Source organism: Cervus elaphus, chromosome 12 (genome assembly GCF_910594005.1).
Source record: "Cervus elaphus chromosome 12, mCerEla1.1, whole genome shotgun sequence".
Classification (NCBI taxonomy): Eukaryota; Metazoa; Chordata; class Mammalia; order Artiodactyla; family Cervidae; genus Cervus; species Cervus elaphus.
Window position 1 is genome coordinate 78871952 of NC_057826.1, and position 124851 is coordinate 78996802.

At 52.8% G+C, this 124851-nt stretch overlaps 7 protein-coding genes across 17 annotated transcripts; 3 read left to right on the forward strand and 4 right to left on the reverse strand.

The window, feature by feature from the left end:
* Window positions 1-1126: 1126 nt before the first annotated feature.
* On the forward strand, window positions 1127-17678 carry LOC122704689 (bcl-2-like protein 2). 5 transcript variants are annotated; one of them, XM_043919573.1, is made up of 7 exons: window positions 10754-13197; window positions 13557-13671; window positions 14378-14445; window positions 14922-15028; window positions 15495-15582; window positions 15665-15816; window positions 16751-17678. In XM_043919573.1, the coding sequence occupies exons 1-7, from the start codon at window positions 12847-12849 to the stop codon at window positions 16788-16790; spliced, it is 921 nt and encodes a 306-aa protein (XP_043775508.1). In that variant the 5' UTR covers window positions 10754-12846; the 3' UTR covers window positions 16791-17678. The 5 variants fall into 5 exon arrangements, with proteins under 5 accessions (XP_043775509.1, XP_043775510.1, XP_043775511.1 ...); XM_043919577.1 differs by lacking the exon at window positions 10754-13197 and adding an exon at window positions 13282-13407; XM_043919574.1 differs by lacking the exons at window positions 10754-13197; window positions 13557-13671; window positions 14378-14445; ... (2 more) ...; window positions 15665-15816; window positions 16751-17678 and adding exons at window positions 1127-1234; window positions 1533-1620; window positions 2091-2530; window positions 3116-6056.
* A 9282-nt stretch (window positions 17679-26960) lies between these two features.
* SLC22A17 (solute carrier family 22 member 17) lies at window positions 26961-33073 on the reverse strand. Its single transcript, XM_043920336.1, is given in 11 exon segments — window positions 26961-27362; window positions 27364-27592; window positions 27734-27845; window positions 28129-28346; window positions 28516-28621; window positions 28704-28849; window positions 29049-29214; window positions 29790-29944; window positions 32040-32143; window positions 32234-32743; window positions 32938-33073. Coding segments are annotated over 10 exon segments (1704 nt in total). The 5' UTR covers window positions 32642-32743; window positions 32938-33073; the 3' UTR covers window positions 26961-27302.
* A 3139-nt stretch (window positions 33074-36212) lies between these two features.
* On the reverse strand, window positions 36213-46393 carry EFS (embryonal Fyn-associated substrate). Of its 2 annotated transcripts, XM_043920313.1 has the most exons (6): window positions 46261-46393; window positions 40660-40938; window positions 40267-40407; window positions 39430-40149; window positions 38973-39062; window positions 36213-37451 (listed from the first exon to the last, which is right to left on the reverse strand). In XM_043920313.1, exons 1-6 carry the CDS (start codon window positions 46276-46278, stop codon window positions 37017-37019), a joined length of 1683 nt encoding a protein of 560 aa, XP_043776248.1. In that variant the 5' UTR covers window positions 46279-46393; the 3' UTR covers window positions 36213-37016. The 2 variants fall into 2 exon arrangements, with proteins under 2 accessions (XP_043776248.1, XP_043776249.1); XM_043920314.1 differs by lacking the exon at window positions 40267-40407.
* A 3584-nt stretch (window positions 46394-49977) lies between these two features.
* On the forward strand, window positions 49978-58167 carry IL25 (interleukin 25). 6 transcript variants are annotated; one of them, XM_043919580.1, is made up of 5 exons: window positions 49978-52134; window positions 53882-54235; window positions 54761-54926; window positions 55121-55365; window positions 57363-58167. In XM_043919580.1, exons 3-5 carry the CDS (start codon window positions 54918-54920, stop codon window positions 57616-57618), a joined length of 510 nt encoding a protein of 169 aa, XP_043775515.1. In that variant the 5' UTR covers window positions 49978-52134; window positions 53882-54235; window positions 54761-54917; the 3' UTR covers window positions 57619-58167. The 6 variants fall into 6 exon arrangements, with proteins under 6 accessions (XP_043775515.1, XP_043775518.1, XP_043775521.1 ...); XM_043919583.1 differs by lacking the exon at window positions 49978-52134 and having other exon boundaries at window positions 52543-54008; window positions 54149-54235; XM_043919586.1 differs by lacking the exon at window positions 49978-52134 and having other exon boundaries at window positions 52543-54008; window positions 54149-54215; window positions 54850-54926.
* A 555-nt stretch (window positions 58168-58722) lies between these two features.
* CMTM5 (CKLF like MARVEL transmembrane domain containing 5) lies at window positions 58723-61488 on the forward strand. Its single transcript, XM_043919587.1, has 5 exons — window positions 58723-59168; window positions 60133-60285; window positions 60724-60816; window positions 61032-61116; window positions 61211-61488. The coding sequence occupies exons 1-5, from the start codon at window positions 59043-59045 to the stop codon at window positions 61222-61224; spliced, it is 471 nt and encodes a 156-aa protein (XP_043775522.1). The 5' UTR covers window positions 58723-59042; the 3' UTR covers window positions 61225-61488.
* Window positions 61489-63777: 2289 nt separating this feature from the next.
* Window positions 63778-90520, reverse strand: MYH6 (myosin heavy chain 6). The gene is made up of 38 exons (XM_043919588.1): window positions 90488-90520; window positions 89970-90182; window positions 88624-88767; window positions 88246-88402; window positions 88122-88149; window positions 87742-87853; window positions 87393-87485; window positions 86687-86750; window positions 86382-86480; window positions 85824-85927; window positions 85600-85738; window positions 83688-83956; window positions 83268-83438; window positions 81804-82113; window positions 80820-80890; window positions 80441-80528; window positions 80233-80350; window positions 79738-79861; window positions 79319-79455; window positions 77472-77727; window positions 77082-77324; window positions 76759-76935; window positions 76105-76250; window positions 75767-75857; window positions 73070-73459; window positions 72591-72717; window positions 72381-72499; window positions 71533-71729; window positions 70820-71003; window positions 70478-70643; window positions 70228-70352; window positions 68362-68670; window positions 67831-68034; window positions 66705-66830; window positions 66217-66492; window positions 64992-65087; window positions 64212-64346; window positions 63778-63853 (listed from the first exon to the last, which is right to left on the reverse strand). Exons 2-38 carry the CDS (start codon window positions 90168-90170, stop codon window positions 63830-63832), a joined length of 5820 nt encoding a protein of 1939 aa, XP_043775523.1. The 5' UTR covers window positions 90171-90182; window positions 90488-90520; the 3' UTR covers window positions 63778-63829.
* A 4739-nt stretch (window positions 90521-95259) lies between these two features.
* Window positions 95260-117215, reverse strand: LOC122704695 (myosin-7). The gene is made up of 40 exons (XM_043919589.1): window positions 117109-117215; window positions 115844-115896; window positions 115239-115447; window positions 114839-114982; window positions 114170-114326; window positions 113991-114018; window positions 113103-113211; window positions 112921-113013; window positions 112755-112818; window positions 112235-112333; window positions 111893-111996; window positions 111109-111247; window positions 110889-111007; window positions 110625-110774; window positions 110218-110388; window positions 109316-109625; window positions 108982-109049; window positions 108564-108651; window positions 107825-107942; window positions 107558-107681; window positions 107133-107269; window positions 106634-106889; window positions 105802-106044; window positions 105479-105655; window positions 104509-104654; window positions 103313-103403; window positions 102237-102626; window positions 101891-102017; window positions 101617-101735; window positions 100431-100627; window positions 99680-99863; window positions 99338-99503; window positions 99088-99212; window positions 98222-98530; window positions 97794-97997; window positions 97547-97672; window positions 97180-97455; window positions 96177-96272; window positions 95942-96076; window positions 95260-95394 (listed from the first exon to the last, which is right to left on the reverse strand). Exons 3-40 carry the CDS (start codon window positions 115437-115439, stop codon window positions 95377-95379), a joined length of 5808 nt encoding a protein of 1935 aa, XP_043775524.1. The 5' UTR covers window positions 115440-115447; window positions 115844-115896; window positions 117109-117215; the 3' UTR covers window positions 95260-95376.
* Between the last annotated feature and the right edge of the window lie 7636 nt (window positions 117216-124851).

Sequence of the window (124851 nt, forward strand, 5' to 3'; positions counted from 1 at the left end):
ATCTCCAAGCCTCACTTTGCTCATCCATAGAATGAGAATAACACGACATAAGGACTGGTGTGAGGATAAAATATTAAGCATGTAAAGAAAGCATTTAATACCTAATAAATCTTCAAAATGTGTTAGTTGTTACCATTGTTACAAAAAAGACCTTTCTTCTTGAGTTTGGGGCAGATGGGAATACCAAGACTTGGACTGGAGGTGGAAGCAAAGGAACCAGCAGGGAAGGAGAATTGGGTTACCTCTTTTGGTTTGATTGGAGAGTCCTCCAAATGGAGCTGTAGGAAGTGCCAGCTGCAAGAGCTGGTGGGCCCCAGCCAGAATGCCTGAGGGTGCCCTCGTGTGGATCGGCTGTGGTCAGGAGGCTTCACACCCTGTGTAAACATACTGCCTGGTATAAATAATAGGCATTCGTGTATGTGTGTACATATATGTAATCTGAAAGGATAAACATCAGCCTTGACATTGGCAACTTGCAGGAAGGGAAGTGGGATTTTGGGAGTGGCAGAGGGACTGAGGACTGGTGTTTTTCCCCCTACACTTCTATATTATATGACTTTTTCATAGTGAGAGTAAGTTCATGCACTGGTTAGAAAGAATGAAAAAGAAAACCAATCTGGTTATTTAAAAAGGAAGAAAGAAGATGAAGAAAAGTTACCTGCAGAAACTGCTTGCATATCCGAGTCTTGGCTCCCCGATGCTTGGCTAAAGCCCCAGCTCACACAGAGGCCACTGGGTTAAAGGTCCGGGAGAGAAGAGGAAGTGTCTGCTGTCTGTGTCATGTCTGCCAGCCCCATGGGGTAAGGCACCTGGCAGGCAGTTCCCACCAGCATGGGAACTGTTCCTCTTTTCTGGGCACCCACTCCAGTCCTGGAAGAGTTCAACAAGTGCATGGAATATCAGAGATCTTCTGGAAATGCTGAATTTGCTCCAAGGTTTCATGAGGCCCAGCGGCTTCTCTTCACAGCCTGCCTGGCCCTCGATGCCCTCCTGGCCCTGTTCTTCCTGGCCTCCAGCGGCCCTCTCCCTTCCTGAGTTGTGGCTCTTCCCAAGCCTGCGTCCCAGCCCCGCCCCCTCTCTGGACGCATCTCTGGGCCCCATCATCACCCGGCGCCGGGCCCTCCCTCCCGCCCCCCCTTTCTCCTCCCTCCTTCCTTCCCTCCCTTCCTCCCTCTCTCCCTCCCTCCCAGCTCCTGCACCAGGAAACGGCCGGATCCCGGCAGCGGCCTGACCCGTGAGATCCCTAACCTGGCAGGCAGGCGGGGTTGGAGCCCGGCTGAGGGTGGGGGTGAGGGAGGAGCTGGGCCTCTGGGCTGCACTGAGGGGAGCCGGGAGCAGAGATGGTGTCGGCAGGAAGCCCTTGGCCCTGGGTTTCCCGGGAGGACAGTCATTAAACATGGATTCGGCCACACAGCTGGTAGAGCGTTGGGGGCAGGGGCCTGATCCCGGGAGCTGCAACCCCAGCCCTTCTCAGCCCAGACCCTGATTCCTAGTCTTCCCCACCTAGCTCTGATCTCCCCTCCCCTTCCCAGGGCTCCAGGCTGGGCAGGAGGATGAAAGGCCCCAGCTGGGGGCTCCTTGCCACCAGTGCTGGGTCCTAAGAGCTGCCATCCAGGCTGGGTGAGTGTCCCCTTCCTTCTCTGTCCCAGGCAATCCTTTGCTTCCCCGCTTTCCCTTCGGCCCCTGTCTCCTCCCCCATCTTGTGCCTCTGCCAGCATCTTCGCATCTTGCCCCTGAGGAGGCCCCAAGCCCCTTCCTCTAGCCAAAAAGGTGTGTACTGGAGGGGGAGGGGTTGTAGGGGTGTCATAGAGCTGTTGTTGTCTTGTTATGGAAAGAATCTAAAGTATTTTAGATGAAATTTACTTGTGTTATATTGAATTTGGCATATTACGAATTTAGGGGCCAGCCCCTCTAGCCGTGGTGCCCCTCGCCATGGCCTAATTTTTTTGCTTTCACCCCTCTCGGCCCAGAGGTCTCTGAGATTTCCCCTCACCTCCCTGCCTGTCTCATGGGCTGGCCAAACCTGAAATACCTCCTTCCGGGCCTCTGACCATATATTTATGCCAGTCTTTTATGTTTGACTCCAACAGCCGCCCGGATGGCGACCCCAGCCTCGGCCCCAGACACACGGGCTCTAGTGGCAGACTTTGTGGGCTATAAGCTGAGGCAGAAGGGGTATGTTTGTGGAGCTGGCCCCGGGGAGGGCCCAGCAGCTGACCCGCTACACCAAGCCATGCGGGCAGCTGGAGATGAGTTCGAGACCCGCTTCCGGCGCACCTTCTCCGATCTGGCAGCTCAGCTGCATGTGACCCCAGGCTCGGCCCAGCAACGCTTCACCCAGGTCTCTGATGAACTCTTCCAAGGGGGCCCCAACTGGGGCCGCCTTGTGGCCTTCTTTGTCTTTGGAGCCGCACTGTGTGCTGAGAGTGTCAACAAGGAGATGGAGCCACTTGTGGGACAAGTGCAGGAGTGGATGGTGGCCTACCTGGAGACGCGGCTGGCTGACTGGATCCACAGCAGCGGGGGCTGGGTAAGGAGCTTCTTGATTGCTGCTCTGCATATCCCTCCGAAAAGGGGGTCTCCAGGGGGAAGACGGGGGGCTCTGGCTGGACCTGGGGGGCGGCCGTGCTGGGAGTGAGGCGTGGGGGCCGAGTCTGCCTGTTTGGGTGGAATCAGGTGCCCTCACTATGGGCATCTCTGAACTCTGCACTCCAGGGCTGCCATGCAGTCATCATTCCGGGGGCTCATGGCCCAAAGCAGAGGATAGAACACACGGTAGCCAGGCAGGGCCTGCACAGAAACGGCATCCAACCATCACAGATTTTTTACACCTGAGTACCTGGTCAGGGATCAGGGATGGCTGGTGGCCAGACAAGCCTTGACAAAGGATGCCAGTTCTGAGCAGAATTTTTGGCCAGGGAAATTTCAGATGGGATTCACCTGAGGTAGAGAAGGGCAAATGAGCCAGGTGCTCAGGGGGGATCCTAGGGGCTGGGGGTGGGGTAGTGCTTGCAGTGGATGGAACTGGAGCTCTTCCTCTCCTCTTTTCTCCACTCTTCCCTCTCCTGATGGCCCTTTCTCCTTCTTTCTCTCCTACTTCCCTTCTCTCCCACAGGCGGAGTTCACAGCTCTATACGGGGACGGGGCCCTGGAGGAGGCGCGGCGTCTGCGGGAGGGGAACTGGGCCTCAGTGAGGACAGTGCTGACGGGGGCCGTGGCACTGGGGGCCCTGGTAACCGTAGGGGCCTTTTTCGCTAGCAAGTGAGAAAGTCCAGGGCCAGGTGGGGTGAGGTGTGGCTGGGGGGCAGGAGAGCAGGAGCAGAGTGGAGGAATGCCCTTGGAAGAAGTGGGGGAAAGAATGGGCATGGAACGGGAATTGGAAGGGGAAAGGTGGCGTGTGAGGGAGCTGAGTGTGCCAAGCAGGCAATTGAAAGAGTGAGCTGGAGACATTGTGGAATGTATTTGGAAAGTCAGGAGATGGAGTCATTCCAGGGTTGGGGGGAGGTGGGAAGGATCATGCCTGTAGGTATAGGCACAGGAAACTCTGCCTGGAGCTTGATTTGCTGTCCTGAGGGAGGTGGACTTGCAGAGGGGGTTGGCATCTCCATTCAATGAGTGGGATTTGGGGCAAATACAGAAGGCACATCCCTTTGGAACGGGAGCTCGGGGTTCTCAGGGGCTAGGAAGAGGTGCTGTGACTGAGGGCTGCTGAGACACGAGTGTGCATGTGCACGAGTGCTCGTGTGCATGCTGGGCTGCTTGTCTAATCTGGTGGGGGTGAGATTCCTTGGAGAGAAAACATTCACTCCCTCTTGCAGTGGTGAGAACAAGGGCACCTCTCTGTCCCTCCTCCCAACCTTCCCCTCCCTCTCCCCCTTGTCTTGCTGCCTCAAGGCTGAGGGAGAAACACTGTATCCAGGCTGAGGGCTCTGGCCACTTTTTTGCAGAAAGTTGTCAGCAGGGCTTTGGAGAGAAGAGCAGTTCTATAGCTGGCCTTGTTCCTTCATCATCCCCCTTCCTTATGCATCATACACTTGCTGCTGCCTCCTGGGCTCTGACAGAAAGGCAGGGCTGTGGAGCCTGCGGTGGGTGGGGGCTTTGGGAGCTGGAGCTGCCCCTGCCCTCCTCTCCCACTGGGGCGCCTTGGTGCCTAAAGGGTTCCCTATCTCTGGGACCTTCTGTATCCAAACTTAAACTCTAAATTGGGGCTCTTACTAATTTTCCTTTTGAGTATGTGGAGGTAAATGCAGACCTGGAATACAGTCTGGTCCTGCACTGTGTCTCTGAAAGACTGTGGATGCCTTGAGAGGAACATTCCAGCTCTGAACCCCGTGTGAGGGTGACATGTAAACTCTGTGGCTGGCCTGGTCCATGTGGTGGGCATTGGTGCTGCTTCATTAAAGGCCAGGTGTCTGGGTTCCAGAGTACCTCCCATGACCTAGAAGCATTGATATTTTCTTGGAAGCCACACTGTTTGCATGGGTGTTACTTGTCCGTACCTCAGAGTCTGAGGATGTTAACTTTAGAACGCACAGTCCTCTAGAACAGATTCAGATGACAGCTTTTTCTTTTGAGAAAGACATGATTGATTTCACTCCAGATGCATGTCCTGAGCCAGACCTCACTGCTGCACTTTCCAAGGTGCTAAAATTGCTGCTTTCCAATGCTGACTTCTTCTGACACAGTGCTCTAGAACCCTGCCCTTGATCCTGAGCACTGACCTGCTTAGCTAGACCATGGTTGACTCTTGGAGACTTTCACTGGTCCTAGAATGTGGCGACATAGTTGTACTCACCAGAACGTGGGACCAAAATTGGCCTCAGGTGTTTAGCTCAGACTTTTGCTTTTGAGGAGGGCTGCACTTTTTAATGATATTTATAGGGGAGGTGGTGGACTGCATGGGCCACTTGGTCTGTTGTGAGTATGCTGGTACCAGGCACTCAGAGCTGGTCTGTGGCAGGCAGTTTTGGGGTATGTGGGGGGGGTCTCTGACTTGCTCAGGACAAACTAGGCCATTGGTTTTCCACCTGCTTGGCAGGATCCTGAAGTTTCCTAGGGGTTGCCTCAGGAGTCCTTGGGGGAGACGAAGCAGGGGTGCTGAGCAGGCTAGGCGACTTGCCCTCAAACAGAACAGCTCCCCTGTAGCTGTCTTACATATCGGGGTTCAGGGTAAGATTTTTTTTGCATTAAGGGGTTTGCTGCTGAAAAAAGAAAGTTGGAAAACCACTGACTAGACCATCGGCTCCAAATGGGAGCCTGTGCTCCCCCAGGTTTGGGGCAGACTCTTCCCTCGCCCCTCTACCACAGAATGTCCAGCCCTCGTAGTTTTCCTGGAACGTGTAGCAGACAGGGGAGGCAGGGACCATGGTCAGTCACCAAAAAGCCCTGCTCGGAGGCCTTCACACCTGGGTGGAAGGAGTGCTGTTTTCTGAAAGGGAAAAGGGCGTGGGCTGATTTCCAGAGGTATAGCTTGGATGGGACCACGGAGGGCAGTTTTGACATGTCCTGCCCTTCTTAGCCTGAGAGGGAATGGAAACCCCAGAGACTTCTGTCAGGGAAAACTAGAGACTCTCTTTTAGAGCCATATAGTTCCTTGGGATTAGCTCTTGGCCAAGATGGCTGAGTATGGCTCCCAATTTTTAAATCCATTTCATTTTTTAAAAAATGAGGGAAATAAATCTTATTGCCATTTTTCAGAGAATAAATAGGTGGAGAGGGTGTTTCTTGCTCTCCAGAGCCCAAAGGGACAAATATGGACTTTGCTTAGGCCAAGGAAGGAGCAGAAGTAGGGCAACTAGGTCCTGCACTTATTAACCCCACTCCCCACTTATCCTGGGGCATACACTATTTTACTTTTTTAAAATCATAAAGCGGCGGGAGAACAGATTTGGTTAGTTTAGAAGAGAAGAAAAGCTCTATAAATATAAATATATATTCCTGTATTTTTATTTAATAATTTATAAATACCAAGTTCATTTGACTTTTATTTTTGTGTAATATGTAATGGTCGTATTAAAAAAATAAATAAATAAAGCCCAGAAGTTTAATGAGAAGGACTGAGCAGGGTTTGTGACTTCTATACTGTATAGCCTGCGGTCAGGACATTTCTTGATCTAATCATTTCATCATGACCTTGTTAAGGCCAAGAATTAGATTAATAGGGCTTTGGGAAAATATTGAGATAAAAAATTTAAAAAAAAAAAAGAAGAAGAAGAAATTCCCTGGCAGTCCAGTGGTTAGTACTCCACACTTTCACTGCCTAAGTGCCTGAATTCGATCCCAGGACAGGAAACTCAGATCCTGAAAGCCGGGCCAAAAAAAAAATCAGTTGTTCCTCCACCCCCCTATCTCAGCCAAATGCCAAAGCCAAGAACTGCATCTGTGCCAACCCAAGCCTTTGAGAGGGTGCGTGTATATGGTGCTTTGGGATAGCCACAACAAAACCCAAAACGAAACAAAGAAAACCTATCAAAAATCTTTATGATGGAATCAAGTCCCCAGTTGTGGTTTAGCCTCTGATCAGAAGTGTGTGATGATGAACGTTTCTCAATATCCTGCTATCTACTTCAGACTTAAGTCTGGCAAAAATGGAGCCCTTGTTTACTTTGCTGGTCCCCTGAGATATTTGGTTTCAGCCATTTTAATGTGAACCGCTAAACTGGATGGGATCTATAGAATTGTTTAGCCCATCCCTCTGTACTTCTAGTCTAGGACCATATCAAAGTCATGTCTGACAAGAATAGTATCTTAATTTGAAATTACAAGTGGGAGTTTCTAGTCTTTCTATAATCCAATACAATAACATGGTATTTGGTTTATGTGTTAAAGTGCAGTGAGAAATACACTGCTTAGAGGAATGTACTGTTGCATTTCTATTCTCTCTATATAGAAAAATCTATAGGACAAGCCATTAAAATCAGAGAGTGGCTTAGTGAGCATGGCTTTTGGGAAAAGGGAATTAGATGGTCTTAACAGTTCCTATCACCAGGCTATATTAGCTAGTGGATTTATTCCTACTGTGGTTTGATTGGTTTATAATTTGCCTAATTCCAAAAAGCATTTGTAATATCTTACTATAATACAAAAGAAAAAACAATAGGAAAATGTAGATTTTTAAAGTAAGGGTAAAGGGAAAATTGATATAGTACAATAAAATGACAGCAAAAGGACAATTAACACAGAAAAGCATTCTCTAAGCAGTATTGCCAAATACTAAAGGTAGGCTATGAATTCAACTCTGAGCTTCTTGGCAGCTAAGGAAAATTGGTGAACAATGAGATTCACATCCCTTTTAGGATTTATAAAACTTTTCAGTTCCTCAAGGTAGCAAAAAGTTTTGTGGCTCTTCAGAGAAGACACTGGGTACCATTAGTGAACATCACCATCTATATAGCACCTGATAGCAATACGAGGTTGAGTTTTACACTACCGTTTCTTGCAGAAACACCAAAGGAGGATTCAGGAGGTCCTAAGCTTGTTTTATCAGAAGCATCACAATTTAGCCCAAATATGCTCTCTGATGCCATAGTTTAAAATAGGGCTAAATTTCAGACTATCTAAATGGACAGATGGATTGTTTATTCTTCACACAGTTCTCTGTGAATGTTATTTCTCCAAATGACACTTCTGATGAAAATTGGCCAACATTTAATTGTACTTTCTAGCAAATGGATGGATTATAGATATTCTGTTTTTAGTTGAGAGCAGATCCTTTGAAAACTTTAAAAGCTGTCTTAAATGTGGATACAGGTGAGATATAAATATTTTAAAAAATCAACCAAAAAAGATAATATAATGTAATGATATAGTTTTTTATTAATTCAATCATTCACTCAGCAAACACTCAAGCATCCTCTGTGTGCTGAGGACAGTTTTAGGCACTGAGCTAGAGAAGTGAACAAATAGACACAAATTTCTGCCTTTATGTTACTTGTATTCGAGTAATGGAAACAAACAAAGCTAAATAACTACCTACCTACCTACATAAATAAATTTCACAGCATTAATTAACATAACATTTCATGTTAGGGGCAAATGCTATGGAGAAAAATAAAATATCTCATTAGGGTAGGATTGGGAAGGTGTATGTATAAATTTCAATGATAAATAGAATGATCAGAAAAGTCCTCATTTCTAATGTAACTTCTGAATAAAGTCATGAAAAATGAAATTGGAAAAATATTTTTATTGATATGGAAGAATGCTTCTGTATCTTATTGTAAAAAAGAAAATAGAGTAGAAAACAATATATACAGTATGATCCCATTTTGCTAAAAAAATATGTATACACACACATACATACATATACCTCTATATGTATGTGTGTATTGAAAGTTTGAGAAAGGGCATATGCCAAAATATCATTAGTGATTATCTCTGGATGGTGGATTTTATGGGTAATTTTAATTTTTTTGCTATCAGTATTTTTGGAAGTTTTGATAAGGAACACATTTTATAAGGTACAGCATATTAAACAAGGTTTTAAGGGCACAAAGTCTTCTAAAAGTTAACCAAGCAGAATGGAGATTAAGCAGCCCAACAGAGGCTCCTTCTCACTAATGGCAACTCCACTTCCCCTCAAGGTTGGACCTAGGGAGTTAAGGTAGGCCAGGGCAGACTCTGCATTAGAAAATAATTGGAATGGACTCATAACAGAGGTAAGTAAATGATCAAGGTTCCAAGGTTCTGTGTCAACACTGTCCAATAGAAATAGAATGCAAGCCACATAGGTATTTTACATATTTTAGTAGCCTCATTAAGAAAAGCTAAAAGAAACAGGTAAAACTAATTTTAATAGTATTTTTTACACTCAGTATATAAAGACTACTATAATTTCAATCTGTAATTAATGTTGTACAATTTTTAAGTCATTTTAGTCACTTTTTCATCCTGAGTCTTTGAAATTCAGTGTATATCTGACAGTTGCAGTACATCTCAATTCAGACCATTTCACATTTTAAGTGCTCAGAGTAACCATGTGTGACTGGTGGCTACCATATTAAACAATGTACTTATAGATTAGAGGGAATTATTGCAGCAGTCAAGGAAAAATTTTCAAAGCAGGAGTTAAAAATAAGGATGAAACTATATTAGGAACCCAAGTATTTATATATTTAGTGAGAAAACTTTTCCCTTCTGGACAGAACTGGACATGCCCTCATCCATTTTTACGGATTTAATTCTCCTTTTCTCAACTAGACTGACCACTTACTTTCCTTAAGGCATTTTTCCTCTTTCTAGGGCACAACATCACTGTGTTACAGTTTTTCTGAAACTCCATGGCCTTCTATTTATAGGTTATTACTGAAGGAAAGGGGGCTTCTCTAGTAGCTCAGAAGGTAAAGAATCTGCCTGCAATGCAGGAGACCCCAGTTTGATCCCTGGATCAGGAAGATCCCCTGGAGAAGGGAATGGCAACCCACTCCAATATTCTTGCCAGGAGAATTCCATGGACAGACCATGGGGCCGCATGGACAGGACAGGATTGAGCAACTAACACTTTCACTTCCACTGAAGGAAAAGTATACTTATAATGGGTGAACCTTGTATCATTACATACCAATTTTTTAAAAAATTCATTCACAGAGGAAAACATCTCTTTGATGTTCTCTATGCATCAACAAACACAGGATATAAGATTATTACATGTAAAGCAATTATCCTCCAATTAAATATAAATTAAAAAGATTATTACAGAAGATCATCCATTCAGTTAGCACCTATTGAGCAGTGATAGTCAATGGCAATGCAAAGATAATTAAGAAAGTGCCCCTGCCGTTTACAGTTTACAGTCTAATAGGAAAGTATCTTACAAATCACCATTCAAATATCTTTTAAAAATGTGTTTGTAAAAGTAATCATGTTTATTGAGTAAGTTGGAAAGGTGGATGTTTTAAAATTTTAAATAAAAATAATAATTGATATTGTGGAAAAAACATAGAACATGGGAAATTATAAAGAAGATTAATCATAATCCTACTATCCAGAGAGGATCACTGTTAACATTTTGGTATATTTCTTTTCTGTTGTCTGCTTATATATTATGATCATACTGTATACATAATTTTGTATACTGCCGTTCTGCTTACCATTATAATGCGAGCATTTTTCCTTGTCATTACACATGTTTTGAAGACATAATGACTATATAAAATTACAATATATGCTTGTATAATAATTTCCCTGAAAAATGCCCACTTGGACATTGTTGTTTACATTTTTTTTCACTTTGATGAACATCATTATTCTCAAATTTTAATCTAGGTTTTAGATTATTTCTTTAGAACAGATTAGAAGAAACAATTACTGGGTTAAAATTTTCAATATTTAAAAAATATGTTGCATATTGCCATAGAAAAGATTGTCTTGGTTCTTATTCGTTTTCCCCCCAACGCCCAAGTTGTTTTTTTTTTAAACCAGGTATACATAACTTTAATCACATTTTATATACAATTTTACATTCTACTTTTTTGGCCTAACAAAAATTTTTGCAAATTATCAGTGTAAACCTTTTTTTTAAAAAACCAGTGCATAATCTTGTGATGTAATTATAGGTTGCCTAAACATTTGTCTATTGTTGGAATTTAGTCTTTTTCCAACTTCAGCATCGTACATAATGTTCTCTTTGTATATTAAAACGGACCTTATAGTAATTTTGATCTGAGCTTTTAAATCTGGTTTTGAATTCCCTGCTCACTTCTAATTAGTTCCATGACTTGGACAAATTACTTCATTCTTTTCTCATCCCTAAAAAAGTTTGTGGTTTTGTGATTCCTTACTTCATAATGTTGTTTTAAGAATCCAATAAGATAACATAACAAGGAGTCTAGGATGGTGCCTGTTACAAAATCAAGTGCTTAACAAAATTGGATTTAAAGGCATTATTTTAAAAATCCCATTTCCCTTAATTGGCTTTCTTAAACTAGGTGCCAGTGAACATCCAAGTCTTGACTTGGTTAAAATCAGTAGAAAAGATTTTTCTTCCAGCCAACTCGGTTTTTTAGAGCTTGTCTTTGGTGCTAAACTTAGTTCTCCCAGACCACTGAAGCTGCGATGGTTCATGAAGTATTTTTCGGTGAAATTTTAAGCAACTGTGACTCTGCTCCAAGTTCTCCTGTTCCTGAGGTAAGGATCTGTGTGGGGAAAAAAAAATTGAGGGTGGAGGGGAAGAGTGGGGTATACTGTGAAGCTCTGACTTTTTGGTTTGCTAATAGGAATCTCCTCTTATCCAAAACCCCCTACCGAGCTATGCACATGTCTCCAGGTTGTTTCAATAACTATTTGGTTAAGCTCAGGTGAATCTGGCGCTCAAACTGTAGCTTGGTCTGGCTGTAACTATCCCTCTTGCAAACTTAGCACCGTCATTCTTTCCTTTTTAATAAATGTGTAGGAGCACCACTAAACTATGGCAACCCTGTCTTGCAGGACTAAATTTCACTGGTATCTCAGAGTGCAATGGTGTGGTGGAATTCCTCTGGGGTCTGAAGCAGGGTCTGGAGTCTCAGAAAGCCTTGTAAATGAAGGGTGACACCCAGATCCCCAGGCAATGTATCTTCTGGTCAACAAACATCTGGACACTTACTGTGTGCTAGGCATATTGCCCTAAGGTGGAGATGCAAATGTAATTAGAGACCAGCCTTTCATCCCCAAGCTCTCACAAGCACTAGTTAGGAAAGGCTGCACAAAATGATTAACTGTTCAGAGGAGGTAGGCCCGCTTTTCATGGGAGAGGAGGGGAGGCTAGTGAAAGGCTTCGCAGGGGAGGTGATGATGGGGTTTGCTGTGGTCTGGTTGAAGAGGGAATGCATATGCAGAGGCACAGACCTGGTACAGACACACCCACTGGAATGAGAAGCGTGGAAATAGCATTCACTCCAGCCTCGTCTGGAGTTCTCTAAGGTCTAGCTAAGGAGTTTTGAGATTTTATCTGGTGTGAACTGGGGTCGTGACCCATTGGAAGCTGATCCATTAAGGGGCTGTAAATAAGTCAAGCAAGAGAACAGGCTGAAACTGGGGCATGAACAGAATGCTTGCAAAGTATGCCTGTGCAGAAAGACAGCACATAGAGGACTCCTGACTAGTACTGAAGTGAGGATTACTCCCTGCTTTCTGGTTTGGGGAGACCTGACGGATGGTGGATAAATAGTGGTGCCAATAACCTAGGTAGGAAAGGTAAACTCCTTTCTGGACAGCGCCGTTCAGAACCCTCTGCTGCAACATCCCATCTACTGGTGCATTCCTGATAGAAGACCGGTTTCCAGAAACCGCCGCAGTTTCCGGCCTCTACCTTCCAAGAGCTCACTAGTTGGCAACCAGCAGCATCAAGATGGCGGCCTCCTAAAAACTAGTCATGTGACCTCGGGTTTTCCCTCGATGGGACCCGGCAGTCCGTTCGGGGACAAGGTTCACCTGTCGCGAAATGGGTGTCAACTCTTCCGAATCTTGCGAGCCAATTAGCATCTGAGGCTTGGGCCACTTCGGCTAGGCGGTCGGAAGACTTCCTTTCCCGTCGCCTTGCCAGCGACCAATCACCGAGCGCTATACTTCGCAGTCCCGCCCTTAGGCGGGGGAGAAGCAGTAACGTCGTCACAGCTTGGCGTTATTGTTACCTAAGGACTTGAGAGGAGGTGGGACGTGTGTTGATTGACAGACCGATTTCCCCTACCGGGATTTGAGAATTTGGCGCAATTCCCCGCCTTAGAGGGTGGGGTCTTATTTGATTGCCAAGTAATATTCCCCAATGGAGCCCTAGCTCGTGGTGACGGGCAGGCTGCTTGACTAATGAATCCTCGGCGAAGCCGGCGCAGCTCTCCAATCGCTGGGCGGCGGGCCCCAGTCTGAGCGGCGATGGCGGCGGCGGCGGCGGCGGCAGCAGCAGCGGGGGCTGCGGGCGGTCGGGGCTCCGGGCCGGGGCGGCGGCGCCATCTTGTGCCCGGGGCCGGTGGGGAGGCCGGGGAGGGGGCCCCGGGGGGCGCAGGGGACTACGGGAACGGCTTGGAGTCTGAGGAACTGGAGCCTGAGGAGCTGCTGCTGGAGCCCGAGCCGGAGCCCGAGCCCGAAGAGGAGCCGCCCCGGCCCCGCGCCCCCCCGGGAGCTCCGGGCCCTGGGCCTGGCTCGGGAGCCCCCGGCAACCAGGAGGAGGAGGAGGAGCCGGGACTGGTCGAGGGTGACCCGGGGGACGGCGCCATTGAGGACCCGGTGAGGGAAAGAGGGCGAGCGAGGAGGCCGGCGACCGGCCGTGTCACGGGAGGCCCAGAGCTCGAGCGAGCGGGAGGCGGGAGGGGGGTGGGGGTGGGGGTGGGCGGGGAATAACGTGGCTGGGGCCGGGCCGGGGACGCAGCCTCGACCGCCAGAAGGGGCCCAGCCGGGTTGACTCCGGCGTCATGGGTGCCTAGTGTCCTAGAGAAGGTAGCTTGCTCTTCTTTTCTTCACGACCCTCGCGTGGGGCGAAGGAAATGGCCGAGTATGGCTGCGGCCGCGCGCGGATCGAGAGCAGGGCAGAGCCCCTGCGTTGGTTCCTCTTAAGCTCTTCTCCATACCCTCCCCACTCATTGTAGGAGCTGGAAGCGATCAAAGCTCGAGTTAGGGAGATGGAGGAAGAAGCTGAGAAGCTAAAGGAGCTGCAGAACGAGGTAGAGAAGCAGATGAATATGAGTCCACCTCCGGGCAATGGTGAGTAACTGGCGGTTGCACGCGGAGCCCAGGTCCTCGGATTGAAAGGGTTATGAGAGTACGGTTTATATGGAATTAGATACTCGGAACCTTGGAGCTGCTTGTCTGAGCAATTACTGGGCAGTTGCCGTGGTCATAGTCCATTGTGCGTTTCTCTGACCTTTGTGAGACAAGGCCTGTGTTTTCGCGATGGTAGTCTTGTGCCTCCCTTTGTCCTTGTTACAAGTGTGTTGCTCTTTGTTCCTAGTCCTCCTCTACTCTTTGTGGAGGTTGCCAGCTGGTGTTCGACCTTCAAGTCTAATAGTTCTTCGTTCAGTTGGAGACCCTTTAGTTAGAAGTTCTAAGAGAAAATGCCAGGCTGCAGGGGGCTTCTCTAATCTCGAATTGTCCAGTCTCAGCCCACATAATTTTGTTCATTTTTCAAATAATTTCAACCAAAGGTATAATAGGGACTTGATTTGGGAGCAGGAGGGGATTCATGTACTGTTTTCTTTGATTTTTAAGAATGTGTTTATGTGTGCCATAACTTGTCAGATATTTAATAAGCACCTACTATGTGCTAGACTTTTCTAGGTAATGGGTACAACAGGGAATTGAACAGACCAAAATCTTTACCTTTACTAACGGTGGTGATGGTGGTGGTAGTGGTGCATATATTGGCGAAGTAGAAAACAAGGGTTATTTTCTGATTATTTTTTCTTCAAAGCTGGCCCAGTGATCATGTCCATTGAGGAGAAGATGGAGGCTGATGCCCGTTCCATCTATGTTGGCAATGTATGTACGAGGGCCTTGATTGGGGTTGGGGGAACTCTTAGTTTGGGAGATTATTTAATAGGAGTCTTGATGGAAACTCTTTCCAGGATAGGTGGTGGATTTAAGGAGTGGAGGGAAGGTTAGAATGAAGTGAAAGTTAATGGTGATTAGCAGAGGCTCTTGGGTTGGAAGGAAAAGAGTTCCTTAGAGAACTAGATTTGATGTGCTTTGGTGTATATGGGGGCTTCCCAGGTTGCACTAGTGATAGAGTCCTCGTGCCGCCTCAGAAGATGTGGGTTCTATGCCTGGGTTGGGAAGATCCCCTGGAGAAGGAAATGGCAACCCACTCCAGTATTCTTGGCTGGAGATTCTCGGGGACAGAGGAGTCTGGTGTGCTACAGTCCATGGGGTCGCAAAGATGGCTCAGCCCAAAGGCTTGGCAGGGTATCTGTTGAGATGAGAGTCTGCCTATTGCCTGTGAAATGTACCCCCAACAGGTGGACTATGGTGCAACAGCAGAAGAGCTGGAAGCACACTTTCATGGCTGTGGTTCAGTCAACCGCGTTACTATACTCTGTGACAAATTTAGTGGCCATCCCAAAGGGTAAGTGTGGGGAAGTTGAGGTCATTTTAATCACAGTTAAAAAATAAATAAATAATGTTTTATATTGAGCAGTAAGTTAGCTGGATGTTAAAGTAAGTAGTCATCATCTTTTTTTAAGATAGGGCATTAATGTTATGTATCAGGTATTATACTTAAAATTGCTTTCAAAGGCCCAAGAGGTAACAAGATGAGGGCCGGGTATGGGTGGGATCATGAACTAGAATGGAGGGTCGGCTTCTGCTTGGCTTCACCTTGTTCCACCCTCTGGAAATCCAGGGCCCTCTGATCCTATTTTATAATTTTCCAGGAGTAGGTGCAAATTTTGATTAAAATCTTCCATTAAGAATTGTTTTGGACAAGTAGTTAGAAATGTGAACACATTGTACTCAAAGCATGCCTGCAAATTGGATTTTACCTATGAGCTACTGTGTTCAACCTCAGATAAAGTGGCAGTTACTCTTTTCAGGTTTGCGTATATAGAGTTCTCAGACAAAGAGTCAGTGAGGACTTCCCTGGCCTTAGATGAATCCTTATTTAGAGGAAGACAGATCAAGGTAAGCCCCACCCCATCATTCTGGTTCTCAGTAAACTCCCCAGGTTGACTCTAAGGCTTTCTGTTGTGCTTGTCACTCTCAGGTGATCCCTAAACGAACCAACAGACCAGGCATCAGCACAACAGACCGAGGTTTCCCACGAGCCCGATACCGTGCCCGAACCACCAACTACAACAGTTCCCGCTCTCGATTCTACAGTGGTTTTAACAGCAGGCCCCGGGGTCGCGTCTACAGGTCAGGATAGATGGGCTGCTCCTCTCCCCCGCCTCCCGTGAACCCTTCCTTTTCTCCTCACCTGAGGAACTTCCCTCCTTTACCCTCCCCCTTGGTTCCAGGGACTTGGTCTCCTGCCTGTGCAGGGTGAGGAAGGTAGTTGCAGGCCAGGCCAGGCCAGGCCAGGTGGCCAGTCTCATCTTTTTTTCTGGAGCCGGAATTGGTGATAAGGGCTGGATCTCTCCACCCTGTTCTGAGAGATGCTGCTTCTCCCAGCTTTTTTTTTTTCCATGAAAGTTGACGACAGTGAAAATGTTTACACAGGAGGCCTGGGAAGAACAGGGCCTCAGAGCAGTGAAAGTACTACTTGGACATTTACTTCTTTTCCCAGAGATAGGGAAGGGTTGAAGAAAACCAGAGGCTAGTTGATCCTCCTGGAACGCGATGTGGGAGGATCAAGATATTTACTATTCTAATAACTAGCCAGGCTTTTGCAAGGTTAACGTGCATGCTGGGCCTGGTGTGGCATCCATGTTGTTTCTGTACTTCCATCTTTGTACATTTAGATAGAGGGATTAGGTGTATAGATCTTGGCTTTTCACAAGATTTGCCTCTCTGCTCCCTGGAGGAATTAGGGAAGATTTATTGGTGAGAGCCTTGCATTTAAGAGCTGTGGAGAACTGAAAACTGTATAAACAAGGAGTCCTTTTTCTTGCCCCTGTGTCTCAGATGTATTTTTTTATTGCCACTGTTTGGCGAAGTAATAACAGCTAATTTCCCCTCCCACTTGCCAGGTGTGTCACTGTTTCTGGGATTGTGGGGATCAGTTTTAGGACTTGGCAACTTCTTTCCCCTCTTCCCTTCACAGTAACTGGGGCGAGGGCCCACGGGGGAGGGGCTTGTGCTGAACTCTTTAGTGATCATGTTAACACCTAACTCTCCTTCTTTCTTCCAGGGGCCGGGCTAGAGCGACATCATGGTATTCCCCTTACTAAAAAAAAGTGTGTATTAGGAGGAGAGAGAGGAAAAAAAGAGGAAAGAAGGAAAAAAAAAAAAGAATTAAAAAAAAAAAAAAAGAAAAACAGAAGATGACCTTGATGGAAAAAAAAAATATTTTTAAAAAAAAAGATATACTGTGGAAGGGGGGAGAATCCCATAACTAACTGCTGAGGGGGGACCTGCTTTGGGGAGTAGGGGGAGGCCCGGGGAGTGGGGCAGGGGGCTGCTCACTCACTCTGGGGATTCGCCATGGACACGTCTCAATCGCGCAAGCTGCTCCCCCTGTTTCCCTGTTCCCCTCTGCCCCCTTGGGGGCTGCTCAAGGGTAGGTGGGCATGGGTGGTAGGAGGGGTTTTTTTACCCAGGGCTCTGGAAGGACACCAAACTGTTCTGCTTGTTACCTTCCCTCCATCTTCTCCCTAACTTTCACAGTCCCCTCCTGCCTGCTCCTGTCCTGCCAGGTCTACCACCCACCCCACCCCTCTTTTCTGGCTCCCTGCCCCTCCAGATTGCCTGGTGATCTATTTTGTTTCCTTTTGTGTTTCTTTTTCTGTTTTGAGTGTCTTTCTTTGCAGGTTTCTGTAGCCGGAAGATCTCCGTTCCGCTCCCAGCGGCTCCAGTGTAAATTCCCCTTCCCCCTGGGGAAATGCACTACCTTGTTTTGGGGGGTTTTGGGGTGTTTTTTGTTTTTCAGTTTTTTTGTTTTGTTTTTCTTTGCCTTTTTTTTTTCCCTTTTATTTGGAGGGAATGGGAGGAAGTGGGAACAGGGAGGTGGGAGGTGGATTTTGTTTATTTTTTTAGCTCATTTCCAGGGGGTGGGAGTTTTTTTTTTAATATGTGTCATGAATAAAGTTGTTTTTGAAAATAAAAAATGTTTGGCCTTTTGGGTGTATGGATTATTTATCTACCTGTCCTTTCTTAAATCCCAGATGGCTGTTAATTCTCATTTCTGGAAATGCTGGTGTTGTGGAGGGGAAATTGCGACCTAAATTAAGGAGCAGGAGTTAAAATTACAATTAGCAGGAACATTGTGTGTTTGAGTTTTCTGAAAATCATGCAGTCTTGATTGGCATTTGAGAAGTAAATTAACTGAGCCTGGGAATATAAAAGAATGGCTAGTAAGATTTATGTACAAATGAATTACCCATACCAGCATTAGATTCTTATATTGGGGTCTGGGTAGCCTTTCTTGGCTTCTGCACCCCAAGCTGCCTTCAAAAATGAAAAGTAATGTTTAATGAAAACTGCAAAGCTTAGGTTATCTTCTCTAGCAATTTGTGGCCACTTAATATGTTCAGCTAACTTATTTTGGGTGTTTCCATTAGGAAAACTAGTCATTGAATATCCTTTAGCTGCTTGGTCATATTAATAACCTGATTTCTCCATTTTTGTATTCTAAGTAAAAGTCCTTGGGTATTGCGTCACACCCCCCAACCCTTTGTAGGCTGCATTATTTACAGGGTTTCTAAATATCTAAACCTCTGTTTTATTGAACCATTCATTTCTGTTCCTAGGATGTTTTGTTCATGATTGACTTCAACGTAGGTGCTCTTTTTGATAAATCTTAGGTTAAAGAAACAGCTTTTCATGTTCATGGAGCCTTCGTCTGCCTCTCAAATGGCTTGAAATTTTGGGTCAGTATTGACCATCCAGTAATTGAGCATTTGATCATTTGTACTACCTGCTGTTACATCCTTTGTTAGGTATTTGGGAGTCTTCTCTGTCTAGACTGAACTAGAACAGTGTCTTGTAAGCTGAGTATGGAAATTTCAGAGGCTGATTAGCAAGAGACTGGATAAGTAGCTTAGGAAAATGTGCAACATCTAATGCTTGATGTTCCTAATGCTGGGGAGGTATTGTCTATCCACCAGGGGGCAGTAAGTGACTATATAAATTCTGTAAACTTGTTTGCTCTTAGGGGGGTGAGTTGCTTTTTTGAACCTTAGTTTTTATAATTTTCTATGTTCAGTCAGGGTATCAATATCCTATATGTCTTCGACTTTAACTGTTTGAACAGTTCTTATCTTAATTGTAGTGGTATGGCAGATTGGTGGCTCCAATTCATGTTTCTGGAAAGGCCCATATGCTGTTAGGTGTGGAACTAAGGCTTCTCCCAATTTGATCCTGATTGATTTTTCCTGCCACATCCTGCTGTACATCTGATACACTGTGCACTCCTGTTGAATTTTTCTTTTCTTTCTTTTTTTTTTTTTTTTAGTTTTAATTTTCATGTATTGCTCGTTGCTGTTTAGCCTGCTATGCATATCACATCTACTCTGTCAGAATGCTAAGATAGAAGCCAAGGTGTATAAGCCAAATACCACAGCCAGGAAACTAACTTGATTACCTGGGCAGAAAGAAGCATGTCTGCACTCAGGGCAAATTGCTTCTCTCTTTGGAACTTAATGGTTTCATAATTTAAATGATTCCATCCCTGTTTCCCCACTAGACTAAAAATTCAAGGGTGTGGATTGTGCCTTTTGTATGGCCTTACGGCACCTGCCACTTAGGTGTGCAGAAAGTGATCATTCACCTTGGATGGTCCCTTTTTCCTGGACCTGCTGATTCCTATCCTTAGAAGAATTAAATTTCCTGTGCTACCTGGTCTCTTCATTATTCATGTATCATCCTCAGTGATTTTAGAGGAAGTAGCTTGGGAAGCAAGTTGCTTTCCTTGAAAAAGATTGGTTGGTTTTCTGTCAGTCATTCCTAGTAAACTCTCTTAACCAATGGGGCAGGAATGAGTCCAATCTCATTTGGATTCTGTAGGCAGGAAGTGTCCTTGAGGAGGGATTAGGGGAGCCAGTCTAAGATTTCTCTGGAGTGGGTCTGAATCAAGAGGGACTATGTGATACAAAATGAATGAGGACAGCCCAGTGCTTTCTCAGAATTTGCCCAACTTGTCACCAGCAATAGAAAAAAGCAGTGGCTGCGTTTTTTCCATAATGCAATAGCTTTCCTCGGTTTTATATGGTTAGATGAGTAAGCTTTCTCAGATTATCTAGTTTTAAAATGTTGATCCAGCTAATGCCTTTTCCCCCTTTATGCCTATGGTAATCATTCATTCAACAGATATTTGAATATTTAATCAAGTACTGGGCACTATTCTAGATGCTCAAATTTGTCACAGAAAAAGGTACTAAAGGACGCTAAAGGAACTTTAGGGACTTGCCTGGTGGTCTAAGTGTCTAGATTCCATGTTCCCAATGCAGGGGGCCCGGATTTGATACCTGGTCAGGAAACTGGATCCCTCATGCTACAACTAAAGATCCTGAGTGCTGCAACTAAGACCTGACATAGCCAAATAAATAATAATCCTTAAGATGTAAAACAAAAACTTTTATTTAAAAGTAAAGGAAATTGTGTTATTTGCTTAAGAAAGCTTGCAAGATTTCTGACTTCTGCCTTTCATCCCAGCAGAAGGCTCTATGGATTTCTTTGTTTTTTTGAGATACGATTCTTATACCATAAAATTTGCCTTTAAAGTGTACTTAAATTTCAGCGATATTTAGCAGATGTATTTATAGTGATCATATTATTTATACATATGTATGTACATATGTATATAGTAATCATCACCATTACCTAATGGTGCATTACTAATTAGAGCATTTTCATCACAGCAAACAGAAACCCTATACCTATTAGCAAGCATTCCCAATTTTCCCCTGTGAGTCTCAAGCAACCACTAATATACTTTCTGTATCTACAGATAGGACTTTTCTGGATATTTCATGTAAATAGGCTCATATAATATATGGCCATTTCTGCCTGGCTGCTTTTATTTAGCAAAATGATTTCAAGATTCATCCATGTAGTGTTTACCAATACTTCATACCTCTTGATGGCTGAATATTTCATTATATAGTTGATCATGAACTGCATGGGCTCCCTTAAATGTGGGTTTTTTTCAGTAAATATGTACTAGAGTAGTAAGTACATGGTCGATGGTTGGTTGAACCCGTGGATACAGAGCTACCTATGACATGAAGGGTAGGCTGTAAGAATTTTGCAAATTTTGAACCACATGGAGGTTCGACATTCCTAAACCCCCAAGTTCAAGGATCAACTATATACCTACACCACATTTTGTTTATCATTCATCAGGTGGTGGATATTTGGGATATTCCCACTTTTTGACCATTAGGAATGAATGTGTGCTCCAAACATCTGTGTGTAAGTTTTTGTGTGACCATATGTTTTCGTTTCTCTTGGGTATATCTTTTCATGTGCTTGCTGACCTTTTGTATATCTTCTATGAAGATAGTCAGAATCTTTGCCCACCTTTTAATTGGGTTATTTGTCTTTATTGTTGAGTTGTATGAGTTCTTGATATATTCTGAATACTAGACCTTTATCAGATAAATGATTTACAAATACATTTTCTCCAATTTTGTGGGTTTTTTCACTTTCTTGATAGTGTCCTTTGAAGCACAAAAGTCACTAAGATTTATGCTTATGTTTTTTTCCTAAGGGTTTTATAGTTTTAGCTGTTATATAAAGCCTTTCATCCATTTGCATTAATTTTGTGTATGGTATGAGTAGAGGACCATACCATTGCATGCAAATGATGAATTTGTTCAACACCATTTGTTTAAAAGGCTATTCTGGACTTCCGTGGTGGTCTAGCAGTTAAGAATCCACCTGCCAATGCAGGGGACACTGATTGGATCCCTGGTCTGGGAAGATTCCATACGCCTTGAGGCATCTAAGCCCCTGCACCACGACTACCGAAGCCCACACACCTAGAGCCCTTGCTCTGCCCCTGAACGGCTACCAGAGAGCAGCCCCCAGTCGTCACAACTAAAAGCCTGAGTGCAGCAACGAAGACTCAGTGCAGCCAAAAATAATAAATACATAAATAATTTTTTTAAAAGGCTATTCTTTCTGCATTGAATGGTCTTAACACCCTTGTTGAAAATCAGTTGACTCTTAAGTGTGCAGGTTTATTTCTGGAGTCTGAATTTTGTTCCACATATCTAAATGTCTGTCATTATGCCAGTTAGCACACTGTTTTAGCTACTGGAGTTTTGTTTTTAATTTTTGGCTGTACTGAGTCTTTGTTGCTGCGAGGGCTTTTCTCTAGTTGCAGTGCATGGGCTTCTCGTTTCAGTGAGTGGCTTCTCGTCGTGGCACATGGGCTGAGTAGCTGCGGTTTTCGGCCTCTGGAGCACAAGATCAGTAGTTGTGGTGCAGGGACTTAGCTGCTCCACAGCTTGTGGGATCTACACCATGTATCCTACCTTGCCAGGTAGATTCTTCACCACTGAGCCACCAGGGAAGCCCCTTGTAATGTTTTGAAAGTGAAAAGTATGAGTTCTCCAGTTTTGCTCTTTTTCAGGGTGGTTTAACAAGTCTGGGTCGTTTACATTTCCATGTGGATTTTAGAATCAGCTGGTCAGTTTCTGCAAAAATGATAGCTTAAGATTTTAACAGGGATTGCAACTGATTTTTACTGATTATCCACTACTGTCTGGTGCTGCCTTAGGTCTGGGGGGCATGGTCCTGGCCTGCAAGAGCTCAGAACACTGGGAGATAGTTACAGTCCTATACAGAAATTGCAGAGAAATGCATTTCTGTAGAATCTATAGGTCAATTTGTAGAAGGTTGCATCTTAACAATATTGTCTTCCAATCTATGAACACAGTGTACAAGTCTTGCACTTCTTTTATTAAATTTATTCCTGAGTATTTGGGGTTTAGCTATTTTAAATGGAATTCTTTTCTTAATTTCATTTTCAGACTGTTCATTGCAGTTATTATAAAAATACAATTAAAAAAATAAAGATAACAATTGATCTTGGGGATTCCTTGGTGGTCCAGTGGTTAGAACTTCGAGCTTTCACTGCCAGGGGCCCAGGTTCAATCCCTGGTTGGGGAACTAAGATCCTATAAACTGCATGGTGTGGACAAAAAAAACCCCACAAAACCCAAAACACCCCAGTTCATTTTGTATATTGATCTTGTGTCCTCCAAGTTCAATCTCAAGTTTAGTAATATTGCTGAACTTGTTTATTTAGTTCTTAAAGGGGTTTTGTGTATTTTTTTTTTTTTGGTGTGGATTCTTTAGGATTCTCTATATACAAGATCATGTCACCTGCAAATATAGTTTTACATTGTCTTTTCCTTTCTTTGTGCTTTTTTACAGGCATATCTCATTTTATTGGGTTTTGCGTTATTGCACTGTGAAGATAACTACATTTTTTTTTTAAATGAAGGTTTGTGGCAACCCTGCATTAAACGAGACTGTTGGCACCAGTTTCGGACAGCATTTGCTTAATTTATGTCTCTGTGTAACATTTTGGCAATTCTGGCAGTTCTCACAATATTTCACGCCCTCCACCAATGGAAAGATTACAACTCACTAAATCCTCAGGTGATGGTTAGCATTTTGTAGCACTGAAGTTATTTTTTAATTAAGGTATGTACACTGTCTTTTATAGATAGAATGCTATTGCACACTTCATAGACTACAATATAGTATAAACATAACTTTTATATGCACTGGGAAACCAAATAATTTGTGTAACTTGGTTTATTGCAGTGGTCTGGAACCGAGCCCACAGTATCTTTGAGGTATGCCTGTATCTCGTTTTCTTGCCTCATTTCTCCGGCTAGAACCTCCAGGACGTTGAATAGAAGTGGTGAGAGCAGACATCCTTGTCTTGTTCCCGATCTTGGGGGAAAAGCTTTCAGACTTTCACTGATGAATACAGTGTTAGCTGTGGGTTTTCATAGCTGCCCTTTATTCCATGGTTCTCTGTGTATACCACGTTCTCCATTCCGTGGTGTTCTCCACATATACCATGTTCTGTCATGTCTCTAGTCTTTGCACTGTTTCTTCTTTCTTTCTGTCCTTGGCAAGCTCACAACTTTACCTGTAAGGTCCAATCCAAATATCTGAGAAGCTTTCCTTGACTGCCTCCAATAGAATATATCCAATCCTTCTTGAGGTGCTGCAGCACTTCTTCCATTTCTTTGCATTTTCTGTATAGGATAGTAATTATCTCCCAGAGTTCTGCGCTCTTCCAGGCCAGGACCATGCTCCCCAGACCTGAGGCAGCACCAGAAAGTAGTGGATAATCAGTAAAAATCAGTTGCAAGGTAGCCAGGCTAGGTTGACTGAATGAAGAATGGAAGTGGCTTTCATATCACTTTATGTAACTTTTTAAGGTTAGAAATGTAAACCTGTATATCCTTTTAATTTCTCCCTCAATAATCCATCATGGCTTTTAGTTGTGAATCCAACTAAAACATTTCTAAAAACAGTTCATATTTCATCAGTACAACCTTTTCAGGGAAAGTAGTTGTTTCCTTGTTTGTCTGAAAATGATCTCCAGGTTCCTGGGGGTACCTTCTCAACTTAATATTACAGGATAAGTAATACTTTCTTTCATGGTGTTTAGAATTATTTACTGCGCAATAAGAAGATTGCAGGCTCTCATTTCTCAAGATCTGGCTACTCTACCAGTCACTGCAAAAGTGACTGAGGTCCAAACCTCAGTCTTCCCATCTGAAAAACATGAAAATAGCCATGTTTCCTGGGGTATTGATAAGGATCCAAGGAGACCATGTGGTTGGTGAATTTTAGAGCAACTGACAAGCTGCCAGTTTCAGCGACACACATAGTTCCTTCCCACCTAGACCGCGAATTGCTTGGGGTGGAGGGACCCTATCTTCCCCTGGGCTTCCTTGATGCTTCTCGAATGCTCCCATTTTCTTTGCCTTTACCTCTTTGCTAGAAGTCGGAGAGGCTTGCTTTCTCTTACCTACCCTGCTGCAGGAGCTGCCCTAGCTTCCTGAGTATTTTTGTTTTCCTTACTTGGAACTTTTTCTAGCGGTATGCAAAGGATGTGTTCTTTGAAATGCCTCTTTGACACTGTTCCTCACAGCGTGCTTTAGAGAGTGTCATTAGCATATAAGTAACTCCTTGGCTTTACATGGGATCTTCCAAAATGTATTTATTTACCATTCTGTTGGTTCTCCGCAGAATCTCTGGAGGCAGCGATGAGTATGCTCTCTTGTGTTATCATTGACCACTCAGAGCTAAAAAGTCAACATTGGGACTTCCCTGGCAGTCCAGTGGCTAAGACTCTGCGCTTCCACTGCAGAGGGTGCAGGTTTGATATACCCAGTCAGGGAATGAAGACCCTGCATGCCATGCGGTACGGCCAAAAAAAAAGTCAACATTGGAGTCAGTTCAGATGGCGCAGACACTGTTGGGCAGAATGTATGATGCAGAATGTCTAGCTGTGTGGGAACTCTGGTAGTAGAAAGAACAGTCGGAAGGCCTGGGTTTAAGTCCTAGCTCTGCCTTTCACAGCAGTTCCTTCCATTTCTCTCATTTCCATTCCCTCAGTAGCTAAATAGGATAAAACTACTAACACCTATTTCAGGGGGCTGAAGATTAAATGAGAAGGATTCCCATGAGTTCTCCAGTGACTGAGAACTCAGAAGTGAGGCTTAGTTCCAGAGCTCCGGGCCGGGGACTTGGATTGGCAGAGGGGAAGGAGATAGGAACTGCAGGAACCTGTGGGTACTGGGCTCCCTTATGCGGAAGAGGCTGGCCTCCAGACTTGCTTTTCCCAAGAATTCCTCCTCTAGGGCCGCCTCAGCCTTTCCTCCCTCAAGGCCTCTGCTCTCCATGTTCTTTAGTCACTCAGTCGTGTCTGACTCTGTGACCCCATGGACTGTAGCCCACCAGGCTCCTCTCTTCATGGGATTTCCCAGGCAAAAATACTGGGATGGGTTGCCATTGCCTTCTTCAGGGGATTGTCCCAACCCAGGGGTTGAACCCACGTCTCCTGCATTGGCAGGTGGGTTCTTTCCCACTGAGCCACCAGGGAAGCCCCCTGCTTTATGGCCTTTGAATTGAGAACAATGTACCTGTCTCCTGGGTCTTTTCCTGAGGTCTTCCTGCCTCTCTGAGTCCCACTTCCTTCAAGAGGCAGCCTTTTGATGCTCCAACCACTGTTGTTTTCCTCCTCATTAATATTCCCAGTGTTAGGTGGATTTCAAGCTCCTTGAAATCCTAATATCCAGGATAGTACTGGTCTGTAAATCTGGCACAGGAAAGATTTGCCAAAAGAATGAACAAATACAACTGTTTGAACACCTATCATGGATCAGGCTTTGGTGTTTCAAAGTTGAGTAAGACAAAGTTCCTTTCCTCAAGGAACTTACCATCTAGTGCGATAATTGGAGGCACATACATTATCTTGTTTAATCCTCATAGCAGCCCTTGAAGGAGGCTGGAGGTTGAGAAACTGGCCCAAAGCCAGGCCAGGGTTAGTTAGAGGCAGGCCCTAGCACTGAGGTGAAGACCATTCTCCTACTGCCCCCTGCCGGGGCAGGGGCGGGGGCTAGAGACTCACTCCTCGATTCGATTCCAAGGGTAGTGTACAAAGATTGGAAGGATTGGGAAGGTGGCCACGGTGTGCGTCACTAGAGAGCACCAGCTCCAGGATCCAGTTACACCCCAGCTATCACTCCTTAACTTTCTAATGTTGGGCAAGTTACTGAGTCTCTGAGTGTCAGTTTTGTCATCTGTAAAAGAAAAGGAATGCTGTGGTGGGCATCCATTTTTTTTACCTGTACAACATCCAGTCTTCTGCTAGCAGCACTCAGGCAGGTACTGCTTCCCCCTCTGCAGTTGTCAGTAATGGGGGTGGGGGTGGTTGTGATAGGCAAGCTAGCCAGTCACTGACTCTCTTGCCCTTTCTGGTTCTTGGCCTTTTATAACTAGTTCCGCTTTTCCTTCTACCCCATGAGCTTCCCCATAGGGTAGAACCACAGCCTGCCCCACCAAATCCCTCTAATAAATTCCCTTTGTTGCTCTAAGTTCATTAGAGTAGGTCAGTTATTACTGCCTGCAACAACAACAACAACAAAAACTTTAATAGATCCAGACACCTACCTTGCAAGGTTGCGAGGATTAAATGATTACATGAAGTTTGTGAAGTGCCTAGCCCAGTCCTAGTAGCAGAGCAAGCCATCAGTAAGGGGTGGTTAATTGTCTGTAAGTTAACATGGAGGTGGGAGTGGGGCGGGAAGAGGGAGCAGGGCACAGGGAAGGAGAAGGAGATGGTTAATGGTTTGGATTCCACCTTCCCCCAAGAGACAGTCAGGAGGACAACAGAAGGGAGGGAAGTCCAGGCTATGGTAGGCTCATTTATTCAAAATGTCTTTATTGAAACAGAATGATAGAGCAAGAAAGAATGAGGTCTGGGAGGATGTGGTTGGGCACAGGATGGAGCCCAGACCTGGTGGTACAGTGTGGAGCTCTCTCCCTGCCCCCTGACTCTAGCCAAGGAAGTGAACACCAAGCAGCAGTGGGGAGGAGATGGGGTGAGGGCAGCCCTCTGAGCTCTCCTTCATGTCTGGCCCAAGGTGCCTCTGAGCCTCTTGGGCAGCCCTGCCGAGCTCACTCAGTCCTCCCGCTCTCCTTGCCAGGGCCTTGTGCCACTTTTCGGTATGGGCCAGCCTCCTGCCAGGGTGCTCAGAGGTCGCTCAGAGGGCGGGGTTGGGGGTGGCAAGCAGCGGGACATGGTCACAGCGGTTGGGGGGGGGGCTGCCGCAGCAGGGAGGGCCGGCGGCACAGCTCCCCATCCCGGAGCACCTCCGGCAGGAGCTTGCGCTTGGTCTCCGGCAGAAGCATGATGCTGAGGATGCAGAGGAGGGCACAGGCCGCCAGGACCACGTGCTGCAGGAAGGCCCCATGGCCCATGTGGAGGCGCTGGGCTGGGCCACTCAGCCCACCGAGCGCCCCCAGTGCCATGATGAGGCCCAGGCCTCGGCCCCTGGGAGAGACGACAAGGCACTGAGCCTGCGGCTGTGGGCCTCATCCCCACCCTTCCCCAGCGGCCGCTCCTCCTGCATCCCTCAGGCCCTGTCCTCAGACAGAGGCCGGGAGGCCGCCCTGGCAGCACGCCTGCTCTCACCGGACCGTGGTAGGGATGATTTCGGCAGCAAGGAGGGTGCTAAGGATGCCGGCAGCTTGGGAGGAGAAGAGCCCAAGGACAGAGAAGGTGGTGATGGCGGCCTCGTTCAGATCTGGAGGGACAAGACGAGGCGTGTGAGTGGAGGTGGCAGATCATGCTTGGCCTTGTCTCTGCCATCACCCCTTCTGATCCCTAGCCGGGTGTGCCTGGGCTTTGATGATCAGTTGGGAGAACAGACTGGAGTGTGCGGCCAGGGGGAAGGTTGTGAAAGATCTGGGCAGGATCTGGTCTGGTCCTGGGAAGCCTGAGCCAGAAGCAGTGGCTGAGTCCACGTGGGGCACCTCTGCTGGGGTTCCTCGGCTGAGCCCACACTGTGGGGAAGGGAGGGTGCTTACAATCCCACAGGCCCAGCAGGGCCAGGGATGCAATGCCAGTGAGCGTCATCGAGAGAAGCAGGATGCCCCGGCGGCCGAATCGGTCCACAGTGACCCCCAGGAAGACGCAGGCCAGGGCCGCTGTGCCGCTGGCCAGCAGGGAACACAGGTAGAAGTCCGATGGGCTCCCTCCTCCTCCCACAGGCTGGTAGCAGTGGCGAATGGCGTGGGCAATAAAGCTGTGAGACAGGGCGGGGAGGCAGAGGACAGTGTCTGTGGTGTCTGCATTGTCACCTGCAGCCTTTCACCACCCTGGCTGCCCTCTGCAGGGGTCCTCAGGCCTTCCCCACCCAGCCAGCCCCCATCCTAGCTACCAGCCTGGCCCTTGACCCCAACACCCAGGCTCACTTGGTGAAGCCCAGGATAAGCAGATTTTTCCAGATGTTGCGGTAGTTGAGGAGGGAAGCGAAGGAAAAGGAGGATGTTGCAGGGACAGGGCAGGTGTTCTCCAGGTCTTGGGAGAGAGAGAGGAGCTGTTAGAAGGAACAGCTGAGCACCCAGGGTCCTCCTACATGGGTGGGGCCCCTGCCTCTTACCCTGCAGGGCCTCCTGGGCCTCCTCTCCCAGCATCTGCCCATGGGGCCGGTTCCGCTCAGCCAGGATCCTCAGCACAGACTGGGCCTCCTCAATCTGTCGCTTCACTATCAGCCACCGTGCGGACTCCAGAAACAGACCCGGCCAGCTGGGGGAGGGGGGAAGGGGTGCACTGTGAGGCTTTCGGTCTACTGAACCAGGATGGAAAACTCCCACCTCTTGAGGGGCTGGGGCTGGAGGAGGCCTGGACGAGGGGCAGTGGAGAAGAGGAGGGGTCTGCAGGCTAGAGCTACAGGTAGGAGGTAGAGATGGGAATGGCCAGACAACAGGTGGAGGGTGATACTGACCCATAAAACAGGAAGAGGATGCAGGGAGCGGTGATCATTCGCTGAAGAAATCGCCAGTCCTTAGAGACAAGGGCCAGGCCCAGGAACAGGAAGTGCCCCCCTACCCCCACCAACTCCCCCGCCAGGGCCACCCGAAGCCTCTGGGTTGGGTCGCACAGCTCCAGCCCTGGAGATACAGCAGGGACAGGGAGGAGAGGCCGGGGAGGAAGGAGGCGTGGAAGAGAAGAGGGGAGGGGAGGGAGGAGGACAGAAAGCAAGGTCAGACCCTGAGTGGAGGCTGCAGCCACTACCTCCCACAGACTATCCTCTAAGGCAGAGTGAGAGGCTGTTTGGTCCTCTCCTCTCTCCTGCTCACACTTGGGAGGGCTTGAGGCTCCAAGTCCCTGCGGGGGCTCAGCATTCCCAGTGTACAGGCCCTTTCACATCAGACCTCTTATTTGACCTTCACATGAACCCTTGTTCAAGGTCGTAGAGCTACTCAGGATTTCATTTTAAAAATAAGGCTCATTCCCTGACAGCAGTAAGTCCAGGGCAGGGAAAGCTTTACAGATCATGGAATGAGAGGGGCGTGTGAGAAGCAAGACCGCTGGATCCTTTAAAGGCCTGGCCAGAGAGAGAGCCGAGATTCCAGACAGCTGAAAAAGGACTTGAGGGGTCCTAGGGAGCAGTGGCAATGACCTGGGGATCCAGACAGGCAGGCATGAGCCCCTAGGGAAGGCGCTCTGGAAGGGTGCCACTCACGCATCAGGTAGACACCAAGGTCAACGCCAGCAAGCAGGAAGCCCAGGAGGAATCGGAGGGCCATGACGCCCGTGGAGGAACCTGCAGCAGCACCTCCCACTCCACAGGGGCCCACCAGTCCCAGAGTCAGCAGCACAATCCCGCGTCGGCCAAACCTGGAGGGCAGGGACAGCCCCTGGTCACCCAGACTTCCTGAGGGAGGAGTGGCTGGGTGGGGTCCAGCTGCCCACTTTAGAGATGGAGATATGAGGATGAGGCCAGGGGAACGAGGATTGGACTAAGGCTACAGGAGATGAGGAAGGATGGGGACCCTGACTACTGGGCACTGGGGCGTGGCTGTTGTTCTGTGGGGGCTGTGATCACTGACTCTCAGGGCTATTGGTCAGAGATGAAGGCATTTCTTCATGGAAGTGAGACCAGCCATCAGTGGGGTTGGGATATTGCTTAGGGAATTGGATCCCTGAGACCTTGGCAATAGAGAGATTGGTCAGTGGGCATGGAGCTTGTCTTGCTCAGACTGATCAGAGGAGATGGGCTTGTTGACATACAGGGTTGGAACTACTGATATAAGGAGGTGGGCCATTGGCCACTTGTCCACGGGGATAGTATTGGTCAATGAAAATGGAGCTCTTGATCTTTGGGAACTGAGTAGTTGATTTTGGGGGATGAAGCCATTCTTCCATGGGATTGGGGCATGGGTCTACTAACCCATAGGAGTGGTCAGTGGGATGGGGTCACTGACCAGAAGATGGAGCCATTGATCCATGAGAGTGAAGCTCTCAATCCATGAGACAGGACTATTAATCAGTGGGGCTGATCACTAACCTCTGAAGATTGGACAGTTGATCTTTGGGGATGTAGCTATTAAGTCCTGGGGTAGGGATTTCAGTCAAGATGGATGGGACTATTGGCCAGGAGGGATGAATCTATTAATCCATATGGATAATCGATAAGCATGGGGTCACAGAGCAGAGAATATGAGAGACTATTGGTCAGTGGTGATGGTCACAGACTGTGAGTCAGTGGGGACAGGGTTACTGATCCTTGGAGGCGAGGCTACTGATTTTTAGAGATAAGAGCACTGGTGTAATGTGGATGTAGACTGGGGTCACTGGTCATTGGGAAGGGGACACTGATGCCTGAGAGTGAAACTACTGACCCAGTAGGGTGAGACCATTTTCCATGGGGTTGAGTTTATTGGCTAAGGCTACTGAATTTAGGAGGCTGAATTTAGGTCTTTGGGTATGAGGCTATTATTACAGAGGAATGATGCTACTGGTCTGGGGGTATGAGGCCACTGAGGCATGAGGCTGGGCTATTGACCTATGGGTTTAGGATCATTTGCCCACAGGGGTGTATGACTATTGGGCAGTGAGGATAGGTATTGTTTTTAGGAAACTGGATTATTGAATGGTGGGTTGCCTTTGAGCCATGGGAGTTGAACTATAAAGCCATTTGGATGGGACTGTAGACCAGTGGAGATGTCTAATAATCCCCAGGGATTGAGCACCTGGTCAGTGGTGATGTGTCGAGGATCAGAGATGGAGTTTTGACCCCTGGGAAGAGCTGCTGGTTGGTGGGGATGGGTTTGTAGATCTTTGAGATGAAACCACTGATTCCTGGAAATGAGGCTTTTGATCTGAAAGGATCTGAGAGCACTAATGATCCATGAGGATGGGACTATTAGCCTGGGGTGAGGGGTGCTATTGTGGTCACTGATCCATGGGGGTTAAACTATGGACACCCCCCCCCCCCCCCCAAGAGGGTAGTCATTTGTTTGAAGAATTGAACTACTGGCCAGTGTGAATGGGGCTGTTGATATTTAGAAATTAACATAATGATCTTTAGGAATGAGGCCACTGAGATAGAGCTAACAGTCCAGGGAGACAGTACTGCTATCAGGGATTAATCTATGAAGATGGCAAGTGAGGAGCTTGGTGGTAACAGGACAATAGAGGAGGAGTTAGGACTTCTGTGGACCTGGGGGTTTTGGTGAGTAGGGATGGGGCCACTGATTCATGGGTGTGGGACTGGCAGTGGGGGGAGAGTTCTTCTCTGTGGAAGAGGTATGGAAAGAGTATTTCTTGGTGGGGAGTGAAGTTGAGACAGTGGTGGGGCCGCCTGTCAATGAACAGAAGAAATCCAGAGGACACTGCAGAGTTGAGCAAAGCCTCTTCAGCCTCTTGCGAAGGCTAGCTGCCTGGGCCAGCCTCCCTAGCATGCCCTCCTCTCTACTTGCTGAGCCCTCACCTGTCTGCTGGGTAGCCCAGGAACAGGTAGCCGGAGGCGAAGCCCAAGATGAAGAGGATCTGCTCCAGGATCACCTGCCAGCCCAGGTCACACACCAGATCCCACTGGGGAGGTGAGAGGGAGGAGCGGGTGTGAGACCCCTCGCTGGTGGCTCTCGGCCCGCCCCCAGCCCCGCGGCCCCCGGGCCGCCTCACCTGGCCGATGGCGTTGGTGGTGAGCACCGGGAGGCCGTTATAGTCCCAGTCCTTGAGACAGTGGTTGAAGTCCGGCGGAGCGAAGCCGCTGCACGAGGGGTCCGCACTGGTGGCGAGGCGGCTGGCGGCGCTGGCGGCTAGGGCCGCGCTGGCCACGCTGACGCCGCTGGCGTTGGGGGGCTGCTCCCAGCCGGAGGCGTTGGGGGGGAAGGCCCCGTAGTGGCAATGCAGCGGGGGTGCCAGCGTGAAGATGGGGTCGGAGGCCAGGCCCAGCGCCACGAAGAGCACGGGCAGGCAGCAGAGGCCGAGCTGCAGCTGCTGGCCGCCGCCCAGCGCCCCCACCTGGGCGAGCAGCGCCTCGAAGCTGAGCGGGCCGGGGGGCACGGCCAGCGACAGGCTGCTGCCCATCCCGTCGCCGCCCGCGTGGCCCTCCCCCTCCCGCTCGCGTTCGCGCTCCCGCTCACCCTGCAGCTGCTGCGTGGGCACCGCATCTCCGAGGGTCCCGACCTGCTGGGGGTGGGAGTGGGGGGTGGAGGGGTGGCAGGAGAAGGGTGAAGCGGAGAAAACCGCAGGGTAAGGGAAGAGGGCGGGCGCCAGAGGGAGGAGGGAGGTCTGCCGCGGGGGCTGCGCGGGAGGAAAATGCCAGGCGCCTGTCGCGGGGTGCGGGGAGATGATGGCGTAGCCCCCAGGGCGCGGGCACTTACTCCGTTGGGGCTGGGGGTGATCTCTACAGTGCTGTCGATCTTGCTGCCGCCCCCGCCATTGGGCTCGGGGGTCCCGGTGGCTACCCGGGGAGCCAGTTTGCCGACCGCAGGGGCCCAGGCGGCCCGCACGGAAAGGATGCGCTGTCCTCTGGCCCAGTGGCGCGCCCGTTGCCCGGACACAGAAGCCGAGAGACCCCGCTCTGCAGCTCTGCAGCCGCGGGCGCCTCCTCCGTCTCTGCGATCTCTGCGCCGCTTTCCCCTCCCCTTCCTCCAGACTCTCCTCCCCTTCCAACGTCAGCAGAACCTTCGGTCCAGACTCTTCGTCAGAGAGAGGAAGGGGGGCCGGGACCCAGGGGAGGGAGAAGATGGGGCTCTGTCTCTGTTCCCTGGGTCTGCGGGCCATTGCGGTATAAAGGGAGTACCTAAAGGATAGTACATCCCAGGCAGGTGCCAGCGATTCCTCTTTTGCTTCCAATTCTTCCTCCTCATCCACCCATCCATCCATCCATCACTGATCAGTACAATTTATTAAGTGTCTGCTATATTCTGGCCTTGTACTGGTCTTTGGGGATAACAGGATGGACAAGACCGACCTCAGAGTGGCTTACGGAGGAGATAGACAGGTATACTGGAAAGGATGCTACAGGGCATGCATATGGTGGACTGCACTGGGCACTGTACTCAGCCTTGGCTTTAGTCCTCTACAAGACCACGTCTCTGATTTCACAACCCCCACCCTGGCTGAGTTTCCATCATTTCTCAACAGCATTTGGCATTGTTGACTACCCCTTTCTCTAAACTCTTTCTTCCCTGGCTGCCAGGTCCCATACTCTCCTGATTTTCTTTCTCTTGCTACTCTTTTCTCTACCACAGATTCATTCTCCTCATCATCAGTCAGCACCTGTGATCTTCAGAGACTTGATTCTAGGTCCTCCTCTTATCTCACACTGTTCTCTCCACCTCAGAATCTCACCTATGCCCGCAGCTTCCATCAAACTCAGTATAAATAATATGAGCCAATATAAACTTGATTTCCAGATTTACATCTCCAGTTCCCACCTCTCTTCTGACCCTTGAAGCCACCTCTTTGGTTTCTTACCCTGGATGACTCACAAAGATCTCAAAGTCAATACATCCAAGACCAAACTCACGGTCATGTCTTCCCTGTCTCCCCAATTTGGTTGTCTTCTAGCTCTTTCCTCATTGAATGGCACTTTCACCATCCAATTGTGGCCAGATGCTCAGGTGACAGCCCTTAGAGTACCCTCTTCCTTACCCCCGCTCTCTACCCCATGTCAAATCCTCTACAAAATCCTATCCCTTTGATTTCCTGTGTAGTTCTCAGATATTCTGCTTCTTTCCATCTATCTCTGGCACCACTAGACAAGCTACCTGTTGTGCAGACTGCTTTAGCCTCCCACTTCTTAACCGGTGCTCTATATCTGCTTCGTTTCCAATCCTTCCCCCCCATCTGTTCATAATGCAGATGGACTGATCTTTTCAAAATGCAGATGTTTGTGTTCCTTTCGTATTTAACAACCATCAACGTCCTCTCACCGTCAAGGTAAATGCAATATTCTAGCCCTCATAGTGATCCCATAATCTCTGCAGCTCTCTCTCTCTCCAAATTCTGCACACTAGTCACACTGACATTCTTTCAGTTTTTCCAGTGCTACAGGGCCCTTGAATAAGCTGGTCTTTATGCCTACAAGTCTCCTCTACTTTAGTCAAGTTCTCCTTCATCTGTCAGCTCAAGCATATTTGCCTGAGAAGTCTCCCCTAACTCCTTGAATTGCTATTCAAAGTATGATTTACAGACCAGGAACATCCACATCACCTGGGAACTTGCTGGAAATGTAGAATCGAAGACTATTTTCAGATAATTTGCATTTTAAACCAGATCCCCAGGTATACGTACATTGAAGTTAGAAATGCACTTCTCAAAGAGATTTGATTTCCCTTTTTTTTTTTTTTGAGATTTGACTTCTAATAGGTTCTTTATTCTCTAATCCCAGGTAAGTGTTGAAAAGGATGTCCTGTCAATCTCAACCAGGAAATCCATTCCATCTAGTCTCCACTGAACCACACTTCTAATTTGTCCCCTCTGTTCAGAAAATTTTCCAGATATGGGAAAGACTTCTAATGCAATAAACAGCCTCCCGCCCACCCCAACCCATTTCAGCATCTCTTCAGGATTTACTTTGGTGCTGTTACAGGCAGCATTCCTTGGGGATTTATTTGTTAGTGTCCTCGTGTCTGTCCTGGAATTGTAGTCCATGTAACTTTCTGCCTTGCTGGGCTGTTCACATGCATTATCTTGCTAGGGCCTCACAACAGCCCTGTGAGATCATCATGTTCCTTCTCATATTAGAGAGGAAACTAGAACTCTGAGGATCTGATGGGATTTACCTGCAGACACAGGTACACGGAAACTTGCATTGAGACCTCTGACTCTAATTCCAGGTTGATCTCTTGAAATTCTTTCTGGAAGGTGGTGGAGGATGGCCTCTGTTATGTCTTTAATGCCAGCACCTACGGGTGAATTTTGGTGGCCCCAGCCTCTGGAAATGAGTTTTGTTTGAGAGTGAAATGAGAACAAAGAATCTCAAATGGAGGAGGCAAATGCATGGGGAGAGGGGCCAAGGGCCATGGGGTACCTCCAGTCCAGTCACTGTGCCAGGGTAGAATCTTGGGAAAGCAGAGCTTAAGCAATGAATCTGTGGCTTGGACTTCTCCCCTTGTCGCGAACGACTAAAGTGATCCCCTGTCTAGGACGTGGCCCATCAATTTCACCAAGGCCCTGTGCACTATGGACTTCCAACACATTGAATTTATTGGCCCCTCAGCTCCTCTAAAAGGTGGTGTGTCTGGAAGGACAGTCAGCAGGGAGTCAGGAAGGGGAGTTTAAGGAACTAGACCCTCTTGGGTTAACCTAAGGGAGAGGGCACCCAGGCCAGCAGTTCTCTCCAGTGGGTCACAGGGGGGGTGACCTCTTCAGCAGGGCACCATCAAGGCTCTCTCATGGCCTCCCTCCCCATGTGTACACCTCTCTAATGACATCATCTGACATCGGTCTTGGAGGAGAGGCCTTGGTCAGGAATCAGGGCCTGCCTTTCCAGAATGCTACGTTGCAGACTATTCTTGGTTCTCTCATCCTCGGGGTCTCAGCACAGATACCACCTCCCCAGCAATCCTGTCTAAAGTCTCCAATGGCCTCTCCCCATCTACTTAGTCACATATCACCCTGTTCATTTCCATTACCAGCAACCATCAACTCTGTGGCAGGTTCCTTTTTTTTTTATTCACTTGTTTCAACTGACTTGTTTATATCCAGCCCACCCCCACAATGGACCTTCAGAACTGTGCCTGGCACATCATGGGAGCTGAGAACCTGCTAGATGAATAGTTGGAGGAACAGCAGAATTTCCCCACAAAGCCTAAAGGCAGACTGCCCACAGTGTGTGTCCCAACAGTTTGGCCAAGGGTGCCAGGCCTGCACCCCAGGCTCCCAGGAAGCAGAGTCGGGGAACCAGAAAGCCCGATTTATTGAGGTGCACCATGTCAGAGGCCCAGCTCTCCTGCTTCTGTGTGGAGGAGTCCTCTGGCCTCTCCCAGACCTTCCCACTCTGGGCTGCCAACGTTTTGCCCTTGCTCTCAGCTAACAGGGAGGCGCTGATGTTCCAGAGCCTAGACACAGGACAAAAAAGGGGCTCCTGGCAGCTCTAGGTTTCAGCTACTTGGCTCTCTGTGGGGTTAGGATTCCAGAGGGGGTTGGCCTTGCAGAGTCTAAGAACCTCCACCCCAGGCTGAGGGAGGAGGAAGGTCCCTGGAGGGCCTGGTGCCTGCCCCTGACAAAGCAGGGAATAATATTAAATATAAATAATTTATACAAAATGGCTCGTACAAAAAGCTGTGGGGTAGGGGAGGAGGGGCCTCAGTGAGAGGCTGAGATGCCTGGAAAGGGCAGTAAGGGGGAAAGATGCCTCAGTGTCTCCTAGACCCGAAAACAGAGCCCTCCAGCCACCTGAGGACTGGGGTGGCTCTGGGAGGCAGGTGAAGGCAGAGTGGAGACGAGGGGCTCAGGGGGCCAGGCTGGCGAGCAGAGTGGTGAACTGCAGGGCCCGCCCCGCCAGGTCCGCCACGCACTGCGCCATCTCTTGGGCTGCAGGGCTGGATGGGTAGCCCAGGGCGGCCCCCTTGATGGCCAGCACTGTGGCCCGCAATGCCTGGCCCAGCGCTGTGCCCGCGGCCCCGACCTGTGCTCGCAGAGGGGCAGAGGCTGCCAGGCGGCCCAGGGTATCCCCAACGAACACCAGGCGGTGAGCAGCCACCAGCACCCGCTTGCCGTGGGGCACAAAGAGGCGCGGGGGCTGGTTTGCCTGGGTGCTGGACATCAGGGCCGCCACAGCCGCCTGCAGTGTTGAGTAGTGGCCCTGGCACTGCCCGGCGTAGAAGTGCAGGAGCTGTAGATCTCCAGTGGGCAGAACCAGTGGCTCCCCGGGGGACAGGGCCTCCTGAGGGTGAGAAGAGTGTTCAGCGGGACTGCTTGGCCAGTGCCACTTCCGTTCTTACTTCCTTTCTCCTTCCCTCCCTTTGTTCCTCATGCCTTCCTTTCTCCCTGAGCTCGACCCCCTTAGATTGTGCCTTTGCCTATCAGACAATTTAGATTCTCTTAGTGAGTGACAGGAAGATGCCCAGAATTGATGTCTGGTAAATCTGGATTCAAACAACCTCAAAAACAAGTCTCTGAACTTCATCGTTCCTTTATCTCCTTTATCTGTGGGGAGCCAAGCACTACACTGTCCAATGTAAACATAATGCCAACCACACATGCTATTTCAAATTTCCAAGTAGCCACGTTAGAAAAGTTACAAAGAAATTGGTACATATTTTCTAATTCCATACATTAAAAATGTACATATTTTCTAACTCCATACAATTAAAAATGCTATAGTTTCAACACTGTAATCAGTATAAAAATTATTGAAATTGTTTTTCATACTAAGTCTGCAAAATCTGGTGTGCATTTTATATTTATAGTGCATTTCCGTTTAGACTGGTCACACTTGGGGATCAGTAGCTGCATGTGGCTGTGACTACCACACTGGATAGTGCAGTTCTTGTATTTTCTGCCTCCTAAGGCTGCAGTGAAGATTCGTTGATAGGGTACATAGAAAGAGCTGAGAACACAGCACTGCAAACTGTAAGCACCGTATGAGTGCTAAGTATGCCTATGATGAGTGCTGACAGGTGCAACGTACTGAGCACAGGATCTGGTGCTTGGTACAAACTTGACAGATGGTAGCTATGGTGATTCGGAGAAGGCAATGGCACCCCACTCCAGTACTCTTGCCTGGAAAATCCCATGGATGGAGGAGCCTGGTAGGCTGCAGTCCATGGGGTTGCTAAGAGTCGGACACGACTGAGCGACTTCACTTTCACTTATCACTTTCCTGCATTGGAGAAGGAAATGGCAATCCACTCCAGTATCCTTGCCTGGAGAATCCCAGGGACAGGGGAGCCTGGTGGGCTGCCGTCTATGGGGTCGCAAAGAGTTGGACATGACTTTGCAGCAGCAGAAGCGGCTATGGTGATTAGGACCATTCTAGACCATGAGTCAAGGAGAGTCTCATTTCCCTGAGGCCCAGAGAGATTAACTGGCGGCTTCAGAGGCCCTGGCTTCTTAGTGGTGGAGCTGGAATTAAGAGCCGGGTCTCTTAGGAACCCAGGAATTCACAGTTGGAAGGAGCCTCAGAAGTCACCTGGCCCACCAACTCTGTTCCCCTGACTGCTTGGTTTCCTGACTCCTCTCCAACACATTCTTTCCTCTCTTTCTGAATTCCTGATATCCTTTTCTAAGTTCCAGCTCCTTTCTGGATTCTAACTCCTCTCTACCCCAACTGTCCTGTTTCATTGAACTCTTACCCCCCTCCTAAATAGACTTCCCTTGATGCTTCAGTTAAGAATACCCCTTCTTCCTAGTCCCTCCTCCTCCTCCCCTGCCCCCTTCTCTAGCACCAACCGCACCGGGTTACCTGCTGCTCTGGCGGCCCCCTCTCCAGCTGTTCGGGATCCCCTGGGGAGGCCTTATCTGGAGGCCTGGCTTCCTGAGCTTTATCCATGCCCTGCAGTGGGGGATAAGGGCCTCAGTGCAGGGGAAGGGGAGCAGGGCAAGGTAGCCCCTGTGGTCTTCCCGCTCCTCCCCACTCCCACTTCCTCCTGAAGGCCTCTCCTCCCATCAGATCTGCAGCCTCCTGACTCTGGGTCTGGGAGAGCCCTAGTGGCAGGTCAGAGAGCTTGGGGACCCCAGGTTGGGTTGCAGTACTGATACAAATGATGTGGCCCAGGCTGCAGGGTCAGCAGAGGGGAAGGAGGGAATGGAGGAAGCCAGGGTCTGCCTCTGGGACCTCAGGTCTGTTTTGGGGGGGGGCCTCAGATCTTGAGCCCCGTTCTCCTTCAGGCATTCTGGGGGGCTGACTGAGGCGAGCTCACCTTCAGGTGGACGTAGTCGTACTCCTCGGCCACCGGGATGCCCTCGTACTCATTGTGGTATCCTGCCGGGTGGTCCCCCACCTCCCTGCCCTCCGGATCCCCCTCCACCTTGGGGCCCCCGTAGCCAGGCAGGCACGGTGGGGGTGGGGGCAGGGGCCTGTCCTGGATGCTGCCCTTCCGGCCCGGAGCAGGAGAAGGAGCCGGGGAAGGGCTGGGGGCCTCCGGCACAGGCAAGGCAGGCAGAGGGCGGCGGGACAGACTCTCGGCTGAGGGCAGCCGGGGCCTGTGTGGGGGCGGGGGGCTTCTGGCCAGAAGGAGGGCCAGGGTGTCCGGGTCACTGGAGGCCGAAGCTCCCAGGGGCTCTGGAGAAGGGGGTGTCTCTGGCCCCAGCAGGGGGACGTCATAGATGCCCTCGTCAGCGCCAACTTCCCCGTCTGCCAGCAGTTCCTCTGGTGCTTCGTACAGATTGAGCAGGGCTGATGCTCGTTTCAGGTTGGAGGGGGCAGCGTAGAGGGGGGGCCCTGGCTCCCGGCCCCCCTCCCACTCCAGATCTGGCTCCAGGTCTGATGGTGACTTTGGGGCCAGAGGCACATCATAGGGCGCTTCATCCTCTCCAAGGGACTGGGGGGCAACCTGAGCCAGAGGGCGGGCAAAGGAGGCTGGGGAGTCATAGGGGCCATTGGAGGGAACGCGGAGGGCAGTGGGGGGTACGTCGTAGACCTGCAGAGGAAGAAGTTACTCACTCTCAGGCTTGGCAGTGGGCCCCCTACTCCTCTAACCCATCTCTGAGAACCATCTGTCCCCTGTCCAACAGACACATGAACCCCTAGCCCTCACCTCCAAGGCAGCTCCAGGGGCAGCCAGTTGGGTCCCACCACCTCTGGGGACCTTGTAGATGGGGTCAGGGGAGGGTGGGCAGGGTCCAGTTGGAGGTCTTGAGGTAGGACAGGGTCGAGCTGGGGGTGGCACCACGTACAACTGGGGGATCGACAGGCAGGTGGGTCAGGTGGAGTGGGGAGCAGGGCATCAGATAGTGTGCGCCTGGGAGGAGCTTAGACACCTTCCAACCCCCTCCCTGTTCCAATGGAGAAAGAGCCCAGAAAGACTTGGCAGACAGGATTTGAACAGCAGTCAGTGCAGAGCCGGGGTCTCAGGGCTCCTCCTGTCCCCCTGCACCAGCAGAGAGGAACTGGTTGTCCAGGATCGGGGCTGGGGGGCTCCAGTGCTCACCTCCTGGTCCTCACTGCCATGCTCTGGGGCTGCATGTGGTGAGCCCGGCTGGGTTGGGGGCACCTGGGAGAGGCCAGGCTTGGGTGCTGGGCCAGCCGGAAGGAGCTTCACTCTGTTGGCAGGCACGATGCCCTGCTGGCCATGCAGGGAGCAGAGGCACCAGCCATCCAGCCCACCAGCGCCTTCCCCCTGCAGTACCCGCAGAACGTCCCCGCGGCGAAAGGACAGCTCCTGCGGGGACTCCGCTGTGTTGTCGTATAGCGCCCGGGCCAGCTGCGCCTGGTGGGTGAGGTGGGAGCAGGAAGAGGGGTCTTCACACACATCATCAGGTCATGTTACCCCTGCTCAAAATACAGAGCTCCCCGGTTTCCTCAAGCTGAACATCTGACCTCCTGACTCAACTCTTCCTGATGGGCCCGGCCTGTCTTCAGTGCCATTCCCGGCATTCTTCCTGTCTATTTATTCTTTGATCTAGACCAGCTCTTTCCCACCTCGGGGCCTTGGCCCTTTTTTTACCCTTCCCTGACTCTTCTGTTGATTAGACCTTTTCATCCTTCAGTTCTTCTTTTTAATTTTGTTTATTTTTTACTGTGCAGGGTCTTCATCGATGCACAGGCTTTTTTCTCTAGTTGCGGAGAGCGGGGGCTACTCTCTAGTTGTGGTGCGTGGGACTCACTGCCGTGGCTCCTCTCATTGCAGAGCACAGGCTCTATGTGAATCGGCTTCAGTAGTTGCAGCACATGGTCTCAGTAGCTGAGGTTCCCAGGCTCTAGCGCACAGGCTCAATAGTTGCTCTGAGGTGTGTGGGATCTTCCTAGACCAGGAGTTGAGCTCAAGTCTCCTGCATTGGGGGGCAGATTCTTTACCACTGAGCCACCAGGGAGCCCCTTCAGTTCTTAAATGTCTCCTTCTCCTGGGACTCCCCTGGTGGTTCAGCGGTTAAGATTCCGTGCTCCCAATACAGATAACGCAGATTCAATCCCTGGTCAGAGAACTAAGATCCTGCAGGGCATGGCCAAAAAATAAATAATGTCTCCTTCTCCCTCTTCTATCCACATCCTTCTGTGTCTGTCTCCACCTATTACTTCCTTCCCAATAGTTTATACTGTTTGTCTGAAGTGAAGTGAAGTGAAAGTCACTCAGTCATGTCTGACTGTTTGCGACCCCATGAACAATAAAGTCCATGGAATTCTCAGGCCAGAATACTGGAGTGGGTAGCCTTTCCCTTCTCCAGGGGATCTTCCCAATCCAGGGATCAAACCCAGGTCTCCTGCATTGCAGGTGGATTCTTTACCAGCTAGGCCACAAGGGAAGCCCATACTATTTGTTTACTTTTTAAAACTAGATTTCTTCCCTTGTTAGCCCTGTGAGAAAAGGGACTGTTATATTCCTAGCCCCTACAATAGGCTTGACCTGGAGTAAGTCCTCCATGAACATATGTTGAATTACACAGGGAAATCTTGCAAAGGTCTCCCATAGAATCTCCTTCACCTTCCCTGTTTCCCAGTCAGTATCCCCTACAAGCAGGTTAGATTAAGCAGCTGCAGAGATACCTCATTCTGAGAGAGACTGGGAGAAGTCCAGCCCCGACAGTGCCTTGGCATAACAGGGAAGAAAACAGAAACCAAAGCAATTGTTTTGTTCTCAGTCTTAGCAAGTAAGGTTCTAATAGCAGAGGCTGACGTTACCATGGAGTATATACGCTCGTGTGTGTGTGTGTGTGTGTGTGTGTGTGTGTGTGTGTGTGTGTGTGTGTGTGTGTAGAGGGGGCTAGTGGACCAACCAAGAGCAAAGATTTATCAGCCTGTTTCCAGTTCTCCTGGTGGGGATATCTAAGCTTTTTCCTTTGAGAGTTATGTGCATGTGTGCTAAGTCACTTGAGTTGTGTCCAACTCTTTGCAACCCTATGGACCATAGCCTGCCAGTCTCCTCTTTCCATGGGCTTTTCCAGGCAAGAATACTGGAATGGGTTGCCATCCCCTCTTCTAGGGGATCTTCCTGACCCAGGGATCAAACCTGCGTTTCTTACGTCTCCTGCATTGGCGGGCAGGTTCTTTAGCACTAGTGCCATCTGGGAAGCCCTTGAGAGCTATGCCTGCTAAGTCGCTTCAGTAATGTCCAAGTCTTTGTGACCCTATGGACTGTAGCCCACCAGGCTCCTCTGTCCATGGGATTCTCCAGGCCAGAATACTGGAGTGGGTTGCCAGTCCCTCCTCCAGGGGATCTTCCTGACCCAGGGATGGAAACCGCATCTCTTGTGTCCCCTGCATCAGCAGGTAGGTTCTTTACCACTAGTGCCACCTGGACACTATAAGCTCAGGTAAATCACAGACACCAAGTGCAAATTATATATCTAGACACTGAACAAGTGTTTGCACTAATCATCTCATCTCATTTAATCCTCAGCTTGATAAGGGAGGAGCCATCATTATCCCTGTTTGGAAAGGAAATTGGAACAGAGAGCTTGGTACGTTGCCCAATGACATACAGCCGGTGAAGCGTGATTTGAACTCCAGGCTGTGTGATTCCAGAGGCTGCACTCTCTTTTTCACAACCACAGGCATAAGGATCTACTTTTGGGGAGTTCCCTGGTAGCCTAGTGGTTAGGATGCCAGACTTTCACTGCCATGGCCCACTTTCCATTCCTGCTTAGGGAACCCAAGATCCTGCGAGCTGTGGGGCATGGCCAAGAAGAAAGAATCTACTTTTTTCTCCTTGTATAGTAACAGTAGGAAAGTCAAGAGGGCCTATGACACATATCTGGACAAAATTATAATTCAAAAAGATACATGTACCCCTAATTTCATCGCAGCACTATTTATAATAGTCAAGACATGGAAACACCCTAAATGTCCATTAACAGATAAATGGATAAAGATGTGGTGTATATATCCACATGGAACACTACTCAGTATTGGAATGGAATGTAATACTATGGAATTCTACTACAATGGAATACTACTCAGCCATAAACTACACACACGCACACACACACACACACACACAATGGAATATTACTCAGCCATAAAGAGAAAGAATAAACGCCATTTGCAGCAACATGGATGCAACTAGAGATGATCATACTAAGTGAAGTCAGAAAGAGAAAGACAAGCATCACACGACATCACTTATACATGGAATCTAAAATATGCCACAAGTGAACCTATCAGTGCAACAGAAACGGAATGACAGATGTAAATAATACACTGCTGGTGCCAAGGGGGAGGGGTTGGGACAGGGATGGAATAGGAGGTTGGGGTTAGCAGATGTAAGTTTTTGTATGCAGAATGGATAAACAACAAGGTCCTAGGGTAGAGCACAGAGAACTATATTCAATATTGTATGATAAACCATAGTGGAAAAGAATACTAAAAAAGGAATGTGTGTATATGTATAACTGAATCACTTTGCTGTAGGGCAGTAACACATCATTGTAAATCAACTACACGTCAAAAAAAAAAAAAAAAGAGGATCCATAGCTCAAACATGATTTAAGTTCATAGGAAGTTTTCACAATGTCCAAGTTCCCTTTGCCAGTCACTCATCACTGGACTCTGGTTCCACCAAGTCCTTTGGTAGAATCAGGCTTAAGCCACTCACACTATCAAAATATATTCCACTTCCGACATGTTTGCTAGTGGTTTATACAGTGATGGTAGAAAACAGGTAGTTAGGTATTGAGTAGTTAGTACTGAGCAGGTAATCCATGTGGACTGACTAACATGGTGAAACTTCTCAAGCCCAAGATATCAGGTAGGCTGCATCTGGCCAACAGACACTGGGCGAAGGATGGCCTGCTCAGCCAGGGACAGTCCATGTTCCTCTTGACTGATTTTTCCCTCAGGTGGCGACGTTGTCCAGACCTTTATGGCTGGATGATATTAACAACAAACTGACTTCTTGCCTGATTCCAAATTCATCAAACTCTTTTCTGATTATATTTTGGCTTCTAAAGGCAATTGTGCCACAGAAAGCAAACATGCCAGCCAGATAACACAAATTCCTGGTTAGCTTGGCACTTTCCTAACTGTAAATTAGAAATTGGTGTTTTGGATCTAGGCAGGCAGTTAAGAGCACTGTTTCTAAGCCAGACAGACCTGAGTTTTGAGTCCCGGCTCTGCTGCTTTCAAGTTGGCTGACTTTGGGCTGTCTGTTTAACCTCGCCAAGCCTCAGGTTCCTCCTTTGTAGAATTCCATATCCATAGCTGAATATCCACTTTCAGATAATAACAGTACTAGCTTCAGAGTTGTTGTGAGTACTGGATGAGACAATGCATCAAAGAACCGGGACATACCAAGACAAAGTTTAGGGCCAGTAAATACTCGAAGAAGATTAGCTGTTATCAGGGTCCTGTATGTTTCACAAGCATAAATACCAACACTTTCCCCTTCCAAGCAAAAAGAAAGATCTACCTCCTGGGATTACAAAGATGATTAGCTGGTTCCTGAGGAAGCATCTTTATGTCGGAGTACCCCCACCTCCCCGCTTCTGGCTCTGAACTAGGGTCTTCTCACCATCATATAGATTGAGAAGCTAAGAGGAGTTTGGTCTGAGGAGTGAAAACCTAACTCATCCTCGAGGGGTGTGGGAGGAGGTGAGGAGCCATGCTTCTCTTCCCAGCGTCACAATCCTCCTTCCCAGAATGCCCATTAGAGGGGTCCAGAAAGCAGGTGCCTCGATTTCCCTGGGCATCCTAGGGCCTAGGAAGGGTAGAAACGGGATATAGTTGCTGGGATTCAGGCTACAGGAGTACAACTCAGAAACCAGGGGCGGGGCTGTGAAGAGCTCCTCCTTGTGTTCAATTTCAATTCTGTCCAATGGGATCAAACCTCCGGGTCGTGCAATTGCGGGAATTGGGCTAGAGTCTCTGATAGACTGATTGATGATGGGTGTGGCCACCCCAGCTCTACTCCCTCCTCAGGGGCCCAGCTGACTTGTGAGGGAGTGGCCGCCTTAAAGAGGGGTGGCAGTGAGCCACACGTTCCCTGGGAGGCCTCCTCCCACTGTCCCATCATGCCAGCTGTCTCCTCCCTTTGTCCCCAGTCCCAGGAAAGTGGCCAGAGGCTGGCTGACATCACCTCCCCTCCTCTCTCGATTTTCCCTTGCTCCCTGCCTGATCTCCATCTTTTACTCTATTTCCCCTCCTTTCCTCCATCCCCCCTCTAGAGCAGGGCTTCCTTGGGCCTTTTGCCCTCCGGTTTTCCTGGAGCCACCTCCATTCTTTCAGCTCCCTTCCAACCTTTTACTGCCCTCCCAATCACAACCCCCTGCCAACCTCCAGTGGCCATCGGTTCCCGCCCATAGAAGAGGAGATAGGACTCAAGCTTGCCCCCTCCCCTCCTTCCAGGGGCAGCCTCCAGAAAGAAAGAGAGGAGAATGGGAAGGGGAGGAGAGAAGGGGAGGCCAGACCCAGTAGGAGTTAGGGATGAGAGGCGAGAGGAGGTAAGGGAAACCAACGTGACAGAAGGGGGACACAGTCTCCTGAAGAAGCAAGGGACGAAGGAGCGAGACAAAGAGAAGGCAGAAATAAAAGTGACAGGAGTGCAGGACAGACCGTGGCGGTCTCTGCCCGTCAGCCTCCTCTCTCTGGTTGGACTCACCGACGTGGCTATGGCCATGGCCTTGGCCTTCCTCGTGGCCAGCTCCAGGCCAGGCTCGGTTTCGCTGACTTCAGCAGCGGCTGACCCGCACCATGGAGGCGGCCCCCGGCTGCGGCGCCTGAATCGTGGCCTCCCCGGAGGTTGGAGGAGGAGAAAGAAAACCCACAAAACTCCCCAAATGGGAGGCAGCTTGGCCGGGCAGGAGGAGGAGCGGGGCGGGCCGGGGCGTCGCTGCGGGACCTCATCCAAGGGCGCGCGCTCTGCCCCGTCCCCGCGGCCTCCCGAGGGCTGCAGGGTGGGCCAGGCCCCCCGGAGCTGCCTGTCCTAGGCCGCGGGGGCACCCCGGGTCCACATGGGCCCAAAGCTCCCTTCCAGTGCCAGGACGGGCGAGGAGGTGGGAGCTGGGGCTGCGCTCGACGCCTCTCCGGGCCGCTCAGGACGGCCCCGAGGGCAGGGAGAAGCCGCCGGGGCGGTCGGGCTGGACGAGCGAGTTTAGGGGCCAACCTTCTCCACCCGGAGCCGCGCCGGAGAGCGGTGCTCCCGGGGCTGAGATCCGGGCGTCGGGGGCTCTGCCGCAGCTCCGCTGGGAGGGAGGGGGCGGGGGTAGTGAAAATCGAGAAGTTCGTCTCTCTTCAAAGTCGCTCGACTTGGCAGCGGAGGCCAGGCTGGAGCCAAAGGCCTCGGAGAGCAGGGCGGCTGGGCTGGAGCACCCCAGTGGCGGCTTTCTGCCCCACCGCTCGAAGCCCTCAAGGCGGGCTCCCGAGCACGCACACTTGCTCGCAGCGCGCCTGGGGGTCTGGGGGCGCCGGGACCGCGGCTCGCTACGCGCACGCGGACCGGGCTCGAGGGGGCGGGACGGCCTTCCCCACGCGCCCCCCTCCAACCCTCGGCGCCAGTACTCCCGCTCCCACCCTCGGCCCCCTGGCCCAGGACGCTGGCCCCCGCCGCCCCGCTTACACGCGCCCTTGGCGGGGCCCCTTTGAGCGCCCCAGGGCTGGTGGCGGCCCGGGTGTCTCTGGGAACGGAGAGAAAGGCCGCAAAGCAAAAGAAGGAGCAGAGAGAAGGCTAAGGAGGCGCAGAGGCCAGGGTCCTGCGGACTCGCCTGGAAGTGGGGTTGGGGGGGCCACTGAGAGCGCTGGAAAGGGTCCGGGGGTCGCGCGCGGCTTTCAGGCTCACCCCCCGCTCGCGGCTCCCCTCCCCTCCCCTTCCCAGGCTCCCGGCGCCCCCTGGGTGCAGCTCCTTTCTCCTCCCCTCGGGCCCTCTCGGCTCCGGCGCGGGGATCAGTCCCGGGGATTAAGAGAAAGGAGGGAGGGGAAAAGGGAGGGGAAGGGAAGGGGCGGAGGAGAAAGGGGGAAGATCCCTCCAAAGGCGGGTGTTGAGTTTCAGCTCAGGACCCTCGGGCTAAATTGCGCGCCCCCTCCCGGCTCCTCTCCCCCTCCTGCTCCAGCCCGACGTCGCGGCGGACCTCCAGGTGGTCTGGTTCCCTCCCTCCCCGGAGCTTTCGTCTCCCCGTCACGCCCCCGCTCTCGCCCGCCAGCCCCGCGCCTCTCGGCTTCCCTTTCATCAGCCCCACATCTGTCTTTCCTTTGGTAGGGAGCACGCTCCCTCCGCCTTTCTGGGGTCCTCCGCGGAGCCTCTCTGCTCGCTTGGCGTGGCCTCCGCAGGGATGGCCGGCCGGGTCTCTGGAGCTGACACAGATTCCAGCCCGGGCGAGGGAACGTGAGGCCTGGGCGGCTGGTTCCGGAGCTTGGGGCGGGCGAGCTGGCGGGTTGTGCCGCCTCTGACGCTCCTCTGCCAGTCTAGGCCTGTCCTCTGCCCTCACTCTGGCTCACTCCTGCTGCTGAGTGGAGTAGAAGTGGGCCCTGCGGACACTTGCAGAGAAGCTGGGATTTGGACCCCCGGGAGCTTCAGCTGAAAGGACGAGGCTCTGGTCCCCACACCTGTCGGCCCTATTATTGCTCCTTCGTCTGCCGGCATCCCTCCAGCTCCCCACTCCCTCCCCGCGTTCTTTCTCTTGGAAAGAAGACTTCAAGGCCCCCTCAGGGGCACTGGAGAAGCCTTTTTCTGTTTTTGAGGGTCCTAGAATTTAAAAAAATGAGATGCCAATCTGGATTGAAAAGCTGTAGCATATTTTCAGGAGAAGGCAATGGCACCCCATTCCAGTACTCTTGCCTGGAAAATCCCATGGCCGGAGGAGCCTGGTAGGCTGCAGTCCATGGGGTCCCTAAGAGTCGGACGCGACTGGGCGACTTCACTGTCACTTTTCACTTTAATGCTTTGGCGAAGGAAATGGCAACCCACTCCAGTGTTCTTGCCTAGAGAATCCCAGGGACGGCGGAGCCTGGTGGGCTGCCCTCTATCGGGTTGCAGAGAGTCAGACACGACTGAAGCGACTTAGCAGCAGCAGCAGCAGCATATTTTCAATATTTACATTTAATGTATTAACACTCAAACACAATAGACAATGGCTCTATGCATAGCCTCATCTGGAGATAACATCTGAAGTCTAATTTAAGGCCCTTTGTGAACCTGAGGCCTTGGATAGAGGCTCTCTACCTCTCCTCCCATCCACCCCACCTCCACATTCCACAGGCCCACAAGTCCAGGCATTTGCCAGGAGGGGAGGGAGAGACACCTGCCCCAGTGCCTTCCTCTCCCTATTGCTTGGGCACCTATGAACAAACTCAGACTCCTTTGGGATGGGAGAGGAACTTTTAAATTTTCAGATGCATCTGATGGGAGAACTCCCTATTCCAGCTATTCGCTATTCCAGCTCCTATTCCCTATTCCAGCTCCAGCCTGGTCCAGCCTCTTTCAGACCCCAGCCCTAGGGGCCTAGCTGCCTGGAATACAGATAGTCAGCTACTGGGGAGTGAGGGGTACAATCTCTGCCCAGAGGACTGCCAAGGCAATTTGGGGCTCAAGAGGTGGCAAGGCAAATTGGAGGTGGGCAAGAAACCCAGTTCTAAAGATGAATGCTCTGACTGGTGCACGGGAAATGGATAGAGACTGGAAAAGACTAAGCAGGAAGGAAGTGCTGGGACCTGGCAGAATGGTGGTTTGGGAGGTGGGCAAGAAGGCTCACTGCCTTCATTGTAGCTGAGCATCTAGCTAGTGCCTGTAGCTAGGCGAGGGGAAAGTGAAAGTGAAGTCACTCAGTTGTGTCTGACTCTTTGGGACCCCATGGACTGTAGCCTACCAGGCTCCTCCATCCATGGGATTTTCCCAGCAAGAATACTGGAGTGGGTTGCCATTTCCTTCTCCAGGAGATCTTCCCAACCCAGGGACTGAACCCGGGTCTCCCACATTGTAGGCAGATCTTTACCATCTGAGCCACCAGGGAAGTCCCTGGTGAGGGGAGCAGAGTGCAAATGAATCTGTGCTTCTGGAATGCCCAGGTAGGGAATGGAGCCAGTCAGACTTGGGGAGAGGTGAAGTGAAGTGAAGTGAAGTGAAGTGAAGGTCGCTCAGTCGTGTCAGACCCTTTGCGAGGCCATGGACTGTGGGCTGTCAGGCTCCCCTGTCCATGAAATTCTCCAGGCCAGAATACTGGAGTGAGTAGCCATTCCCTTCTCCAGGGAATCTTCCCGACCCAGGAATCGAACTCAGGTCTCCCACATTGCAGGCAGACTCTTTACTGTCTGAGAGCCATCAGGGAAGCCTAGGAATACTGGCGTGGGTAGCTTATCCCTTCTCCAGGTAAACTTCCCAACCTGGGGATTGAACTGGGGTCTCCTGCTTTGCAGGAGGATTCTCTACCCGCTGAGCTACCCAGGAAGCCCCGGGGAGAGGTGGGGGTGGGGGGTGAATCCTGGTTTGTCAACTGTGTGAAGTTGGTCAAATTCTGGAACATCTCTGAATCTCCGTTCTTCATCTGGAATAGTGACTTTGGTGAGGTGTGAATACATGTGAAGTGATTAGCATTATGACTTTCCCTCTTCACCTTAGCTCCCCATGACCCCACCCCCCCAGCTTGTACCTGCATGAAAGCTCCAAGCATTCTGTGTCAAGGGCAGGTGAAGCCTTCTCATTGTCCTTATGACTCATCTCTGCCCTCTCCTTTGCAAACAGAGGTTTAACATGATTCTAACTTGTTCAGGGGGAATTCTGGGTCCCAGGTTAGGTTGGGAAAAACCCAGACTGGACGGGTAGCTAAGATCCTGGGTGGGCGGCTGCCTCAGGGGGCCCTCAGCTTCAGGGCTTGCCTTTGCCACTGTCCACGGGGTAGAAAGGAAGGAACTCCTCCATTGGGTTTTCTGGGTCCCAGTCTTCTCTCCCACTCGTGTCCCTTCCCAGCAGAGCCCTCCAGCTGATCTCGTCCTCATCCTTGGGATCTGTAGTTGTGACATGTGGGATCTAGTTCCCTGACCAGGGATTGAACCCTGGCCCGCTGCACTGGGAGCAAGGAGTCTTAGCTACTGAAGTCCCCCTGCCCACCTCTTCACTTCATCTCATTCTACACTCTTCCTTAGCTTTTGTTTTCCAACCACATTGTCCTTTCTGTCTCTTAAATGTGCCAAGACCTTCCACCTCTAGGATTCTGTTGTCCTCTTCCCTCTGCCTGGAACACTCTTTCCCCAGAACCTTTCCAGCATCATGTCAAATTCCACATCTTCAGAATGTGCTTCTCTGACTTTTTAAGTTAAAGTTGCCCTCTCCCTCCACCAATCCCCTACCCCCAGTAATTCCCTATCTCTTAACATTGTTTCACTTTCTTCATAGCACTTATTATTATCAAAAATTATCTTGTTTCCTTATTTACCATCCCTCTCCTCCTAAGACATAAGCTTCATGCGGCAGGAGCCTTATCTGACTTGTCCTCCTCTGCCTTCCTAGCACTTAGACTGGTGTCTGGCATCTAGTAGGTGCTCAATAAATGTTTGGCAAATGGATGAATGAACAGGGCAGCCATGACTGTAGAACTGAGAAAGGCAAAGGCCCGCCTGGGGAAGAACCAGCCCTTGGCTAGGGGAGGGAGTTGCTGAGCCTTTTGTCCTGTTCGCTCTGATTCTCTGCGTGTCTCCCAGGCAAGATTGGTTCTCTTTGAAGGCAGGCTCCTTTTTTTTTTTTTTTAATTTTTTTATTAGTTGGAGGCTAATTACTTCACACGAAGGCAGGCTCCTTTTGAAGGCAGGGGAATCTTTGTAACCAAAGGTGATCCTATAAATAATTAGTAACCAGTGCCATCATGGTGTCCCTAACAGGTCATGGGAGTCTGTTCTGAAGGCCTCCATCTGGGCCAGGCAGTCTTCCTTCAGTTGTGGGATCCCAGGGAGGTTGCAGTGTGGGGGTGCTCCAGTGCTTAGGACAGCATCTATTTACCAGCAGGGGGCAGAAGTGTTTTTTACATTTCAACCACCGCCGCCCCTACTGTCCCTTCAGGTGAGTGCACCTGAGCGTCCATGGCCCTGCGGAGCCCTGTGGTTTCAGCACTATTTCAGGGGCTGCTAGGCTGGTTGGCATTTTTGTGTTAGTTGCTCAGTCACGTCTGACTCTTTGTGATCCCATGGACTGTAGCCCACCGGGCTCCTCTGTCCATGGGATTCTCCAGGCAAGCATGCTGGAGTGGGTTGCCATGCCCTTCTCCAGGGGATCCTCCCAACCCAGGGATCGAACCCAGGTTTCCCACACTGCATGTAGATTCTTTACTGTCTGAGCCACCAGGAAGATATTTTTGCGGCCATCCTTGTTGCCCGCTTCCCCCTCAGCCTCCCACCAAGCATGCCCATCGCTATGAACAAGAAGAGAGGGCCCTCGGTGAAGAGCTGATCAGGGGCAGGGGCAAGACTTCAAGGCCATGGATGAGAACGCGAATATCTTTCTGAGGAAGGGCAGGACAGCCGTTGTAGCATCTTTCAGGCTTTCTTGGCCCAGGTGGGATGCTCCCTTTCACATCTTCCCTCTTCTTTCCTGCTAGGGGCTGACCTTGTGTCAGTGGCTTGGAGTGGCATGCTCAGATCTCCCCTGTGGCGTCCAGGTCAGCCCCAGGCAGGTGAGGACACATGGGGAGGCACCGCTGATATCAGATACTGGACGAACTTTGCTTCTACCTCCACATTCTCCCCCATGGCCACCCCCATCTTTCTACACCCCCAGGGATTCCCTGGAAGCTGAGGTGACTCAGGGGTTCTTAGTCACCCCAAGAGGAAAACCCTCTGGAAAATGTTTCTCATGGCAGGGAGTCACCCTGAGGAGACCCACAGCTGCTCCTGAGATAAGGGTGGAGGCTGAGCAACTGCAAGGAGGTGGGCGGGGGCGGGGGGCAGGGGTGTGTGTCTCAAAGGACAGGTTCTGTGTCAGGCCTGGTCATCACAGGGGAGAATGCCTCTCAGCAGTTTTCTCAGAGGAAGTCATGGTACAGAGGCAGGGGGACAACCCCACAGCCTCTCCTGGAGGGAACATCCCATGCAATCAGTGTGGGTCATATGCAGCGTCAGCAAGTGAAACAAGTGTTTGGTTTCCCTTCCAGTTCTTTCAGGCATGCTGTCCTGGATGCGGGCCCAGATCAAGAGGTCTGGGCCTGTGTCAGCCTCTGAGACTCTGTTCGGTTTTGGGGAAACCCGAGGGATCCAGCACTTCTGGAAGTTCCCCACAAAGCCTTTGCTGGGGTTGGGGGTTGTTCGGGAACACCAGAAGCCACTCTGGGGGCCAAGGGGCAGACCTGAGGCTGGGCGAGAGGTAGCCGGAGTTGTGGATCCCAGCCAGCTGGGCTGAATGCCTGAGTGGGCAGGAAAGCCCTGTGGCCTCGGGCGGGTTTAGGTGAGATCTGTCCAGCCCACACCTGGGTGAGTAGGAAATCCCTTATAGCAGGGGCTTCCCTTCCATCCAGAGGTCACCACAGTGTGGCATTTCCATACCAGGAGCTTAGCTTTGGAGTTTTTCAGGGCTGGGAGGGAACCAGTTCGGCTTCCTCCTAACTGTGCAACCTTGATGAGCTTACTCAATTTCTTTGGGTCTCAGTTTCTTCATCTTAACATGGGGACAGTAGTTGCCATCTCATGGTTTTATTATAAAGGTAAAACGAGCTGATGCATGTGCAGGGCTTGGCACCATCCTGGCACATGATCTCAGGAGCTGAGGGGGCGGATGGAAGTGAGAGGGTGCCTGGGAGCACAGGGCCAGAGAGTGGGTGAGTGGGAGTGGGGCAGTGTATTCCTGGGCCCAGTGCTCTTTCCCACTGGCCCTGCTCTCCTAGCCATCACCTGTTGACCCTAAGCTCTCACCGCTTGTCCACTTCTAGGACCCTCAGAACCACCAGATCAGCTTCACCCACTTCCGAATGCCCTCTGACCTCATCACGCCTCTGTTTTAGGGCTGCTTTGCCCTAAAGCATTCAAAAGATTCCTTATCACTTGGCCATTTAAGTTATTCCTGGTTCCTTTTGTTTATTTCCTGAGTCGTTGGTTACCAGAGGAGTATTTTCTAAGGGAAAGCACATGCAAATCAGGATACATCACTCTAGAGACGGTGTCTGTATATGAGTGTGTTGGAGTGAGGGGGGGTGGTGGTGAGGGGATGAGGAGAGTTGTTGAACAAGGATGCAGAGAAAAAGACTGGAGCAAAATAGGCAGAGAGCCCCCCAGATGGGTGGCCCCTGACTGACCTGTGTCTTTGCGGCCAGGCCCAGCTGAAACCTTGCCAGAGCACACATATCCTCTCCTGGCTGACAGTGGTCCACGGACCTGTGACTGCATGGCCTTACCCCATGGCCTGAGAGTAGCAGCTCCCCCTGCCATGCTCCTCAACTAGTGAGTAGGGGTGGGACAGGCTGATCTGGGAGCTGGGTGCTTCTGCTGGCTCTCAGCTAAGGCTGTCACCTTGCCTCTCTTCCTGGCCCTGCCTTCTCATTTGTGCCATGGGAACACTCACCCACCACTTCTTCCATCAGACCCTGCACATCCAGCCAACACATTGTTGGAGTCCAGGCCTTCCTGGCAGCCTATGGGGTTAAGCCTGTATCCTGAGTCCAGAGGAGGTCAGGGGATGCACAGGGATGGGAGTGGGTGGCCCTTGGGGAGGGCAAGGGGAAGTTGGGGAGAAATAATGGGCATTGGGAAGTCATAGATGATTGTGGTCATAGAAGTTGGGGTCATGGAGGGTGAGGAAGGGGTCAGAGAACAAGCAGACAGAGGGAGATGTTTGCTAAGGTGGAGGATCCTGAGGACATCTGAGAAGAAAGGGAAGAGAAGAGACAAGACCCTGGGTGGGAGCAGCAGGGATTATAGCAGCAAGGCCTCTTAGAGAGAGTCCAAGTGATGGTGCCTAACATTGGCTATCAAGTGAACCATCAGAATTCTCATAATGCCTGTTCCCCAAGGCACAGAATAACAGGATACTATTACTTTGACCCCACGCCCAGAAAAGGGCAAAGAACAACGTTTACTCAATAGGCTTACGACATGTTAATCACAACTTCCATGAGTCTGGCATTTAAAGCAGCTTTTGGAAAGACTTTCAAGTTTTTTTTTTTCTTGGGTTTTGTTTTGTTTTTTAATCTCAGGTCACACCCTCCAAAAGGTAGTGGAAATAAATTTGAATAAACAAAACAGGTTTGCTGAAAATAAAACCAGGACTCCTAAACTGCTCCAGTCAAACAGCTTCCACAAGGCCTTGCTGTCAGCCAGCGTGGCACTGAGGCTTGGCAAGCAGCATCCAGCATGTACCAGGTAAGTGTTCAGGGGCCTGGCTGGGATGGTGCTGAGTGAGGCAGGAGCAGAGATGTGGCTGGGGATGGAGGGAGCTCATGCGGACCAGATGGGGCTTGAATTAGAATCTCAAAGAACAGCTGGCGGAGGGGGCATCCAGACTAGGGGCATCCAGACTAGGTGGGAGCAATTTTCTCACTGGCCTTTTCCCACAGGCGGTGGCATTCTTGGCAATGGTCATGGGAACCCACACCCTCTGTTTGGGGTCCCAGAGGCGTTGCACCCACTGGCCCGGCTGCTGCCCCAGCAAAGGACAGAACCCCACTGAGGAGTGGCTGAAGTGGAACAGTATGCTCATGTCTCCCCCAGAGACCACCAGCCTCGCCCACCACCCAGAATCCTGCAGTTCCAGCAAGGATGGACCCCTCAACAGCCGCTCCATCGCCCCCTGGATATATGAGTGAGTCTGCCAGCCCCTGCCCCCTCCTAAACGCCTGCTCACGTGCTGGTCAGGATGTGTGTGAGGGACCAGGGGAGTTCCAGCCAACTCCAGCCTATCTGCCCCCCTTTTACCTCAGGGAGGTTACCCAGTTTGGGTGTTAGACAAGGTCTAGCCCTGACACATTTTTTGGTGACCTTGGGCCAATCGCTCAAGGGTTCAAAGCTTAGTTTTTTTCCATCTGTAAAATGAAATAATATTCTATAGCCTATTGATGCAGATCATATGAAATCAAGAGTGAAAAATCTAAACTTAGTACAGAAAATGTAGGTTTCCTTCTTTCTTCTTCTTCGTCTACTTCTTCCCCTCTTCCTCCTTTTCTATCTTTCCTCCTCCTCTCCCTTCTCCTTTTCTTTCCCCTACAATGGCTGTGTTTTTCCAATTTCTAAAAATATCATGGAATAATGTACAATATAGGAGCAATGCAGCCCAATACCAAATGCTAGTGCCTTGAGCCACAGATGGGCTATAATTATACCCTCTTTCTGCTCTAGGGGGGCAATTGGGTGGCTGGACCTCCAGGCTGGTTGTCTTTGATCATGAACTGTCTTATTCTTTCTCCATGTGCTGCCGCATATTATAATTCTCTATGTCATGGTGTAAACAAATATTAGAAAGTACTGAAATTGGGACAATGAATGAAAATAGTAAAAATTAGTACTGTAGGGATCCCAAACATATTTCTCCTCCTGTCGCGCACTCTCATGGGGTATCTGTGTTTCCACCCACCGTAAGTCTATTTCTGGCTTAGCCTTGGCTTTGGGGATGAGAGGAGAAGGTCAGTGGGTAGGGAGGGGGCCAGCTTTGATTGAGACTAGATCAAGGGTGCAGACTCCAGGCCATTATGCTTTGAACTGGTCTCAGTAGCCTGGCTATCTTCTAGACTAAATCTAAAGAGGTTGGGAACCCCTGTGGGGATGCTGGGTGCCAGACGGCTGACTTGGCTGGGGTCTAGACACCTGGGCTATGAACCCTTGATAACCACTTGGGCTGGTCTTCCCTGAAGCATGTGCTTTGCAACATGTGTCACAAAAGCTGTTCCTCAGGAAAAAAGTGATGATGTCGTGTAAGCGGGGGGAAAACTGCTGCAGTCCCCACCCCCTTGGAGGTTCTCAATGTGCTTAGCACATTCACAGTGAGAAGTCTGCTTCTCACAGAGAGAAGACTCAACGTTTCCTAGAATCATTTGACCACAGACCCCTTCCACTACAGTGTATTTATCAAGGAATCCACTCTGGGAAATAGGACACTAGCTGAGCCCCAGTTTGCGACGGCCTGTCTGTTTGGAGGATGGTTTTCTAAACTATTGTCTGTTTCCTACTGGGTTTCTGGAGCACAGGCCTTTGGAGCACTGACTTCTCACATCTTCTGGGGGCTATGAAACCTTTTCAGAATAAGTCAATAAGTCTTACCATACACCCTAACATGTGCTTATAAATACATGCACAGTTGGAATCTGGAGGATGGGCAGGACACGGCAGACAGTAACTCCCTCAGGGGAGTCGGGCTGGTGGGAGACAGACTGTCAGTCTTCACTTTGTGCTTTCTTATACTTGGATATAAGAGCAATTTTTACTTTAAAATTAAAAAAAAACATATACTAACAATCACAAAAGGAAACCTGATGCTAGAACCCAGCATATATATCACATGGAACCACAGCTGGTCTGGTATAAGCCCCAGTGGAGCTCCCCACCTGGCCCACCTCCCTCAGGGCTCCGGGACCATTTGGAAAGTCACTCTTCCATCCCCGACCCTCACAGTTCAGGAGAATAAATCCCAGGGAAGAGGGGGTGACTTGTTCACAGCCACCTGGCTTGTGGGTACCAGAGCTGGAACCAAAGCCACAGAACTGACAACAGCCCTGGCATTTCCACCCTGGGTCCTCACTGCTCCTGGCCGGTCCCCCGGTCTCCCAGCCAGCCTCCTTCTAGGACCTGACTCTTGCCGCCCCACAGGTTGGACAGAGACTTGGACCGGCTCCCGCAGGATCTGTACCATGCACGTTGCCTGTGTCCACACTGTGTCAGCCTTAAGACGGGCTCCCACATGGACCCCCTGGGAAACTCAGAGCTGCTCTACCACAACCAGACCGTCTTCTACCGGCGGCCGTGCCCAGGACAGCAGGGCGCCCACCATGGCTACTGCCTGGAACGCAGGCTATACCGTGTCTCCTTGGCTTGCGTGTGCGTGCGGCCCCGTGTGATGGCCTAGCTGTGCCGACCATGGCTGGTCCCTGGGCAAACACTGGAGCTGGTTGGACAACCACCTGCTGTGGTGAACCAGGACACCCGAAGGCACAGCCCCTCCAAAGGACCACCTGTAGCAGCAGGATCTTGGGACAGGATGGGGGACTTTCGGGGGACCGCACTTTGCACTTTTTGGAGTGGATGAGAAATGCAGGACAAATCCAAGGCAGCAGCGGCTGTTTATGGTCCCTGGAAACTGGCATCCTGTCATTTCCTTCTGGGAAAGGTCTTCAAAGCTCTGCTATGTCTGTCTCTTCTTTCCTCCCACCCCCAGCTGCCCTGGTGCAGCACAGGCACTTTCAGATATTTTTCCCTTCTCCAGTGGAGAGCCCTTCAATTCATTAGTTTGTTCGCTCCTTCATTCATTCATCAAACACTTAGTGAGCATCGACTTTGGAGCACCGACCTTAAGCCTCCGGGTGGAGTTGCTAGTCTTTTGACATGAATGCTGCTAAGGAAGAGGCTGTTATTGAGCAGGGAGAGAATTGTTCAAATAAATAATCTGTACTTAAAAGTGGCCTAATTTGTCTTTGGCATCCCTGGTGCCTGAGTATCTTGTGGTCCCCAGCCCAGTCCCATTTCCTCCCCACTGTCAGCCCTCACCTACTGCCCTCCAGAGTTTCCGCTGTGGTCCCCCCTCCTTCCCTGGCTCCCTGGCCCAGCCCTAAACACCGGGGTGGGGGTCAGGCTGCCCTCCTGGCATACTGGAGAAACAGAGGCCCATTGAGGCACTGCAGCAGGCACACAGCGCCCCCTTGTCCCCCCAACAATCTGCCTTTGTCCTCAGTTTTGGCTGCTACAGCTTGGTCCTGAGGGGTGCTGCCTGGGCCGGCCTGAAGCTCCCACCCTTCCTAAAAGGAAAAGAGAGAAAGGATGGCGAGGAAGAGGGTTAAGGTTACGGAAGGGAGGAAGCAGACTTCCTCAGTCTTGGGTTTTTGGGGGCTCCTAGTCTCGCCAGCAGCAGCCGTCTCGCCCATTTCTTGGCTCACCTCCCAGCTCCTCCCGGTTTCTCCGCAGTCCGCCCCCCCTCCCCTCCTCCCTTCCTCCTCGGCGGGTGGGCGGGGTCAGGCTTCAAGTAAGAGGAGAGCTGACCCCTCCCCTCTTCCCCGCCCCTCTTCTTCCACGTGCCTCCTGGGGACCAGTGCAGGCCCCAGCAGGGCACTCTGGGCAGCTGGGTGAAGGCCCATCTGGGCAAGCACCCCCCCCCCGCCCCCACCCCGCTGCCGCCTTCTCTGGGGCCCCACAGCAGGCCTGCCCGCTTCACTTACAGGTTCCTCACAGTGCCTCTCCTGCTCCTGTCTGCTTCCCCATCCCACCAGGTTTCCATCTTCCTGTTTTCCTTCCTGGGCTGGTGGCAGTGGGGGGCTGAACCCGGTGGGCCTCCTGGAGATGTTCAATGCTTGGAGTCGTCGGGATCGGCCCCCCGAGGCGGGGACAGCTGCAGGGCTGGAGGGCTTCGCGGTGGACAAGACCTTCCTCTCCTCCCTCAAAGGCATCCTGCTGGAGACTGAGCTGGTAACAGCCACCTCCCCAGCCTAGAGCTTCACCTCCCAACCCCCTGGCCCCTCAGGGCTCACCCCTCAGGAGCCTCCCTCCCCCGGCTCTCAGGACACCCCGCCTGCCCCAACGACCCTCCCCGCTTCCCCTCCCCTGCCTTCTTGCTGCTCCTTCACCTGGAGGCGGCTACAGTGGGTTTCAGTGCCTCAGGAAGGATTGAAGCTAGACAGAGGACCACTGTCTGGGACACTGACGGAGCCTGAGGATGGGCTGGGACGGGGGTAACACCAGCCGGCCTCTCCCTGGGCTCTCAGATGGCCACTTCTCAGCATGTCCAAGTTCAGTTACCCGAAAGGGCAGACTTTCTGCAGCCCCACTTTATCTGTTGCCTGCTCCCTGTGAACATCTGTCTTCGGAAAGTACCTTCCCTCATTTGCTTAGCAAGACCTCAGGGTAAACTTGAGTCTTCAGTATATACCTCATCCTACATTTGAGAGCTGAGGGGACTCACGTCCACTCTGGAGCATCTACCTTCTAATCCTCGCCTCTTGGCATGGAACCAGGGGCTCTGGTCCTTGTTAGAGGAGTTTTAGGCATCCTGGAATTGTTACGGGGCATGGGGTACCTCCTGGGGGCATGGGCTGATGTCCCCCACTCGAGGGGCTGGTGTTCCCAGTGCTAAAGGGGGACCCACTCTCTTTTGGATTTCAAAGAGTGGTGTTCCCCAGAGCCGTGCAGCTTGGCTAAACTGCTGGAGCTGCTGGGGCCCCCGAGCAGGGGGAGCCTGGGCTGGCAGAGGTGGGAGGCTGGAGTTGGCCCTTGATGGGCAAAGGCCCTAGGCGTGGCTCCTGCCACCAGGGTTGGCAAGACCTCCGAGGGCAGGCGGTGTGTCGGCTGGGGGAGCTTCCTGGAAAGACGGAGGCAAAGGCCTGGCCGGGCCTGTGTTCCCTCCCTGGTACACGTCCCACCCTCCGTCCTGCAGGCCCTGACCTTCATCATCTTCATCTGCTTCACGGCCTCCATCTCCGCCTACATGGCTGCCGCGCTGCTGGAGTTCTTCATCACACTAGCCTTCCTCTTCCTATACGCCACCCAGTACTACCAGCGCTTCGATCAGCTGAACTGGCCCTGTCTGGTGAGGGTCTGCCTCCCCCCGTGCTGCCTCCCCCACCCCATTCTGGGCCCTTTCATCTCCTTTCAACATTGAATTTTCCTCTTCTAGCCTCTCTCCTTTTCCTGGGTAAGCAAGGAATCCAGCCCCCACGTCCTATACTCAAGCATGGCTTTGACCCCATCCTTCAGATCTGCTCCACGATGCAGGTCCAGCCCCAGCCCAGCCCCCTGGCTTCTCATCTTGATCCCTGTCCCTCTGCGTCCATCTGCATCCCTCCCCGGGGAGCTGTGTGAGCTCTCTCTTGCTTTCTGTCTCTCAAGCGCCTTTTGTTGTGTCCAAGGGTATCTCCATGTAGGGATTCCCAGTACCTGAGGGTCAAGCCGCTGACTAGCCTGGAAAACTCCAGGCTGATGCTGCCTGCCCTCTGCTTCCCTTTGACCCTGCACCCCCAACCTCCAGGACTTCCTCCGCTGTGTCAGCGCCATCATCATCTTCCTGGTGGTCTCCTTCGCGGCTGTGACCTCCCGGGATGGAGCTGCCATTGCTGCTTTTGTGAGTCCAGCCCCGCAGAATTCTCCGGCTCCCCTCCCCCACCCCGGGGACCTCTGGCTGATGGTCACACACTTCCTGTGCCTCTGTCCACCCAGCCCCCTCTCGTCAGTGCCCAGGGGCTGGCTCACACCTTGCCCCGAATCACCCACCTCCCTCTCCCTAGTGTCCAGTGGCTCGCTGGCCTTTGTTGTGGCATCCTCTTCCTGCTCCCACAGGTGTTTGGCATCATCCTGGTTTCTGTCTTTGCCTATGATGCCTTCAAGATCTACCGGACCGAGTTGGTGCCCAGGGCTGCCCAGGGTGAGTGCCTATCCTCTGGGGAGAGGAGATGCCCCCTGCCCCCCAACCCAGCTACCCCACCCATGCCCTACCCCACCTGGCTCCATCTTCACAGGGGACCAGCAGTGACCCTGGGGATACCTGGCTTCTGAGCCCAGCCAGAAAGTGGGACAGGGGAGCCCAGACTCCTCTCCTTTGGATTCACTAGCTCCCTAGCCTACTGTCTACTACCCCAGCCTACAGTGATGGAGCCAGGCCTGAGAAGTCACGCGGACTTGTCTGTGGGGGCTAGTCTGACATTTGATGAAGCTCAGCCAGGGAGGGGGTGTTATGGACTAAAGGGAGGGTGCAGGAGGAAGCTGGTTATTCCCAAATTAAAAGATTTGAATCCTACTGGTGAATCTTTTTCTTCCTCAGAAATTAGGCAGATCAGGAATGCTAGGAGTATTCATGGGAATGTTGCATGGAGCAGGTCATGGTCCCTTCTCTGGGACCAGGTTTGAACAATGAGCAAGTGGGGCTTTAGACTGAAGATGCTGTTGAAGGATATCCCTTCAGCACAAAATTTCCATGCCATGACTCTTGGGTGCAAGGCTACCTTGTGGTGAGCCTGGTGGCTGGGCACCGCGGGTCCTGTGTCTGAGAAAGCACAAGCCTTCCCCAGGCCTGGACAGGAAGGCCCACCTGTCCAGGGTTGCTTGCCTGGGGCATGTGTAGAGCTCTTCCTGGTGGTGTGGGGAGGACTTGACCCACAGGTCACCAGGGAGAGGTCAGCATCTGATGTAAGAGGGAGATTCCCATGTTACTGGAGCTGGACAAGCCCTCAGGTACCAGCTGGTTCAATGCCCTCATTTCACATAAGAGAGGACATGCCCAGTTAGGGGAAGTGACCTCTTTATTTGTCACAGAGTTAGGGCTGGAGCCCGGGCTTCCTTGGTGGCCCAGCGGTAAAGAATCTGCCTGCAATGCAGGAGACCCGGGTTCAATCCCTGGGTCGGGAAGATCCCTGGAGAAGGGAATAGCAACCCACTCCAGTATTCTTGCTGAGAGAATCCCATGAACAGAAATGCTTGGCAGGCTACAGTCCATGGGTCGCAAAGAGTCAGACACGACTGAATGACTGAGCACACACACAGGGCTGGAGCCCGGCACTCCTAACACCTCAACAGCTGTTCTGGATATTATATTGAGCCCCTTGAAGCTCATTAAAAATGGCCCAGCTTCATTTCCATCTCTATCCACCAACAGGGCCACCTTCCCAGACTGCCAGCACCCCAGCAGGATGCTTCCTGAACATCTCATGAGCAGACTCTGTGCTGGGCCCCAGGGACTCAGAGGTGGCCAGCAGCCTCCCCTCCTTGAGCCTCACAGATGGGAAAGGAGACCTTCTAGTGAAGGGTAGTCACAGCTCAGAGGGAGTTTGGAGTCTGCCCTTCCCGGCTCATGAGAGCCCAGTGTGGCCGGGGTGACCCTGCACAGCCTTGCAGATCCCCAAATGGCCGAGCTCCTCCAAGCTGACTTGCTCATAGCCCCTCTCCAACATTCATGTGCCCCTGCCCTGAAATGTCTTCCTTTTTCTCGGGTGCTCTGTCCAGATGCAGGCCCTGGCCCCCAATCCCTGCCTGAACCTGAGCTCTGGTAGAGGCACTCTGCTCCCCTTGATGCTATCCACCTGCCTCTCTTGGTCTGGCTTTTCCTGCCTCCTACGTCCTGTTCTCCTGTCCTCACATCCTGGTTCCTCACCACGGCCGGTGGCCTTTCCAGGGCTAGAACCAACTGAATTTTGTGTTTCTTTGGTCTTTGCTCACGGTTCTCAGGACTTTCTGTACAGGCCCTTCTCAAGACAGGTGATCGACCCTGGACAGGGGGTGGTGAAGGCCTCAGAGGAGGGATCAGAAGGGCTTAGCTGGGGAGTCCAGGAGATGGGGGGGCAGTGAAGGGATGAGAAGGTGGTCAGGAGAGCCTGGCCATAAAGCACAGCGGGGAGCATGGGTTTGCTGGCAGAGGGGGCTCAGGACCCGCCCTGTCCCTTGTGTGACCCAGGCCAGCCTGTCCCTGGTGGGAGCTTGGAAGGAGCAGAGATGTGCTCTGTGGTGTGCGTCTGCGTGCTCTGCTCGTGTGTGTGGGAGGTCAACGTGAGGCACGTAAGGCCCAGGTTTGGTCCATACCGCACTTCAGTTCAGCTTGGCATCAGCTGGCTCCGGTCTCAGGATGCCCTGATGGGGAGGTGGGGCCCACACACCCAGGCTCCAACCACCTGTGCCATCCCATCTCCATCCCCAGCCAGCTTTGAGCCTCTCCTGGCATCAGTGGGGAGTTCGTTTTGGAGGGAACAGGACACTTATAACCCCTGTGGCTTCGGAGGTGGGGTAGGTGGAGGAGGGCTTCAGTTCCAGCAGTGAAATTCTGTTTCTAGGTGTCTGGAATTGGATCACCCTCTGTATGTCTTTGTTCTTTCCATTTTTGAAATGTCTCCCTCCCGTCCCCTGTGGCTGGTTGACTGAGCAGTGTGGGGATCAGGTGAGACAGGCTGCCGCACCCCTCTGGTCCTCATCTCCTTCCCTGGAGATGTGGGGTGTCTTGATTCCTCCAGCTCTGGTGCAGGGGCCAGGCCACCCTCCCCCCAAGGAGTCCAGGACGGCTCCTGGCCAGCCGGCGGGAAGGACAGGGGCTCAGGCAAAGTCTGGCACTCATGTTTATTGGAGGTCACCCAGAGTGAGGTTCCGAGGCAGCGTCACTCCTCATCATGCATTTTTTGCTGAGAAAGAATAAAAGGTGTGAGGGAGCAGCTGGTGAGAGGAAGGAAGGGTGTGGGGAGAAATCTCCGGGGCTTTCAGGGGCCTGAGGGAGATGCCCTTAGGGGGAGAGGTTCAGGCCTTGGGAATCTTGGGGTCCCCTTTAGAGGTCTTTGTGGTTTAGGCAGGTTGGGACTGGACTTTCTAAGGATGTTCCAGCCTGTAGGGGGCTTGTCTGAGCAGGAGGGGGATGCCCAGGTGTGGGGGCTGTGGGACCCTCAGGACTAACCACATACAGGACGCAGTGCCTGCTTTCAGGGCCACTGATGTTGGGGTTGCACTGCCATGGGGGTGAGTGGCAGGGCCTGGGGAGGGACCCACCTTGGCGCCGATGTCGCGGCTCTTGGCCCGCAGCTTGTTGACCTGGGACTCGGCGATGTCTGCCCGCTCCTCCGCCTCATCCAGCTCGTGCTGCACCTTGCGGAACTTGGACAGGTTGGTGTTGGCCTGTTCCTCCTGCGGGGGTTCAGGGGGATGGGAGGATGAGGTGAGGGGGTGCCCAGGCTCCTAATCCAGGGGCTCCCTGTCATGCATCACCCATGTTCCTGCAACAAAAGTGTCCTGCTCCTCCTGGCTTGGCACTCTCCACAAACTTGCCCAGCACTCAGAATCCAGGCTACCCACTGCCCAAGAGGAATCCCATGCTGCCTGGTCCGTCCCCTTCAGAATCCAGCTTGACCACCCCGGTCCAACTGTGACCCTGACAGACGCTCCCCGACCCCTAGGGGTTCCTGCACGGGTGTGTTCATCAGCAACTCACAGCCGCACCTCTGCTCACTGGGATGTCTTCCCCACCGTGCTGTGCCTGCTCAGGCCCCTTTCCAGGCCCAGTTCCCCTGCCACCATTCAGCTTTCAGCACTGGCTGCCCTCCAAGCTGCATTAGCAGCTGCACTGCCTTCTCTTGGGCTCACTGGTACATGGATTATAAGCAGCTTGTGGGTAGGTCCTGGGTCGAATAAGCTTTGCTTTTGTTAACTCAGGAGTGCCTGCCACATCTCTGAGAGTTAAAGTAAACAGCAATCCCTCCGTCCGGGTCCCACACTGGGGTGGACCCTTGTCGGCTCTGACAACACAGGAAGTGGAGAAAACCATGAACTCACTGCCTCCTCGGCCTGGCGCTTATAGGCCTTGACCTTCAGCTGCAGCTTGTCCACCAGGTCCTGCAGCCTCAGCAGGTTCTTCCTGTCTTCCTCCGTCTGGGGGCAGACGGGTGGGAGAGGTCAGTTTTGGGGAAGGAGCAAGAGCAGTCATCTCTTCCTCCCTCACCATCCCATTCTCTTCCCACGCCTCAGCCGCCCCTCCCTCCCATGGGCCAGGCCAAAGAGGTTGTGCACAAACTTCATCTCTGATGCAACTTGTAGGTCAAAGGGCATGGCAAAGTTCTCATGCCAGGGTCTAAAAAGCAAAGAGGGCTGTGGCCCTGAGGTGAGAAACAGGAGAGACTTGGAACAAAACAGGATTTCTTCATTTGATAATGTGGAGAGGTCAGGGCTGTTCCAGATCTAATCTGGAACACCACAGATGCTCTCCTTAGCAGTGAGCCTCGAGTGACGAGAGGACTCAGGAGGAAAGCAGAAAGAAGGGAGTATCATAATCCAGATCATTCTAATTATCATAACCTAGTATATATTGTTCTGGGTCAGGTATTGAGCACCAGGATCAATGGTTCCTACATCGCTTAACCACTCCTGATCACTGCTTCTGCTAGGATGCTGTTTCTACTTACACCCACACAACACACCTGCAGTTCTTCATTTGTACCTCTTTCCCATGCCTCTCATAGCCAGCTGTCAAATGAACCAATGAGCTCTTTTTTTTGTCCTTCCTGCCCAGGCATATTGGGAAGTAATAGGTCAAAAACAAAAGCTGTGAGCTATTCAGATGGAAGGATGAGAACATTCTGGAATCTTCCTTCTCTAAGGCCTTCTATCTGTTGTCCCAGGAATTCCATGGAAGATCTGAGTCTTTTCCCATCCCTGATTTTATCACTAAATGCCACACAACGCCCCTGCCTCTGAGGCTGGTGGAAAGATGCCTTGGACGGTTCTGAAGCCTTCATGGTAGCACTTCAGGTTATTAAACATCTACGAAAATGCTGGTTCAGGAGCTTTCAAGAAGTAGAAGCAGATTCTCCCTTTGCTAAAAGAAAATTCATGGACTCAAGCCAACCTGTCTTCAGAGAATGTGAAAGAAAACTAATCCCAAGACAGCTTCTCAAGAGGCGGGTGGCAGGGGGGCTCTGCGCGGAGCCCGCGTGGGTCAGGAGGTGGGGCAAGGGATACGTTTTCACGGCTACTTCTGAGGGCGTGGCCCCAGCGCCCGCACCTGGTAGGTGAGCTCCTTGATGCGCCGCTCGCTCTTCCTCATGCCCTTGACCGACTCCACGTTGCGCTTCTGCTCAGCCTCCAGCTCGTTCTCCAGCTCCCGCACCCGGGCCTCCAGCTTCTGCAGCTGCTTCTTGCCGCCCTTGAGCGCGATCTGCTCCGCCTCGTCCAGCCGGTGCTGCAGGTCCTTGATGGTCTGCTCCATGTTCTTCTTCATGCGCTCCAGGTGCGCGCTGGTGTCCTGCTCCTTCTTTAGCTCCTCCGCCATCATGGCGGCCTGCGCACGGGAGAGAATGGAAAAGAACAGGGCTGGGGGGGGGGGCTCTTCTTTCCCGTAAGGATCACCTATTTCTCATCCTGACATTTGGTCCTGGAGGCCCTCAAGCCCACAGAATGGCGGAGTCACTGTTGTTACAGCACAGTGGCCTGGCCTGGGCCCAGAGCCCTTGTTTGAGTCTTTCCGGGAGGCAGGAAGGTGCAGTGACTCACATCCGTGATGGCCTTCTTGGCCTTCTCCTCGGCGTTCCTGCACTCCTGAACCGCCTCCTCCACTTCTGACTGGAGATGAGTCAGATCTGACTCCATCTTCTTCTTCTGGTTGATAAGGCTGGTGTTCTAGAAAAGGGTAAAGAGAACTGTTGGATGTATATCCTTTGTTACATGATTCTACACCTTTATCCAGAGAAAATTAGAACTAGTTTTTTTAAAAAACATGCCTTGCTTTTAGTATTTTCCTTGTTTTGTATCTGCTTTCTTTTTCTCCTATGAAAATATGTGTACTCTAGACATTATATGGAAAATGACTCAGATCTGAAGACTTCAAGCAGGAAAGGGGCTGTAGTTCTACTTGTGAGCTCTTTAGTGACATGTCTACGTAGGGGAATGAAAGGAAATTCCAAGGAATCCCTCCTTGCAGGAAGTCCAAGAAAAACAGGTACAACTTTTTTAAAAGGACTGTATCCTGGAAGAGATTGTAGTTATAGAAAGAATGCAATGAGGTAAGGAAGAGAGGATGATGTTAGTGGGTAATGTCATTCCCATATGTACTAGATTATGGAACAGAATTCCACAGGGCAGTGCAATAAGATGGACATAAAAACTCATTGCTGAGTATAGCTGAAAACAGTGTATATGGGATTGCACAAAAATGGTGCTCTGTGGAGAATCTGACTTGCAAATAGATGTGTGTGTTAGTCACTCAGTCATCCACCTCTTTGCAACCCCATGGACTGTAGCCTTAAAGGCTACTCTGTTCATTGAATTCTCCAGGCAAGAATACTGGGGTGGGTAGCTATTCCCTTTTCAAAGGGATCTTCCTGACCCAGGGATGGAACCTCGGTCTCCCACATTGCAGGCAGATCCTTTACCATCTGAGCCACAAAGGAAGCTGTCTTTAAACTCCACAAGTCCCATTAATACAGCAAATTGAGACTGGCTTTTACATTTAGACACCTTTCTCAAGGTAGTAGTTCTGCAGCCACGACTGACAGGTGTAAGCTGGAGATGAAATAATATATGATTCTGGTTGGACATACGCTTTCTCTGGGCATCGGGTTCAGAACATTGCTAGACATCCTGTCTCTGGCCTTCAGCAGGTTTCCCCTAGCTTCCTCACCTGGGAGTGCAGCAGCTGCACCCGCTCGCTGGTCTCGATCAGCTCCTGCTCCGCCAGCTTCCGGGACCGCTCCGTCTGCTCCACCATGGCCCGCAGCTCCTCCAGCTCGGCCTGCAGCAGGTTGTTACGCCGCTCCACGATGGCGATGTTTTCCTTCAGGTCATCGTTGGCACGGACCGCGTCGTCCAGCTGGATCTGGGTGTCCTGCCAGGGATAGGGGTGATGTGGGGAGGCCCCCATCAGGGCCTCCATTCGGGATCTGATACACCCTTCCCTATAGTGTTAACCTCCCTATAGTGTTAAGCTCGTGTTAACCTCAGGAGACACATTCAGATCACCAGGCCCACAGGTGGGATTGGTCCAAAACACACTGCAGGGCCTGATCAGTTCTCCTCCTTCAAGCCTCCGAATCCAGGAGGTTGGTGGTCCCCATGTTCTCGTATTTGTTAGCCCAGGACCCTTTCCTCGGGCCTTCACCATTCCTATGAGCAAACCTACTTATCCCTCTCCGAGAGCCCTCACTTCTCTTACCTTTAGATGGGCTTGGGCAACTTTCAGGTGCTTTTGGGCCTCTGAGGCTGTCCTGTTAGCCTGGCTGAGCTGAATCTCCATCTCGTTGAGGTCGCCCTCCATCTTCTTCTTCACCCGCAGGGCCTCATTGCGGCTGCGCGTCTCTGCATCCAGGGAGGTCTGCAGCGAGTCCACCACCCGCAGGTGGTTGCGCTTGGCCTGCTCCATCTCCTCGTCCTTCTCCACCAGCTTCCGCTCAATCTCTGCCTTGATCTGGTTGAACTCCAGCTGGGCCCGGAGGATCTTGCCCTCTTCATGCTCCAGGGAGGCCTGAGGGGAGAGGGACCAAATTAGACAGTCAGGGCTCAGGGCACGTCAGGGAGGGAGGCCGAGAGGGTGCAAGGTGTCAGCTGGAGACAGTGAGGCAGGACCTGCATCCCAGGCCACCTGGGTGCTGTGGGGGAGGACATGCTGGATACCCTGGGGTTCCTTCATCAAGGAAATGTTTTGACCTCACAATTGCTAAGACGCTCCAACATTAATATTGCATGATCCTGACCCATCTAAAATACCATAGAAAAAGGAAGGATTTCTACAACTACAAATTGAAACGTTTCTTTGTTTCCCAAGTCCCTCACCCTATAGTGAAAAAAGTCAGAAGCCCCAAATCTCAGGGCTATGTCTGTGCTGTGCTGTACTGTCCCTGTCGTGTCTGACTCTTTGTGATCCCATGGACCTTAGCCTACCGGGCTCCTCTGTCCATGGGGATTCTCCAGGCAAGAATACTGCAGTGGGTTGCCATGCCCTCCTTCATGGGATCTTTCTAACCCAGGGATTGAACCCAGGTCTCCCGCATTGCAGGCAGATTCTTTACCGTCTGAGCCACCAGGGAAGTCCCAGGTTCTTAAAAATGAACAGTGAACAATGGCTAATATATATTGAATTCTTAAGTGCGTTACCTTGTTTAATCATCATAATAGTCATGCGTAAAAGATCCAACCAGTCAATCCTAAAGGAAGTCAGTCCTGAATATTCATTGGAAGGACTGATACTGAAGCTGAAACTCCAATACTTTGGCCACCTGATTCGAAGAACTGACTCATTTGAAAAGACCCTGATGCTGGGAAAGATTGAAGGCGGGAGAAGGGGACGACAGAGGATGAGATGGTTGGATGGCATTACCGACTCAATGGACATGAATTTGAGTAAGCTCTGGGAATTGGTGATAGACAGGGAAGCCTGGCATGCTGCAGTCCATGGGGTCGCAAAGAGTTGGACATGATTGAATGACTGAACTGAAAATCTTATGAGTGTTAGTCACTCAGTCTTGTCCAAATCTTTGTAGCCCTGTGAACTGTAGCCTGCCAGTCTCCTCTGTCCATGAAATTTTCCAAGCAAGGATACTGGAGTGGGTAGCCATTTCCTTCTCCAGGGCAATCTTCCTAACTCAGGGATCAAGGTATGTACAATTAATGCCATTTTACAGATGAGAAAACTGAGGTGCAGAGAGGTTAAGGAACTTGCCCAATGACACAGCGGAGGTCCTCAAGCCAAGTTTCAAACTCAGATCTGTTTGACTCTGGAGCTGACACTCTCACCCCCTGTCTGAGGAGTTGTTATGATGGCCAGGTTTCAACTTTACAAGCCCAGTGGGAAACAAAAACCTATGATCAAGCTGTGGCATTTTCCTCTGTGCAGACTCTGGTTTTGGAGGTAGTAGTGGGTACCGGGTATATGACTTCGGACTAAGAAAATGATGTAATAGAGTTTGTCTTCGGTCAGCATCACCACCGGGTGAGGGAGAGTAGGGGGTCAGAGACAGGAGGGTGATGGTAGGTGGGTAGGAGAGGGTCAGAGGCAGGGGTCCAGGCAGAGCCAGGCCCTCACCTCGGCCTCCTCCAGGGCTGACTGCAGCTCTAGCTTTTCCACCTCCAGCTGCTTGCGGACCTTCTCCAGCTCGTGCATGTTCTTCCCTCCTTCTCCCAGCTGCTCAGTCAGGTCGGAGATCTCCTCTGTGGGAGGGGCGGGCAGCTCAGTCGGGGGCTGCCTGCTCCGACGGGGGAAGGCCTCGAGGAGCCGCGGGGCGGCACCACGTGCGGACCCGCCCTGCCCCGCCCCTCCCGGCCTGCGCCCGCACCCTGCAGGTTCTTGTTCTCGCGCTTGAAGGTCTCCAGATGCTCCAGGGACTCCTCGTAGGCGTTCTTGAGCTTGAAGAGCTCGGTGCTGAGGGAGCGCGCCTCCTTCTGCGAGGACTCCAGCTCCGACTGCGACTCCTCGTACTTCTGCTTCCACTCGGCCAGGATCTGCGGGGACCCGACGGACGGACGCGGCTCAAGGGGCAGCCGCAGCCCCGCCTCCGGGACCCAGGTCCCGCTCCTAGGCCCAGCCTCCCCTGGCCTCAGCCTCCTGGGAGGATGTTCCTGACTCCAGCCTGTCCACCTGTTCTGCCCCCTGGCTGCGGCCCCCAGCCCGGGCCCACCTTGTCGAAGTTCCTCTGCTTCTTGTCCAGGGCGGCGGCGGCCGCGTTGGAGCGCTCCACGTCCACCATCAGGTCCTCGATCTCGTTCTGCAGGCGGTGCTTGGTCTTCTCCAGCGAGGAGCACTTGGCATTGACGGCCTCGACGGCCTCCTCGGCGTCCTGAAGCCGCTGGGCCAGCTTCTTCCTGCCCAGGGTGGTTGGGTGTGTGTGTGTGACTCTACCTGGGAACGGTGGTGCCTTGGAACCACCCGTATCAGAACTGCCAGATGAGAAGAACCAGGCCCCTCCCCGCAGCTCCTTGGGATGCTCTGGAAGCCCAGCCTCCAGGGAGCCAAGGCTGCGGGTGCCTAAAACAGAGTTTCCTCCCTACTCGCAGCGGCCTCTGGGTGGCAGTCTCTACCCCTCCCCACGCAGGCTGATCGGCGGTAGCTCCTCTGACCAACAAGCTTTTTGCTCGTCTTATACGTGAGCATCAGGTATAACCCGGGCCAAAAGCTCGCCCGTCACAGGAAGTGAGTCGGGGCCAGCCAGGGGTCACTCAAGAGTGCAGGATCCAGGCTCCCTCCCAAGCACCTCTGTTGCCCACCACATTTCTCCCCACTTCCTGTCTTCCCTCTTAAATCTGCTCCCACGCCCACTCTGCCTGTCTCCCCCGAGGTCCTCTTGCTCCTTCCTCTCTCAGAGTTGGGGTGGGGGCGCTGCCCGGGACTCACTTGGCCTCCTCCAGCTCCTCGGTCCTCTGGATGGCATCTGTCTCGTACTTGGTCCTCCACTGGGCCACCTCTGAGTTGGCCTTGGACAGGACGCGCTGCAGCTCGGCCTTGGCTTCCGTCTCTTCCTCGTACTGCTCCCGCAGCAGGTCACAGTCATGCCGGGCAGACTGCAGCGCGTGAGCCAGGGCATTCTTCGCCTGGGAGGGGCGGAACCAGCAGGTGGGCTCAGCTTCTGGGAAGGTGGGAGGGAAGACCCTCTCCCCATTTTTCAGATCTTTTCATATCTATGAGCTTGAATCAGGTCCCAGCCTCCTTTGGGGTGAGGGCTGGTGTTGTGGAATCTCAACATCTTGAGGTACCTTCCCAGTTTGCCCACCTTGTCCCATATAGGAAAGGAGGGGGATTTCCCAGGTGGTCCAGTGGCTAAGACTCTGTGCTTTTCATGCAGGGGGCCTGAGTTTGACCCCTGCTCTAGGAACTAGATCCTACATGCCATAGCTAAGAGTTCACATGCCACAGCTAAAGATTCCATGTGCAAAAAAAAAAAAAGATTCCCTATGCCGCAAGTAAAGATGCCTCAAAAAAAAAAAAAAAAAAGGTGCATCAACTAAGACCTGGTGCAGCCAAATAAATAATTTTTTTTTGTTTGTTTGTTTAAGCAAAAGGGAAGGAGGCATTCAGTAATGTTTGGGTGTGGCTTAGCTGAAGAGTAGAAGAACCTGGCCTGAAAGTCTTTCTATTTTGGAGGCCTATCTGTAGTCTCCAGCCTCACTCCAGCCTCCATTCCTGAGGTTGGTTGCCCCAGGATAGCTCTCAGTCCCGTCCACTGCCCACCCGGCTGGCCTCACCTTGCCCTCCTCTTCCAGCTGCCTCTTGAGGTCCTCCAGCTGCTGGGTGTAGGACAGCTTCCCTCGGGTCAGCTGGGAGATGAGCGCCTCCTTTTCCTCCAGCTGCCGGGACAGCTCACCTGCAGGTGGGAAAGAGGGTTTGTGGGCTAGGGAAGGGGGCGACTGATGCTCTACCCCGGGGCAGGCACAGGGCTGCTGAGGGGTGCCCACCGTTCTCGGTCTGCAGCTTGGCTCGCTGGGTGGAGAAGTCGTTGAGGGAGCGCTGGGCCTCTTCTAGCTTCGCCCGGTACTCATTGGCCTGGTCCTCCAGTGTCCGGGACATCTTCTCCAGGTTGGCCTTCAGACGGTATGGGACACGGGAGAGGTGAATGTGGGAGGGGCTGGGTGGACTGGAGGAGGGACAGGAGGGCCAAGGTGGGAGAGAACACAGAAGTGGGGGGATGGGGAGGCGACATGGGGTGGGGCTGGAGGGGCACCATCTGAAGGGGGTGCATGAATTAAAGAAGGGGGAGGTGGTGAGGAGATGGACACGCAGAGGGAGGGCAAGGCGGGTGCAAGGGTGAGAGGGAGAGAGACCAGAGGGTGAGGAAGGGAGTGAGAATAAGCGATGGCAGAGAGAAGAAGTGGAAGGAAGGCACCCTGCGAGGCAGTGACGGAGGAGAGGGTGAGGAGAGCAGAGCCGGGCCCACCTTGGCCTTGATGATCTGCTCCATGTTGGACGTGACATCGTCCAGCTCCAGCTTGAACTCACTCTTCTCCTTCTCCAGCTTCTGCTTCACGCGCTGCAGGTTGTCGATCTGCTCGCCCAGCTCGGCCACGCTGTCGGCGTGCTTCTTGCGCAGGGCGGCCGCCGTGGCCTCATGCTGCAGCGTGGCCTCCTCCAGGTCCCGCCTCATCTTCTGGAACTCAGCCTCGCGCTTCTTGTTCATCTCGATCTGCACGGACGTGGCCCCGCCGGCCTCCTCCAGCCGCTCGCTGATCTCCTCCAGCTCCCGGGACAGGTCTGAGCGCAGCTTCTCCACCTTGGCCCGGGAGGTGCGCTCGGCCTCCAGCTCCTCCTCCAGCTCTTCGATGCGTGCCTGGGCGGGACACGGAGGGGGCTCAGACCCAGTGCCTGGGCCCCTCCATTGGAGCCCCCTCCCAGGACTCTAGAAGGCTCTTGGCCAAGATGCCCAGGTCCTGCGGAGCAGTGGTTCCCACTAGGGGACAGTCTGTGCCCCAGAGGACAGTTGACAAGGTCTGGAGACATTTTTGATTGTCACGACTTGGAGAGGAGGTGTTACTACTGGCCTCTAGTGGGCAGAGGCCAGGGAGGCTGCTAAACATCCTATAATGCACAGACCACCAATAGGAATTTGGGTGAAGCCACACCTTTAAGGCGTTTCCTGGAGGGGCATCTCAGACCCAGTCTGAGCATCTCTTGCCCTGAATCCTGAGAATCTGTGTTCTGAGAGGGATCTTGAGATCCCGTGAGATCCTGAATCTCAGAAATTCCACAGATTCACTAGACTCTGCTAATGATGAGACGGGAAAGCTGGTGATTGTGTTTTACAAATATTTATAACAATATGCCTCAATCAAAAACTTTTATAATATTCTGAGTTAACCACCAAGTCTAATCAACCTATTCCTCACTCTCCAGAGCCTACTGTATTTATGCCCATGGCTGGGTTCCAGCTTGATTGTTCCCTTCCAGGCCAGGAGAGTGCTAGCAGGATGCCCTTTTCTGTATCATGTTCCCACCTCATTTTTTTGGCCTTAGCCTTGGCCCATCTACCTTTTAATCTGTTGTCTGACTAGCCAGGAGCAAAAGGGAGGTTTGGTGGGATCCTTTCATCTGTGGTTATGGGTGGTGTTGATGGAATGTGTGTGTGTGTGTATGTAGGGGGGGTGGTCCTGGGAGCAGGAGAGAGAGGACCATGATACCTCTGCTCCCAGGATGGGGCAAGAGCTTGGACAGGAAGAAGGAACCACAGTGCATTGCCAGAATCTGGTGAGGCTAACTGCACTGTTGTTCTGGGTCTAAGAGTCAAAGAGGTTGCCCAGACCCAGGGTAGAAGAACCTGGGGATGTTCTAATATTCTGGCTAAAACCCAGAAGGGGCACCCAAGAAGATGGGAGGTAAGAGCATCACTGAAGGCAGGCCAACCCCTGAGTAGCCCCCAGAGGAGTGGAACTGTGTTCACGTGTCACTTGCAGCCTGGACCCTCGGCCCTGAATGCGGAGGGGAGATTGGCTCTCTCCACCAGCTGTAATCTCTTCAGGAAATGAGGGGGTCAATAGCTGAATCCCCTTGGCCTGGGAGTCACTGTATCCAGATGTGGTCATGCAACTTCTGCAGCTTTGAAGTGAGGAGGAGAGTACCTGCCTCTCTTGCCTCCAGGGCTCTTCTGACAAACACAGGACTAAAAGCACATTAAAATTCAGGGTGCGTGAAAGGCAAGGGAGACTGGCTGTTAATTCAGTCTCCTCCTGCAGAGGGATGGGAAAGCCATGGGCAGACAAAAGAACATCTTGCAAGGGGCTGGCTGACTTCTGTAACCTGAGCTATACTAAAAATCACATGTATACGTAGCCTCCTGATTGACAACGTGGATTCCTGTACAGTATCTCTTCTGGTCCTCTGCAAGGCAGGGGTCATTAGTCCCATTTTACAGATGAGAGGAGAATCTGAGTTGCACGAGGGGAAGTGATTTGCTCAAGGTCTCAGGAGTTGACTCAAGTGCTCTGTGGGGATTCAGCCCAAGTTAGTGGCAAGGCAAGTACCTGGGAAGGATAAGAACAGAGCTCCCCAGGAGAAGGGGCTCCATGAAGGCTTTTCTCACCCCCATGAGGGGAGAGAAGCACCAAAGGAAGGGTTGGAGGAGAACCGAGCCCTACTAATGGTCCCAGGGCAGAAAGCCCATTGGGCTTCCCTGATGGCTCAGATGGTAAAGAATCTGCCTGCAATGAGGGAGACCTGGGTTTGATCCCTGAGTCAGGAAGATCCCTGGAAAAGGGCATGGCAACCCTCTCCAGTATTCTTGCCAGGAGAATCTCCATGGACAGAGGAGCCTGGCACACTGCAGTCCATGGGGTCACAAAGAGTTGGACACGACTGAGCAAGTAAGCACAAGAAAACCCATTAGGCAGAGTATAGCTCAGCAAGAGAAGCTGTTTTAGTAAGTATGATCCCCACCCACCTCCCCAAATATCCCAGATGAAATAAGACATTATTGGCTTAATGGGGGAAGGCTGATGTTCCCAGGTGCCTGGAAGTCAGGGCTCGCAGGGCCTCCGGGGAGCTCAGAGGTCTAGATACTGTCTAGAACCCTAAGCAGATCCTGCAGTCCCAGCTGTCTCAGCACCATTGAGCTCCCCGGTAGCTGCACCCAAAAGAACCTCACCTGGTTTTCCTTCAGTTTCTTCTGCAGCTGAAGGGCCAGTGCCTGCTCATCCTCAATCTTACTGTTCAGCTGATTAATGTCAAACTCCTTCCTGGAGAAGAAGGAGGTGACAGGTGGTTTTTTTTTCTCTGCCCTCATCTTCTCCTCCTGCCTCTGCATGCAAGGACCACTCCTCTCCCTTTGGCCCCCAGGAGTGAAGGCAGGGGAAGGGCTGTGATTGACCTGCTTGCTCCCACTGTGCCCTGGGCAACCTTGGCCAGAGGCCGTGCAGCACCCTGAGCTCTAACGCTAAGGCCAGACACCCCCAGGACCCCCTCCTGGCCTCCATAAGCTCCTACTTCTTGAGCTTTTCTTCCAGCTGCAGTTTGTCATTGTCTAGGTCCATGATGCTCTCCTGGGTCAGCTTCAGGTCACCTTCCAGCTTCCGCTTAGCTCGCTCCAGGTCCATGCGTACCTTCTTCTCCTGTTCCAGGGATCCCTCCAGCTGGTGGAGAAAGTAAAAATGAACAGGGTGTAGAAAACCTGAGGTCCACAATACATCCCCCTCTGCTCCCTTCTAAACCCAAAGTCCAGTGGGACTGGAAGTCAAGCCAGCAGAGTCATCCCGGCAGACATGAAGGATTCAGAGACCCAGCCTAGTGAAGAACTGTAGAAAGAAAGGGGCTTTCAGGTGGCTCAGTGGTATAGAATTTGCCTGCAATGCAGGAGCTGCAGGTTCAATCCCTGGGTCAGGAAGATCTGCTGAAGGAGGACACAGCAACCCACTCCAGTATTCTTGCCTGGAGAATTTCATGGACAGAGGAGCCTAGTGGGCTACTGTCCATAGGGTTGCAAAGAGTCAGACACAACTGAAGTGACAAGCATGCACAGGAAGAAAAGGTCCCCAGGGGGGATGGAAGTTAGTTTTAGGGATTGCAAACCCCTTGCCATTGGCATTGCCTGCAAAATCCTGACCTGAGAGAGACAAAGGAAGCATGGTTGTTCCTACTCACATCATCCACCTGCTGCTCCAGCTTGACTTTAGACTTGGTCAGGGTGTTGACCTTGTCCTCCTCAGCCTGAAGGTCATCCAGGGCTTGCTGGTGGGCCTCTTGCAGGGCTTTCTTCTCCTTGGTCAGCTTGGCAATGATCTCATCCAGCCCAGCCATCTCCTCTGTCAGGTTCTTCACCTGTTGACCGAGAACCCCATCCCCTTTAGGGCTAAACATCACCAATCTGGAGACATCCATGGAGACCTCCAAGGCCAAGGGCCAGGACCACACTCAGGTCTGGGAATCCTGAGACTCAGTCTGGAGTCAAAGGGAGCCGCCCTCACCTTGTTCTCTGTCGCGTGCTTCTCCTTCTCCACCTTGGCCAGTGTCAGCTCCAGGTCATCAATGTCCTTCTTCAGCTCAGAGCACTCATCTTCCAGCTTGCGCTTCTTGGCAGTGAGCTCAGCATTCATTTCCTCCTCGTCCTCCAACCTCTCGGTCATCTCCTTCACCTTTGCCTCCAGCTGGATCTTGTTCTTGATCAGCTGGTCACAGCGTTCTTCCGCATCATTCAGGTTGTCTTGTTCCTGAGAGAAGAGGACAGAGAGGAGAGCTGGTGATGAAAGAGAGGAGAGATCCAGAGTGTTTAAAGAGAGCTGAAGCTTGGAGACTCATAGTCCCTGATGATGAGATGGGTTAGGATCCAGGGGAGGGGAATAGAGAGATGGTCTCACCGCCTGCACTTGGAGCTGCAGGTCATTCTTCTCCTGCAGCAGGGACACCATCTTCTCCTCCAGCTCCTTGCGCCGAGCCTCCGACTTCTCCAGTGTCTCTTTGATTCGCCCAAACTCCTCCTTCATGGTGGCCATCTCCTTCTCAGTCTCTGCGCTCTTCAGTAGTGGTTTGATCTTGAAATAGAGCTTCATCCAGGGCCAGTTCTTGACCCCCATGAAGGCCCGAATGTTCCACTGGATTACCAGCAGGGCATCCCTGGGAAAGGAACATGGAGGCAGGGAGCCCGCACTGTGAAGGAGCACTTTCCAGTCATGGGGCCAGCTGCACTGGCCCAGATCCCACTGCACTGGGATCCCAGCACATCTGAACAAGTTTGGGCACCTGAGGGCAGGAACCTGCTCTTGTAGCCTTGATATGCAACCCCACCCCAGCATTACCACACTGAACATGGAGTTGCTCCATAAATGTTTGTTAATTGATCAATTCAACAAAAGGGCAGTTTATATCTTCCTTACTGGGGTAGTAGTAGCTATGGAAGCGACCAATGATAGCATCTCTACTGTGTTCAGTGTTTCTAATATCCTAAGAACCTCAAATATGTTAAGAACATGGTATTTTCCATTTAAGAATGTCTATAATGTATGTGTAAGTTATGAAGAATGAAGCAAAATGGTTTATCTGTGAACTCATCACCCAGACAAGAAGTAGAGCATTGCCTTCATTGATTCTACTTGTAGACTTCACTCCATCCCCTTTCTGGTCCTTTCACCAGAAGCAGTCACTACCTCAAATCTTGTGTTTTTCATTTCCTAACTCTTTCAAAAATATTTTAACCATATGTGTATGTATTTTTAAATGATGTGTGTGTGTGCTCAGTCACTTCTGACTCTGCGACCCCATGGATTGTAGCTTGCCAGGCTCCTCTGTCCATGGAATTTTCCAGGTAAGAATACTGAAGTGGGTTTCCATTCCCTCCTATGAGGTATCTTCCCAACCCAGGGAAGTTCCCTGGGTTGGGAAGTCTCCTGTGCACCTCCTGCATTGCAGGAGGATGCTCTTTTAAAATTATTACTGAGTTTTATAAAAATTGCATCACAATATATGTATCCTTCTGTGACTTGCTTCGGTTAACTCAGCAATATGCTTTTAAGGCTCAAAAGTATTGTACCATGTAGTTTTAGTCCCTTCCTTTTCATTACTTGATAATATTCCCCAAATGAGTTTACTACTATTTACCCATTCTCCTGCAGATGAAAACTCAAATTGTTTCCAGAACTTTGCTATTTTGACCAATGCTGCTATAAAGATTCATTTTTGTCCTATGTTGTGAACACATGCAGGTGTTTCTCTCACATGCAGGTATTTCTCTGTGGGAATGCCCTCAGGAGTGGAAAGCTATGTAACGGTTCAACTTCCAAAGAAAATGATAAACTGTTTTCCAAAGAGATTGCACACATTTCCCTGGTGACTCAGACTGTAAAGAGTCTGCCTGCAATGTGAGAGACCCATGTTTGATCCCTGGGTCCGGAAGATCCCCTGGAGAAGAAAATGGCAACCCGCTCCAGTATTCTTGCCTGGAAAATCCCATGGACGGAGGAGCCTGGCAGGCTACAGTCTAGTGTTTTAAAATGGTATCTCGTTGGAGTCTTAATTTTCACTTCCCTATGGGGAATTTTCTTTTTTTAAAAAGAACTCAAAATGAGACCCAGACTGGTCACTTGTCCAGACCAGCTAGTAAGTGATGAAGCCAGGATTGAATTTAGGTCTTTTGGCCCACACCTCTGAGCTCTGCTTGTCTGCCTCTTACATCTCTGAGAGTGCGTCTCCCTTTCCCTCCAAGCCTCACCTGCGCTCCAGGATCTTCTTGAACTCAATGCGCATGAGCTGACCCCGGGCTTGGGCCTGGATGCGGGTGATGATGCGGCTCAGCCTCTCGTCTCGCATCTCCTCCAGCAGCCCCAGCAGCCCTGCCTTGAAGAACACCTGGGGGCAAGGGGTAGAGCCAAGGGGACCGCAGCCTCAGAGAAGGGTAGCCAAGGTGGAGGGAGAGTGTGGGAGACCCTGGCTGAGCTTCCCAGGGCCCCAACACCTGCATACCCTAGACCTGGGAGTGAAATGTGAAAAACAAGACTGAAAAGAAGCTGGGTCCCAACTCTTGGTTGACACGGGAAGCCAGAAATCAGAGTCTGCCTTCCGAACTCCCAGCTGTTCCACTCAGTGTGGCTGGGTATCCTATACCTCCACCCTAAGGGCCTCCAGACTCACCTTAGTGTGGCCGAACTTGTACTGGTTGTGGTCAATGTCCAGGGAGCCCAGCAGCTTCTCTGTCCCTTTCCTGCTGTCAATGAACTGACCCTCGGGGATGGCCGCTGGGTTCAGGATGCGATACCTGGAGGGAGGTGCCTGGAGTTACCCATGTTCTGCACTGATTTGCTCTGCCCACAGAATCAAGGGGCTTCCCTGGTGGCTCAGACAGTGAAGAATCTGCCTGGAATGCTGGAGACCTGGGTTCGATCCCTGGGTCGGGAAGATCCCTTAGAGAATGAAATGGCTACTCATTCCAGTATTCTTGCCTGAAGAATTCCATGGACAGAGGAGACTGGCAGGCTACAGTCCGTGGGGTTGCAAAGAATCGGACAAAACTGAGCAATCTTAACACTTTCACTTTCACAGAATCTGAGGCCAGCTACAGACTCCCCTCCCCCCAAGGCTGCCCAGGGTCTCCCTGTTACTTGAGTCCGGCGGCTCCTCGGTACCCACCTCTGCCGGAAGTCCCCGTAGAGGATGCGGTTGGGGAAGCCCTTCCTGCAGATGCGAATGCCCTCCAGCACGCCGTTGCAGCGCAGCTGGTGCATGACCAGGGGGTTGTCCATCACCCCTGCGGCAGGAGGGGAGAGGCAGGGGGTCAGCCTCAGGACAAGTGGATGTCAAATGCCCTATCCAGACTAGACCCTTGTGCGTCACTCACCGGGAGCCTTCCGTTCATTAGGGATGATGCAGCGCACAAAGTGAGGATGAGTGGTCCTCAGGTTGGTCATTAGCTTGTTCAGATTCTCCTGGAGGCAGATGAGAGGTGGAGGTCAGGAGCCACAGTGACCATCCCTTTAGTCCCTGACCCCGGGCCCCAGACAACCTGTCACCAGAACCCTCTAAGGGATTGGGAGGTGATACATAACTTATGATGTGAATTCAGGCTTGTGTAGAATTTATATGCCAAAAACAATCACATAACTCTAGCTTCTTTCCTCCCCAGACTCAAGAGCATCAGGTTAGGGGTGGTGCAGACAAAATGCTCTGGGCTGGGTCTGCCCGCCACAAGTCTCTTGGTATCTCTGGGCCCTTCTTACCCGGTGGAGGGCTGACACAGTCTGAAATGATGAACCCTTTTTCTTGCCTCCTTTGCTTTTACTGCTGTCCCCTAATAAGAGAAGGAATGATGAACCAGGGCTTGAAATCGGAGACCCTTTGAGCAAGGGCAGGGCTCTGCTGCTCACTAGCTGTGTGACTTTGGACAATTTATCTCCAAGTCTCAGTTTTCCCATGAAGAGGAGAGTGAGTCCCTTTAAATGGTATAGAGAAGATTAGAAAAGATCAAAGCTTTAGACTGCCTCTCCACTGTTTGGCACACAGTAGGTCTTGAAATAACGTTAGTGCTTTCTCCTCCCTCTCTCTCTAACCTCCCACACCTTGCTTACATTTTTCCACTTTCTACTTTTTTTCTTGTATTTTACCCTCCTCGTTTCAATCCACACTCTTTCTCTCCCTTCTCTGAAGGGGAGGCTCATTTGTTCTACTGCACGTTCAGGGATGCTCTCAACATTTACTGTGGCCTCCTGCAGACATGGTTCTATGCCAGGCCTGCTGCAGTGGCGCGGGTGCCTCTGGCACTGATCTTCAGTTGCTCTGAGTCTTGAAGAGATGCAGAACACGTATACCAACATCCATAACTCAGAGGGGAAAATCACACTCCCACAGAAATGGCACCGATGGGCTGCTGTGGGCTCTCTTGTCCCCCCTCTTATGGCTCCCTCCTGCCTTTACTTTTTTAATTTTAAAAAAGTATTTTTTTTTTAATTTGGTTGTGCCAGTCTTAGTTGTGGCATGTGGGATCTTTAGCTGCAGCAGGTGGACTCTTAGTTGCTGCATGTGGTATCTAGTTTCCTGACCAGGGATCAAACTCCCACCCCCCACCATTGGGAGCATGAAGCCTTAATCACTGGACCACCAGGGAAGACCCCCTCCTGCCTTTGGAGTCACGTGGTTTGAAGCAGGGGGCCCCTGGCCCCTTGCACCTCCAGAACTGCTCTGGCAGTGGAGGGCTGCCCTCTTACCGACATCGGCGGAGGCATATGAGGAGAAGAGCGTGGCCATGAGCTTGAGGGAAGACTTCTGGTACAAGCCCACCACTGTCTCGTTGAGCGGGTCTTTGTTTTTCTCCAGCCAGCCTATGATGTTGTAGTCCACCGTGCCGGCATAGTGGATCAGGGAGAAGTGGGCTTCCGGCTTCCCCTTGATGTTGCGCGGCTTCTGGAAGTTGTTGGACTTGCCCAGGTGGTTGTCGTATAGCTTGGCCTTGAAGGTCATGTCAGTGGCCTTGGGGAACATGCACTCCTCCTCCAGGATGGACATGATGCCCATGGGCTGAGTGGGGAGAGGAGAGCGTCACTGAACACATCCCCAGGCTTTCAGAACCCCACACCCCGACTGAGGAGAAACTGCAGCTGTGTAGCTGGCAGGCCATAGAGAGCCCGTGCTGCTACCTCATGTCCTGGTACCGGAAGTCAGCATTCCTGAATTCAACCTAAATCTGAGAACATTCAGATCTGGCCTAGGGAGCCTCTTTCTGGCCCGGTGGACCCAGAGAAGAGCCCTGTACTCCCAGTCCCTACCCCCAGGGCTCAGAGCACAGCCCCTTCTTCCTGGATGTCCCTGCCCCAGAGTGGGATGAGGATGGGACAGATGGGATGGGAGGTGTCAGACTGCAGGGCAGGCCGGACCTGTGCCTGTATGTCAGAGAACAGTGTTCCAAGGAGTGGTTAGAGGGATTCAGGTTCTGCACGATGTCCTGCACTTCAGAAAGTGTAGCAGCTTTTGGCTTTTCCTGGGACAAGGATCCTACTGAGAATTTGGTGAACCCCAAGACTTCCTCCCCAGAATTCGCTTGCACATACATACTTGTGTATGCACCCCCACCCCACCAGTCCACACACATTTTTCCATACAATCTCGGGGGAATCCGAGGCCTCCAGAAGCGCAGGGCCCTGGATCACTAGGCAAAGCTTGTGGGGGGAGGCCCCTATTTCAGACTGGTCGTGGCTGGGCTGGGGGACCATCAGTTGCTGCGGGCTCTGCCTCCCTCAGCAAAGGCTCACTGAAAGCAAGCCAGGACAAGGGGTGTCCTCTGAGGATGCTCCACAGACAAGAGGGCCTGAAGACTGGCTTATCCTCAGCCAACTGGGGGAGGATGGGAAGCCAATGTGTCTAGTTTCAGCCTAGGTCCTTTCCACGAATGCTGCTTCTCATGGGGCGTCAGAGGGGCCAGGAGTCCCCTCCTTCACTACATCTCTCTCTTCAGGCCCTGGGAGGTGTCCCCCATATGGGACAAGGGCCTAGGTGCTGGGGAGAGAAGGAAGGGCTGGACCTGTGTATGCCTGCGATGTCACAGTGAGGGGAAGCAGGGCCAGGAAGGAGGCTGGGGGATGTGGGGACTAGTTTCCTGGGTGTCGAGGGACAGGGCTGCCACTTCGTCTGGGATGGCAGGTGCAGGGACCCGGGTGGAGGGGCCGAGGCAGCACCTTCTCGATGAGGTCGATGCAGGCCTGCAGGTCCATGCCGAAGTCGATGAACTCCCACTCGATGCCCTCCTTCTTGTACTCCTCCTGCTCCAGCACGAACATGTGGTGGTTGAAGAATTGCTGCAGCTTCTCGTTGGTGAAGTTGATGCAGAGCTGCTCGAAGCTGTTGAACTGCAGGGCGGGGACGGGGAGGAGTAGGTCAGGCAGGCAGGGGTCTGTGGCCTGAGGGGTCAGCCCAGGGCTGCGTTCAGCCTGGCAATGGGTTTGGCTGGCCTCTCTCTGGTCAGGGCAGGGAGGGAGCACCCCCTGAAGACACGTGGCCATCTCCACCCCTGGGGAGCCCACGGCGTTCCCCGGGGCTTGGCCAGCAGTGGCTGCCTGTGTGAACCAGTGAGTTCCCGTTCTCCCGGTCCCACTCACATCGAATATCTCGAAGCCGGCAATGTCCAGGACACCTATGAAGTACTGGCGTGGCTGCTTGGTCTCCAAGGTGGCATTGATCCGCGTCACCATCCAGTTGAACATCTTCTCATACACTGCCTTGGCCAGCGCCCCGATGGAGTAGTACACCTGCTGGACATTCTGCCCCTTGGTGACGTACTCGTTGCCCACCTTCACCCGAGGATGGCACAGCCCCTTGAGCAGGTCTGCTGAGTTCAGCCCCATGAGGTAGGCGGACTTGTCAGCATCTGGTGGGGAAAGAAAGGGAAGCACTTTCCATAGACTGTCCTTCCCTGCCCAGGGCCACTATGTCCTAACCCTCTCATTAAAGAGCTGCAAACTGAGGCCCGAAGGGCACAGGGCTTGCCACAGTGACATAGCCAGTGTGTGCCTGAGGCCCCTCCGTCACCCCAGACTTCCCGCCACCCTGCCACCTCACCTCCATCTTTACCTCTCCTGCATGTCTCTGGACCTGGCCCATTGCCAGCACAGCTGTAGGCATGTCCCCTGCCCTCATGCATCCTCTCCTCTCTCAGCGCAGGGACTGTGGCTGATGATGTCCTCTGCTCCGTGCTGCCTTTGTCCCCAGTCCCAGGACCTAGCCCAGGACTGGGCTTGGTCTACAGTGAATCTATGTGTCCACCAAATTGACTCGCTGGGAAATCAAGATTCCTAACAGTGTGTTGGTCAGCCCACCGACCCTCAGCTCTCCAAATGTGCTATCCAACATATGAACTCTATTTGTGTGTGTGCGTGCATGCGTGCTCAGCTGTGTCTGACTCTTTGCAGCCCTATGGACTATAGCCTGCCAGGCTCCTCTGTCCATGGGAGTTTTCAGCAAGAATACTGGAGTGGGTTGTCATTCCTCTTCCAGGGGATCTTCCCAACCCAAGGATCAAAGCTGCATCTCCTGTGTCTCCTGCATTGGCAGGTGGATTCTTTACCACTGAACCACCTGGAAAGCCCCATGATCTCTATTTAGAGGAGACTTCCTTGGTTTAATTTTGAGAGTTTTATGATAACTGGTGACATGCTTCTGTGAAACTCAGGTTTGGCATTTGATCTGGATAGATACAGAGAAGGGATCCTTGAAGGTAGGTCAAGAGGAATATTCTCAGGCGTTTTCCCAGCCCTGTTTACACCTTCACATCTCCTTCTCAAGGGATTCTTGAATCAGCCTCAGAGGGAGCTGGGAAGGGCTACTGCTCCATTCCACTGAGGAGGAAGCTGAGACCCAGTGATGTGGGTGATGTGCCAATGCCCAGAGCTGTGTCCTTACCTCTGGCCTCCTGTCTCCCAGCAGAATATGGCACAGAGCCTGTGAGGGACTCTCCTGAGGGTTGGACACCCTCACATACACATTGCCTTAGTGATGGGGATACTCAGAACTCAGGTCTGTGCTTTCCTGGGCCTGGCAGAGTCTTGGGCACAGGAAGAAATCTCTCCATTTCACTTCTGCTGGGTGCAGCTGGGGTTGAGAAACTAGCAGGACTGCGAGGGGCCTCCTGTCTTCCCACTTCTCCCATGTCCCTGCCCTCACCCACCCACAAGCCTCAGGTCCTCTGGGATCCAGCCTGTTCGGGGTGGAGGGTGGTGTCTGGCTAGGTTATAATGGAACAGAAAACCTCGAGTCTAGATCAGGTGGGGAGAACCCACCCCTGGGAAAAGGCACCACCTTCCGACCACCTGCTTCTCCTGCTTTGGGTTTCCTCCCACTTTCTGTATTGTGGTCCTAACATTGCTGCTGTGAATGTTGCTCCTTAAGAATCACTGACAGGCACCCCGTTTGGACGTGGCATGGAGGAGACTCTGCTCCCGGAGCACTGTCCCTGCACGAGAGGCAGACACGCTGCCCCTCAGGCCTTCTCAGCCTGGCCTCCTGTCCTCGAACCTTCGGTGCCGTCGGGCTCTGCCTGCTCCTCCCGCTGCTTCTGCTTGAACTTCATGTTTCCGTAGTGCATGATGGCGCCTGTCAGCTTGTAGACACCGGCTTTCTCCTCAGAAGTGAAGCCTAGCACGTCGAAGGCGTTCTGAGGCGGGGCGAGAGAGGCAGAGTCGGTGATGGGGCGGGTGGCCCAGGAGCCCCCGGAGCCCTGCCACTGCCTCCTCACTCACATCGGTGGCCATGAGCTCCTCAGGGTCGTCGATGGAGGCCACGGACACCTCCCCCTGAGACACGAAGGCGTAGTCGTAGGGGTTGTTGGTGACCAGCAGCATGTCTGTCCAGCCGAGGGGCAGGGCCGGGGACAAGGGGAAGGGAGTGGGGCACAGTGGGGCAAGGGGTGGGGAGAAGGGAGAAGCGGGAGCAGGTAGAGAGGAGGACAGTCAGCAAAGGCCGAGGGGAAGATCCAGAAGAAAAGGAAAAGTGGGTGGTGGGGACACGGGGAGTGAGGACGGTGGGGGAGTGACGGGGGGAGAGGGGGAGACAAACGCAGAGGAAAAGGAAAAAAGAAGTAAAGTCGAGGAGAAAGAAGAGAAGGAAGGGTGTGAAAGGGAGGCAAGAGTTGACACAGGTGGGTCCAAGGTGAAGGAGGAAGAGAAAGGTACTAGGCGGATGGAGGGAGGGGACAGGTGACAGGTGGGCGGGGCGGGTGAGGAGGAGGAGGGGTCCGCCCTGCACCGCTGGGCTTGCGGGGGGCGCCAGGGGCAGCAGGGACCTCTGACGGGGCTCACCCAGCAGCTCTGGCTTCTTGTTGGACAGGATCTGGTAGAAGATGTGGTAGTTCCTCTCAGCCTTCAGCTGGAAAATCACCCGGGACTTCTCCAGGAGATCTGGAGTAGGGGAGGTGTGGGAGGGCAGGTAGGAAGGAATAGAGCCAATCAGCTCAAGGGTGGAGGTCAGGGGAGAAAGGCTCTCATGGCAAGTAGAGAGAGACAGGAGACAGAGGGGAAATGTCCACAGAAGATGGCGCCCAGTGGGGAATGAAGGCAGAGGTGGAGGACTCTGGAGGAGGGGGCCAGGCTCCCTGCATACTCACAGGTCTCTATGTCTGCAGAAGCCAGCTTTCCAGTGGCTCCAAAGTGGATCCTGATGAATTTCCCCTGAGGGTAGATGGGACAAAGAGTGAGGAAGGGGGCTAGAAGAGACAGATGGAGATCCTGCACCTCAGTGCAACCTAGAATGCTCTGGATGATTTTGGAAATGTAAATGATTTCCTTGGAGTCCCAGTTTAGTATCATGAACAAAATAGAATGCGTCCTGTTTGTGCTTCTGATATGATCTCACGTAATCCTCCCAAAAACCAGCAAGGTAGAGACTACTACCTTGGTCTCACAGATGAAGGACCTGGGGCTCAGAGAGGGGTGGGGACTTGCTGGACAGATTGAAGGCTGGGGAATTGGCTCAAAAGCCCCTGCTGTCTTCCTTCCAGCTCTTCCACTTACTGCGTGGAAGAGCTTTGGGAACAGTCGTAAAAAAAATATAGAATGCTACCCAAGTCAGCCCGATGACTTGGTTCTGCAACCAATAGCTTTGGTGGCTCTGGGTCTCTTTTCTTGAGTTCTCAGAACTCGGGGGCCAGGCTGAGTGGGGAGGGTTTGGAGTGTGCGTGTGTGTTAGTCGATATCCCAAAACCAAATGCAGGACAATCAGCCAGGTGTGGAGACTTTTGGCAAAACTACACCTCTACCCTATTTTTCATCAACGCTGCATGAAGCCTGTGGGCGGTGGTCAGGTGCACTCACGAAGCGGGAGGAGTTGTCATTCCTGACGGTCTTGGCATTGCCGAAGGCCTCCAGGGCGGGGTTGGCCTGGATGATCTGGTCCTCCAGGGTGCCCTGCAGAGGGGGCAGAGCACAGGGCTTCATCTCTAGGTGGTGGTGGGGAGGGTGGTGGTGGAATGGGATGGACTGCTGGTGGGTCTGCAGCTCAAGAGGGCCATATTCAGACCTCAGAAAATGTGTCTCCTGCTGGGAAGGTCTCGGGTACTGGGCTCAGGGATGCTGTCTGCACTGTTCCCCAGGGCAGGGCTCAGGGTCACCTGGTTAGCCTGCCCCCCAACCCCCTCTGCTGAGCCTGTGGCCCACCTCCTACCTTGTTTGCATTGACATTGTCCTTCTTGCCACGGTCACCTATGGCTGCGATGCTGGCAAAGTACTGGATGACACGTTTCGTGTTCACAGTCTTCCCTGCCCCGGATTCTCCGCTGGAGGCAACATGGACCCATAAGAACCCAGATTCCCACTGTTTTCCATTCGAAGCTCAGTACTGCACCCTCAAAGTCCCAGCCATCTAATCTCCTCTCCCAGGGCCTAGCTCCTTGCAGAATCTGCCCATTGCCGTAGGTCACTCCGGCACTCCTCAGAGAGCCCAGCTCCTGGCAACCACAGCCTTAAACCATCCCTAGCACCCCAGGAATCAGCCTGGGCCTCCCCTCTACCAGGTCCCTCTGTGGATGGGTGCTGCTCACTCACGTGATGAGGATAGACTGGTTTTCCCGATCTGGAAGAGAAAAGAGGAGAGGCAGTGGGGTCAGGGCTCAGGGCCTCAGTCTCTGTTGTGGCGCTGAGGGGCCACAGGTCAGGGCTGCCAGCCTACCTGTCAGCATGTACTGGTAGGCATTGTCGGAGATGGAAAAGATGTGGGGAGGTGCCTCGCTCCTCTTCTTGCCCCGGTAGGCAGCCACCACCTCAGCATTGTACACCGGCAGCCACTTGTAGGGATTGACAGTGACGCAGAAGAGGCCTGAGTAGGTCTGAAGCAGGAGACAGGGCAGTCACGAGAAATCGGAGGGGAGAGCCTGGGATGGGCAGTGGTGCTAGGCAGAGGCATCCCCGGTTATGCCAGCTGACTCCTGTCTTCCTGCAGCTAACCGGGGATGGGGAGGGAGCAGAGGGAGAGTTCCAATCCCCTTCCCTTGAGAAAGTTGCCCTGGCTGACTTTGGACGCTGCCCGCCGTGTGCAGGGTGCACTCACGTAGATCATCCAGGCTGCGTATCGCTCTTTGAGGTTGAAAAGCACCGCAGGCTCATGCAAGAAGGTCAGCATGGCCATGTCCTCGATCTTGTCGAACTTGGGTGGGTTCTGCTGCAACACCTCGTCCTCCTTCACGGTCACCGTCTGGGGGGGCAGGGTAGGACAGACACGTCTACCAGGACCCTCTCTAGCCCTGCCCACTTACCTCCTCCCAGAACACAGGCTGTGACCTGGTCTTGTTCCTCTGGTTCTTTTCTCATAGTGCCTGGGCCCTACCCCATAGCTTCCTATGATGCCAGATAATTCACCTGCCCTCTGTCTCTCCCTTCTTATGGATTGTCCTAGAGTCTCTGTGTCTTGCCCGTTCCCCACACTCTGTGCCCATGAGCATCACCTTTCAGTCCCTGCCTGAGGGTCTTGGGGCAAGAGGCTCTCTGATATGCATCTTACCCTGACTCCTGGGGGCATGCTTGAGGGCATCAATTGCTCAAGGCAAACTTTGCTGCTACTGGAGAAACATCTCACCCATCTACTCTACAGTCTTCATTGGTCACTATCAAATGGTTTGACTGCCATTGGCCAGTTTGTCATGCCCTGGCATCATGAGATCCTGTGAGTAGGTATTCCAGCATTTTTTTTTTGTACAGTGGAGCAAATGATAAATGATTTGCCAGTATATGGTGGCTGCTAGTGGCAGAGCTGGGATTATAGTTAAAGCCCCCAGTGGTTGTGGCCTGTTACTGCACACCTCAAGGGGACGCGACAGTCAGCCAGTATAGACAGTCAGACTCGTAGACAGTCAGTCTACAAGGCACACAGTTCAGAGCCACCGCTGCTGACGGGTGGCAGTTCTCACGGCTGGCATGAGGGACCAGGGACCGTGGGCTTCTGAGTGCCAGTCATCAGCCTTGGACTGAGCATCTGGCTCAAGAGTTCCTGCTTTGTGTTCATCTGTAAAATTTGCTCTTGGTATGGTTGGGGAGCACTGGGGAGAGTTGGTCCATGGAGAACACTAAGGCACAGAGTGGAGGGATGCAGGTTTGAGAAGGGAGCTTCATTTGATGCAGTGTCTGTGCCCTCTTTAGCTACATAACCCCTCGAAAGAGGAAACCAGCTGAGGTTCCCTGCCTGCAGCATCCTTCCTGGCAAGGGGTGGGCATCCTTGGTGTGGCCTTGTTATGCTTGCTCAGATCCAACAAGAACAGTCAGTTCTCACCTAGATGCTGGGCCACTTGAGGGGAGGTCGTCCTGAACCCCCACTGGCTTTGGCCCTCCACCAGGGCCCCTCGGCACCCGCTGCATGTGGCTCGGCCCTGCACCCCCGCCCTGCGCTGTGTCCCACGTACCTTGCCACTCTCTGTCTCAGCAGTGACCTTGCCTCCCTCCCGGGACAGGATCTTGGCCTTGACGAACTCCTCCTTGTCATCCGGCACGAAGCACTCGGTGCGGATGTCGAAAGGCCGTGTCTGGGCCTCCAGTCGCTCCCTCTCTGACTTGCGGAGGTACTGGGCTGCTGCCCCAAAGTCGGCCATCTGGGCATCGGTCATCTTGTCGACCCTCTGTGGCCGAGACAGGAGGGCCCGGGCCTCAGTGGGTGGCCTTGCCCTCTGCAGCCCCCATTCCCTGCCGCATCTCCTCACCACCTGGGTCCTGTCACTCTCACCTCCCCAGCTGAGAAGCACCTGGCCTGCATCCAGCCCTCTCTCGCTCTCTGATATGAGGCTGAAGGGGAATCTGTGAGGGGTTTGTGTGAGCTGGAATGGACTGGAGATTGCTAAGGCAAGGAGCTGAGCCACTCAGAGGAGAGACAGGGGGCCCTGGTCCAGCAACCTGGCTTCCAGGAGAAAACTGGGGTGGTTCTCACCTGGTGACCTCTTCACAGAGAATCCTGAAGACCCTGGACCGTGAGCCACAGAGGTACAGCCAGGCAGAGAGAAGAAGAGACAAGGAGAATGAAGAACAAGGGAGGCAGCCCATGGGCAGAAGTAACCTGCGAGTCTCAACCCAGAGAGTCAGCCGAGCCAGACAGACTGAAAGGGGCAGTCAGGGGCAGGTGAGCGGTGGAGAGGCAGGAAAGGAAGGATGCAGAGTTAGTAAAAGTTCAAGGAGTCGGGTGTGCAATCCGAGTGGGAAACAGAGAGAGGCAAGGAGATAAGACCACACAGCCAAGAGGGGCAGGAAGAGAGACAGACCAGGAAGTATGATAGTGACAAGTGCTGACAAAGACCAGGAGGAAAAATAAAACTGAACCACCCGTGGCTGATTCATGTTGATGTATGGCAAGAACCATCACAATATTGTAACTATGCTCCCTTTAAAAAAAAAACAAAAACAAACTGGACTGCAAGAGGGAAGCCATCCAAGGAGGGACAAAGGTGAAGAAAGCACATGGAAGAGACGAAAGCCGGGGAGGACATGCAGGTAGGAGAAGAAAAGAGGTTGCTGGTTTTCCCCTGGGAACCTCCCCTCTGTCGGGAGCAACTTCCCAGGGCTGGAGCAGGATAGTTCAAGCAGAACCCTTGGGCCTCCGACTGATCTCACCCCATTCCCTTCGAGATGGGGGCTCCCACCCTGAGCCCCATCTTACCTGGTTCAGAGGAGTGTCAGTCTGTCCTTGGAGCACACTCCTTTATATTTTGCTGCCCCCACCCCCTGCCTAAATTTGGAGTCCTTCCGGAGGGACCCTCCCTTCCACCTCGCTCTCTTCCCAGCCCCTCCTCCCTTGATCCCTTGGCTCTGGAGGTGACAAGAGGACAACTGGGGCCTCCAGATTTGCCCATGAAAGGTCTGTTGCCCCAGCCCCTCTGGCTCCAGGGCCTTTTTTTAGTCCTTGGGCACATTCCTCCCCTCCAAAGGACTGATGGGCAGATAGTGGCAAGACAGGACTTCTCACACCACCGCACCCCCGCCCCCCATCAGGCCCTTACCTTGGTTATTTTTAACCAGAAGGGTGAGTTGAGCACACGGAGTGAGGGCCACTTTCTCCTGCAGACCAGAGGCTTGTCCCCTGCCTCCCAGCCACGGGCTCCCCTCCTCCCTTCCTCCCTGGCCTGTCCTCACACGGCCCCAGGCTGGGAGCAACTCCCCACCCTCTCTGGACCACGGTGCTGGGGCCTGGCAGCTGGAGCCAGGATGCCCAGGGAGGGGCTCCTCTGCCCGGGTCCTTGACTCAGTTTCCCTTTGACAGGAAAAGGATTTCGTGCTGCCTTCTCTTTTTGTGTGTTCCCCAGTCTGCAGGCAGGTGTCCTCCTGGGAACGTGAGGTTGCATTACATTAGGGACACATCCAGAGCCCCCAGCCCCTCCCCGACGCTCCTGATACAGTGGCCACTGTCTGACCTGTCAAGCAGAGGACGGAGTTGCCCCATGCCACCATGGCAGATGTGCACAGAGAGCCGCAGTCCAGTAATCTACCGTCCAGACTTGACCACCACACGTCCATGCCCGGTCTTAACACACACATGAGGATTTTCCACACTTGCATACTTCAGTTTGCAGATTTTCCTCTGTGTTGTTTTACACACCCAAACACTCATTTGCACACAGAAGCTTTTACCCTTCACTGCCATCCTCTGCTCCCATTGTGGGATGGGATGGGGGTAGGGAGAGGCGTTAATCCCTGGGGCCTGAGGCAGGAGGGGTGAGGGTGGGGGTGCTCCCTTCCGCCTCTCTGGGCTGCCAGAGGGTGCAGGTGCTGCTGAGGCTGGCTGGGGCCCTGGCAATCCCCAGGATTTACACCAGCTGGGCCCCAAGCTCGGCATTCCACTGGGTGGGGGCTCTGCAGTCCGCTCCCGTCTCCCCAGGTAGAACCCTGGTGTCCCCTCTCAACCCTCGTGGGGCTCATACTCACATGTCCTTCTTGGTGGGTGTCCCCAAGCGCCCCAGGCCCTCATGGCCCCCCTCCCCGCCTCCAGTGATGCCACCTCTCAGAGGCAGTAGGTGTCAGGTCTTCAGCAGGCCATGCCTGTTATGACTAAGTGCACATTGTGTTCAGGAAACAAAGCCAGACTCCGCTGCCCTGGCTTTCCCTACACCCTCACACCCAGGAACATGCTCCCAAGCTCCCCCTCCCAAACCATCTCCTGTCACCTCTCAATATAGCTCCAGAGTGTGGAGGTGGGTAGGACGGATGGGGGTCGACTTCTTTGCTTTCCACCAAATATGTGGTCTCTCCCCCATGGTCCTCAGCTCCCTAGGGCCCTCCACTGCCCCATCATTGGACTCAGGAATACATATCTGTCTCCAGGGGACTTGTACCCTATATCCATGTCCTTGGGGGGACCCTAGTCAACCCCACTTTCCCATCTCCTGCAGGTTCATATGCCAACTCATTTCCCCCTGGGATGAAAGCTACTTGTCCCCTGCTCCAGGTCACTCGAGGACCTAGTATGCAAGCCGGGGGTTTAGTCTGAGGCCCAATGCGTCACTGCCTGGTTCCCATTGCCCTGGGGACGTGATAAGGGGCTGAGAACATCAGGTCAGGCTGGGTCAGGACCAGGTGACAAAGACTAGGCTTTGTCCTCAGGGAACCCTATGTCCTGAGCAAGCCAGACTGGTATAGATGGAGTTGGCGGGTGGTGAGAGGTAGGCAGGCGGTTCCCACTGTTTCCTATGGAAGGAGGAAGAGGGGAGGGCTTAACTCAGTTCCAGGGTTCTGCCCCACCCGTCTGGTCTGGTTTGCCGTCCTCTCCCTATCCTAGCCCCCTCTCACATCCATCCCTACTCTCTGTCCTCCCGAAGCAGCTCCTCATTCTGCCAGGAGTCCTGGAGGGTGAGCGTGCCGGTTGGACACTCCTGCTGCAGGTAAGGAGCCGAGGAGAGAGGGCCAGCTTTGCCCTGCCTTTGCCTGGCTCCCTGTATGTCTGTCCTTCTCTGTGTCTGTCTCCCTTCCCCTCTGCCTGGTTCCCTGTCTCAAAGTTGGACCTGGGCTCCCGTTCTCCCTGGCGCCATATTTCTGTGCATCGCACGATCTGACGTGCCTGTATTTCCTCACATCTCTGCCTTTCTCTGCCCAGCCTCTACTCACCCTCTGCATGTCCCATCTCAGCCTGCACATCCTGCTCCTGGGTCTTCATCCACTTCTCTCAAACCTAACTGTTCTCCACTTTCCTGATTTTGCCAGCATCTGAGGGTGACCCAGGATTCTTTCCTTTGCCCAGTACCAGACCCTTTTGGCTCTTCTAGCTTCTCTATCCAAGGCTGGCCCTCTCTGTCTCCTCTCCCACCCCCTCTCAGCACCCTCCTTCGGTGGCCTGTCTGCTGCATGGTCGCTGGCTGTTCTCTCTGCCTCTGTTTTCTGCTCTGGAAGCTTGGATTCTCTGAGTATCCCCCACATCTCCCTTTTCACATGTGTCCCTCTCTTTCCTCCACTTATCTCCTCGTTGTTCTCCAAGTCTGTCCTAGGAAGACTGGTGCTAGGCAGGGAGAGTGGAGGAGGATGTGAAGAGAAAGATGGGACAGCCTGTGGGTCTTTCAAGGGCACCCACCTCACTTCCTCTATATTTTCTCTCTGTTGGTTTCCTTGGTCACCATCCTCTGGGTTCCTGAACCTTCTCCCTCTCTCTCCACTGCCCACCTCCTTAGGTCTTTCCTTTTTCCTTCCCTGTTCCCCTTCTTTCCTCTTCCTCTCCTCCCTGGAATGGGCACTTACTCTAGCTGCTGCATTGGGAGCTCAGAGCCCAGAGGGCCTGGGAGTGGCCATGGGTAGTACATTGGGAAGGATTCAGGCCAGGGCCTCCTCAGTCCCTGTGCTCTGTGGTCCAGGCTTTCCCTAAGCAGCCCAGGTGCAGCACTGAGTCTGGGGGAGGTGGAGGACTGGGCTTGTTTAGTTGAGAGGGAGCTTACTCCTTCCTCCACTTTTCAGCCCTCTGGTGATCCTCCCCAGCCCCTTCCTTCCCCAGGGTCCTGCTCGCTGTGACTCTCCCCAGCCCCTCGTTTGCCTGCCTCCCCTCCAGATGACCTGCTCTAAATGGGCCAAAGAACCTCCATCTTCCAGCAAGGCCAAAAGCTATGGTAGGAAGTAATGAGGGAGAGGAATAGAGTGTCTTGGACCACAGGCCAGGTCCCAGGTGATGGGGAGGTGGGCTGGAGTGCAGTTCTCCTGGTCATGGTGGGAGGTAGTCGGAGACAGTAGAGGCTGTGTCTGGAAGGGGAAGGAGCTATGGATGCTAGTCCTGTGCCCTCTCAGACACTTAGCTCACATGGGGACTGGGGGGTCATTACTTTAAGTGGGTCATGCCTTGGAGGGCACCCTCACACACTAAACTTCCTTCCCGTGGCCCAGCCCAGGTATTGTCAGCAGTGGGGGGCAGTGTGGATCACATCAGGGGCGTAGGTCAACACAGATGGGCTCACGTGCTCTAGGAGAGCTTTAGGGGCATCTCTAAATCTCCTTTAACCCCGAGGGTCTCTAGGCCAGGGAGAGGGCTGACAGGAGAGGTGTCATCTGCTGAGAAGGAGATAATTGGAGAACATGGCAGTGCTGCACCAAGGAAGTTCGGAGCCTCCCAGGCTCCCCAGGGAGGCCTCCTGGGTCTGGCCTCCTCCCCTGGAGCCCCCATCCCCCACCCCGTCCCGTGGTCATGTCCTCGTGTTCCTGTGGCTGCCAGGCTGTGAAGAAGAGTCTAGAGGCAGGATCTCACTTCAAGGAAAATTGCTTTATTCTGCTTCTTCCAAAGGGGCAGCTCTCCAGGCTCCGGGACTGGGAGCTTTGTTGCACCCTCAGGATGGGGCAGACCAAGAAGATGTGGCGCGTCTACTCCTCATTCAAGCCCTTTGGGAAGGAAACACAGTCCACACTAGCTCCGGAGAGGTGGGTGTTGGGCAGGGATGGGTACAAGCAGCAAAGCAGAGGTGGGCACCGAGGTGGGGAGCACCACTGCGTGGCCTGAGGGAGGCCCCAAGGTGGTGGGAGATGGGCCCTAGGGGTCAGTGTGGAGAGGAGGGCTCTGGAGGGAAGGGCCCTGGGGTCAGACGGAGGGACGCTGCCTCAAGGACAAGGTCCTCTGGGACGAACATCTCAGGTGGGAGTTACAAGACTGAAGGTCTAAACCAGGTGGCAGAGAAGCAGAAATAGCTGTTGGGGGAAGTTGGGACACTCTAAATGTGTGTCAGTTAGGGTTTCTGCTGACCACCGTAGGGCTGGGAATCAAAAACCATTCAAAGTGAGAGTGGGAAGAACCTTAAAAATCATGGAGGACTGAGTTACCTCGCCTCTGGGGCTGTGGGGTTTGGCTGCAGGAGTAAGTGAAGGGGAGGAGTCCTGGTGTGAGGGGCTCTGTCTGAGGGGCTGTGGGGTTGCTGCCGTGGGGGGAACCCACCTTGGCGCCGATGTCGCGGCTCTTGGCCCGCAGCTTGTTGACCTGGGACTCGGCGATGTCCGCCCGTTCCTCAGCCTCATCCAGCTCGTGCTGCACCTTGCGGAACTTGGACAGGTTGGTGTTGGCCTGTTCCTCCTGTGGGGGTTCAGGGGATGAGAGGATGAGGTGAGGAGCCAGGGGTTATGAGACTGCCTGGTTCCCTCCTCCAGGCCTGGGCCCCAGCAGGGTCACTTACCGCCTCCTCAGCCTGGCGCTTGTAGGCCTTGACCTTCAGCTGCAGCTTGTCCACCAGGTCCTGCAACCGCAGCAGGTTCTTCCTGTCTTCCTCTGTCTGGGGGTCGTGGGGAAGGAGGCGGGCAGCAGTGAGTATGGCATGGTCTTAGGAAGCAGTATGGCCCCTCCCGCACTCATCGGCTTTACCCTGAAGGTAGTATCCTGACCCAATTCAAGTTTCTGATCCTCACCAAACACTTGAGTTCTCCTTACAATTTCTTATCAAAAACATATGCATACTTTTAATAGTATGTGCCAACAAAGAGTCTAGGGAGCTGATGGGCCTCCTGAAATTGCACACAAAATTATGCATGGGCCTTGTTCTGGAAGTGGGCCCTGGGGGGTTCCTGGGGCCCCACGGAGGATAAACCCAGCATGTGCTGGCAGGAACTCTGGGACTGCAGGCCTGATGGCATTTCCTGGACTGCTGGGAAATGACATAGACTTGATCTAGGTTAAGGACAAGTATGCATAGAGGGATGGTGACTTTCTGGACTGGAACGGAAACAAAATCTAATTGATAGTCTGATTCTGGAAAACACCATGAAAGCTAAAGTCTATGCTTCCCTGAGTAATTGAAAAGTTCTGAGATTCATTCCAATGGCTTTGGTGTATTTTGGTGGTGATGATGCCAGGCTAAGATCTGGCTACATATTTGCTTTCTGGTCATCTGTGCTGGGTGAGCTCTGCTGGAGCTCCGGGTGTGTCCTGAAGGGACAGGTTGATGGTGAATGTTGATTGGGAGCTTGAAGGCCAGAAGGCTCAGAGACTGTCCCCTGAGCCAGCGGCACTTAGGGTAGAACAGGGCCTGGCAGAATAGAAACTGGGTAGCCATAGGCTGTACTCCGGCTCTTTGCCCTCTAAGAGGCTAAGAAAGAACACTTCATCCCTCTGAGGTGGTTGTCACCCTGGCTTCAGACCATGATGCAGAGGGCCCCGTCCGGGAGCAGCTGCTGGGTCCACACCTGGTAGGTGAGCTCCTTGATGCGCCGCTCGCTCTTCCTCATGCCCTTGACCGACTCCGCGTTGCGCTTCTGCTCAGCCTCCAGCTCGTTCTCCAGCTCCCGCACCCGGGCCTCCAGCTTCTGCAGCTGCTTCTTGCCGCCCTTGAGCGCGATCTGCTCCGCCTCGTCCAGCCGGTGCTGCAGGTCCTTGATGGTCTGCTCCATGTTCTTCTTCATGCGCTCCAGGTGCGCGCTGGTGTCCTGCTCCTTCTTTAGCTCCTCCGCCATCATGGCGGCCTGCGCATGGGAGAGAAGTGATACTCGGTCTAAGTCTTCCAGTCCAAGAAAACCCTGGCGTGGAGCACGCAGACCCGGCAGGGGGACTCACATCCGTGATGGCCTTCTTGGCCTTCTCCTCGGCGTTCCTGCACTCCTGCACCGCCTCCTCCACTTCAGTCTGAAGCTGGGACAGGTCTGCCTCCATCTTCTTCTTCTGGTTGATGAGGCTGGTGTTCTGAGGGTTGGGGTGGGCAGAGCAGGAAAAGCAGCACTGAGCATCCACGCCTGCCTCCTGAAACTCATCTGCGGAGTCCTGCCTGTGCTCCCCTCTGGGACTGCCCAAGGGCACTGCTCACCTGGGAGTGGAGCAGCTGCACCCGCTCGCTGGTCTCGATCAGCTCCTGCTCCGCCAGCTTCCGGGACCGCTCCGTCTGCTCCACCACGGCCCGCAGCTCCTCCAGCTCGGCCTGCAGCAGGTTGTTACGCCGCTCCACGATGGCGATGTTCTCCTTCAGGTCGTCGTTGGCACGGACTGCGTCGTCCAGCTGGATCTGGGTGTCCTGTGCATCAAGAGAGATGCATGAGGGAGGGAGCTGGGCTCAACCCATCAGAAGGCTGTTAGCTGAACTGGATGCTGCAGGGAGCCTGTGGTGGTGGCTCGGGCAGGGCCTGTGGGAGGGGTCAGTGATGGTTCAGGGGCAGGAGCGAGCTGGTGCTGTGATGGTGGGATGCCACTGCCCCTCTCTGGATGAGGCGACTTCCTGCTTCCAAAATCACCGTGTACCTTCAGCAAGCTCTGGAGGCTCTTGACTTGCTTCTGGGCCTCGGCAGCCAAGCGGTTGGCATGGCTGAGCTGGATCTCCATCTCGTTGAGGTCGCCCTCCATCTTTTTCTTCACCCGCAGGGCCTCGTTGCGGCTGCGCGTCTCTGCATCCAGGGAGGTCTGCAGCGAGTCCACCACCCGAAGGTGGTTGCGCTTGGCCTGCTCCATCTCCTCGTCCTTCTCTGCCAGCTTCCGCTCCATCTCTGCCTTGATCTGGTTGAACTCCAGCTGGGCCCGGAGGATCTTGCCCTCCTCGTGTTCCAGGGAGGCCTGGAGGGGGTTGGGAAGAGAAGGTCTGAGGCATTCAGGGCACAGGATGGGGCCAGGGGGCTGTCCATGAATCGTGGATACAAAGTCAGCTCAAGAGTGGTATAAGTGGTTCAGTCAAAGAAGCAGGAGGAGGAAGAAGAAAAGAATTTGAAAGGAAAAAAAAGGCCTAAGAGAAGGTGATTCAGGCTTTTATAGAGGAGAGTGAGCTATAAAGACAAAGAGGAAAATGAAGAGAGTGGTGTTGCCAAGGAAACAGAGGCAATCAGGCACAGAATGTAAAAGCTCAAAGAGGGAGGCAGAGGTGAAAAGAGGGGGAGTGAAACAGGAAATCTTGTCTAAGATGTAATAGGTAAAATGTCTGTGTGAAGGCAAGTGAGTGACCGGTTCTTTCGTTCATTCCCCAAAATTTATTGAGTGCCTACTAAGTGTCAGGCACTGTCCTAGGCTCTGAGGATGGGCCCGTGAACAAAGGAAAGAGGAGATGAGAACAGGGACCATAGCCTAGCCCTCAGCTTCTTCTCCCGCCCTCTGCACCTCCTCCACTCCGGTGTGCGCACCTCGGCCTCCTCCAGGGCCGACTGCAGCTCCATCTTCTCGGCCTCCAGCTGCTTGCGGACCTTCTCCAGCTCGTGGATGGTCTTGCCACTGGAGCCCAGCTGCTCAGTCAGGTCGGAGATCTCCTCTGTGGGAGGGGCGGGCAGCTCAGTCGGGGGCTGCCTGCTCCGACGGGGGAAGGCCTGCAGGAGCCGCGGGGCGGCACCACGTGCGGACCCGCCCTGCCCCGCCCCTCCCGGCCTGCGCCCGCACCCTGCAGGTTCTTGTTCTCGCGCTTGAAGGTCTCCAGATGCTCCAGGGACTCCTCGTAGGCGTTCTTGAGCTTGAAGAGCTCGGTGCTGAGGGAGCGCGCCTCCTTCTGCGAGGACTCCAGCTCCGACTGCGACTCCTCGTACTTCTGCTTCCACTCGGCCAGGATCTGCGGGGACCCGACGGACGGACGCGGCTCAAGGGGCAGCCGCAGCCCCGCCTCCGGGACCCAGGTCCCCCTCCTAGGCCCAGCCTCCCCTGGCCTCAGCCTCCTGGGAGGATGTTCCTGACTCCAGCTTGTCCACCTGTTCTGTCCCCTGGCTGCGGCCCCCAGCCCGGGCCCACCTTGTCGAAGTTCCTCTGCTTCTTGTCCAGGGCGGCGGCGGCCGCGTTGGAGCGCTCCACGTCCACCATCAGGTCCTCGATCTCGTTCTGCAGGCGGTGCTTGGTCTTCTCCAGCGAGGAGCACTTGGCGTTGACGGCCTCGACGGCCTCCTCGGCGTCCTGCAGCCGCTGGGCCAGCTTCTTCCTGCCCGTGTTGGTGAGGGCGGGGGAGTAGTGGTGGGAGTGGGTGGGGAAGATGGAGGGTGTGGATTTGGACAAGGGGAAACATGGTGAGTCTTGCGGAAAACAGTCTTTGAAAACTCAGAGGCGTTGTTGGAGAAGCCTGAGGACAGGCCCAGGGGCAGACAGCAAGGCAGTTGGAGGGTCTGGGGGACAGGGTGTGAAGACCCACAGCACCCAGGGAGCCTTCTGCGAGGCATCCCTCCCACCCTGGGCCAGCCTCTAGGCTTGCAGACTTGGAGGACACATGCAGTCCCAGCACCCCGCTTCTCACCTGCCATGGCACCCTGCCCCAGGTGGGAGCACTCTGCCCTCAGACAAACCTTTTGTTCGTCTTATATTCGGATGAGAAACATAACGCGAGCAAAAAGCTTTCCTGAGAGGAGAAGGAGGTGGGGCCGGGGCAGGGTCCTCTGCATTGTCAAAACCTAGCTTAGCATCCACCCCCTCAGCCGGCCCCAGTGAGCAGTGGGCTGGGCTGCGGCCTGCTGACACAGGGGCCCCTGCCAGAGGCAGGCTGCCCGGGACTCACTTGGCCTCCTCCAGCTCCTCGGTCCTCTGGATGGCATCTGTCTCGTACTTGGTCCTCCACTGGGCCACCTCTGAGTTGGCCTTGGACAGGACGCGCTGCAGCTCGGCCTTGGCTTCCGTCTCTTCCTCGTACTGCTCCCGCAGCAGGTCACAGTCGTGCCGGGCCGACTGTAGTGCGTGGGCCAGGGCGTTCTTTGCCTGCGAGGGGTGGCACCGAGAGGGGCTCAGCTTGCCCTGTGATGCACTGCTTGTCTCCCCACTCTAATTTCAGCATCCTCCCACAGTCTCACCTGTTTCTAAATCCCTAGTGGACCTGGAACAGTTTACCAAGTACTGTTAACAAAGTCCATACAGTGCCGCACTGTTTACAAAGTGCGTTGTGCCCACCCCCCTCATGCTCCTCACGCAGCAGGCTTTACCATCCTCACCCCCATTTTACAGCGGAGGAGACGGAGGCTCAGAGATATTAGGCAATTTCCCCAAGGTCACCAAGCTCTTAAGAGGCAGATTACGATTTGAGCCCTGACCTTTTTAAAAATTCATATTCTTTCCCCTTTTTAATGAGCCCTGCAAAGTGCTCGAAATAGAATCCAGTTGAGTTTCTTTCTCCAGTTTTCAGATTGCCCTGCAAATCCCAGGACCACTTGTACAGTTCCTGCATCCCATACCTATGCCCAGCCAAGGCCATCACGGCTCTCTAGTTTATTTCCTCTCTTCATCTCATTCCCCCCACCCCCACCCCCACCTCTTACCCCATGCCCTCCCGAGATGGCTGCAGAAAGGCAGAGGGCCTCTGAGTGGGAGGTAGAATTAGGCGGCATATGGTAGGGCCTGGGATTCTCAGGGGGCTCAGTGGTAAAGAATCTGCCTGCTAATGCTGGAGACACAAGTTCGATTACTGGGTCTGGAAGATCCCCGAGAGGAGGGAATGGCAACCCATTCCAGTATTCTTGCCTGAAAAATCCAATGGACAGAGGAGCCTGGCGGGCTTCAGTCCATGGTTTTGCAAAGATTGGACTTGACTGAATGTACACACACATACACATACACATGGTAGGGTCTGGGCATTTTCTTTTTGGAAAATGGGAAAATACTGGGTAGACAGCAAGCCTCATTCTTGGGAAAGAAGTGATGTGGATGCAAGGCCAGCCAGTATGCTGGACAAGTGGCCTGACTCTTGGCCTCACCTTAACCTCCTCTTCCAGCTGCCGCTTGAGGTCCTCTAGCTGCTGCGTGTAGGTGAGCTTGCCTCGGGTCAGCTGGGAGATCAGCGCCTCCTTCTCATCCAGCTGCCGGGACAGCTCACCTGGAGAGGCATCGAAGCACACTCAACTCTCAAGGGCCGGTCACTCCTCTCTCCCCCACCCCTCCTCTAACCCTCAGGTCCCATTCTCTGGAGAGATGTGTGCATACCCAAGCCTGGATTGGCTCAGGAACTCAGAAGACAAGAGTAGGGCTCACCGTTCTCGGTCTGCAGCTTGGCCCGTTGGCTTGTGAGGTCGTTGACAGAACGCTGGGTCTCCTCAGCCTTGCTTCGGTGCTCATTCATCTGGTCCTCTAGGGTCCTGCACATCTTCTCCAGGTTAGCCTGAGATGGGAAGGAGAGTTATACGGTGTATGCAGGGGGCTGATGGGGTGCGAGCAGTGCAATTAAAGGAGCAGGGAAAGAGGAAGGCATAGAGGAAGAGTCCAAGGACAGGGTAGAAGAAGGAAGCAGGAAACTGAACAAGACAAAGAGAGGAGATGTGGACAGAAAGCAGAGGCAGGTGGAGGGAATTGGAGGAGAGGAGAGGAGAGCCGGGCCCACCTTGGCCTTGATGATCTGCTCCATGTTGGACGTGACGTCGTCCAGCTCCAGCTTGAACTCACTCTTCTCCTTCTCCAGCTTCTGCTTCACGCGCTGCAGGTTGTCGATCTGCTCGCCCAGCTCGGCCACGCTGTCGGCGTGCTTCTTGCGCAGGGCGGCCGCCGTGGCCTCATGCTGCAGCGTGGCCTCCTCCAGGTCCCGCCTCATCTTCTGGAACTCAGCCTCGCGCTTCTTATTCATCTCGATCTGCACGGACGTGGCCCCGCCAGCCTCCTCCAGCCGCTCGCTGATCTCCTCCAGCTCCCGGGACAGGTCTGAGCGCAGCTTCTCCACCTTGGCCCGGGCCGTGCGCTCGGCCTCCAGCTCCTCCTCCAGCTCTTCGATGCGTGCCTGGGCGGGACACGGAGGGGGCTCAGACCCAGCCCCTTGGCCCTCTATCGGAGCCCCCTCCCAGGGCTCTAGAAGGCTCCTGGCTTGTCAGCTTAGTCCCACCAGGGGACAAGTAGAAATAAAAGGATCACCTCGGTGAGATGGTTTGGATAGTTGAGTTAGCCTGCCTTTGGGCCAAAACATGCTACATTCTCTTTATGGGAAGGAAAGTGGCTGAAGGACAAAGGGACCAGTGTTCCAGGGACAGTTTAGGCAGTTTTGTGGCAAAAATAATTGAAGTTGGAATGAGAGAGTCAGGTTCGTCTGACCGGACAACTAAGACCCAACACAGTGTCCACTCTAGAGGTAAGAACTGAAGTCACAGCCCAGCTGGGCTGAAGGGTCCTGAAAAGCCATGGGGAACAGAGGAGGACATATAGATCCAGAGATTGGCAGTGCGCTCCCCATGGTCACCAGCTAAACAACAGCTGACATAGGAAGCTGGGATTTCTGTCCTCAGACCGGTGAGTTTTTCCAGATCTCTTCCTATGTCATCCTTGGATTAGCCGGCCCTCCTGGAAGTGCTCCATGGGGGATTTGTGATAGCCAGCATCTCCCTTCACAGGCACAGAGCCAGTGCCTGTGATGCTGGGCGAGAACAGCCTGGAGGAGCGTCGGGAGCCTGAGGACCAGCCCAGGGGCCTTACCTGAAGCTCTTTGAGCTTCTTCTGCAGCTGACTGCCCAGGGCCTGCTCATCTTCAATCCTCGCATTGAGGGCGTTCAGTTCAAAGTCCTTCCTGTGAGGAAGAAGGGACCGTGAGGCAAGGAAGGCTGATCAGGCTCAAGGAGGGGCTGCCAGTGGTTGGAGATGATAATGAAACAAATGAGGAGCAGGATTTCGTGGGAAAAAAAAAACCACAGCTTCCAGGGCTGTTGTAGGGTCCTTGAAAGTGTAACACCTGCTGGAGGATTGAAGTTCAATAGGAATTACAATAGGAAGAGCACTGTAGGTGGAGAGGTGAAGTGACAAGACCTGGGCTCCAAGATGATCCCTTCTTTGGTCTGTAAAATGAGGGCATTGGACTAGATCAACTCAAAGGCACCTTTTAGGTCTGATGGTCTTTAATTCTGTCTCTGTTACTTTGGGCAATTTGGTAACCTTTCTGAGCCTTCCTTTCCTCTTTGGTAAGTGAGGTTAAAGTACCATTCTTAAAAGGTCATTTGAGGATCAGTGGGATCATATATTCATTCATTCAGTAAGTACTGTGCCTGGGGAAGTGTGAAGACTTTCTGGGGAGGCTGTTGATCAGGATGAGTCTCAGAGGCTTTCAGAGTCCTGACCCTAAAGCAACAGAAGATCTTTGATTATCGAATATGTCCCACAGACTCACTCTTTGCCAGGTGTGAAATGTGAATCTACACATTTTGGAAGGTCTTGCAATAAGAATTGGAACCACAAGACCATTGAACAAAGAAGCAGCCAGACCCTGCACTGCTCACGTATGGTGGCTGACTGAATTTCTCTGTGGTCCTCTGGGCTCTCTGTGAAGGACCTGAAAGGACTTTCCTGAGAGGCTTTTGTGTGGAACTTTCCTCTGTGTTAAGCAACTGGTCTCCAAAGAGACTTGTGTATAAAGGGGGCAAGTGCCCAGCAGGAAGAGAGGGCTGGAGGGATCTGGGTTAGACTTTTGCCAGGGAGGCCTGCTGGGCCCTGATGTGCGTGTCTGGGGGAGGAAAGCTTTCTTCCTGGAGGCTCTGCCCACAGTTTTGCACCCCCGTATGGAGGCCGCATGAAGCTGTTGCCTCTGAGGATGGATCTGTTGGGTCAGCTAGTATTGCCATGGGTGGAACAGGCTGCTGGGTGTGGGAGGAGGATGGGTGATGGGGCAGGGAACACGCTACTTTTTGAGCCGCTCATCCAGCTGCTGCTTGTCGTTCTCCAGGTCCATGATGCTCTCCTGGGTCAGCTTCAGGTCACCCTCCAGCTTCCGCTTGGCTCTCTCCAGGTCCATTCTCACCTTTTTCTCCTGCTCCAGGGATCCCTCCAGCTGATGAAGAGAAGGACCAGTGTGACCTGTTAGGCCAAGTATCCTGACTTGATAATTTGGGAACTCATTCTTTTTGGGGTTGAGGGATCCTCAGAGGTGTCAAGACTTGGGAAAACTTCCCCAGAATGGGCCAAATATTGCCAGGGGGCTGTGAGAGAACCTAGCATGAAGGGATGCTCAGTAACTATGATAAATGACTGAATGAATGACTAGGTTAAAATCCCAAAGCTACTTTCATTTAATCTGCATCCTATAAGCACCTACTGGGTTCCAGGCCCCATCCTAGGCACTGTAGACACAAAATTGAATAAAACCAAGTTCCACCTAAAGGCAGCTTCCAGTCTGTGGCTGGGACCAATACTTCAATAATGATAACACAGAGCAATAAAGAATGATTCAGGAGAGATATACGCGAAGGACTACCTATGGGAACAGTGATCACTGAGTGCCAGATCCTGGCTAAAATATTAGAAGTCCAAAGATCCTCAAGGAGGATCTTTGTGAAGATCCCAAGGGAAAATTCCCAAGGAAATTTATTATGTTTTTATGAGATAACCCTCTAAATTCTGTGGTTGAAGACAGACATATAGGCTTGAACCTAAAGTGAAGGAAGGAAGCCCATCTCTACTGTTGATCACATCAGCAAAATGAGATACATAGCTCAGAACTGATCACCCCTCCCCTTGTCTATTCCCCAGTTCCCTTCTAGAAAGGTATCAGGAGAAGAAGCACTCTCTAACCCCACACCCCCAAACACACACACACATGCACGCACAGACACTGATGGACCTGGTATATCTAGGCCCTTGTAACAGTCTACTTACATCGTCCACATGCTGTTCCAGCTTGACCTTGGCCTTGGTCAGGGTGTTGACCTTGTCCTCCTCAGCCTGAAGGTCATCCAGGGCTTGCTGGTGGGCCTCTTGCAGAGCTTTTTTCTCCTTGGTCAGCTTAGCAATGATCTCATCCAGCCCAGCCATCTCCTCTGTCAGGTTCTTCACCTGTTGACCAAGAACCCCATCCGCTTTAGGGCTAAACATCACCAACCCGGAGACATCCATGGAGACCTCCAAGGCCAGGGGCCAGGACCACACTCAGGTCTGGGAATCCTGAGACTCAGTCTGGAGTCAAAGGGAGCCGCCCTCACCTTGTTCTCTGTCGCGTGCTTCTCCTTCTCCACCTTGGCCAGTGTCAGCTCCAGGTCATCAATGTCCCTCTTCAGCTCAGAGCACTCATCTTCCAGCTTGCGCTTCTTGGCAGTGAGCTCAGCGTTCATTTCCTCCTCGTCCTCCAACCTCTCGGTCATCTCCTTCACCTTTGCCTCCAGCTGGATCTTGTTCTTGATCAGCTGGTCACAGCGTTCTTCCGCATCAGCCAGGTTGTCTTGTTCCTGAGGGCAAGGTGCAGAGGGGAAGCTATTCGGTGGATGGGGTAGATGGCAAAAGCTTGGAGGGACAGGCTCCACCTTCACTGTAAGAGGGCAACCCCAGGATCTCCCCAGCTGAGAAGAACCTCAGAAGGATGGGGAGAGGAGGAGTTTTAGGGCAATGTGATAGGAGCACTGGGGAATGAGAGCAGAGAGGAAGGGAACCAGAAGTCTCTTTATCTAGCCCTCTTCCTCTGGTCTCCTCCATCAAAGGGGAGGGAACTGCATTTGTTGATGTCAGCACTTCGCATATTTACAGCCTGGTGAAATGGGCAGCTTTATTCCCTGTCTAGAGATGAGGACATGGAGACCCAGAGATAACACATCATTTGCCCAAAGTCACAGAATTATTAAGCTATGGGTCCAGGTTAAATCCTGATGGAAAACCTGTGTTTTTAAGTTAATCCTTTCTCCCCTTCCCTTTCTTTCTCTTTGGAGGCCTTTGGAAGTGTTGATTCCAGAATTCTCTGCTTATGAGGGCACAGGATGGTGACCCCCAGGTAGGGAGGTGCAGGGTGTGTGGGAGATGTGGGCAGGGGCCTGGGGGTCTTACCGCCTGCACTTGGAGCTGCAGGTCATTCTTTTCCTGCAGTAGGGACACCATCTTCTCCTCCAGCTCCTTGCGCCGAGCCTCTGACTTCTCCAGCGCCTCTTTGAGGCGCCCAAACTCCTCCTTCATGGTGGCTATTTCCTTCTCTGTCTCTGCGCTCTTCAGCAGTGGTTTGATCTTGAAGAAGAGCCTCATCCACGGCCAGTTCTTGACCGCCATGAAGGCCCGAATATTCCACTGGATAATCAGCAGGGAGTCTCTGCAGGGGCGAGCGAGAAGGTCGGTGAGACAGCCTCTTCCCTCCTTCCCGCCCAGAGGCCCTGGCTCCTCCATCCATCCTGTGACAGTGAGGCACCCCCACCCCTGCCACGCCCACCGCTGCTGTTGGTAGCTGTGTTGTGGCCCTTTGTCACTTGAAGGTCTGGGGCGCTCTTTCTCCGTCCACTGCTCTGAGCCAACCTGGGCCTTCGAGGCCTGAGACCCTCCCTTTAACATCTCTCACCTGCGTTCCAGCAGCTTCTTGAACTCCATTCTGGAGAGCACACCTCGGGACTGAGCCTGGATGCGGGTGATGATGCGGCTCAGCCTTTCATCTCGCATCTCCTCCAGCAGCCCCAGCAGGCCCGCCTTGAAGAACACCTGCAGGGAAGTAGTGTGTGGACATGACTGGGACAGGCAGGAGGGGGATGAAGTGGGGCTTATCTTAGGGAGGGTGACAAGGCAGGAAAGAACTGGAGGAAGGAGGTCAGTGGCAACTGGAGCTAGAATGGGGGAGCAGGGCTGTCTGGTCCGTGGGGAGGGCTAGCATGTGGTTCAGTAATGCTTGTGAGTATTGGTAAAATGATGGTTGGTAAAAAGAAAGGAGTCATAGAGCAAAAGGACAAGAGAGGTCTCCCTGTAGTCAGTTCGTTCCCTCCTTTTCTTTACCTTGGTGTGGCCGAACTTGTACTGGTTGTGGTCAATGTCCAGGGAGCCCAGCAGCTTCTCTGCCCCTTTCCTGCTGTCAATGAACTGGCCTTCGGGGATGGCCGCTGGGTTCAGGATTCGATACCTGGGAGAGAGGTGCCCCGTGTCACCTATGTTCTGCAGTGATCGGCTCTGCCCACAGAATCCAAGGCCACTCGCAGTTTCCGCGTCCTGCTAAGGCTGCCCAGGCTCCCCCGTCCCCTGGGCCCTGCAGCGCCTGGTACCCACCTCTGCCGGAAGTCCCCGTAGAGGATGCGGTTGGGGAAGCCCTTCCTGCAGATGCGAATGCCCTCCAGCACGCCGTTGCAGCGCAGCTGGTGCATGACCAGGGGGTTGTCTATCACCCCTGCGGCAGGAGGGAAGGGAGAGGAGTGTGTGGGGTGAGCATGGGGCTAAGAGCCGAGGGTTCTGGGTTCTGATCTTGGCTCTGTCATGGACGGGCTTGTAACCTTAGCAAGTCAGTATTTTTTTTTTCTTGCCGTAAATTTTGAGAGTAACCAAAAGGCTTTCACAGTCCTTATTTTATAGGGTTTATGCCTATTTTCATAGGTGGTAGCCAGGGCCAATATAGACCATTTTCTAAGCCCTAACAGGTTAAGGGACTTGACCAAGATCACTGAACTGATCAGAGCAGAGCCAGGCACCGGAACCCAGACACCTGAACTCCTCCATCTCCTTATGATTCAGAAAGGGAGAAACAATCCTTACATGTCTCATCAGGGGCTGTAAGGCACTTAGGAGGGAATGTCCATCAAAGTAGTTACACATTACCCTGAGCTACACATTCTAAATGGAGGGCAGCTCTGGGGCCAAGGTGGGAGGCTGTGTGTGAGCCTCTCTGGGGAATAGGAGGGGAAGAATGTGATCTGGAAATCTCCATGGTGGGAGCTCAAGAGGTGATCTAAAAGACCCTGCCCCTGGGGCAGTACATCTCAGCAGTGGGCTGGGCCTGGCTTCTTGGGCTTACCTGGAGACTTTGTCTCATTGGGGATGATGCACCGCACGAAGTGGGGGTGTGTGGAGCGCAAGTTGGTCATCAGCTTGTTCAGATTCTCCTGTGGCCCAAAACCCAAGAGGGAGAAGTTAAGAAAGTGAAAGAGAAGTAAGAAAGAGAGCAGAGGGGAAGGAAAGGAAAGAGAGAATGCAAGGAGCTGGAGAGTGAAGGAGGGCTAGGGGAAGATACGGAGGAGGAAACGGTGGGAGGTGAAAGGGATAAAGAAGCCAGGGGAGATGAGAAAGGAGTAAGAGCCGAGGCCAGCAGATACAGGGGAGAGAAGACAGGGTGCAGAGGGTCAGGAAGGGACTGAGGAGACTGAGTGGGAGGAGTCAGGGCTGAGCCAGGCAGGGGACAAGCAGGGCTGGGGTGGTGCCGATCACACACTCACCCTGTGCAGAGCTGACACGGTCTGAAAGGATGAGCCTTTCTTGGCCTTGCCTTTGCCCTTCTCAATAGCTATGGAAGGGAGAGTCAAGCAAAGGAGACGAGTGGGCATGTGCAGAGTCAGGGCAGCAGGTGAGGAATCCCAACCTCTCTCCACATTTGGTTGCAGGCCATGGTCTTTACTGTGGGTGCTCCAACTTCTCTGCCCAATTCCCTCACTGCATCTGTAAACCCCGGGGCCCAGCCTGACACAGAAGTGGTGGGGGGCTAGCACTTGACCTGCCTCAGAACCACAGTAGAAACCTGCTCTCGGTCCCTGGGTCCCAGTCTCCACTTACGTGAGTCAAACCCAGCATAGTTGGCAAAGAGGTTGCTGAGCATCTTGAGGGAAGACTTCTTGTACAAGTCCACCACTGTCTCGTTGAGCGGGTCTTTGTTTTTCTGCAGCCAGCCTATGATGTTGTAGTCCACCGTGCCGGCATAGTGGATCAGGGAGAAGTGGGCTTCCGGCTTCCCCTTGATGTTGCGCGGCTTCTGGAAGTTGTGGGACTTGCCCAGGTGGTTGTCGTACAGCTTGGCCTTGAAGGTCATGTCGGTGGCCTTGGGGAACATGCACTCCTCCTCCAGGATGGACATGATGCCCATGGGCTGAGTGGGGAGAGGAGAGCGTCACTGAGCCTGCTTCGAGCAGATGGAGATGGACCCTGCCTGCTCTAGTGTCGATGGAGATGCCCCTTTGCCTGTTAGCTGGTACTTCGGCTCTCGGGAGTTACCTGTTGACTGGCACCTGTTCAAACCTTCCCAAGGTGGTACTTTGATTTCAAAGGGACCTTTGTGAACGTCTGGGAACATGGATGCTATAGGTGCTTTACACCCTACTCCATCGCCCAGATCCCTGAGATGTTGGGGTTGAAAAGAAGTGCTGTCTTATGTTTCCCCACGCCACCCTCAGACTTCCTGCTCCTTGATAGGTAAACCAGAGTCAGTAAACACACAGGTGTGGGAGGCCATCCCTGAAGTGCCCATCCTCTGCATGTCCACTCTCAAGCTTTGGAACTCAGCTCTCCAGGACCACCCTGTCCCGGGTGGCAGGGATAGCACAAGGCTCTGGAAACTAGGGCTCGGGCTTCTTCCGTTAGCTAGATCACGATGCCCAGAAGGGTGGGGTGGCCATTCTTCTGGGGCATTCATGTGTGTGGGGCGTGAATGGAGAGTTCAGGCAGAGAGGCCGAGGCAGCACCTTCTCGATGAGGTCGATGCAGGCCTGCAGGTCCATGCCGAAGTCGATGAACTCCCACTCGATGCCCTCCTTCTTGTACTCCTCCTGCTCCAGCACGAACATGTGGTGGTTGAAGAACTGCTGCAGCTTCTCGTTGGTGAAGTTGATGCAGAGCTGCTCGAAGCTGTTGAACTGCAGGGCGGGGATGGGGAGGAGTAGGTCAGGCGGGCAGGGCTGTGTGGCGTCCAGCCTGGCAATGGGTGTGGCTGGCCTCTCTCTGGTCAGGGCAGGGAGGGAGCGCCCCCTGAAGACACATGGCCATCTCCACCCCTGGGGAGCCCACGGCATTCCCCGGGGCTTGGCCAGCGGTGGCTGCCTGTGTGAACCAGTGAGTTCCTATTCTCCCAGACCCTGGGCTCCCCACTCACGTCAAAGATCTCGAAGCCGGCGATGTCCAGGACACCTATGAAGTACTGGCGTGGCTGCCTGGTCTCCAGGGTGGCGTTGATCCGCGTCACCATCCAGTTGAACATCCTCTCATATACGGCCTTGGCCAGCGCCCCAGTGGCATACGCCACCTGGAAGGTAGGGGAGAAACCCACATGAGAGAGTGGTGGGAAGAGTTGATTGCAAAGCTCCCACGGCTGCACCGGGCCAGCACTTCTGCCGTTTAACACCTGAAGATGACCCACCTGCTGGACATTCTGCCCCTTGGTGACGTACTCGTTGCCCACCTTCACCCGAGGATGGCACAGCCCCTTAAGCAGGTCGGCTGAGTTCAGCCCCATGAGGTAGGCGGACTTATCGGCCTCTGGAAGGAAAGGGCAGACGGCAGAGTTGGAAGAGGGACGCCTCCTCCGCAGACGAAGGCTTCATGGCTCCACAGCTGTTCCCCGCACCCCTGACTCCCACCTTCGGTGCCGTCAGGCTCGGCCTGCTCCTCTCGCTGCTTCTGTTTGAACTTCATGTTTCCAAAGTGCATGATGGCGCCCGTCAGCTTGTACATGGAGTTCTTCTCCTCCGTAGTGAAGCCCAGCACATCAAAGGCATTCTGTAGGCAGGACCCATGGTGGTGGACCCCAGAAAAGGGAGTATGGAAGGTAAATGAGACCCCTCTGCAGTTGAGCGAGATCTTATCTCCTGAATCTCTGTGGGTGCTGAGACTCCCATCCCCAGTGGGGAACCCCACAACTAAGCTGGGAAGTATAAGAGCCAGGTGGGTGTGGACTGCCTTGGCCGGGGTATCAGCAGTTAGGCTGTTCTCTGGGGCTGCTCTGGATGACCCACTAATGTTTCCTACTTCTGTCCCTCTTCTAGGCCCTTCCCTTACATCCATGCTTGGGTCTCCCATATGTATCAATACCTGTTCTTCACCTAACAGCCTTCTCTAGCCCCACGGCAGCTGCATGACCACCACCCGCCCCTTTCCCTTAGTAATGCTTTGTTTTTTGGCTTGTCTGTTTCTCTGTCCATGGCTTTCAACCCTCTCTGCTTTGATTGAAAATACCAGTCACTGGCCCACCCTGTCTCATCTCACCTGTATCCCAGCACACTCAGGACACAGGGCACATTCTGGCCCTCAGGAAGGAACAACAGCCAGCCAGGGTCTTAGCTCTATTTCTGGGCCAGTGAACTGGACCCATTTGCCCCTCACCACCAATCCCCTTGCCTCCCAGCTGTGTCCTCACACACTTACATCAGTGGCCATGAGCTCTTCAGCATCATCAATTGAGGCCACAGTAGTCTCTCCTTGGGAGATGAATGCGTAGTCATAGGGGTTGTTGGTGATCAGCAGCATGTCTGGGGGGTGGGAGGAGAGACGTTAGAATGGGGGCTCAAACCCCTGGCCCTCTCTGGGGCTATCTGCCATGACACATGACCTGCGAAAGAGCACGTGATAGGGCTTAATGGGGTCCTACATCCCATGGAACTGAATCCAGCCATGTGATAAACCCAGGGCCTGTCAACAAGCAGCTGCAAGTGGAGGGGACCAGGTTGCCATGGAGATAGTTGGTCTCAGTTGGTAGCTGTGACTCACCCAGCAGCTCCGGCTTTTTGTTGGACAGGATTTGGTAGAAAATGTGATAATCTCTCTCTGCTTTCAGCTGGAAAATAACTCTGGATTTTTCCAGAAGGTCTGTGAATAGGAGGGGAGAAGAAAGAGAAGAAGAAAACGTTAGGATTTAAGTATAAGGAAATAGAGAAAAAGGACTGATAAATGTAGAGAACAGGACAGAGGGAAAGGGAGAGACAAGAGAGGGAGAGAGATGCGCCCACAGATGCACAGAGATCACACACAGAGATGGAGATGGGAGACGAAGTCCCAGGAGCAGTGGAAGGTCCCAGAGAAAGACACATAGACATGCAGAGACAGGGATGGAGAAAGACCAGAGGAAGTCTCAGAGGGAGAGGAATATATAGACCTAGAGACACAGAGACAGGGAGAGAGGAAGAGAGACGGAGGGGCAGAGCTGGCCAGTGACAGAGAGAGACTGAGACGGAGACAGTTAGAGTGAGGGCGGGGTCAGGATGAGTCCTAGCAGATCTGTGACACTCACAGGTCTCGATGTCTGCAGACGCCAACTTGCCGGTCGCCCCAAAATGGATTCTAATAAATTTCCCCTGGAGACATGGAGAAAAGTGGTGATGAGTTGAGGGAGGGCTCCTGTTTGACACATCCCTTGACCAGCCCAAATCCCAAGTCCAAAGGCAGGGCCCACTCACAAAGCGGGAGGAGTTGTCATTCCTGACGGTCTTGGCGTTGCCAAAGGCCTCCAGGGCGGGGTTGGCCTGGATGATCTGGTCCTCCAGGGTGCCCTGCGGAGGTCAAGAAGGATGGCAGGTGAGAGGCCTCCTCCTCCTCCTCCCTTTCTGTGATACAGGCCCTTGGAGGACAGTAGGCTTACCTTGCCTGTGGTCTGCTCCTTTTTGCTGCGGTCGCCAATGGCGGCAATGACCGCGAAGTATTGGATGACTCTCTTGGTGTTGACCGTCTTCCCTGCCCCGGATTCTCCGCTGTTGGGACAGTCGGGCTTATTAGGCAGTGAACAAGCATTGTTTGAGACCACAAGCCTCGAGTCAGGAGAGATTGCCTAGCTTTATTTGGCAGGGGGAGCCCTGCAGCAGGAAGCCACCAGATAATATGCATCCCAGCCACACAGCTGTGCTCTGACATACACAGGGTCAAGGGTAGCAACTAGGAAGGATGTGCTAGAAGAAGTGGGTTTGGGCAGGCGGGAGACCTGGGTTCGATCCTTGGGTTGGGAAGATCCCCTAGAGGAGGGTATGGCAACCCACTCCAGTATTCTTGCCTGGAGAATCCCCATGGACAGAGGAGCCTGGTGGGCTACAGTCCATGGGGTTGCAAAGAGTCGTGAACAACTGAGCGACTAAGCACAGCTCAATATGGTCTCGGCTGGGCAAGGTCAATCAGAGGAGATGGGCCCAGGCCATTTTGGAAAAGAATGGGTGGTGCTGGAAGAATGGGGAGGGTTTCTGAAGGGAAAAATGAAGGAAAATGAAGAGGGGAAGAAGACATGGTGTTCCCAGGCTTATGGATAGATGAGTGATGAATCAGAGGGGCATGAGTGAAGGAGATGGGAGAGGAAAAATAAGAGAGGGGTGGGGAGGAGAAAGAAAGGGGAGGAGCAAGGAGAAGGCCAGGGTCAAGGCCAGAGCTGGCATTAGAAGGTGGAGGGAAAGAGAACTGGGAGTCTGTGCATGGGGGCTTTGGGTCCTGACGGGGGCTGGGCTCAAGGAGATTGTGGAAGGGAAGAGGAAGGAGCCACACTCACGTGATCAGGATGGACTGGTTTTCTCTGTCTGTGGGGAGAAGATGGGGAGGACAAGTCAGGAGTTGCACGGGCTGCTTTGTGCTCTCCCCACCCTGCCCCAGCTCCCTGCCTCTCTCCCAGAGGCCTGAACCCCTCGGGAGGAGGGGCCAGCAAGAAACCCTTCGCTTGGGGCCTGTCACCTGTCAGCATGTACTGGTAGGCGTTGTCGGAGATGGAGAAGATGTGGGGCGGCGCCTCACTCCTCTTCTTGCCCCGGTAGGCGGCCACCACCTCGGCATTGTACACCGGCAGCCACTTGTAGGGGTTGATGGTGACGCAGAAGAGGCCCGAGTAGGTCTAGGGGAGGAAAAGAAGTGAGTTGATGAAGTGATGAAGCGGGAGGGGTGGCAGTTTTCGGAGTTAGAGAAAGGTCTTAGGAGAGGGAGAGAAAGGAAATTGTATGAACGCAGTCCATCTGAGCAATCCCAACCCTCGGGTCATTAGAATGACCTGAGGGTGTAGGTGGGCTTCCCAGGTGGCGCTAGTGGTAAAGAATCCACCTGCCAAGCAGGAGACACGACTTTGATTCCTGGGTTGGAAAGATCACCTGGAGAAGGAAATGGCAACCCACTCCAGTATTCTTGCCTGGGAAATCCCATGGACAGAGGACCTTGGTGGGCGACAGCCCTTAGGCTCACAAAGAGTCGGACATGACTGAAGCAGCTTAGCACACACAAAGATGTAAGGATTAGGACAGAGTGAAGTACTGCCTGGGCACAAAGGACAGACACGCTGGGCTCCAGGAAGTGGACATGCTTCTTGGAGCAGGAAGCCACTAGATTCAGAGGGCTGTCCGGGGGTGCACTCACATAGATCATCCAGGAGGCGTAGCGCTCCTTGAGGTTGTAGAGCACCGCAGGCTCGTGCAGGAAGGTCAGCATGGCCATGTCCTCGATCTTGTCGAACTTGGGTGGGTTTTGCTGCAACACCTGGTCCTCCTTTACAGTCACTGTCTGCAACAGCCCACGGACAGGGATGGGAGTTAGGCAGGTTATAGGAGAACCATGTTCATGAGAAAAGAATCCAGGGTCCCAGAAAAGATAGACGGGATGTTGGGGATGAGAAGGGCTATTTGGAGAGAGTAGATCCCTACCCAGAGGAAGGGAGAACCAGATCTCTGTGGGGTGCATCCTGGTGGCACCCGCCTCCAGGCACCCCAGGCCTGGGGGGGCATCCAGGGTGGCCTCTCACGCTGGCCCCGCCACCCACCTTGCCATGCTCCGTCTCGGCGGTGACTTTGCCACCCTCTCGAGACAAAATCGTGGCCTTGACGAACTCCTCTTTGTCATCAGGCACAAAGACGTCCTTCTTGAGGTCGAAAGGCCTGGTTTGGGCTTCCAGCCGCTCCTTCTCTGACTTGCGCAGATAGGGGGCGGCCTCCCCAAACGCGGCCATCTCCGCGTCCACCATGGCTGCGGCTGCAAAGGGAGGGAGAAGGAGCTGACTGCCCTTCCCTCCACTCTTCTCCCCTGCAGCAGGAGCCCCAGAGCCTAGCACAGTGCTCATGGGTCAGGAGGGGTCACCGAGAGTCCCTCATTCCTTCAGCTCATCTCCTAGCCCTCGCAAATCTATCAGGGCAGAGGCGGAGGCTAACTTGGTCCAGCCTGGGGCCCTCCTAGCGGAGGGCAGAGTGTCCTGGTCTTCTGGGAACAGGAAGCTAACTATACACACTACACACATCTCTGAACCTCTTCACCACCTGACTCCTTCACTAGTCACAGGTAAGAACTCCTGGCCATGCTCCCTAAGGCGAGGCAGAAACTAGAGTTGTGTGTCTTCCCAGATCCCTCCACCCGTTCTTCGGCTCTCCTTACCTTGGCTTCTCGAACGTGCCTTCGAGAGGAAAGGGGCTCAAGGTGGCAGGGGCCTGTAGAGAAGGAAGGTTGGTCAGGGCTGTGTCCCTGCCTCACCCCGGCCCCACCCTTCAGCACCCCTCCACCCCAAGGCCTGAAAAGGGGTGGGCGGTGGTGGTGGGCTTCTCTGGCCCTGCTCTCTCTCTCGCTTTTCCCACCCAGGTTCTTGATGTCACCTCAGTGAGCCCCTCACTCCTCACTCCTGGCCGATGGCCCTGCCCTGGCCTCCCCCATCTAGTGAAGCTTGCCTTTTTGAGCCACCTGACATACAACCAGTGGTCACATGGTTGGGGCATTACAGCCTACAGAGCATTTTCATGCCCGTCCTCCTCCTTAGTCCTCACCCCATTCTACAGAGGAGGAAATCTAGGTTCATGAGCTTGCTTGTCCAAAAACACATCACAGTAAGTGGTGGAGCCGGTACTTGAACCCAAGTCTCATGACTCCGGAGCCAGTTCTCATCCATCCTGTCCCCATTCTATGGTCAGTGGTGGTAGATGTTGTCAAAGAGGAGCCCCCGTGGGCATGTTCTCATAGACACACCCATGGCACAGCTGAATGTGCTCCACAACAGGCATGTGGCAAGCTGTACATTCAGTCTGTGCCCAGCACAGAGACCGTGTCAAGGGCATGAAGACAGGACACCATATTCCCGTGCCCGGGAGCAACTTTTGCAGGGGGCACACATACTCCCACGGGCTTGACTCCCAGCTGCACACACGAGCCATTGTGTGTGTGTGAATGTGGGTAGTTACCCAGTGCAAACCTCACAGAACTAGCTTTTATGCACAAACTTCTTAAATAATTGTTCTCTGCTGTCCTCTTGCCGTTTCCTACATGTCCTTGGGCCTGATCATAAACTCGTCTCCCTGTTGATATTTCTGTGTCTCAGTCAGTGAGGCACATAGCCTCCCTCACCAAACATTCAGACAGACAGACAGACAGACAGACAGACAGACACACACACACACACACACACACACACACACACATACACCCGCTCTGGTCCCACATCCTCAGTCAGACACAGACACCTCCCCCTGTAACACATGAGCCCCCCATTCCCCTGGCATGTACACACACGTCTAGACCTGCCCATGCTTTCTCAGTGACTGGACCTGACACTGTGCATGAAGCCCTGAATGCAGTGTGCTGTTCCTAGAGGAGCCCCTTCTTAAACCTGGGCCCCTTATCCCAGAGGAGGGCCGCCAGCTCCCAGCCCCTACCTGAGAGCAGCAAGGAGAGAAGACTGGAGCGCAGGAGAGAGCTGTGGAGCCGACCTGGACAGGCGGGGGCTGTATATATGGGGAAGCAGGGCGCCCCCACCCCCACCTGCACCCAGTCCCCAGCCGGATTTAGAAAGGACTGTTGTCACTAGAAGCATTTCCCCCAGGCTCCCCCCTCCTTTCCCAAACTGTGCTCCCCTCCCCCCCCTCCAGCTAGGAAACAATTGGAAGTGGTCGTCATTGTTATGGCATGGAGTGAGCAGGGTCTGATTCCAGGGGGCGGGGAGGGCTCCAAGTACAGCCAAAATATCTCCCAGGCCAGGCCTCACATTCCACAGCTGGTGGGAGGGGGAACTGACCACGACCACCATGACCTCAGGCAGGCCCTCCCTGCCCTCTTGGACTACTGCCCTCGCAGCCCCTGCCCCCGGGACCAGCCTGGTCCCTTGCATAGTGTCCTTCCTTTTCCCTGGCCTGGGGCCTGCACCCAGCCGTGAGATGGGATGGGGCTGAGAGTCAGCAACCCCAGAGCAGAGTTGGACCCAGGGTAGGGGCTAGGTGGGGGCAGCTGGGAGGAGGCGTCCCAGCCAAACGGCAAGATGTACAACCAGAGAGCTTAGAGATGGGGCCTCTGGCTCAGGCACTGATTTCCTTGGACGGCTAGGCAGTGTGTGAGGTCACCGAGCCTCAGAGCCAGACAGGCCTTAGTGATGGGTCCAAGCCCTTCACTTCATGAGGAGAGGAAAAGCCATCATGTAGCCAGTCAGGGCAGCAAGATTTAAGGAGGGTAGGGAGCAGCTCAGGAGATGGGGCTGGAGCCCAGCCTGGGGAAGGAGCCTGAGAAGGAGGGCTGGGGGGTCCGAGCAGCCCAGGACCCACTGTGTGCGGAGGGCTGGCTCTGGATGGTCGTGGGTTGGAGCCCTTTGCCTGTTTTCCTAGCCCTGACCACAGGCACTAAATGCCCCATGTCAGGGCCTAGACAACACAGCTGCTGTGATCTAGGAGGGGCTGTGCCTGCCTGCACCCTGCTTGTGTTCTGTAGGGGTGACCTCTCTCCAGCTCTGATGAGATTGGTGTTCAGGCAAGGTGGGTAGAGTGACTGGAAAGATCTCCCACTTTCCCGAGGGCCTGAGGAGCAACCACAGAGGAGGGGAGCAACGGGAGCTGGGGCTCAGCCTGTGAGCACAGGACATAGCCGATGCCACGCTCCTCCCGTGTTTAAGCTTCACTGGCTCCGTGTCCAGGCAACCACTGCGTGGTTTGGTTTGAAGCTCCCCCTCCTTCCCAGTTGCAGCTCTTCAGCGCATGCGGACTGATCCATCTGATTACTGTCCGCTTGGAAGGAGAGCTGCAGGCAGAGGGATGGGGCGCAGGTGCACTTTGAGGGTGCGGTGGGTGCAGCGGGGAAGGGCGATCCAGGTGGGGGCCTCGGTGGGGGCTGCCTGGTAACCACGACGCAGTCTGGGCAGCATTAGTTGGGCAGGAGCCGGCAAGTGGGAGGCCGACCATGAAACGCAGGGGCCGTGCAGCCAGTGCGGCCGCAGCTCCCAGGTGCCAAGGTGTGCAGCCGCTGAGGCAGTCCCTACAGGCACTGCTCAGCAGAACAAATTCTGGGGGTCCTGGCCAGGCCCGGCCAGGTGCTGAGGGATTAGGACCACTGGTAGGGACCTCAGCGACTGGTGACGAAGGGCAAAGTTTCTTTTTATCCACCCCCTCGAGCTTTCCAAGCTAAAGCATCTGCCCCTCCCTGAGTTCCCAGGGCTCAGATGCAGACGCAGGCAACTGAGACGCACAAAGGATGCTTGGGAGCCAGCCGAGCCATTTCAAAGCCAGTATCTTCATCATGGGCCAGCGTCTGTGGCGTGGAACCGGGAAGCCTTTTCTACAGTTAGTAAATCAATGGTTCTTTGCTCCCCTCCTGTTGAGTTGCGGGGATCAAGTCTTCTGGCGTTACAGTGTTACTGTTCTCCTCAGAGAGCTCATGAAGGGGAGAAGAGAACTCGCCCATTTCTAGGCTTGCTGCCTCAGTGCCCCAGTTTGAAGCCAGATTGGAGGGTCTGACATCCTTAAATATCCCCACTCTTTCTCCAGCCCTCTGGCACCTACACTTAGCTCCCTCAGGACTCTCTTCCTTCTACTCAATACAGTTTGAAGACAGCAGCTTTTCTGACTCCTTCATTCAACTAGTGTTTATTGAACACCTACGTGCCAGGCATTATTTTAGTCAATCAGGATGTAACAGTGACCAATATAAAGATCCTTCCTCCGCACAGCTCTACTCAACTGTTGGAAGAAGTGAAATCCAGGCCTGAACTTAATAGCCTATGCCTTTGCTCACATGTACATTCCTGGTGGGAGGAGCGAGGGGCCAGGGGCCCCCTGTGTGGGGGTGCGTGGGGAGAGTGCAGGGCGTGTTAGAGTGATAGCAGATAAGACAAAGGAGGGCAGAGCAAAATGCTATAAATAAAGAGGGGCTGGAGGGAGGACAGCTTCACCAAGGTAGACCAAATAAGGCCTGGAGTGGAAGGAAGGTAATCTGTCTCCCCTGCCCTCCCCTCCCCAGCATTGTGACTGCTCTGTCTGGGCTCTGTCACCACCCCGATCAAGTGTCAGGCCCAAACAGGGGCCATTTGCTCCGAACATGCCAGCGGCAGTTCAGAGGAAAAGTTGCTAAAATTACTACCAGGAATGGGAGGAGGAGGGGTGCACCGGGGCAAGTTAAAGGAGACCTCGGCGTGAAAAGAGGGAAATGAGAAAGGAGCCCCCAGGCCCATGGGATGAGAGCAGGAGAGCAGCAGAAAGAGGCAGGGATCTTCGGCCAGGAAGAGGAAGGGGGCACGGGTTGTCTGAGCATAGTGGAGGGGGGACCCACCCTGGAGTGGGGCCCAGCACTCCAGTCTGCCTGCCCCCAGAGTCCCTGACCTTGGGGAGACCCCTACCCTGGCTCCACACGAGCCTGGGCTTAGGGCCTGAGCTTCGTGCCCGTCTCAGGTTTCCCTTTACAAACAGCTGCTCCTTCTTGTCATTCTTTTGTCTTCCTGCTGGCTTCCAAATCTTTGCGCCCCTCTGCACCCTGCCCCCACCCCCTTGTCCAGAGCCTCTGCTTTCCGACAGACAGTGGACAGCTGGAAGGAAGGGGCTGGCCCTGTTTAGTTTGGGGTGCTGGGAAAGGTAGATCTTACCCTCGGGGAGTGTTTGGAGGGGCACAACTAACTGAAAGAGAGGCTTGGTGGGGCGTGAATAGTTTGGATCCAGGCTGGAGGCCTCGGAGAGCTTACGAGGGGCACCCTGGCAAGCTTTGGAGTCAGTCACAAAGATCCACTTTAAAACGCAGCCCCTCTGTTTCCCAGCTGTGTGATTGATGTCACTTATGGAACCTCCCTGAGTCAGTTTCATCATCTGTAACATGGGGATAGTCAGGGGCTATTAAGACCAGGACTTCCCTGGTTGTCCAGTGGTTAGGAATCTACCTGCCAATGCAGGGGACACGGATTCGATCCCTGGTCCCGAAGATCCCACAAGCCATGGAGCAACTAAGCCCATTTGCCACAACTACTGAAGCCTGCATGCTCTATCGCCCGAGCTCCGCAGCTAGAGAAGCCACGGCAATGAGAAGCCCACACACTGAAATAAAGAATAGCCCCCACTCGCTGCAGCACCTGCTGGGCACTTTGGTGTTAGACCCGGAGCCCTGCACGCTGCCTGCTCTGTGCCAGACCCCAGTTGGAGACCCAGCACAGACCCCCCACTCCTCCACTCGAGGCCCTCTGCTCTGATCACAGGCATCTCTGGGGCAGTATCCTGTGGCTGTCAGGCCTGAATCAGCCCAGGATATAGACAGACCATAGGATTTAATAGGAGTGGATGGTAATTCTCAATGAGGAACCAAGAGGCTGAGAAATCAGCCACTCCTTCCCAAGGGGAAAAAGTGTTCTCTGTGTTTTTTGGTCAGAAGTCCCCTTCAGCAGGCCTCCCTGGGACCCTCACCCGTCTCCCCACCTCCACTCCCACGTAACAGGTGAGTGAACACAAGCACATGTGCCTGCACACTTTACACAAACATGGGCGTGTGTGTGTGTGTATGTGCTACTTGCTGTTGTGTCTGACTCTTTGCGACCCCATGGATGTAGCTTGCCAGGCTCCCCTGTCCGTGGAATTCTCCAGACAAGAATACTGGAGTGGGTTGTCACCCCCTCCTCCAGGGTGGGTATGTGTACATCTCTGCAAAACACCTGTGGTACAGAGTCAGAGCTGTATCTGTAGCCAGTCTCAAGACTGTTTGATGAACTCACCAGGAATGCCTCTCTCCCAGATGTAGCCTGTCTCATTCTTCCTTTGTGGGAGAAGAGGCTGGAGGCAAGGAGACCAGAGAGGAGGATAGGATAACCGTCAAAGTCAAGAGAAGAGCGGGGAGAGCAGACGCAAAAAGGAAAGAAAGGGCGAGGCTGGAAGAATTTCCTTTTTTAAAAATTGATTTTTTATTGGAGTATAATTGCTTTATAATGATGTTAGTTTCTGCTGTACAATGAAGTGAATCAACTCTATTATGTATTTCCCCTCCCTCTTAAGCCTCCCTCCCCCCGCCCCCCCCCTCCATCTCACCTCTCTAGGTCATCACAGAGCACCAAGTTGAGATCACTGTGTTACAGAGCAGTTTCCCACTAGCTGTTTTACACATGGTAGTGTCTAAGGAAGAACCCAAATGCCTTGCTGACAGATTGGATGCAGGAAATAAGGAAGGAAGATTCATGAGTGTGTGATCCTGGGAAGTATGGGAGTGGCAGCAAAGGGAAGCAGGCTTTTAGACAAGCAGGAAGAAGACAGAGTATTTGGTTCAGGAGAGTTGGAGATAACAGTGGGGAATCTGATGAAGATGGTTTCATCCTTGTAGGAGGTTGGAATTACAGGAGTGGTGGGCAGGGCTGGTACGTGAGACTGACTGCCTCAGGGGATGGCTGTCAGACTGGAGAGCATGGAGAAGGCAAGGAGCACAAGAAAAGGGCAGTTTCCTCGAAGCCAGAAGAAGTTCTTCAAGAGGAACAGGTGGCCATGGTGTCAGATGCCAAAGACAGACTGAATGTCAGGGAGGCGGAGAGGAGGAACTCGGGTTATCTTGGAGCAAGCGCCTTCTGCAGTCTCAGGACAGATCCAGGCTGCAGAGAGGTATTAAGAAAAGGATGAGTGGACAGGAAGTGGAGGCAGTGGGTGTGAGCCCTGCATTTGAGGAGCTTGGCAGTGAGCTGAGAGATTAGACAGCAACCAGAAGGGGGAGAAGGCCAAATAACATGATGTGTTTTGTTTTGAAAATTGGGCAATCCTGTACTTGCGAAGGGGGATGATAAAATATACCCTTGTTTTATTCTCCAGTCCCTTTTACATTTTCTGGTTCTGTTTTTCTTTTCTTTTCTTTCTTTTTTTTTTTTTTGCTTCTCTCTTTCTGGAAGCCAGAGGGGTGGTTTGGGAGTACTTGGAGGGTTGAGGTGCCCGCCTCCATGATGTGGGCTTGCAAATGGGAGGATGCTCAGCCAGCTCACTCCTTATCCCCAGAGATGCATGCAGGGAGATCACAGTGGAGCATGGGGGCAGCCACACACTAATCCTATGGCCCTCCCCGACTGGCCTGAGAAACGTCTGGGCCTCCTGTGTTCCATGGTGTGAGGACCAGCCCCGGGCTGGAGGGCAGAAGTGTAGCTCTACAGAGTGATCTGAAGACATGAATAGTACCCCTGACTCAGCTGCTTCTGCTTGCTTACGCCTCAGAATTTTTATTTCACCTGGAAGGATGATGTTCCTGCTTTGACAATACAGATACCCCTGCCTGTCTGAACCCGTAACCTGTCATGGGATAATAATGGCTGGTCTCGGGGAGCAGGGCTCTCTCTCACTGGTGTTCTGAGAGGATGTGAGGTGGAGGCCAGTCCTTCTCTCTCTGCCCACTGTGCAATGCTGGACAGCATTCCTGCTGCTGGGTTTGGAAGCCTGGGTTTCAGTGCAGGACTTTGATTCCTGTCTCTGTTACATAGACCCGAAACTTGTATCCAAATATTAGAAACTCATTAAGAACACAAAGAGGCACACACACCTCACTGGGGGTGGGGAGGGTGGTGAGCAACCTCCCTGGGTCTGATTTGCAACAAAGGAGCTGGGGAGCTGGCTGCTGTTTCCTCCTGAGGAAGCTTTTCAGGGGCTGCTGGCAACCTGACTGCCAGGTCACCCCAGATCCATGAACCAGACCAGGAATTAAGAGCTGGTCAGGCTCCTTGATGTCTCAAGGGACCAGAGCTGGGGTCTTAGCTTCCCACCTGCAGCAAGGAAAGAAGAGACTTTATTGTTGGACTTTGGACTGACTATATAAAAAAAAGAGCCTGACCCATACTGAGCAGGAAGAGTGGGGAGGAAGTAAGATGGGGAGGGTATTGGTTTGCTGGGAGTGGGGAAGAGCCAGCAAAGGGTGCATGGGCAACGGAGGAGTAAGGGGTGAGGCGGCAGAGATGAGGTTCAGCTCTGTCGGTGTTTCAGACTGCAGAGAGAGCGGCAGAGCTGTGTGTCTGTGCGCTGTGGTGGGAGGTGACCTTGTCTCAAGGGCAGAGCCTTGTGGCTCTGAGAAGTCAGAGCAGGGGGCAGAGTTTCCAGCCCAGCCTCCCGTGCCTGGGCCCCTTTTCTCTGAGATTACAGCCTCTGCCAAGAGCAGCTCCTTGTGTATGTTGGGGGTGGGGGGGAGGGTGATACAAAACAAAAGGTCCTTTTGTGGTACTGTGTTCCTAAGAATAGCTGTGACTGAGTTCGGGGAGGTGTCTCCTGTGGCCTGCATGTCCTGGGTCTTGTTCTCAGAGGTGTCCCTTTGCCTGGTGTCTGGTGCGGATGGCTTCTAGCTGTTAGGAGAGTGGAGGCTGTCAGCCCACCTCAGCCTCTGCCACTTATGCTTGTCCAGTTCAGCTTCGAGAGAGGGGCCACAGGACAGAGGGAAAAGTGGACAAAACACTGGTCCGAAAAAGTTAGGAGAGGGGAGACAAAGGCCAGCAGCCTGCAAAACCTGGTGCTCAAAGCTGAAGAGTGTGGGAAGCTTAGGCGGAGAGGTGGTGGGCAAAGGGGCCAGATGGGAGCCAAAGGTGGGGAAAAAGGATGAATGGGAAGGACTTATGGGAAGGGGTGGAAAGAAGCAGATCCAGGCAGAGAAGGAGGGAAAATAGGTGAAGGGGCAGGAATTTAATTTATGATGAGGAATTAGGATGGGGCTGGAGAGGAACCGGGGACAGGAGGAGGGGCCAGGAATGGATGGGCATGGTGGCTCAGATGGTAAAGCGTCTGCCTACAATGCAGGAGACCCGGGTTTAATCCCTGGGTTGGGAAGATCTCCTGGAGAAGGAAATGGCAACTCACTCCAGTATTCTTGCCTGGAAAATCCCATGGACGAAGGAACCTGATAGGCTATAGTCCATGGGGTCACAAAGACTCGGACACGACTGAGCGATTTCACTTTCGCAGAGCAGAGCAGATGGAAAGAGAAGTGGTGAGAGACCCGTGGTGGGTGCTCCTACAGATACTGGGCAGAGGAGAGGGTGGGGTGGCTCGTAGAAGAGCTTGGAAAAAAACGCTCCCGAACAAACGCCATTCCTGTGAGATAACAATGCAGTTCCAATCCCTCCCTAATCTCCAGTCCTATTCTTAGCCCTCTGTCCTCTTAGCGGAGAGGCCACAGGTCCCTGGGCTCTGTCCTTCCCCCCGTGCCCTTGGCTAGAATTA

Bases quoted from the DNA above. Each gene is read 5' to 3' on its own strand.
- LOC122704689 (XM_043919573.1), top strand. From the start codon at position 12,847: ATGGCGGCGGCGGCGGCGGCGGCAGCAGCAGCGGGGGCTGCGGGCGGT. The intron at 13,198-13,556 runs GTGAGGGAAAGA...CACTCATTGTAG, and splicing joins ACGGCGCCATTGAGGACCCG to GAGCTGGAAGCGATCAAAGC. The intron at 14,446-14,921 runs GTATGTACGAGG...TACCCCCAACAG, and splicing joins GTTCCATCTATGTTGGCAAT to GTGGACTATGGTGCAACAGC.
- EFS (XM_043920313.1), bottom strand. The intron at 40,150-40,266 runs GTGAGGGCTAGG...CTTCCTCTGCAG, and splicing joins CCCCTGGAGCTGCCTTGGAG to GTCTACGACGTACCCCCCAC. The intron at 39,063-39,429 runs GTGAGCTCGCCT...CCCCCACTGCAG, and splicing joins ACGACTACGTCCACCTGAAG to GGCATGGATAAAGCTCAGGA.
- IL25 (XM_043919580.1), top strand. The intron at 55,366-57,362 runs GTGAGTCTGCCA...GCCGCCCCACAG, and splicing joins ATCGCCCCCTGGATATATGA to GTTGGACAGAGACTTGGACC.
- CMTM5 (XM_043919587.1), top strand. From the start codon at position 59,043: ATGTTCAATGCTTGGAGTCGTCGGGATCGGCCCCCCGAGGCGGGGACA. The intron at 59,169-60,132 runs GTAACAGCCACC...TCCGTCCTGCAG, and splicing joins TCCTGCTGGAGACTGAGCTG to GCCCTGACCTTCATCATCTT. The intron at 60,286-60,723 runs GTGAGGGTCTGC...CCCAACCTCCAG, and splicing joins AGCTGAACTGGCCCTGTCTG to GACTTCCTCCGCTGTGTCAG.
- MYH6 (XM_043919588.1), bottom strand. From the start codon at position 90,170: ATGACCGATGCCCAGATGGCCGACTTTGGGGCAGCAGCCCAGTACCTC. The intron at 77,325-77,471 runs GTGAGACCATCT...CTCTTCTCTCAG, and splicing joins TGCAGCTCCAAGTGCAGGCG to GAACAAGACAACCTGAATGA. The intron at 71,004-71,532 runs GTGAGTCCCGGG...CACCCTGGGCAG, and splicing joins GAGGAGCTGGAGGAGGCCAA to GAAGAAGCTGGCCCAGCGGC.
- LOC122704695 (XM_043919589.1), bottom strand. From the start codon at position 115,439: ATGGTGGACGCGGAGATGGCCGCGTTTGGGGAGGCCGCCCCCTATCTG. The intron at 102,018-102,236 runs GTGGGCCCGGCT...TTCCCATCTCAG, and splicing joins AGCAGATCATCAAGGCCAAG to GCTAACCTGGAGAAGATGTG. The intron at 99,213-99,337 runs GTGCGGGCGCAG...CCCCTCCCACAG, and splicing joins CGAGAACAAGAACCTGCAGG to AGGAGATCTCCGACCTGACT.